The sequence below is a fragment of the Rhinoderma darwinii genome, chromosome 9, assembly GCF_050947455.1.
Source record: "Rhinoderma darwinii isolate aRhiDar2 chromosome 9, aRhiDar2.hap1, whole genome shotgun sequence".
NCBI classification, from domain to species: domain Eukaryota; kingdom Metazoa; phylum Chordata; class Amphibia; order Anura; family Rhinodermatidae; genus Rhinoderma; species Rhinoderma darwinii.
Window position 1 is genome coordinate 11,090,695 of NC_134695.1, and position 144,179 is coordinate 11,234,873.

The window sequence follows — 144,179 nt, forward strand, 5'->3', positions numbered from 1 at the left end:
ATAAACATGTATGAGATAAGTTGGACCAGAGAGTCAAAGGTACACTTAGGGCCTGTTCACATCAGCGTTGCCCTTCTGTTGAGGGGTTCCGTCTGAGGTTTCCATCGGGTTAACCCCTCAACGGAAAGGCAAACTAAAACCTTATCTTCCGTTTCCCTCACCATTGATCTCAATGGTGATGGAAACGTTGCTAATGGTTTCCGTTTGTCACCACAGGGTTCTGTTGTTCTTGATGGAACAATAGCGCTGTCGACTAGAGTTAGTCAGCGAAGGCTCCTTTTCCAGTTCCCTGAAACCCGTATCTGTGACTATCTAGTATCTTGCATGTCCGTGTCAAGTCCTGTATCTGTATCCAGTGTCTGTGAAGAGTCCAGTGTCCATGACCAGTTCAACTTCCGAGAATCCAGCACAAGCCAGCTTCCGATAATCCTGCACAAACCAGCTTCCGATAATCCAGCACAAGCCAGCTTCCGATAATCCTGCACAAACCAGCTTCCGATAATCCAGCACAAACCAGCTTTAAATAATCCAGCACAAACCAGTTTCCAGTAATCCGGCACCAGCCTGACATCAAGGTACCATTGACCAGTGACTATTATATACTTGTCTGGCCAGCAACTGCTTCGTTACGCCGAGTAGCGTAGTGGGTCCACATTCCCTGTGGATGTTAGTTGTCTCAGGCCATGAACCCCACTGCCAAACCCAAAACGGTGGTGCAAGATGATATGCGAGATCCCGATTACACCAGGATCAGCTGCTACAGGCGGTTAATACCATCGCAGTCGCCTGGACTTGGCTCCTGTTCCTACTCCGGCAGCTCCACAAGCTGTACTTCGAACTACACCTCAGCCAGCCATAGTTCCAGCCACCCGGAATTCAGTTTCCACTTCCACCTCGATATGATGGGGACTCCAAAACCTGTCAAGGCTTCCTCAATCAATGTAAAATCCACTTTAAATTGCAATCCCATCTGTTTCTGTCAGACCAGCATAAAACAGCCTCCATCGTCTCCCTGTTTTCTGGCAAGGCCTTGGCATGGGCCTCTGTGAACGTGAAGGACCGGAGTCCATTAGTCTGCAGCTCTTCCTGGACACATTCTGTACCATCTTTGAGGAACCAGTCCGTACGTCTTCAGCCACTGCTTCGCTTCTGACACTCCGCCAAGGGGAATCGACGGTAGGAGAGTATGCAATACTGTTCTGTAGTCTGGCAGCCGAGCTCGCTTGGAACAACGAGGCCTTGGTGGCAACCTTCTGGTAGGGATTAGCCAGTAAAGTCAAGGATGAACTGGCGGGTCGTGATCTCCCTTCTACCCTGTCTGCCCTTATTCTTCTGGCGACACGCATTGACATAAGGTTCCGAGAGGGCTCCCAGGAGGTTCTCCGAGTGAGAAGGTCCTACAGACTGGCACCTAATTTTCAGAGACCCCTGCTACCTTCTTGTTCTGTCGTCCTTGAAGAACCCATGCAGGTGGATAGCATCAGACTGTCTGACAAAGAGCGGCAGCACAGACGTTCTGCTAACTTATGTATATACTGTGGCTGAAAGCAGTGGCGGATTAAGTAGACCATAGGCCCTGGGTTGTTACCCACACTTGGGCCCCCCTTCCGCACCGCCGCCCTGCTGCACCGTAACTATTGTTAACACTACCTTTTTGCGCAAGCATTAACAAACAAATAGGTGTTAAGATTCCCCTTGTCACAGGGCTGTGTCCCTACATCAGAGTTTCCCAACCTTTTCAGGCTCGAGGCACCCCAGGAAAAAAAAAAAATTCTCAGGGCACCCCTACCAAAAATTGTTTACAAAACGACAAACAATGGCTAAAAACAAGCACTACACTCTTAGGGTATGTTCACACAACGTTTTTTTTTGTAAGGCAGAAACTAAAAATCTGCCTCCAAATTAATTTAGGAATTTTGAGGCAGATTTTGAACTGACAGCGTTGTTTGACTTTTATTTTTTTGCTGTGTTTTTTGCCCACATTTTTTTTAAGCCGTTGAAGCGAATGCAAAAACTGCAGACAAAAAAGCACCAAACGAGCTCCGCAGGTTTTTTCTGCCTCCTATTAATTTCAATGGGAGGTCAGAGGCGGAAACCACTCGAAGACCATCAGCCCCCCACTCACAGTAATGTCCATCAGCCCCCCACTCACAGTAAAATGACCATCAGCCCCAAATCACAGTAAAATATCCATCAGCCCCCCACTCACAGTAAAATGACCATCAGCCGCCCACTCACAGTAATGACCATCAGCCCCCACTCACAGTAATGACCATCAGCCCCCCACTAACAGTAATGACCGACCATCAGCCCCCCACTCACATTATAATGACCCCTCAGTAGAAACCATCAGCCCCCTCCAGTAAAGCCACCATCAGCCTCAGCCCACCCCCCCTCCCCCGGTAAAATGACCATCTGCCCCCCTAGTACCTCTAGTAAAGTGACCATCACAGAGAGAAAGTGTGCTTACTCCTGGGGAAGGAATAAATAAGGAGGTATAAGAACAACAACTCCAAGCATGTCCAGGCTATTATGTGAGATCAATGGACATTACAGGGAGGAGATATAAGAGGAGAGAACAACAACTCCAAGCATGTCCAGGATGTTATGTGATAGAGAAAGTTTACAGGAGGGGGGAGGTAGAAGAGGAGCGAACTATAACTTCCAGCATGTCCAGGCTGTTAGGAGATATCAGAGGACATTACAGGGAGGAGGTATAAGAGGAGAGAACTACAACTTCCAGCATGCCCAGACTGTTATGTGATATCAGAGGACATTACAGGAGGAGGTATAAGAGGAGAGAACTACAACTCCCAGCATGTCCAGACTGTTATTATGGGATATCAGAGGACATTACAGGGAGGAGGTATAAGAGGAGAGAACTACAACTACCTGCATGTCCAGACTGTTATTATGGGATATCAGAGGACATTACAGAGAGGAGGTATAAGAGAGAACTACAACTACCAGCATGTCCAGACTTATTATGTGATATCAGAGGACATTACAGGGAGGAGGTATAAGAGGAGAGGACTACAACTCCCAGCATGACCAGTCTGTTATTATGGGATATCAGAGGACATTACAGGAGGAGCTATAAGAGGAGAGGACTAAAACTCCCAGCATATCCAGGATGTTATTATGGGGTATCAGAGGACATTACAGAGAGGAGGTATAAGAGGAGAGGACTACAACTTCCGGCATTCTGGCTCCATTTCTCACATAACTGCTAACAAAGTAAAGAAAAAAAATACTTACCCTGCCCAGTGTTAACGGTTCCTCTCCCTCCGTCAGGCTTCTAGTGGGAAACGGTGGGCGGTACTCGTAACAGACATCCGCGCGTCACATCTGCTACAAGGGCGGAGCTTGTAGTAAAAAAAATATATATATTTTTTTTTATTTAAATTTTTTTTTTGCAGTGGATGAGCAGAGTGCTGTGGCACCCCTGGACAGCTCTCGCGGCACCCCAGTTGTGAACCACTGCCCTACATACTGAGAGTATCACACTGTGCAGGGACACATCCTCCTGAAAAGGGGAATTGTCTATCAGTCCTGGACTGCAGAAAAACTTTTTGTGAAATACAAGGATTTCCAATAATAAACGTCAGGAGAGGTGACAGATTCTCTATAAATCTAGTGACTCACAGGTGATGACGTCTCAGATTCTAGTAGTTTTTTCCTCTTTTCTTCTCCATCCGGTCCAGAGTTCATGACGACTTCTCCCGGCCATAACCCATTTCTGCAGAATTTGCCACTCAGATATCTTCGGCTCCTCACTTTTCCAACATTTCCACACCTATAAACGAAAATAAAATTATCATGGTGCCACATACTGTGCCCCTAAATATAATAGAACCAAACACTGCGCGCCTGAATATAATAATACCATACACTGTAAAACACCACATACACACAGCCCCTCTACATAGTGCCACACACAACCCCCTGTATATAGATCACACATCCCCCCCATAGAGAGCGTTACACACAGCCCCCTATAGATAGCACCATACAGCCCCCTGTAGGGAGCACCACTCCGCCCTCCCCTCTTGTAAATAGCACCACTGAGCCCCCCCTGTAAAGAGCGCCACACACATACCGCTGTGGATAGCGCCACACAGCCCCCCCTTGTATATAGTGCTACACAGCCCTCCCCATTTGTACAGTGCAATACAGTGCTCCCCCCTTTGTATATAGGGCCACACAGCGCTCCCCCTTGCATATAGGGCACTTAGCGCTCCCCCTTGTATATAGTGCACACAGCTCTCCCCCCTTTGTATATAGGGTCACACAGAACTTCCCCCCTTGTATATAGGGCTACACAGCGCTTCCCTCTTGTATATAGGGCCACATAGCGCTCCCCCTTGTATATAGTGCAAACAGCGCTCCCCCTTTGTATATAGTGCACACAGCGCTCCCCCTTTGTATATAGAGCACACAGCGCTCGCCCTTTGTATATAGAGCACACAGTGCTCGCCCTTTGTATATAGGGCCACACAGCACTCCCCCCTTGCATATAGTGTCACAGAGCACTCCCACACTTTGCATATAGTGTGTCACAGCGCTCCCCTCCCTCTTGTATATAGGCCCACACAGCGCTACCCTCCCCCTTGTATATAGGGCTACCCAGCACTCCCACCCTCCTTGAATATATACACAGCACTACCCCACCTAAAAAAAAAATATATATTTTACTTACCTTGCCCCGTGGCGGCCGTTCAAGCTGGACGCATGTGAATCCTTCGGACTAGATGCATGCGCAGACCGGCGTGATGCAGTACCTCATCACATCGGGCTGCGCAGGGAGTCTTCCCAGCGCCTTATAGGCTGCAGGCCTAACGTGGCCTGCAGCCTATAATATTCATTTGTATCGGAGTCCTGAGAACTCAGTTACTTATGAATGTGGCTGCCGATAGCACCGGGGCCCCCTCCGGTGCTAGCGACGCCACCGGGCATGAGGGGGTCGTGCGGTCATGTGGGGTTCGCCCGAACCGCCCTAATGATGATCCACCACTGGCTGCAAGGGTCATTTTGTGCACCAATGTCCCCAGAAGCTGGGAAACTCCAGCACCTAGGGTTGATAGGAGATACTACCCTTGGTGGACCGATGACTTCTGAAAAAATTCTCTCCTCAACTCTCAATTCCTGTGAAGAATCACAGGTGAAGAATCACATTCTGTTTCTGCTTATCTGGACCCTGGAGCGGCTGCAAACTTCATTCACCAGGCCTTAGTAGACCATTTCCACTTACCCACGACTCAGCTGAGAAATCTCTAGCGGTGGCTTCCGTGAATGGTCAAACATTGCCAGATCCAATTCTCTCCATCACAGTACCATTGAGGTGTTCTACACTCGGAACAAATAGCCTTCTATATTCTGCCTAAGGATATTAATCCAATCCTTCTGGGACTACCACGGCTTCCCAAACACACTCCTGTCCTCGACTAGAATTCCGAGGAGATTCAGAGGTCTACACAGGTTCGTCCTGTCCAATCTCCGATGCCTCAGTCACTCATTGGTCACTCATTGGTCTGCCTCCAAAGTATGCCTGTTATGCGTATGTCTTCAGCAAGGAGGCGGAGATCCTGCCTCCTCCATCATCCTTACAACTGTCTGATTCAGTTGCTTCCTGAGACTTCACCACAGTTCTCATTGGAGGTTGATGTGTCGTTCATTGGTGCTGCAGCACTTCTTTTCCAAAGGACCTCTAAGGGGAAAGCTGTCTCCTGTGGTTTCTTCTCCAAACTCTTCTCGGCTGCAGAAAGAAACTATTCCATTTGAGATCGGGAGCTCTTGGCTATTAAATTGGCCATAGAAGAGTGGAGACATCTGTTGGACGGCGCTGCACACCCTGTTTCCATCTATACTGACCATAAAAACCTCACCTACCTACAGTCGGCACATGTCTAAATCCACGTCAAACCAGATGGGCTCTGTTCTTCTCCAGATTTAATTTTCTACTCCATTTCCGCCCAGCCAACAAAAAAGTCAAAGCAGATGCTCTATCCGGTACATTTGAGACTACTGACCTGGAAGAGGATCCTCAGCACATCATCGACTCCTCATGCATAATATCTGTTGCTCCTCTACAAATCAGAGACATTCCTCCATGGAAAACCTATGTTCCTCCGGCAGACCGGAGAAATATTCTCTCCTGGGGTCACAACTCCAAGTTGGCAGGTCATTCCGGCACTCGGAAGAACCAGGACTTTATCTCTCATCACTACTGGTGGCCCACATTGCCTAAATATGTTGTGGACTATGTCTCCCCATGTACCAACTGTGCCCAAAATAAATGTTCTCACTCCAGGCCTGCGGGTCTGCTTCAAACTTTTCCTGTCCCAAACAGCCCATGGCAACACATTGCCATGGATATCATTACAGATCTCCCTTCCTCTGATGGATGCCTCAAAGAATACCTGCTTGAAAATCCCCTCCTTCAAATTTGCTCCCAGGTTCTTTGGTCTCTTTGAGGTCTTGCAACAGATCAACCCTGTGTCATATAGACTACGTTTGTCTCCTACGCTCAAAATTCCCAATTAATTCCAGGTCTCACTCCTGATGCCTGTAGTCCTCAACCGTTACAGCAAGTCTTCTGATTCGTCTACATCTCCTAGGAGCGCAGCTGATGTGTTTGAGGTCAAGAAAATTCTGGATCTCAAGAAGGTGGGAAGGAGGACCTTTTATCTTGTGGACTGGAAAGGGTTTGGTCCTGAAGAGAGATCTTAAGAACCCGAAGAGAACATTGATACCTCTGCTCAGGGACGCCGGCACGCTCTGCTCTCTCCCCCTTCCCCGGCCTATGCACGTAGTGTGCGCGCACTCGTCCCCGTTCTTAAAGGGCCATCGCGAGCAACAGGAGTATTGCTCCCAACCTCTCCCAGCACAACCTGGATTTTTTTGAAAACTCTGCCCACTTCCTCAGTGCCTGAGCAATGTTAATGCTAACCGAGTTAGTCTGCAAAGGCTCCGTTTCCAGTTCCCTGAAACCTGTGTCTGTGACTATCCAATATCTGTGTCCGGTCCTGTATCTTCTGTTCTGTGTCAAGTCCTGTATCCGTGTCCAGTGTCGAGTCCAGTTTACGTGACAATTTCAGCTTCCAAGAATCCAAAACAAGCCAGCTTCTGCTAATCCAGCACAAACTGGCTTCTGATAATCCCGCACAAACCATCTTCCGATAATCCAGCAGCAGTCAGCTTCCAGTAATCCGGCACAAGCCTTCCATCAAGGTAACATTGACCAGTGACTGTTCTATACTCGCTTGGCCTGCAGCTACGTCGTTATACGGAGTAGCGCAGTGGGTCCACATTCCCCGGGGACGTTACAGTTGATCATTGTCACCTGTTTGGTATAAATGACTAATCATACGCCTGAATATAATCCTACAATATCTGACTTTGTGAAAGTGTACCTAGAAGAATCTATGCGGTTTTGAAGGCTTTGGTTTTGGTTGAAGGTTTTGGTTGGTCACCAAATATTGATTTGATTTAGATTTCTCTTCCGTTCATTCACTCTGTATTTTGTTAATTGCAAAAAAATAAAATAAAATTTGTAACACTTCTATATTTAAATGCATTCTTACTTTGCAGAATTTTTCTGCCTAAAACTTTTGCACAGTACTGTATTTTATATATATATATATATATATATATATATATATATATATATATACACATACATACACACACACACACACACACACACACACATTATAAATACATTAGCTGCCAAATCTGTAACTAAAAAAAAATAATTGATTTCCACATGAAGACGTCATTTCTTTTTGTCTTTAGATCTTGAGGTAAGAGTCCAGTTTCCTTAGTATTGTTTGTGGCACACAGCTGTGCACAAGTGCATGTTGGTCGTCCTGTGACATTACCACTCAGAGGATATGGAGGAAGCTGATGCATAATTTGACAATGCAATAGGGGGAGGAAAATGGCAAATTATTGTGTTTTCTCATTCATTTGTTTATGTCAAATCCAAGTTTACATACATTGCACAATGCAGCTGCTCCATTACAACATACAGGGGGAGGAAGCCTTCTACAGCTATTCAAACATCCTGAGAACAACAAGGTAGTGAAACATTAATACCACTCAACAATAAAGTGACGCCTCAAACTGCGCCAAGTCTTTCTTATAGCTGATCCTGGTCATGTCTTCCCATGTTTTCGTCAGGACGTGTTCTTTCACACCTGAAATTCTGCTATATGTACTCAGTTCTTTTTATGATTCAAGTTACTGTGTCACCTCATTAGAATACAGATATTGGCGATCATATTCCTCTGCAAGTATTGGCAAATTACCTCTGTTGGCATACAAATACTGGCATGCTATTATAAGCACCTGCATATAAAAGGAGTTAGGAATTAATTATGTATTTGATGAATTATCATTGTTATTTAGTATTTACATCCCAGCCTTCTGTCCTTACTAGGAGTGCCGTTTACTGTGTACAGTATTTATATAAAGCTGTCTGTGCGGATTATGCCAAGTCAGAGAGATTTCTTTAATCTCCCTGAGAGATACGGATTGGTAGCAGTTGCCCTCAGAACCCATATTAATGTAGCCCATACAAGTTTTTTTTATGCAAACGAGGGTCTCAGCACCTGGCTACATGTACACGACCATTTGTATTTTGCAGGCCCATAAACAGATTCAATGTCCGTTTTTTGCTGTCCGTGTGTCATCAGTGTGTCCTCTGCAACCGTTCTGTATGTTCTATAGGTTTGACTTGGAGGGGCAAGACCAAGCCACAAACACGGACAGGAATAGGACACACTCTGAGTTTTGCAACCTGGTCCCACTGCCCCCACACAGATCCGTAAAAAAAAAGTAGTGTGCATGGGGCCATAGAAATGAATATGTCAGTTTGCTATCCGTTAGAAAACCATGGATAGCACACTGACGAAAACAAAGTCGTGTGCATGTATCCCAAGAGAGAGGGGAAACTTTCTGTAAGGAAATGTTAGGGAATGATCCCCCCTCTTCCTTGTGCCAAGATCTGATCCTCCCTTTTGATCATAAAAGATGGATGGAAGAGCAGACGTGATGAGAAGTGGGCCTTATTGTAATGTGTAAGTATGATTATTCGGAGTGTTAGACTAAGAAATAATAGTTGAGAATATCAATTAACCAAAGTAATAAAAGAGACGTACTAATATTCCTTTAAAAAGTTATTTGCTGGATTTGACTGACATTGCCTCTCCAGTGCAGTTGTGAATTTGCAATTCTGCAGAAGAGATGAAATGTGCCTCGGTATACTTAGTGCTGCCTTCTTTGCCTTACTCTAGTTCATTTCTGCCTAAATCATGTTTTGTAGCAATTTCTTTGCAATGAGGACTGCTGGTCTACAGCCTATACCGACACGTGTTTCCTCCTACACCTGTAATGCTAAAAACCTACACTACCGTTCAAAAGTTTAGGGTCACTTAGAAATTTCCTTATTTTTGAAAGAAAAGCACAGTTTTTTTCAATGAAGATAACATTAAATTAATCAGAAATACACTCTATACATTGTTAATGTGCTAAATGACTATTCTAGCTGCAAACGTCTGGTTTTTAATGCAACATCTACATAGGTGTATAGAGGCCCATTTCCAGCAACCATCACTCAAGTGTTCTAATGGTACATTGTGTTTGCTAACTGTGTTAGAAGGCTAATGGATGATTAGAAAACACTTGAAAACCCTTGTGCAATTATGTTAGCACCACTGTAAACAGCTTTGCTGTTTAGAGGAGCTATAAAACTGACCTTCCTTTGAGCTAGTTGAGAATCTGGAGCATTACATTTGTGGGTTCGATTAAACTCTCAAAATGGCTAGAAAAAGAGAGCTTTCATGTGAAACTCGACAGTCTATTCTTGTTCTTAGAAATGAAGGCTATTCCATGCGAGAAATTGCCAAGAAACTGAAGATTTCCTACAACGGTGTGTACTACTCCCTTCAGAGGACAGCACAAACAGGCTCTAACCAGAGTAGAAAGAGAAGTGGGAGGCCCCGCTGCCCAACAAGACAAGTACATTAGAGTCTCTAGTTTGAGAAATAGACGCCTCACAGGTCCTCAACTGGCAGCTTCATTAAATAGTACCCGCAAAACGCCAGTGTCAACGTCTACAGTGAAGAGGCGACTCCGGGATGCTGGCCTTCAGGGCAGAGTGGCAAAGAAAAAGCCATATCTGAGACTGGCTAATAAAAGGAAAAGATTAATATGGGTAAAAGCACACAGACATTGGACAGAGGACGATTGGAAAAAAGTGTTATGGACAGACGAATCGAAGTTTGAGGTGTTTGGATCACACAGAAGAACTTTTGTGAGACGCAGAACAACTGAAAAGATGCTGGAAGAGTGCCTGACGCCATCGGTAATGTGATGGTCTAGGGTTGCTTTGGTGCTGGTAAAGTGGGAGATTTGTACAAGGTAAAAGGGATTTTGAATAAGGAAGGCTATCACTCCATTTTGCAACGCCATGCCATACCCTGTGGACAGCGCTTGATTGGAGGCAATTTCATCCTACAACAGGACAATGACCCAAAGCACACCTCCAAATTATGCAAGAACTATTTAGGGAAGAAGCAGGCAGCTGGTATTCTATCTGTAATGGAGTGGCCAGCGCAGTCACCAGATCTCAACCCCATAGAGCTGTTGTGGGAGCAGCTTGACCGTATGGTACGCACAAAGTGCCCATCAGGCCAATCCAACTTGTGGAAGGGTCTTCTGGAAGCATGGGGTGAAATTTCTCCCGATTACCTCAGCAAATTAACAGCTAGAATGCCAAAGGTCTGCAATGCTGTAATTGCTGCAAATGGAGCATTCTTTGACGAAAGCAAAGTTTGAAGGAGAAAATTATTATTTTAAATAAAAATAATTATTTCTAACCTTGTCAATGTCTTGACTATATTTTCTAGTCATTTTGCAACTCATTTGATAAATATAAGTGTGAGTTTTCATCGAAAACACAAAATTGTCTGGGTGACCCCAAACTTTTGAACGGTAGTGTATAAAACACAGCAATGGCCATATACATACACGACCAGATGGAATGCTGGGTGGGTTTATAAATGCCAGACAAAACGCCAAGCTACTTTTTTGATCAGCTCAGTAACTAAACTAAGTATTTAGCAGACATGAAGGGGGCCAAACATCAGAGGTTACTATTGACTATGAGTTTATATCACCTAAAACAATTCTGAACTTGACTTTTGCTCACCTTATTTTGAGATAGGCTTACCTCGTGTTGCCAGAAGAGTGACTATACCTAAAAAATAATCCTGGAACAGACAGTTTATTTTATGTAGACTCTTATCAATTATGTCATGACATAGGTCTTATCACTTGTCATGTCAAATTGGAACAAACCTCGCAAATTGCGGTTTAAAAACAAATAAAAAAATGGTTAAAACATTTTATATAATAAAAACACCCTGTAAAGACTCTTGGCAAAACTGCTCCAAGGGCAAAGGAGGTTCAGTTTATATTGTAATGTCTAATTTCATCAAATTCATATTGCACTGAACTACAATATATGAATAACACCAACATTACCATAAACCAGGACGACTAAAAAAAATTATAAAAAAGTGATAACCATGGATCTGAGCATGCAATGTGGTCAGAATGGTGGTCACTTCCTTCCTTCCTCAGACAGGAAAACTGTTGAATAGATCATCTTTTGCAAAGCGTTTGGCCATTTTCAGACATGGCAGAATTTTATATTGCCTCAGAAATTCACAAAAATACAATACATATCGATGAGAGTTTGCTAAACCCAATGTTAATGTAGCGGAAAAAAATCTGCGCAGAAATTATAGGATGCTGCAGATCCGCAGCATGCTGTTCTCGTGGGGAAATGCTGTGCATTTCCACTGCGGATCTTACCCCTTGCAATGCATTGGGTGAAATCCGCAGCACAATCTTTAGCAAAATCTGCATGTAACACATGTAGATTTTGCTGCAGAAATACACGGCAGAAAAGGTCTGCTAGGTGTAGACCTAAATTCTGAAACCATAAAAATGATAATTAGAAGCCATAAAACTTTATTCGTAGACAATGACTAAATCCAATTATATGAAAAGCACAAAACTGTAAATACCGAAAGACGAAAACTTGGAGCAGCCAATTTACTACTACTGTTTTGATGAAGGTTTTCAAAATAATTAATCTTTATTTATAACAGTAGCCATATAAAAGCCAGTTAAATCGAGTATTTCTTTAAACAAAGTGCCTATTTACTATACAATTTCCTGATTAGTTCTCCCTGATAAAAATTGAGATGGGATCCCAAGAGAACCCTATCTGCCAATGTAATGCAGGCAAATGCAAGTCATGTGTAATAATTATGTTCAGCGCGATGACTGAGGACACAGGTTCAGTGAAGCAAACCTAAAGCCTCATTATGATTAAATTGGGTAGCCAGTCCAGAAACTGTGATGACTCAACAATGAGCGTGACAACACTGCAGTTTGGATCTTATAACTATGTGTTTAGAAATGAGCCCAAAGGTCATCATCTAAATATAAGGTTCACGCCAGGTTTTTGCCATACATTTTTTACTGCTTATTGCAAAAAAAAAACAAAAAACCTTAAAACTACTGCAACACAATGCAACTACAGTAGCTCTGTCTCCAAGGCTCCTGTATTCAGTACAATGATGTTACCATATTACGCCCATCACAGGAGCAGCATTGTCAAAACTAGTGCAAGGCTCAATGCAAACAGTCTTGTTGGTGCTTTCATTTCCTAAAGTACTTCTGAAATATAAAAGCTGGAATATGATTGGTTGCTAAGATCAAATGCTCCGCTTTTCCCTTGTACTAATTTGGATCAATCTCCCCCATTATGTGGACTCAAATAACCAAATACAACAATATCTACATACTACCTGGCTTAAATGCAAACACAATATATATGGTGACATTTAGGTATTTAATAATCTGAGTCCACACAAGATCTTAAATGGGTTTTAAAATATTGATAGACCTATCCTTAGGATAGACCATTAATTTCAGATTGGTGGAGGTCCGACTCCCTCCACCCCCGCCGATCAACTGTTTAAAGTGGCAACAGCACTGTGACACTTGTGGGTCAAAACTACAATAACTTGAACAGCCCCAACTAAATCTACGGCCTGCAGGTGTGAAAAGCAATGTAAACAATAAAGAGGCCACTGCGTTCGCTCGAGCGTTGTAGCCAACTTAAAGAGGCTCTGTCACCAGATTTTGCAACCCCTATCTGCTATTGCAGCAGATAGGCGCTGCAATGTAGATTACAGTAACGTTTTTATTTTAAAAAAACGAGCATTTTTGGCCAAGTTATGACCATTTTTGTAATTATGCAAATGAGGCTTGCAAAAGTCCAAGTGGGTGTGTTTAAAAGTAAAAGTCCAAGTGGGCGTGTATTATGTGCGTACATCGGGGCGTTTTTAATACTTTCACTAGCTGGGCGCTCTGATGAGAAGTAACATCCTCTTCTCTTCAGAACGCCCAGCTTGTGACAGTGCAGATCTGTGACGTCACTCACAGGTCCTGCATCGTGACGGCCACATCGGCACCAGAGGCTACAGTTGATTCTGCAGCAGCATCAGCGTTTGCAGGTAAGTCGATCTTACCTGCAAACGCTGATGCTGCTGCAGAATCAACTGTAGCCTCTGCTGCCGATGTGGCCGTCACGATGCAGGACCTGTGAGTGACGTCACAGATCTGCACTGTCAGAAGCTGGGCGTTCTGAAGAGAAGAGGATGTTACTTCTCATCAGAGCGCCCAGCTAGTAAAAGTATTAAAAACGCCCCGATGTACGCACCTAATACACGCCCACTTGGACTTTTACTTTTAAACACACCCACTTGGACTTTTGCAAGCCTCATTTGCATAATTACAAAAATGGTCATAACTTGGCCAAAAATGCTCGTTTTTTAAAAATAAAAACGTTACTGTAATCTACATTGCAGCGCCTATCTGCTGCAATAGCAGATAGGGGTTGCAAAATCTGGTGACAGAGCCTCTTTAAACAGCTGATAGGCGGGAGCAGAGAGTTGAACCCACACAGATCTGAAATGGATAGCCTATTGTATAAATACACCATCAATATTGTAATCTTGGAAAACCCTTTTAATGACAACACGGAGCAGGACAGAAATCAGAATTGGATTTTTTTTTTTATCAGGTCTCAGTAGTGCAGCCTCATGCTATGGACATGTATGTAGCAAGCAATATCTCAGCATAGAATAAAGATATGTCAAAAACTGTTTGACGTGTTTAATGTGCACTAAATGGTGGATATTTACCAATATTGCTGTAAACGACATAATTTTATGAGACAGCAAAAATACTGCATTTTGCACAAAATTTATCAAATTGGCTCACATGGAATACATTTGGTGCAACCCACTAGATAGGTAAGGCAGTTTCCGCTTTCTTACCCCACCTCATTGCTGACAAACTTTACGGCAAAAAATGGTGCACACCATTAATAAATGTGGCACATTTTACATCTCTTTCTTCCCTTTTTACTAGAAACTTATTAAAATGGTCTAGGAAGGTGCAAAATGCATCTAAAACACGTAATTAATTTTGCACACGCCATGCACATACTTAGTAAATCTCCAACAATGGCCTTTAGTATATTTCTTCAGGTAGGTTGCCTTCAACTATATAAAAAAATGAAAACATTTGTGTTCAATATATATATATTTATTTATTTTAAAAGGGAGATAAATTTAATGTATGCCAATTGAAAACTGGCATAAGGAAGAGAAGTTTCTAACATGCCTAGTTGTGGCAAATTTATCATTTATTTAAAGTAGATTTTTAGTCTCCTAAACATTTTTTTCATTTGTCTCTTTATGTGACAAAAGTAGAGCACATGTACAAGACCTGCGGAAGAGCTCGTGTCTCTTATTTAACGGTCTGGAACATTTTATTTATTTATCATGAGTTTATCAACAGTCCATAATGATTATAGTAGACCAATAGATAAACCTTCCTCAAAGTACTATTAAAAAAACCGTATCCTACGTATCCCAATCATTGTGATATAGGTCATCATACTGCAAGGACAAACGAAAGCTATTGTTATGTATGTTTATAGTGTTTTATTCACAGCATGTACTATATCACACAAATGATCAGATACAGTATCAGAAAAATATTACATTTTGTTCATTAACCCTGAACACCATTTTTCCCTCATTTTCTAGTTTCCTCTTCAAGGTTCTGTCCATATAATTTCCTGAGCCGTTCTTCATGTCTTTGCACTAGAATCTCCTGCTGCGTGCTTAATCCATTTTCCCTGCATACAAAAAAAACATGTCCGATTATTACAAGAAGACTGTCGTGAAGATAAGGTTTACAGTATAAATAACCTAAATAGAGATGGGGCCAAGACAAGCAGGTAAATGCATGGAGTTACATTACCAAAGACTATTAGGGCTCATGCCGTATTACAGCTTCGTTTTTATGATAATTGTCACTAAATACTGGCTTAGAAATGTCCTTAAAACACATAGAAATACTGTAAAGGGTACCTCATTTGTGGAAATAGGAAAAGTGACTGCATTAGGAATAGGTCGAAAGCGAAGAGCAGATGGATTTTTTATTTAGATACCTTGATGGGTCCGAATTGTGGCATTGAATGGTTTGCCTTTTAGGTTACATTTGTTTATTTATGCATGTAGAGATGTCCCTATGGACATGCAGGATTGGTTTTCTTTTTAGAATATTCATCTATTGATCCACTGATATGTTGTTATCACTTAAAATGTGGTACTAATTTTAGTAGCGGATACTTTTATCTGTTTGTACGTGCTTTTATATTAGGCCGATACATAGATAAAGCCATTTTAACAAATACACATCTATACGTCTTTTTAATATGATTAAATTGGTTTCCCAAGCTCATCAAAAATCTGGGTCAAGGGGGGAATGCAAAAAAAAAAAAGGAATTACTCACATAACAGATCCCCCGGCGTTCCAGCACAGCAGCGCTGGCGCGGTTTGTTGAATATATATATATATATAATCGATCTATCTCAAACAATCTGAGCATTTCCGAAAAATAACCTCAGATAAAAAGTTATCTGAGCGAAACAATTACAGCAAAATGTAAAACATGGACATGGACTTTTCAACATGTGCATACACAAAATTGCCCCTCCGTGGCATATAAAAAGAGATGAGATGCGGCGCATATCATTTCCCTGAGGAAGGAAACTGTGTTTCCGAAAATGTGGCGGAGTTCTTTCGACCCAAGACCGCTTCTCAGGTCGAAAGACCCATGGAGTACTGCCGAAAGTGGAGTATGCCACCGGCCAGGTCGTCTCTACGTTTCAACTTTCGGATTGCCGGATATCAAAACCTTGCTATATAAAGTAGAAACTAGGATCCAATAATTTGATGGAGTAAAACTGTGTGAACACAGATATTGGATCATTTTTGTGGATCGGCTAAACTTCATTTGCTGCGGTTTTGGTCAGCCCAATCTGTTTTTGGGAATCTCCCATCTAGCCACTGTTTGTTCTTAACTTATACTGTTTGAGCAAGCATCTCCTCGTTGCTGGATAGATTTCTAAAAAAAAGTCCCAATTCCCCCTACCCCTCCCAAGTCCCCCACAAACAGAGGCATAGAATTCCTGTCCTTACATTTTTCTTTATTAAACCCTATGAACTGTTACCACTGAAGGAGCGCACTAAACTGGCATTGTATACATTCTGTGTGTCATGCTGGGAAATTCTTTGCCAATTAAAATGACCATTATGTTGTGTTACTTAAGTAGCGCCAATATATTCTGCAACGCTGTACAGATATCATCAACACTTATATCAGTAACTGTCCCCAGGGGGACAATTACATTTCCCTGTCTCAAACACATCACACTAGGGCCAGTTTTATAGCATGCCAATTAACCGGATTATGTTTCTGGAGAACTTGGAGGAAAACCTCGCAAACATGGGAAGAACGTACAAACTTCATGCCGATGTTGCCTTTGTTAAACCAAAAAAGAATACTTATTTATTTAAAGGTCATATAGTCAATGTATATAAATTCGCATATGGGAACCCATACATAGCATAAACACCAAAAAACTTCCCCTAAATGCTACAATAAGACCGAATCAATCGTATTATAGAAAAATAAAAAAATCTTTATTGAAGACAAACAACACAGTTATATACCCATAAAAACAATGTACAATCAGTACAAGAGATAGACAGTGTTGAACATAAGGCAGGGCAAACAATGGGGTTGCTAAACATACAATAACAATATATATAAACCATATTCCATATTCCGTCTTACTATATGTATGCCAGCATTACACAACCTCTAACTATGGTAAACCCACAATATCATAAACGGCAACAGTTATGGATAAACCATGAAAACCTCATGACATACACTACTTAACCCACCATGAGCCATTCCACTGCCACAACACTGTCAGAACACCCCAGGGGTGTTCGGACAGTGTTGTGGCAGTGGAATGGCTCATGGTGTGTTAAGTAGTGTATGTCATGAGGTTTTCATGGTTTATCCAGAACTGTTGCCATTTACGATGTTGCCTTTGGTTGGATTTAAAACCCGTAACCCCAATTCTGCAAGGCAACAGTGCTAACCACAGAGAAACCATGCTGACCAATATTTAAACACTCGGCGCACGAGGACGCAACTGTACGTCCATGTGGCCAGTGTCTTAAGGCACAGGGACGTACAGTCACTGCGAAGTTCCCGGTGCACACTGTCGGCGACTGTGTGCACCGGGAACCGGGAGGCCAGCTGTCCCTGACAGCTGACACTCCACTATATGCCGATCAGCGGCTTATTTCCGCGGATATCGGCAATTAACCCCTTGATTGCGGTAATTGATTGCAATCACCGCATTCAGGGGTTTCTAGCTCATCGGCAGACCTCACGATGAAATCGTGAGGTTTGCAGATGGCTAGCATGGCGATCAGAGGCCAAGTAATGGCCTCCGTGTCTGCGATGTACGGAAGCCTATCAGGATCAGCCTCCTGATAGACTTCCTGTCAGAGTGACAGGATGTCACTGCCGTTCGCGATGCACACTGTCGATGACAGTGTCTGTGACACTGTCGGCGATAGTGTGCATCGGGAACTGGGAGGTCAGCTGTCCCTGACAGCTGACACTCCACTAGTTGCCGATCAGCGGCTCGTTGCCGCTGATTTAGGCAATTAACCCGTTACATGCGGGGCTCGATTGCGATCTCCGCATGTAGGGGGTTTGTAGCACATCAGCAGCCCCCATGCAATTGTGGGGGCTGCTGAAGCTTGTGATGGCACCCGGGGGCGAGACAACGGCCCCCGGGTCTGCCATGTATGTCAGCCTATGAGGATCAGCCTCTGCTGGTCCTCGTAGACTAACTGTCAGAGTGACTGTGACGTCACACTGACAGTTGGAATACGTTACACTACCTAGGTAGTGTAATGTATTCTAGCAGCGATCAGAGCTGCAGGTAAAAAAAGAAAGTGTAAAAAGTAAAGAAAAAAAAAAAAGTTAATAAAAATGTTTTACAAAAGATTTTTTTTTCCTATAATAAGTCTCTTATTATAGGAAAAAAATGAAACCGTTAAAAAACAGTACACATATTTGGTATCACCGCATTCGTAACGACCCAATCTAGAACACTATAATGTTATTTTTACCGCATGTGAACGCCACAAAAAAAACAAACTAAAAACAATGCCAGAATAACTATTTTTTGGTCACCATCCCTCCCAAAATATAGAATAAAAAGTGATCAAAAAGTCGCAAGTACCCTAAAATAGTACCAATAAAAACTACAACCCGTCCCACAAAAAAAAAGAACTTACACCGCTTTTTTGACTGAAAAATAAAAGTTACAGCTCAGAATATGATGACACAAAAAATAAATTATTTTATAAAGAAGTGATTTTATTGTGCAAACGCTGCAAAACATAAATAAAACTATATACATATGGTATCGCCGTAATCGTACCGACCCGCAGAATAAAGTACAATTGTCATTTATAGCGCATTATGAACGCCGTAAGAAATAAAGAATTTAAAACACCAAAATCACTGTTTTTGGCCACCAAAGCTCTAAATAAAAGTAATAAAAAGTGATAAAAAATTTGCATCTACCAAAAAATGGTACCAATAAAAACTACAGCTCGTCCTGCCAAAAATAAGCCCTCACAGCGCTCAATTCATGGAAAAATAAAAAAGTTATGGCGTTTGGAAGGCGGGGAGTGAAAAACTAAAATGGAAAAGCAAAAAAGGATCAGTCCTGCAAATTTAGGGGGACTTTTTCTCCTTTATCCCTTGTGAAAATGAAAAAATTCAACATTTTAGTGGACAAAAATGTTTATATTCATTTTCACGGCCTAACTCTACTAAATTCTGCAAAAGACCTGTGTGGTATAAATGCTCACTAAACCCCTAGAAAAATTCCTTGAGGGGGTCTAGTTTCCAAAATGGGGTCACTTTTGGGGGGTTTCCACTATTTTGTTCCCTCCAGGGGGTTGCAATCGCGACATGGCACTGAAAATCAATCCAGCAAAATCTGTGCTCCAAAATCCAAATGGCGCTCCGTGGGTCCAAACAGCAGTTTATTACCACATATGGGGTATTTCCGTAATCGGGAGAAGATGCTTTACAAATGTTGGGGTGAATTTTCTTCTTTATTCCTTGTAAATATTAAAAATGTCTATGTTATTTGAGAAAAAAAGTAGATTTTCATTTTCACAGACTAACTCCAATAAATATAGCAAAATACCTGTGGGGTCAAAGTGCTAACTATAACCCTAGATAAATTCCTTGAGGGGTCTAGTTTCCAAAATGGGGTCACTTTTGGGGAGTTTCCACTGTTTTGGCCCCACAAGACCTCTTCAAACTCGACATGGTGCCTAAAATATAATCTAAAAATAAGCAGGCCCCAAAATCCACTAGATGCTCCTTTGCTTCTGAGGCCGGTGTTTCAGTCCATTAGCACACTAGGGCCACATGTGGGATATTCCTAAAAACTGCAGGACCTGGGCAATAAATATTAAGTTGTATTTTTCTGGTAAAACCTTCTGTGTTACACAATTTTTTTTATTACATACGAATTTCGGCAAAAAAAAAGGAGAAATTTGTACATTTCCCCTCTACTTTGCTTTATTTCCTGTGAAACGCCTAAAGGGTTAAAATACTTTCTGAATGCTGTTTTGAATAATTTGAGGGGTGCAGTTTTTAAAATGGGGTCTTCTAATATATAAGGCCCTCAAAACCACTTCAGAACTGAACTGGTCCCTGTAAAAATAGCCTTTTGAAATTTTCTTGAAAATGTGAGAAATTGCTGCTAAAGTTCTAAGCCTTGTAACGTCCTAGAAAAATAAAAGGATGTTCAAAAAACGATGCAAATATAAAGTACACATATGGGAAATGGTAACTAGTGACTATTTTGTGTGGTATTACTATTGGTTTTACAAGCAGATACAATTAAATTTAGAAAAATGCAAATTTTTGCACATTTTCTCGAAAATTTTGGTGTTTTTCACGAATAAATATTGAATTTATCGACCAAATTTTTCCACTATCATAAAGTACAATATGTCACGAGAAAACAATCTCAGAATCGCTTGGATAGGTAAAAGCATTCCGGAGTTATTACCACATAAAGTGACACGTCAGATTTTTTAAAATTGGCTGTGCCACAAGGCCAAAACCGGCTGCGTCCTAAAGGGGTTAAATAAAATGTAAAAACATATGTCTAAAGCTAGTATTACACTAGTAATTTGGAACAGTGCATCGTTGAAAAACTTGTTCATAGACAGCCTGCTTAGATTGTTATTTTGGAGGACAATGTCAGCAGCAGCAGCAGCAGCAAAACACCGACTAAATGGAGATAGGCCTATGCTATGGTCTGTGACTAGGTGGCAGATGTGACTATTGGGGTGACAACAATAGTGTTGTACACTAGAGAAATATAAAAAAAGAAGGCAGTGCTCCAATAAAGCTAGAAGGTACAGCTGGTGAAATTTAGAAAAGAATGCATACAATAGAAGACCTTAATAGCTGTTCTGTTAATAGGCACAGCCATATTAAAGGCTTTGGCATGTATATTTTCCCCTGAACTGGGCCACCTCAAAAGTATTATGGGTCCAATCAAGCAGTCGAATGGATAGGAGAAGCAAAAGTTGTGGATTCCAATGGAGCATCGGCAGAGTATGATGTAGTATGGTGAAAGAAGATATGACAGTGGAGAATCCTTAGAGCTTCTTTCAGCAGTAAGAAGGGTAATGGACTACATACCTCATCATACTCCGTCGGTGCCCGATTGGAAACTTTGGTTTCTTCTATCCATTCTACAATGGTGGCGAAGACCCATTGGTCGTTTGTTATAGCAGATGACATGATAGCATGATAACTACACCAGATTGATTTTTTGATCGACCTCTTTTATGTCTTGAAACGGTGATGTTTGGCAAAAATCACTAGTGTCTGACCTGTTTAGGAATTGTTCAATATCCTTAATGCATTTATTAAAGTGGTTTCAAGATGCAGCTTCCCTCTAGAGTACAATTTCACCCAGAAGTGCCCTTTAACGCACCAGACCACTTTCTTGGCTGCAGCAGGGCTATACCCTGGTGCCGGATCTGTCAGACATTGTGGTGGTCACTCTGCTTCCCTAATTCTGTATTTATCAAAACATTTTTGAAGACAGAACATTCATTTTTAATCTTTTATCAAATAATATCTATAGCAGGATTGTCAGTGCCCATCAAATATATAATAGTTGCAATATACTGCAGAAGCCATACTTACCCTGCTCAGCTTTTTCTCTAGTACTCTTCCAAACAGTGCAGACATGAAATAACCACAATAACGTAAACCAAAATCATATTTTAATTATTTGACAACTAATAATATTTGCTAGGAAGATTTAGTCACATCTTTATGTTACAGAACATACAGAAAAATAAACTAATAGTAAATCCTTGAGCTTTTCCATGAAATAAGTTATTATATGAAATATAAAATATTTTCAACTTGTGTACTCACATGGCAGTCTCTTTTCTCTGATTGTAAAATTTCATAATCTTCATCTGTTGTTCAACCAATTCCTTGCGACGAATGTCTCTAACTGTGCTATAGCAAGACATACAGAACAAATAACCCCATTAGAATTTTGTCACTGATTGCACATATCTCACAAAATAAGCTTAGATTGGGCTATGAAGCCTGAGCTAATAGCAATTTTTTAGTCAAGATGACATGCTGCTAAAATCTCACGTGATCACTTGAACAGAGCCAAACACGCACCTTTGGCTAAGCGGATTTTAAGGAGCATGGGGTCCAGACACTTCTAGCTCTACTTATAATACAATTGGACAGTTAAAATCCAACTTAAGGTCACAGGCCAAAGATCGGGCAAGCGAGCGTTCATATGAACGATCATTCCTGATCATTGCCCTGTGTAAACAAGGCAACAATCACTCAATGAACGAGCAAACACTTGTTCAGTGGCTAATCTACTTGCTTTTGCGGCCAATGAAATTTTCGTTGGTCGGCAAAACATCTCCCTGTGTAAACAGGGAAATGTGCTGCTGACATGATGGAAATGTATAGGGAGGAACGATAGTAGCAACAATCGCACGTCCCCACACATAACTGATCGTTGAACCTTGTGAAAGGAGCAAACGTTCGCCGATCTGTGCTAGTTTTCACGACCCAAATTAGGCCGTGTAAAAGGACCTTTAATTAATCTAGCTTTCACCAACATAATCAAGTATAGGGTCAATTATGAGACTTTGTTGTAACGTTAGTTCTTTTAAAGTACGCCATTAAACGGAACCTGTCACATTGAAAATGCTGTCCATGTTATAGAGAAGGAGCGGAGTGGACTGATATATAGTTTTGTGGGAAAAGACTTAAAAGGGGTTTTCCCACGAGGGACATTTCAGAACATGTCAGATAGATGCGAGTCCCACCTCTGGGACCTGCATCTATCTCTAGAACGGGGCCCCTGAACCCTGATCTACCTCTTTGTGTTCCGGCTGATTTCCGACCATAAAAGAGAAAGCAGCTTAGCTCGCTGAGCTACGCTGTTTTCGTAAGCCACTTAGAACTGAGCGGTAGTTACAGCAACAGCGTAGCTCGCATGCTACACTGCTTCCGTAACTGCCATTCACTACTATGGGAGTTACAGAAACAGCGTAGCTCAGCGAGTTACGCGGGTTTTTGTAACTCCCGTCCACTTCCTGATTACGTGGTCGGAAGTTACAGAAACAGTGTGAGCACAAAAAGCTGGAACGAGGTTTAGGGGGGCACCGTTCTAGCGATAGGTGCGGGTCCCAGAGGTGGGACCCGCATCTATCTTACATTTATGACCTATCCTGCGGATAGGTCATAAATGTCCCCAGTGGGAAAACTCTTTTAATATAACTTGTAATTTATAAATCTAAATTCCTGCTCTCTCTGTGCTTAAAAGTCTATTGGGCGGTTCTATTCAGTGATTGACAGCCATCTCTGTATGCATTCTAATACTGGAAAGGCCATGGTACAGTTGTTCATAGAAACCAACCAGATCAGTGCTTTTGTTTTCCAAAGTGCATCTGAAAAATGAGAGCTAAAATCTAATTTGTGGTCATGGGCAATAGCCATTGATAAATCTCTCCCAAAATTATAAATCTGCAGAGTCTTCAGATTGTGGATTTTTCAGGATAGATAAACAAATATGGTTTCCTTGCGTCCACGGGAGATATCCATGCCGGTCCATGGACGGGAAGGGGATGGCTTCATCTTATTGGTCTGCAAATCCCCTGCTGCTTTGTGTATGAAAACTCTGTTTTGGGGCTTCCAAAAAGGGGAAAGACTTGACCATCCAAATATTGTAATTCCATTAACTTGTCAATTAGATTAAAAAAAAAAAAAAAAAAAAAGTACATGAAAAATCCTAAATGAAACGATCAAGGGTAATTACCTAAAAAGTTCATAGTGTACAAAGATACTAAGGCTCCCTATGAAGATGCAATATAAAACCATCATATAATTTCTCTGTCCCCGCTCTTCTGTAGACTCTTCGCACTCTTTTTTTGGAGGAAATTCTGACCAGTACCGTCCATAATCTTCTGATGTAGACCTTATCGGAATAGAAGAACAGTCATAAGTACCAAGGAGTTAATAATTTAAAGGGAAGGTGTCATGAATTTTTTTTCTTTTTTTTTTATCATATTGCTATTAATATATTAACATAAATTTTATTTGTGTTCTCATGTTCTACTTTTTACTTTGTTCTTACTTTAAGTTCTCTATGGGGGCTGCCATTTTTTTTTCATCTCTGTATGTGTCGATTAACGACACATACAGAGATGGAATACGGCACATACAACCCCATAGAGAATGCGAACGGGAGCCATTCCATTCTCTGAAGCGTACGCCGTCTGTGTGAGAACGGCGAATGCGCTGCTCCCACACAGACCAAAAGGAAGCACGTTTGCAGAGCGAAATCCGGCGCCATTTTCATGTGGACCGGAAGCCGCTGCTGGACAGTAAGATGACGACTTCCGGCCGCGGCTTCCGGCCATATGTTCAAGGAAGCGAAGGCGCATGGAATAGAGCGGAGCTGGCGGCGGCAGGAGAAGGCAATTTATGTTCGTGTATGTGATGTGTGTATTATGTTCGTGTTAAACTATCTGCTTAGCACTGTATCTAATCCTCCTACACTGTGCAGTTGCTCAGAAAATGGCAGCACACAGTGTAGGAGGTTTGAAGATTCAAACCCCTCCTTCTCCTGGCACTAGCTAGAAGAAGGGAGGGGGGATTGTGTGAGGACACTAGAGAGAGAGTGTCTACCCCAAATTTGCAGCATAAAGCAATGAGGTTGCTTTACCACATTGACCATGCTGCAATTTTGGGAACTGCTCCCTCTAGTGGCTAGCACATGGAAATGTTATAAATTAGAATCTAATTAATAATATTTCCTGACTTGTGAAAAAAAAATTAAAAAATAAAACAATGTGTAATAACTTAAATAATAATTGTTTAACTAAAAAAAAAAATCTGCCTCTATGCATCTATATCCACGAAGGGAGGAATTTCCTGATATATCAAGGCATTTGGAAGATAAGTGGTAGCATGGGAAGTGGAGCATTGAGTGCAATGTAAGATAACGAAAGGGAAAGCTAGTAAAGAAAGGGGGTCAACGGGTATAGAGAAGCATTTTGCACTTTTGCAAGGTAAAACACCACAAAGTAGAAATCAGAAGACATCAGAAAGTGTCCCACAAAAAATGAAGTTCACAGTTTGGGTTATTACCTGGTAAATGGTCCCTGCTCTGTCTGGTAAGATTGTTTCCAGTTGTATGTTGTGCTATAAGATTTATTTGGACTGCGACCTGTTGATCCCCAATTTTCTCTCTGTATTGCTTCCAAAATCTGGTCATACTCCAAGCGGGAAGAGAACTTGCTTAACACTCTGTAAGCCTCATTAAGGCGCACAAACTGGGAGTGCAGAAGAGGGTTTGTGGGGTCACTGTCAGGATGGCACTGGGATGAGAAAGGAGGAAGCATTAGAAGACAGATGCGCTTATGAAATGTGGTCATAAAAAGTAAGAACCGGGAACACGGTTGGTCGGGATATAACCAGTTCCATCAACGTACCCTTCTAATGGATGAAGAGCTGTCTTTTGTTGATGACTGAAAAATCTGTTCTCTTAACTTAATAAGACTTTTATCCATGCAGTTAAGTTAGTTTTCTGACAAAATTGCATTGAAAAGAATGGTGCTCAGACTGAGCACCATATTTATCAAGATCCCGACAATTTTAGAAAAAGTGAGACCTGCAAGTCCCACACCATGTAACCTATTTACAAAAGATTTCCACTACTTTTTGATACAACTTGGCTTAGTTTAGTAGCTGTGCTGTATTCCACAATTGGCAATGTACGAGCACTGCTCCAGTATAGGAATTACAATGATAGGAATTACCTTATTACCTTATAGATATATCTGTCAAACTTAAAAGTAGATAATCTCTCACATGGCATTCGATGATAGGAATTACCTTATTATGATAGGAATTGTCTTCCAATGATAGGAATTACCTTATTACCTTATAGATATATCTGTCAAACTTAAAAGTAGATAATCTCTCACATGGCATTCGATCCTACGTGCAGAAGTTCAAAAAATACCCTTGTTGATATGGATCAGTATGCTGGCACAGTTTCTAGGACCACTTTCCTGCAAAGTTAGTGTATAAATCTACCAACCACAAGAGAGTCTTTAAAAGTAATGTATCACCTATATTTTCTTTTTACTAATTAAAACCAGATAGTGAAATATATTCTTTTTTTCTAATCTATTTTCAGATTTTTTTTTAAATTAGATCTTCTGTTTATGATTATGAAGAACGTCATCTTGCCTGAGCTTCTGTTAACAGCATTCAGAGATATTCTTTACAGCTATCACATGGACCATAGGTAACACTAGTCTGGAGAAGATCCATTGACTTCTACAGGAGTGTCGTGCAGAGGTCATTGTGCAGGAAGGGAGAGGAGATGTGTTCATCATATAATGTCAATGGTGGATCTTGTGTTATCTATATAAAAGTGTTCCCTTAGGGCCCATTCACACGAAGGGGAATAATGTCCGTGTGCTGCGCGTGGAAATCACACGCAGCACCCGGACCCATTGATTGCAATGGGGCCCTTCACACATGCGTGAGTATTCACGCAGCGAGGGTTCGCTGCATGAAACTCACTACATGTCCTATATTGGTGCGTTTTCATGCACCTACGCGCCCATTGAAGTCAATGGGTGCGTGAAAACCACGCACCGCACACATATGCATATCCGTGTGCGGTGCGTGATTTGCGGATCAATTCAATTGAAAAAAAAAAAGATGCGCTTTGCGAGTGCGTGAATGCCACTCGCAAAGCACACTGATGCATAACGCAGCACACATGGACCAGATTCACATGCGTTTTTCACACGCGTGAATCTGATACGCTCGTGTGAATGTAGTCTAAATTGTAATCCTGCTTGTGATAATGAGATGACTGCTGGGAAGTGATCTCTACAGAACAGGAAGTGTCAGTCTATTGTGAGGCTCAGTGGCCAGAGTGAAAACTGAAAATTATTATGATTTTATTTAATATAGATAACGACTTGAATTTTTTTTTTCTTGAAAAAAAACAAAACATCACCACAAATTCTTATAAAATAGGTTTAACATAAAAACTTGATTCAAACAATAGATCATTTTCTGTTGACACATTCTCTTTGAGAGCCATAAAGCAATACACAACATAAACACATCCAAACAGGTTATTTTAAGTAGCAGTCTGCTTTAGATTGTCCTTTAAATGACCTATTAATGTAGTGGGTCTCACAATCTTACTTGAATTGTAAAATGATTCTGTTCAATACACTGGGGAACAAAAACGTATGCAACCACACCAAGTTGAGTTGAACAAATATGACAAATCTTTAAATTTTGGGAGCATTTAAAAAAACAAACAAACCCAGAATCTTTGCTTTTATCACATTTATGTGAAGTTAGAGAGACATAATAAGAGTGGATCAGACACACCTCTAGATGTTCTTGGAGGGGGAAACCGATCAAAATTTATGACAACAGTTGCTTATAGAAAAACTGAATTCTTTCCGAAGGAATGATGGGGGATGTATATAAACTAATGTTATCCTAATTTACTTATCACTGGAGATCACAGTCATGATAAGGAGTACTAGCCTTTGCTATTTTATTAACACTTCCACTGCCATGTTCATTGTCCCTCGACTAAAACCCCAATTCTCCAACAAGTGCAGTGCAGGTTTATACTACAGCTAGAAGCTGAAGTAGAAATCTCACAGTGAAATATCGTCTGCATTATTAACCACATTATGCAGACTTTAGTTAAAGCGAACCTGTCACCTCTCCTGACATGTTTATTTTAGTAAATACTTGTATTTCCCCTGAAATTACAATTCTGGAAAATATTTCTTAGAACTCTGCATTGAGCCATTTTTCTTTTATTCCCCCTCGAAATGTTGAATAAATTGACAACTGGGTGTTTCTATTCCTCTTGTCAAAAGGGGTGTATCCCTACACAGTCTCACTGTCAGCACTGATTGGACATTGCCAGTTTGACGTTTCTAGGAGGAATAACAGAGGATTGGAGAGTTCTAAGAAAAGATGCTCTAGAACTATTTCATGCAAATAGAACTAAATTCAGTCTCATTGACAGGAATGGCAGGGCCCTAACAAACAGACAACCACCAATTAATGTTTTATGACCTATCCTATTGATAATCAAAAAGTTCTGACCCCAGATTTTAATAATGCTTAAAGTCTTTGTTTAATGAATATCAAGATATTGTAATCCACATAATCAGTGTGAACCTTGCTCAGATCAAATTGCCCATAGAAATAGAATATATACTTAAAGGAAACGTTATACCTACGTTTTTTCTTATTAACTAAACCAGATACTGCTAAAAAAAAAATGTCACCGTCATTATTTTCTGATTGTACATTTTTTGTATTTTATTTTCTGGACATGCAACCATCTTGCCTGAGCTGCTCCTCTGCTCTGTGAGCAGCAGTGCATTGATTTGCTTTACAGCAGTCACACGGACAAATCAAAACAGATAAGTTGACTAATTGACTTCTATGGGAGAGTTGTGTGTGCACGCTCTGTGACCGGTCCAGTCACAGTGCAGGGAGGAGGAGAGCTGTCCCCATCACCTATTGTCAGAGGTGTGATCAGGGGCGCAGCTAGGGGGTGGGGGGTAGGCGGGGCATGTGCCCCGGGCGCAACTTAGAGGGGGGCGCCAGCGCCACCTCCTCCTGCACTATAATTGTACCTGTGTCTATACGACACAGGTACAATTAGAAGCAATGAATGGCCGGGTACGTTCCGTGCCCAGCTATTCAGCGCTTTTGTACCAGTGAAGCGACTGGTACCTTTTGTACCAGTGAAGCTTCCGTCGATGAAAGGCGCTGAATGACAGGCAAAGTCATCCTGCCCAGACAATCAGCGCCTTTCATAGACGCTTCGTTCAACCCCCAGGGGACCTGCGCAGAAGAGAGCAGGTCTCCATTGCTGCCGGCCAGCGTGGGAACGGGATTAAGGTGAGTTTGAATAGCTTTTCTTTTTTTATTGTAATAAAAAAGTGTGTGGCTGTATCTACAGGGGGGGGCTTTATCTATGGGGGGGGGGGACTTTATCTACATGAGGGGGGGGGGCTTTATCTATGAGGGGGCTTTATCTACACGCGGGGGGAGGGGGCTTTATCTACGGGGGGTGTCTATCTACAGGGGGGGCTATATGCTAGGATGGGCTATCTATGGAGCACCATATACAGGGGTGGGTGATCTATGGAGCACTATATACAGGGGTGGGTCATCTATGGAGCACTATATACAGGGGTGGGCTATATCTACAGGGGGGCTATATAGCCCCCCTGTAGATATAGCCCACCCCTGTATATAGCCCCCTGTAGATATAGCCCACCCCTGTATATAGTCCCCCTGTAGATATAGCCCACCCCTGTATATAGTATCCCACAAATCGCTCCCCCTATAGTGCTCCACAGAAAGCCCACCCCTGTATATAGTGCTCCACAGATAGCCCACCCCTGTATATACTATATACAGGGGTGGGCTATCTGTGGAGCACTATATACAGGGGTGGACTATATGTGGAGCGCTATATACAGGGGTGGGCTACATCTACAGGGGGGCTATATACAGGGGTGGGCTTTCTGTGGAGCACTATAGGGGGAGCTATTTGTCGGATACTATATACAGGGGTGGGCTATATCTACAGGGGGACTATATACAGGGGTGGGCTATATCTACAGGGGGGCTATATACAGGGGTGGGTGATCTATGGAGCACTATATACAAGGGTGGGCTATATCTACAGGGGGACTATATACAGGGAGTGGTCATGGACACTGAAGGACTCCCCTACGGGGAAGGCCCCGGGACCGGATGGCCTGTCCCTGCCGTACTATAAAACCTATTCAGAAGTGCTCGCACCCCACTTCATCCGGGCCTTTAATTCACTCACCGAAGGGGGTTCCATTCCCAGGGACATGCTGAGGGCTCACATTACGGTCATACCCAAGGAAGGGAAGGACCCATCCCTATGCCAGAGTTACCGTCTTATCATTGGTCTTCCGGACTTTGTCTCCTATCATCACGCCTCCCACTTGACACGAATCTTAGACTGGTTCCGGCACGGCGGGACGAAGGAATGGGTGTCTATGGAACAGGTGTTTATGTCTATCCCATTGCAGGCTCTGCCGTGGTTGGGCAGACATGTTCCCAGGGTCGCGCGGTTACACCCGACAATCGGCCCCACTCTGGCAGCCGCAGCGCGGGTGTTTACTCGGGCAGAGATCTCGCCGTCCCCCACCCCGCTATTCCTGATCTTGGGCAACCCTGCCTTTCCACCGGGACTGGATAGCGGTCCATTCCAAGTATGGTTGCGGGCGGGTAAGGGGCAGGCCCGACAATTTCAGCAGGAGGGGAGGTGGATGAAGAGTGATCAAATTCAAGCCCTGTCAGACCCCGTCCCTTTCTCGGCATGGCAGGTTACCCAGTTGCGACATTTCCTAGCGTCCCTAGAACATCCTAGAGAGCAATTGCGAGACTGCTCCGCGTTTGAACTCCTGTGCACCGGCACAGGCACGATCCGACATGCTTTATCCAGAATCTATGTGTTCTTGATCTCGCCCACCAACCTGCCGCCACCCCCGTACTTGCTCTCCTGGGAGAGGGATCTGGGCGAAACATTTACACCTGAACAACAAGACCGCATGTTCACCATGACACATAAGTCCTCCATGGCCAGCAGATTCCAAGAGGCAGGGTTTAAGATATTGTCCCGTTGGTACAGGGTGCCTTCCAGATTGCATGCTATGATGCCGGCGGCCTCGCCATTATGCTGGAGATGTGGGGACCAGGTGGGTACAATCCTGCATATTTTCTGGGACTGCCCACTCCTGACTGGGTTCTGGTCCGAGGTGTGGCGCATTTCCTCAAAGTTTACGGATTACCTTCTGCCGAGATCCCCGGGCCTCTTCCTGCTTCATCTGTGTGGGGTCCCACTACCAGTGTATAGACGTTCAGTAGTTAGCCACCTGGTAAACGCGGCTAGGGCATGTGTTCCTGCACTGTGGAGACAGTCTGTCCTCCGACGGTGGGCATGTGGTTCGGCAAGATCCAGGAAATCATGAGAATGGAGGACCTCACGGCATCAATGAAGGGGACTCATGCCTCCTTCCTAAAAACATGGCGTGAATGGATTAGTTTCCAAACGACCGAGGAATATAAAATCATCATGGCCTCGTGAATTCCTGTCTAGATCCGGAATGTCAGGTCAGCTCCCCCCCTCCCCTTCTTGTTTTCTCACTCCCTATTTTCTATTCTTTCTTTCTTTACTAACTGGCCTCTCCTCCTTTCTGTCTCTGTTGCTCTCTTTAATGCTCTTATGCACATTTAGGACATATCATGCACGGCTGCGGGTACAGGGTGCATACCGGAGTTTTCTTACATAAGTGTTTTCAGCGTCATGGTATTCTCAGGTGAACTCATGTGTTGATGTGAGGCTGATAACTGACCAGTGATTTGTATGATTTTCAATGCCATTTTTGCACTATGTTGTGTATATTATTTGTACAAATTGTGATATAAAATAACAAAATGATAAATAAAAGAATTTTAAAAAAAACAAAAAAAAAAAAAACTATATTGCTTGTAAAATGTACAAATGTTTTTATGCTCGAGTTACATAAAAAGAAATGTAGCAGACTTAAAAGAAAAAAATTGCTCCTCTATACGGGCATGACGATGCCTGACGAAGACCACAGTGCGTGCTCGAAATGCGTTGCAGCACAGTCCTTTTATTGTTTTAAAAGCATATAGAATAAAATCGTTTGTTAAACTATGACGATTTTTGTGGAAATATCATCCCATTCACACCTGAGCGCCCGTATAGAGGAGCAATTTTTTTATTTTAAGTCTGCTTTATTTCAAAACCACAAGGAAAGGAATTCCTGAGATGAATTCACTCGATGCGGTTATGGCTCCAGAGGCAAGCACAGTGTGATCAAGCATCTACAAGCTACAAAGTTAAGTTGTGCTAGCGACATTGCACAACCTACTAAGGTGAGCTCTATTCTTATCAGCACAAATTGTTTTTTAGATCTGAAGTTATCACCTTAGAGGAGCTAAGAATAAAAAGAAATGTGGAAAATAAATGACACGTCATTGATTGGTAGAGAAAACAAACACGGCGAGGGGGAAGGAGATGTCGGGAAAGAGGTTGGGGTGGGGGGGGCGCCAAACTGAATCTTTGCTCCGGGTGCTGGAGAATCTAGCTACGCCTCTGGGTGTGATTATATGTTTTTTTTTTTATATAAACAATGCCATGGAAAATTATTAAAACATCACAAAAATTATTTTAAAAATATGTTTAACATGACTTAAACAATAGGTCATTTTCTGATGATGAATTTCCTTTTTGCGGTTAATGTGACTACACTTGCAGTAGGAGAAGGCCCGTCTCCTTAGACAGAAAATGTTCAAGCTTATTATCTGGATTGCTATACCTTGAACATCACAAAAACAGGATTTTTGTACTTACCAGTAAAATCCCTTTCTCATTGAATTCACTGGGGGACACAGTACCATGGGTATACGCCGCTGTCACTAGGAGGCTCACACTAGGTAAATATAAACAAAATGTGTGGCTCTGCCCAGTGGGCTAAACCCTCTGCTGAGCAATCAGCTCCTAAGTTTGTACCAAGAGCAGTAGGAGAGCAAAAAAGTTTTAACACAATATGTTTCCAATGAGAAAAGCAACCTTAAGAAGCCCAAAAAACATAATCATTAAAGAAATAGGACGGGACCTCGGTCCCTCAGTGAATTCAACGAGAAGAGGATTTTACTGGTAACTACAAAAATCCTGTTGTTTTCTCGTTAAAGACGAGACACAGTACCATGGGACGTCCTAAAGCAGTCTTTTATGAAGGGAAACAAGAATCACAGCCATGCGAGCAACCTAAACCACGGATGCTTGCAACACCATCTTACCCAAAATGGCATCGGGAGAAGCCAAAGAATCAATCCGGTAAAACGGATGTAATGAAGACCAGGTGGCGACTTAACAGACCTGAAGGGCAGAAGTCTTATGCCGCACCGCCCAGGAGGCCCCAACTGGCCTAGTAGAATGAGCAGTGATCCGGAAGGGAGGTTCCATACCCTTAGCAGAATAGGCCTTTTTAACCCCTTCCCGACATTTGCCGTACATGTACGTCATGGAAAGCATTGACTTCCCGCATCTTGCCGTACATGTACGCCAAATGCAGAAGGGGTTACCGTATCAAAAATAAAAGTTTTAAAGTAAAGATGGCTGCTGTTCATAACAGCAGGACATCTGTACACGATGCCCAGGGGGGTGTCGCCTCCCCCCCGCATCGGCGATCGCCGCCATTGGCCGTTCAATTCAGACCGGCCAATTGCGGCTGTTTGCGGCTTTTGCAAATCACTGTGCCACAGGGCACAGTGATATGGTGGTGATTGGTGCTGTCTAGGAAAGCACCAATGACTACCATGTTCCATATAAAAAATGGCGGTGATGCCAGCCCCCAGATCGCTATGGTTGGTCGGTCAGCACCGACCGACCAATCGCAGCCATGGCGGGTGTTTGAAACACCTTACACCAGCCCTGCCCACCTCATTCCGGTTAGGAACGGTGAGCAGAGCTGGTGTGACCGTCTGTGAAGCCAACTTACCGAATCTGAGGCCTTCTGTGCTGCGATCCTGCTGTGACGTCTTCATCCGACTGCTTCCTGCAGAAGAGTGAACCGTCATCATCATCAACTGTGCTGCTGCTGATTTTTTTTTTTTTTTAGCAGCAGCACTTGTTTTTTTTCCTAAACTTCTTATCCCTGTACCCTCCCCCCCCATCCCACCCTCCCCCTCTTTCCCTTTTTACGTCCTGCGTCCGCCGAGTGTGGATCAGTGACCGCCATCACTGACCGCCAATTTTTGGCACAGGACTTCCTTTTTTTTTGTATTTTTGCACCTCCCTGTGTGCGCCCTGCGGCCACTGAGTGCTGATCAGTGACCGCCATCACTGATCAGCATCCGTGGCAATTTTTTTTATTTTTTGGCCTTTTTTATTACTGCACCTTTTTTTTGCGTGCGCCCTGCGGCTACTGAGTGCTGAGTCTAATAATCAGCCTCAGTGGTAATTTGTTTACGCAGGTTTTTTTTTGGCCTTTTTTTCTTCATTTTATAAAACTGTAAAAAAAAAAAAGAGTAGCATTAGAGTAGCGGACGTTTACTGACGTCCGTTTTGTAAAAAAAGATATATAGCAGAAGTTCTAGCTATATATTTTTTTATACAGTTTGAATAAATTGACTTCTTATAGTTAGCGTCCATTTAGTGACGGACATTTAGTTCGTTCACTAAATTTTTGATAGTGTAGCGACAGTTAGTATAAATTTATAGCGTTATAGTCAGCGTCCGTTTAGTGACGGACATTCAGTTTTTTTTAACTGAAGTTCGTTCACTAAATTTTTGATAGCGTAGCGACAGTTTTAGTATAAATTTACATCTTATAGTCAGCGTCCGTTTAGTGACGGACATTCAGTTTTTTTTTAACTGAAGTTCGTTCACTAAATTTTTGATAGCGTAGCGACAGTTAGTATAAATTTATAGCGTTATAGTCAGCGTCCGTTTAGTGACGGACATTCAGTTTTTTTTAACTGAAGTTCGTTCACTAAATTTTTGATAGCGTAGCGACAGTTTTAGTATAAATTTACATCTTATAGTCAGCATCCGTTTAGTGACGGACATTCAGTTTTTTTTTAACTGAAGTTCGTTCACTAAATTTTTGATAGCGTAGCGACAGTTAGTATAAATTTATAGCGTTATAGTCAGCGTCCGTTTAGTGACGGACATTCAGTTTTTTTTAACTGAAGTTCGTTCACTAAATTTTTGATAGCGTAGCGACAGTTTTAGTATAAATTTACATCTTATAGTCAGCGTCCGTTTAGTGACGGACATTCAGTTTTTTTTTAACTGAAGTTCGTTCACTAAATTTTTGATAGCGTAGCGACAGTTTTAGTATAAATTTATAGCGTTATAGTCAGCGTCCGTTTAGTGACATACATTCAGTTTTTTTTAACTGAAATTTGTTCACTAAATTTTTGATAGCGCAGCGACACAGTTGTAGCTCAGTTTTTTTTACAGTTCTATATTGAACGTTCAATAAATTTCTTTCTCCTAAATTTTTCTTATTCTTCTCTTCTTTTTCTTTTTTTTTTCCTATAAATTTCATATTACATGTGTAAAAGCACAACATACAAAACCACCTCTATAAAGAGTATTACACGTGTTGAAGCACTACATACCCCCCTAATAAAAATGGCCCAATCATCTCAAAGGCTCTACTCCGCTGAGGAGGCATACGCCATCCTGGCCTCTGACACTGAATCGGCCAGCGAGGGAGAAGAGGAAATTGCCCCATTCATCTTGACCTCATCATCCTCATCCAGTGATGAGGAACCCCCGCAAAGACGCCCCAGGACATCAGCTGAGGCAACCCCCCAAATGAGCGATACCCTGTGGAACCCACCCCCTGATAATTATGAGCCTCACATTCCAGATTTCACAGGGAGCTCAGGAATTCTATTTGAGACTGTAGGCCTCGCAGAAATTCACTATTTCAAGCTGTTTTTCACTGAGGATTTTGTTAATGTAATGGCGGCCCAAACAAATTTATATGCCCAACAATTTTTAGCCCAAAATCCCACGTCATCATTTGCTAGGTGGACCCCCATAGAGGCAGCGGAGATGATGAAATTTTGGGGCCTTGTCCTACATATGGGCCTAGTAAAAAAAACAGAGATTAGGCAATACTGGAGTGCGGACATTTTATACAGCACCCCATTATACCGCATGGCAATGACCCGGGCACGATTTGAAATTATTCTGAAATTTTTGCATTATAATGATAATGCACAGTGCCCGCCCCGTGATGACCCCACATACGACCGCCTATTCAAAATCAGGCCAATGATTGATTATTTCTGCACCAAATTTCAGGAAGTGTACACCCCCGAAAAGAACATAGCAATAGACGAGTCCCTTGTACATTTTAAGGGGAGACTAAAATTCCGCCAATACCTGCCAAGCAAGAGGGCGAGGTATGGAATTAAAATGTACAAGCTGTGCGAGAGCAGCTCAGGGTACACCTACAGGTTTCGGGTTTATGAAGGGAAGGACACCAGGATAGAACCTCCAGAATGCCCCCCTGTCCTGGGAGTTAGTGGAAAAATAGTGTGGGACTTGATGCACCCACTGCTGGACCAGGGTTATCACCTTTACGTGGATAACTTCTATACCAGCATCCCACTATTTAAATGCCTCTCCACCAGAAGTACTGTAGCATGCGGCACCGTGCGCAAAAATCAGAGAGGCCTCTCTAAAACTCTGATTGGGCAACCCCTAAGAAAAGGAGAAAGCAGGGCACTACACAGCGATAACTTGTTGCTGGTCAAGTATAAGGACAAGAGGGACGTCCTTATGTTGACCACAATACACGGTAGTGGCATCACCCCTGTCCCTGTCCGAGGTAGCACCACAATGACCCCCAAGCCAGACTGCATCCTCAGCTACAATAAGTACATGGGAGGTGTTGATCTCTCTGATCAAGTACTGAAGCCGTACAGTGCCATGCGTAAAACAAAGGCGTGGTACAAAAAGCTGGCCGTGCACGTGGTACAGATGGCATTGTATAACGCTTACGTGCTATACCGATGTGCAGGCCGGACAGGGACATTCCTTCAGTTTCAAGAAGCGGTTATCAAGGCCCTTGTATTTGGGGACCAGGAAGGGGAGAGCCCCAGTACTTCTAGAAACGATGGTCCACGTATTGTACCAGGGCAACACTTTCCTGGCGAAATCCCCCCCACTGGTAAAAAGGGAAGGAGCCAAAAAAGGTGTAAAGTGTGTTACAACAGAGGGAGAAGACGAGACACAACTTATCATTGTGAAACCTGTCCCGACAAACCTGGCCTGTGCATAAAAGAGTGCTTCAAAGTTTATCACACATCCATGGATTTTAATTGAAACATTTTTTTAAATGCTCACTATACCCCTAGATAATTTACTCAAGGGGTGTAGTTTCCAAAATGGGGTCACTTGTGGGGGGTTTCCACTGTTTTGACCCCTCAGGGGCTTTGCAAATGCGACATGGCCACCGCAAACCATTCCAGTTACATTTGAACTCCAAATGGTGTTCTTTCCCTTCTGAGCCCTGCCGTGTGTCCAAACAGCCGTTTATGACCACATGTGGGGTACTGTTTTACTCGGGATAAACTGCTCTACAAATGTTGTGGTGCTTTTTCTCCTTTAGTCCTTGTGGGAATGAAAAAAAAATTTGCTAAACCTACGTTTTATTGGTTAAAATTTACATTTTCATGTTCTCGGCCTACTTCCAATAAATTCAGCAAAAAGCCTGTGGGGTCAAAATGCTCACTATACCCCTAGATAATTTACTCAAGGGGTGTAGTTTCCAAAATGGGGTCACTTGTGGGGGGGTTCCACTGTTTTGACCCCTCAGGGGCTTTGCAAATGCGACATGGCCACCGCAAACCATTCCAGTTACATTTGAACTCCAAATGGTGTTCTTTCCCTTCTGAGCCCTGCCGTGTGTCCAAACAGCCGTTTATGACCACATGTGGGGTACTGTTTTACTCGGGATAAACTGCTCTACAAATGTTGTGGTGCTTTTTCTCCTTTAGTCCTTGTGGGAATGAAAAAAAAATTTGCTAAACCTACGTTTTATTGGTTAAAATTTACATTTTCATTTTCACTGCCTACTTCCAATAAATTCTGCAAAAAGCCTGTGGGGTCAAAATGCTCACTATACCCCTAGATAATTTACTCAAGGGGTGTAGTTTCCAAAATGGGGTCACTTGTGGGGGGGTTCCACTGTTTTGACCCCTCAGGGGCTTTGCAAATGCGACATGGCCACCGCAAACCATTCCAGTTACATTTGAACTCCAAATGGTGTTCTTTCCCTTCTGAGCCCTGCCGTGTGTCCAAACAGCCGTTTATGACCACATGTGGGGTACTGTTTTACTCGGGATAAACTGCTCTACAAATGTTGTGGTGCTTTTTCTCCTTTAGTCCTTGTGAAAATGAAAAAGAATTAGCTAAACCTACGTTTTATTGGGAAAAATGTAGATTTTCATTTTCACATCCTACTTCCAATAATTTCTGCAAAAAATCTGTGGGGTCAAAATGCTCACTATACCCCTAGATAATTTCCTCAAGGGGTGTAGTTTCCAAAATGGGGTCACTTGTGGGGGGTTTCCACTGTTTTGTGCCCTCAGGGGCTTTGCAAATGCGACATGGCCTCCGCAAACCATTCCTGCTAAATTTGAGCTCCAAAAGCCAAATGGGGTTCCTTCCCTTCTAAGCCCTGCCGTGTGTCCAAACAGCAGTCTATGATCAAATGTGGGGTACTGTTTTACTCGGGACAAACTGCTCTACAAATGTTGTGGTGCTTTTTCTCTTTTAGTCCTTGTGAAAATGAAAAAAAATTAGCTAAACCTACGTTTTATTGGGAAAAATGTAGATTTTCATTTTCACATCCTACTTCCAATAATTTCTGCAAAAAATCTGTGGGGTCAAAATGCTCACTATACCCCTAGATAATTTCCTCAAGGGGTGTAGTTTCCAAAATGGGGTCACTTGTGGGGGGTTTCCACTGTTTTGTGCCCTCAGGGGCTTTGCAAATGCGACATGGCCTCCGCAAACCATTCCTGCTAAATTTGAGCTCCAAAAGCCAAATGGGGTTCCTTCCCTTCTAAGCCCTGCCGTGTGTCCAAACAGCAGTCTATGATCAAATGTGGGGTACTGTTTTACTCGGGACAAACTGCTCTACAAATGTTGTGGTGCTTTTTCTTTTTTAGTCCTTGTGAAAATGAAAAAAAATTAGCTAAACCTACGTTTTATTGGGAAAAATGTAGATTTTCATTTTCACATCCTACTTCCAATAATTTCTGCAAAAAACCTGTGGGGTCAAAATGCTCACTATACCCCTAGATAATTTCCTCAAGGGGTGTAGTTTCCAAAATGGGGTCACTTGTGGGCGGTTTCCACTGTTTTGGCACCGCAAGAGTCCTTCAAACCGGATATGGTGCCTAAAATATATTGTAATAAAAACAAGGCCCCAAAATCCTCTAGGTGCTCCTTTGCTTCGGAGGCCTGTGTTTCAGTCCATAAGCACGCTAGGGCGACATGTGGGATATTTCTAAAAACTGCAGAATCTGGCCAATAAATATTGAGTTGCATTTTTCTGGTGAAACTTTCTGTGTTACACAAAAAATGGATTCAAAATGAATTTCTGCAAAAAAAACCGAAATTTGTAAATTTCCCCTCTATATTGCTTTCATTCCTGTGAAACGTCTAAAGGGTTAAAACACTTTCTGAATGCTGTTTTGAATACTTTGAGGGGTGCAGTTTTTAAAATGGGGTGACTTTTTGGGGGTTTCTAATATATAAGGCCCTCAAAGCCACTTCAGAACTGAACTGGCCCCTGTAAAAATAGCCTTTTGAAATTTTCTTGAAAATGTGAGAAATTGCTGCTAAAGTTCTAAGCCTTGTAACGTCCTAGAAAAATAAAAGGATGTTCAAAAAATGATGCCAAACTAAAGTAGACACATGGGGGATGTTAATTAGCAACAATTTTGTGTGTTATAACTGCCTGTCTTACAAGCAGATAGCATTTTTATCAATTTAAATGTATTTTTTGCAATTTTTCACTATATTTTGGTGTTTTTCACAATTAAATACTGAATGTATCGGGCAAATTTTGCCAGTAACATAAAGTCCAATGTGTCACGAGAAAACAATCTCAGAATCGCTTGGATAGGTACAAGCATTCCGACGTTATTACCACATAAAGTGAAACATGTCAGATTTGAAAAATGAGGCTTGGTCAGGAAGGTCAAAAGTGGCTAAAGAGGGAAGGGGTTAACGGCGACACAAATCTAGCTAGCAAAGGTGGCCTTTGGTGCCAGGCCACCATTACGAGGGCCCTCAGTAACAACAAATAGGGAGTCCGTCTTCCGGAAGGACTTTGTAGCTGCAATATAGACCCGAAGAGCTCTAACGACATTCAAGCAAAGTAAGGCACGTTCTAGTGGATGACAAGGTTTAGGACAAAGCGAAGAAAGGACATTGTCTTCATTAAGATGGAAGGAGGAAACTACCTTAGGAAGGAAGGATGGCACTGGACGTAGCCCCACCTTGTACCTATGAAAAACCGTAAATGAAGGTTTGCAGGATAAAGCTGCCAGCTCAGAAACTCTACGGATAGAAGTGTTCGCCACAAGGAAGAATACCTTCCAGGATAAGATCCTGAGAGAAACTTCCTGCAAAGGTTTGAAGGGTGAAGCCTGGAGAGCGCCAAGGACCACTTTGAGGTCCCAAGGTTCCAGATAAGACCGATAAGGAGGAGCACAATATGCTACTCCCTGCAAAAAAGTCTTAATTGGGGCGTGTAAAGCCAAAATGCATTGGAAAAGAATAGATAGAGCTGGAACCTGCCCCTTTAGCCAATCTAAATCTCTGATCCAAACCGACCTGGAGAAAGGCCAGAACACGCGGGATGAAAAACGGAGGGGTATTCCAGGCCTTAATCATGGTCTGAATGACCAGAACAGAGAAACCTTTGAACTTTAAAACCGCGGTTTCAACAGCCAAGCCGTCAAACGCAGCCGAGGTAAGCAGAGTGGAACATTGGACCTTGGGAAAGGAGGTTGAGCTGCAGAGGAAGCTTCTTATAAGAGGAGCACAAGATTTGCGTACCAAGCTGTGCAAGGCCAGTCTGAGGCGACCAGAATGTCTGGGATTCCTGCATCCTTGACCCTTTTCAACACTCGAGGCAGGAGTGGAAGGAGAGAAAAAAGATAAAGGAGGTTAAAAAGGCTCGGTCACTAGTTTAATAATGCCCCATCTCCTAGCTATTCTAATAAGCGCTGTCACACTAAAAATGCTAGTGAAAATTCTGTCCCAAAAAGTTATTTTAAAAATTATGTTTTTTCTAAATATGAAAATAAGCCTTTATTAGACAACTGGGAGGTAAGAGCAGCGATTCTCCTGAGTTGCAGCTACCTCACAGCTTCTGACGCTGTCCTATAAGCATGAAGCAGCTTCTCACACAGTACGAGAGACAGTCTAGAGCAGGGGTCTCAAACTCAGCCGGGTAAATGGGCCACACATAGAATAAATGAGAAGTTGATACTTTCAAATTTGATAGAATACAAAAGTATTGTTAATCAATTATTATAATACTACATTACTATCTCAATACTACATTGTTATAATACTACATTACTATAATAGCTCTAGGTTTAAACTTAATGGCAATTTGCGAGTTTACTCCACGTGCTCATTTTAACAATCCAGTTTAAGGCCCTGTTCGTACTGAGTTTTTTTTGCAGGCATAAAAATCAGATTTTGACCTGCCTGCACGTTTGCTGCGTTTTTCGGCCGCGGCAAAAAACGCAGCGAAAAACGCTTTCTCTGCCTCCCATTGATGTCAATGGGAGGTCAGAGACGGAAACGCCCGAAGAAAGGGAATGCCGCTTCTTTTTCCTGCCTGTGTTTTTTTCCGCTCGCGGGAAAAAACCGCCTCCGCCTCTGCCTCTCATTGAAATCAATGGGAGGTGATTTTGGCAGTTTTTTGCAGTGGTCTCCAACGCGGTTTCTGCTGCAAAAACCTGTGTGAACAGAGCCATAGTGTCGCTAAATGCAGCCTGGCTAATTAGTTCACAGCATTTCGCAGACACAGGAATATCAAGATTGGGCCTCCCCTTTTTAGATAGTGCCACAGTGCCCTCTGTAGATAATGCCACAGTGCCTTCTGTAGATGCCGCAGTGCCCTCTGTAGATAATGCCACACCCTCCTAATGCCACAGTGCCCTTTGTAAATACTGCCCCCACCTTCCTAGATAATGCCAGTGTGCCCTTTGTATATAATGCCACAGTGCCCTCTGTATATAATGCCCTCCCTAGAAAATGCCACCGTGCCCTCTGTAGATAATGCCACAGTGCCCTCTGTAGATAATGCCACACACACACACCTACCTGTAGATAGCTCCATTGGGGCTCCCTCTAGGAGTGGAATCCCCAGACAGAGCGTTTCCGACACTTAGGCCGGGCATTCCTCTGTCAGAGGAGTCCCTGGCATCACTGCCCATAGACAGTGATGTCAGGGGATCCTCTAGGACCGGAATGCGATGTATGGGGCAGTCCCAGAGCAGAGCACTAGTATAGGCTCTGCTCCGGAATTCTGGGGAAGCCCCTGACACAATTGTCCATATATGGACAGTGATGTCAGGGACAAGTCCAAAGCCGGAGTCCCGGGCAGAGCGCTACTAGCGATCTGCCTGGGACTTCAGCTGAGCTCCTGACTTTACTGTCTATATATAGACAGAGATGTCAGAGGCTTCCCCAGCCGGACTCCCAGAGCAGAGCCACTTCTAGCACTCTGACTGGCACTCCAGCTCTTCTCCTGACATCACTGCTCATATATGGACAGTGATGTCAGGGGCTTCCTCAGAGCAGGAGTCCCGGAGCAGAGCGCTAGTATAAGCTCTGCTCTGGAACGTCATGAAGGAGCGCCGGCGCCCTGGTCTAGGGGGAAGGGGGATCACTTCAAACAGCCATATCTCGGGCTATGGACAACCTAGAACATTGGTTCCGGTGGCATATGAAAAAGTAGATTCTAATCTTGACACCAGGATTGCAGTTCTAGCTGTGACACAACCGGAGATATCGCCAGGGAAGGGGGAGAAGCTGTATGCTGAAAAGATCCACGTCCGGGAAACCCCACCGGATGCAAATGCGGAGAAAATCTCTGGATGAAGGGACCATTCTCTGGGATCCAGGCTTTCCTCGGCTCAGGTAATCCGCCTCCCAATTGTCTATTCCTGGGATGTGCACTACTGAGATTGCTGGGACATTTTATTCCACCCAACGAAGAATCTTAACGGTTTGCTTCTATACAATCCTGCTTCTTGTACCTCCCTGATGATTGATGTACGCCACTTCTGTAGAGTTGTCTGTCTGTATCCACACTGGAGGACCCTGGAGACAAGACATTCAGTGAGACAGGGCCTGGAAGATGGCCCTCAGCTCCAAGATGTTGATCTGGAGCTGAGGTTCTGGGTTGGACCAGGTGCCCTGGATATGCCCCCAGCCGGACAAACTTGCGTCCATTGTGGTGAGTTGCCAGTGGAGAGTTATGAAGGGTTATCCCTGAGAGATGTTGGGGAAAGACATCCACCACAGCAGCTCCTTCTTGACTAAAAGGGGCAGACGGATCATCAGATCTTGCAGACTTCTCACAATGAGATGGAGTCGCAAGTTGTAGGGATTGGGAATGAAATTGAGCAAATGGGACTGCCTCGAAGATTAAGACTATCGTCCCCAGGATTTTCATGCAAAAGCAGATGTAGCAAGGAGCATTCCTGCAGAGTACTGTCACTCTGTCTGAGAGGGGTGATCTTGTCCTTTGGTAAGAATACTCTGGCCACCTGCGTATCCAGGACCATCCCTATAAACTCCATTCTCCAAGAAGGATTGAGAGATAACTTGGTGCTGTTGATTAGCAATTAGCCATCCGAACTTGTGAAGACAATCCAGTGTAATGTTGAGACTGTCCAAGTTGTCCTGTTTTGAAGATGCCTTCATCAGAAGATCGCCCAAGTATGGGATAACCGCTATACCCCTGGATCTGAGTAGAGCCATGGGCGCCACCATGATCTTGGTGAAGACCCTTGGAGATATGGCCAGCCCGAAGTGAAATGCTCGGAACCTAATGCAAAGCAAGGTAAACATGAAGATAAGCATCCTTGATGTCTATTGAAGACAGGTACTGGTCAACCCCCAAGGAAACATCCACCGATTGCAAATTCCATGTGAAACCTTTGAATCTTCACCTGTCGATTGAGATGTTTTAGATCCATAATGGGACCTTTTGTAATGTGAAAATGTTTGAATAAAACATTTTGGACCCTGGAGTTGGTACTGGGAAAATTACTCCTTGATGGAGGAGGCTGTGAATGGCTTGGGAAAAAGCATGGGCCCTGGACGGGCACCGAGGAGTCGTTGACAGGAAAAAGCTGTGTGGAAGCCCGCTGTGCAAGCAGGTCTTTTGTGGGCCGCCAGGAGTTTCTGGACTGAAAGGAAGGTCTCTGTATTCGGAAGGGACGGGAGTCGTGTGAGTTCCGCCTCTGATGTGGAGCAGGGTACCGAAATTAATAAAACCACCTGAAAGTGGCTTTTGCCATAGACTCCACTTTGGCATCAACTGGATTCTTTAAGGCGGAAGCATCTGCAACCGGTAAGGTAGTATCTTTATAAAGCCGGGCCATGGGAGCATCTACGTTTGGGCGAGGTGACTATTTTATAACACACTCATCAGAGAAAGGAAACATATAGTCCGCACTCTTGGACACATGCATTTGCCAGTCAGGGTGTTTCCATGCATCAGAAAACAATTTGTCAAAAAGACCAGACCAGAGGAGGTGACCAGTGGCAATAATAACTCATTCCGAGGGGATTCAGCATGATCATCCGCAATCTTAAGTTTATCTTTCACTACCTGAATGAGATCCTTCACAGCAGGAGTGGAATCCCTTCTATTGCACTCAAACACCTAGTCGGAGAAAGATGTCTCCTGAAGAAGCTGGTTCAAATATATCTCTTGAATGAAGGACTCCTGCAGCATTTCTGTCCAAAGAGGAATCAGAGGAAGAATGATATCTTCCCTGATTTCCTGGCCCGCTTGCTGGATGCACTAGGTGAACTAGAATGGGTGCAATCCAGGGAAGAATGTCTGGGGGCCTGAACGGACTGTGGTGCCTAAGAGGGGTCAGACAATTGAGATGCTAATTGCTGAGGAAGGCGTTGTAAGGCATCCGCCGTGGCCTGAGAGAGGCGGGCAAAATTATCAACCGCCTGGGTGAGGAAAGCCGCCTATTGGGGGGCAATATGCTCACTAACCATGGGAGCTGGGGAATCCTGTGGTGGTTTTGACAGAGGAAAAAGAACACAGACTGAGTCAATCTGCTTGCATGGAAACTTTGTACTGCACCGCGTACACGCAAAATGTGTTACACTGGTGGGGGGGGGGGGGGGTGGGTCTTAGGAGCTTTGCCCTTTGAAGACATATTATGAGCCTTTTACAAAAAAAACACTATAGCAAATGGCTATCCTACCAAACCCCCGAGGTGCCGTGTCCCCCGTGAAGGAAGAAAAAGCTCAGTGTACTATGGCGTTCAATACCAGGAGATAGAGTGAAGAGTGTCCGAGTGGAACAGAAAACCGCTCCCCTCCAGCAAAACCCACGCTGCGCTGGTTGGACAGGGCGGTATGTGACTCATGGTCCCACCCTACGACCAATCAGAGCACAAAAAAAACAGTGCGGGAAAACGGCGGGGTGGCGTGGCCAGCTTGCGGCCTAGCAGAGAACGGAAGCAGGGGCCTAAATTAATGGCGCCGCCAGTGGAAAGGAACGGCTTGTAGTAAAAAACGGAAGATAATGTCTGCCAGCACATAAGTGTTAGAAACCCATTAGAAACGACACAAGACCCATTAGAAACGACAAAACCCGCTATTTATATAATGCTGTAAAGTCCGCTGGCATAGTCTGAATTGCTCCTTCCCCATCCACAGCAGCTCCCAATGGCGGGGGGGGGGGGGGAGCGACACTACTTACCTGTCAGCCTGTCACGCCTTCGGAAAACACACATGCGTAGTGTAGCTGTCCGGGATCCTCAACTGTCGGTGCAGTAATAATAGGAAACCGAATGACCAACATGGGGAACATCCACCAGAGAGGTAGGCACCCATGGAGGTGGGAAGAGCATCCGCCAAAATGGCAATCCACAGAAACAGTGGGAATTCCTTCCGCCCAGCGCCTGCAGGGGAGTCACCAAGTGGAACACACGAGGGACTCTCACCCTGCACCTGAAAAGGAAATAAAAATAAATAAAACTAAAATAAAAAAATCTAGCAGAATTGCCTGCCTCCTACGGACATAGCCCACTGGGTATAGCCATACATTTTTCTTATATTTACCTAGTGCCAGCCTCCTAGTGACCGTGGCCTGTACCCATAGTACTGTGTCCCCCTGTGAATACTTTAACGAGAAACAAAAACGTAACCATTATTGACATTTTTGCTCAGTACTTTTTGAATATTGATATTGGCCTGGGAACCTAAAGCTGACCATACGCTAGATATTTTAGATGGCTGAGAAGGCAGATTTAGACCATTTCCTGTTGAGTGTCGGGGGCCTTTACGTGACATGATCGAGTATGACAGATTCCAACCAAAGGCAGATATCTGATTTGCCATGTAGGATTTTTTAGATGTCAGGTTCATTCCTTGGAAAGTCATTCCTGCCAAATGACAGACCTCCATCCTATCAATAGAAGCCAAGGCCACAATCACCAGGCAGAGATTGTGATTTTACCTTATGGCTTTGTCGTCCAAACTACCAACCTTCATAGACCAATCAACAATTCGTTAAGAAAACGCAGGTTTCGTATATAGCAGCGTCAACAACTCTCTGTACCCGGGATGTTGTGATAGTTCAAGGGCCTAGATGCCTTTCTTGAAAAATATAAATTCTAGATTCTGGAGATGGGACTTTGATCCAGGGATTTATTCTGATTGCCATTTTTGGAGTAGGGGAGGAATTTTTCCCCCAATGAGGAAATTGGCATCAACCTCATGTTTTTTTTGCCTACATCTGGATCAACACGGAAGGATTACAGGTTGGACTTGATAGATCGGTGTCTTTTTTCAACCTTATCAACGATGTAACATGATAGTGATTAAAACTCAAATAGGTCAGGAAATGGGAAAAGGGGAAAGAATGTGGTCTATAGGTAAATTAATATTTAACTTTTATTGATTTGCATTAAAATTAGTTAAAAGTCACCTAGAAAAAGCCAGAATGCTGGCGAAACGCGCGTCGGGTGTTTAGCACAATTCAATACTCCTCTGGTGCAATACTTGGCCCTAGCTGTCCAAGCTCAATTGAACTCACTTTACATTCAATACGATCCTTCAAAGTGCGGCTGACAGCTGTCAGCGGCCTGCTTGTTGCTGCACGATCGTGGCTGCAGCGCGCCCCGCTGTGTCCCACAGAACAGCTGGGTGCACTTTCCCCATCCTGTCACCGCGTCCTACCTTGACTGTTGGTGATTCCCTGTGCGGTCTTCCCGGGGCTATTCTCACATTCACCTACGGGAATAGACCGCAGTTCCGCAGTACAGGACTGCTTGTCCTGCGGGGTGGCTTTGAAGTCTCAGTGTTTGAGTCCTTGCCGCTCCGCTCAGAAACCCAGTGCACACACTGGATCAGATCTGCAGGCCGACCCCGTGATACCGCTTCTCGGCTGATAGCTGAGCGCGGTTACTATATTTATTCACGACCGCTCTGACAGTGGAGTCAATCTGGAGGACGGCTCCTTTACACCGCCTCTTGGCTGACAGCTGAGTGCGGCTGCAGCACATACTACGGCCGCTCCCCACGCTGCTGCTCTGATTTCCAGGGACACCGGCATGAGGGTGCGGTTGGTTAACTAATTGTTCACACTGTACCGCAGCAACAACGCATGGCAGTGCGTTTGGCAAAGCTTGCCTCTACTCACCGCACTGTCATAACTTGACATCAATACCAATTGCAAGGCAAACTTGAATTGTTCCAGCTGTGCTGCCTGTCGATATTAACAGCGCAGTAAAGATAATCTGAGCCTGCTATATAGCAGAATCTAGCTGTCCTGAGACTGACAGATTGCCATAAATTGCAGCCTATTGGCTCTATTTAATCCGACCTGCAACGTAATTTGGCATCTAGACAGCTCAGTAATCTACGTTTTTTCACTTGAGCAATAGTGACAGCACAATCATTCATAACAATACTTCACTACACAATTCATGGCCAAAGGTATGTGAGCTTGGGGGTCACTCACACATACCAGTTTGCACCATTGGACTTTTAACTAATTTTAATGCAAATCAATAAAAGTTAAATATTAATTTACCTATAGACCACATTCTTTCCCCTTTTCCCATTTCCTGACCTATTTCAGCTTAGCTTGGTGGTGTACACCAATGTGGTCTCCTTGACACAATACATCCTTGTGAGATAGGCGATCTTCACCAATCATAGTGATTAAAACTCACCTTCTTTGACAAAGTGAAAAAGGCGTTCTTGATTTCCTCGCCTGTGGCCTTTCTTTCAACACCCAGGACTTGGTAATGGTCCTTTAAATGTGACCTAAAACAGTATTTAAAAACAAAATTAAAAAAAAGAATTAACCATTAGATATAAATATATATCTGTTGCAAAACTGTCACGTCGACTTCAATTTTTTTTAGTCACAATCACATGTATGCAGGATTATTACAGAATATTAAAGGGAATGTATTATAAGAAAATTACATTTAAATCAGGAGATTATTCTAAACATATTTTTTTAAACGTACATCTTCAGTTCGTAGAATACTTAAATCTGTGCTTGCACACCAGTAATCTAGCACAGGCGCAGTGCATTACAATGGGAGAAGCTTATAAGCATGGTCACATCACGTTCCCCTCCATCAGCGGCCATTTTCAGGGTGAAAGTGGAGGGGCTGCCTGGGGAAGACCAGGATAACCAGGGGGTGGCACTTTAAGATTAAATAAAATGGTGCTGAACTTCTGACCAAAGTGTATTAGTAAGTGGCATATATCACCCTTACTCACGGTTTAGAAAAAATGATATGTAAAAGCGGCCAACCCTTTTAAACACACAATACGCTGGCATTTCCTTCTATCCTGCCACTCCATGATATCTGAGGGGAGGGGCTATATTCAATCTCTTACTGTATTAGTCAATGTCACTCTTATGATCATTAAAAGGCGTTGTCTCATCAGAGACAACCCCTTTCAGTTTGGAGCCACGGGTCGGGTTCCTGGCGCGGCCAGCCGACATTTCCCTTGTAGCGGCTGCTGCAGAAGAAATGTAGTAGATGAATATCCATCCATGTACTATGCAGACGGCTCAAGTCCACCAGAACAGGAGCCACTCCTGCAGAGCATCTCTCCATTCTGGTTCACAGGGAGGGGTCCCAAGCAACGTAACCATCCACCTCTATGACGTCCACATGCATTTATAGGGTATATGGACAGGGGGTGTCTTTATGAGACAACCCTTTTAACACCTATTTCTTGTAGCGATCATAAAGCACATACAACCTGATGCACTGTCAATACAGGAAGGAGGTGTGTGCCTCCAATATGGCTGCCCCCACAGAAGGTTTTAACAATAAAAAATAAATAGCGACAGCATAAAAAATAAACACGCTTTTTTAGGGCCTGTTCACACTGAGTTTTTTGACACGTTTTTTGACGCGGAAAACGCGTCGGAAAACGCGCCAAAAACGACCCAAAATAACTCCCATTGATTTCAATGGGAGACGGAGGCGTTTTTTTACCGCGAGTAAAAAAAACGCCTCGCGGCAAAAAGAAGGGACATGACCCTTCTTGATGCGGTTTCCGCGTCCAAAACCGCATTGAAAGCAATGGGGACACGTCAAAAAACACCTCGAACTAGTGAGGTGTTTTCTGACGAGTATATTGCCGAGAGTTTTGGAGGAGTTTCTTGCAGTCTCCTGCTGCTAGTCCAGCCCAGAAAGGGGCTGTCATTTCCTGTCTGCTCGTGGAGGCTGAAAAACATCGTGGACAGAACTCAGGGATACAGAAAACCGAAGTCCTGCATCCAAATACAAGTAAGTGCACTTGCTCCTATGTTCCATACATGCTATACATGTATGGAGCTGTGCATTTTTTTTTTAGAATTTTTTTTTTAATTTTTTTTTCTGATTTTTTTTTTAGATTTTTTTTTTAGATTTTTTTTTTAGATTTTTTTATTTTTAATTTTTTAATTTTGTTATGCAGTTGTTCATGTATGTCATCTCTTTTTTATTTTTTTTTAACATTTCAGGAACAGAAATGACGACAGCAGAGGTGTACCACCGAATGGACATTGATGTTGGGAAATTGATTCAAGAAGTAAGTATACTTTTTTTTTTTTAATGTGGGCCTGTTCACATCAGCGTGGTTTCCGCTGAGGGGTTCCGTCGGTGCTTTCAGTCAGGGGAACCCCTCTACGGAAAGGCAAGTGTGAAGTGGTGACAGATCCGTTGCTAATTGTTTCTGTTTGTCCCCGTTGTGCAAAGGGTTCTGTCGTTTCGACTGAACCAATACCGCAGTGTAGGGAATCCCATTAGCAACGGATCCATCAGCATTGAAGTCAATGATGATGCAAACAGAAAACAATGTTTTTTTTAATGTGGGCCTGTTCACATCAGCGTGGTTTCTGCTCAGGGGTTCCGTCGGTGCTTTCAGTCAGGGGAACCCCTCAACGGAAAGGCAAGTGTGAAGTAAGTTCCGTTTGCATCACCATTCATTTCAATGGTGACAGATCCGTTGACAGAAGGCTGTCAGGCTGGGTTCACACGACCATGTTACGTCTGTAATGTACGGAACGTATTTCAGCCGGAAGACCCGGACCGAAGACAGTGCAGGGAGCCGGGCTCCTAGCATCATAGTGATGTACGACGCTAGGAGTCCCTGCCTCGCTGCAGGACAACTGTCCCGTACTGTAATCATGATTACAGTACGGGACAGTAGTTCCACGCAGAGGCAGGGACTCCTAGTGTCGTACATCACTATGATGCTAGGAGCCCGGCTCCCTGCACTGTCTTCGGTCCGGGTCTTCCGGCCGAAATACGTTCCGTACATTATGGACGTAACATGGTTGTGTGAACCCAGCCTCATGCGTGTGAAAACCTCGGCAAAAACAGCCTGAAAAACCGCCTGGAAAACCGCCTCAAAAACCACGTCAAAAACCACGTCAAAAACCACATCAAACATGAAAACCTCCAGGGTCAGTTTTTACAGGAGGAATTTTCCTCCTGCAAAAAACTCCGTGTGAACAGGGCCTTACTTCATCATACTTTTATTTATGAAACTAAAATTTAATAGACTAGACTTTAAATAGCATTACATGCAAAAGATTCACATAAGTTGCATTACAGTCTTTAAAATTCAGCACTTAACCTCCAAATAACTACTGCACAGACTAATAGCTGCATGGGAGAGTTTAGTCACTCCCTTGAGTGCACAGTAACAGGTTGGCCAGTGCCGACTTGGTTCAAAATGCCCAAAAGTAACAGCTGGAAAGAAACATTTGCAACAAGCCTACTCTATATTATGCAGAGTAAACATGGAGCATCTTCTTAGCGGCAATGTGAAATATCACTCAGGAAACCTGGGGGAGACCTTAGAAGGAATTCCCAGAATTTATTAAGTGCGGATTCTCCCACACATCATTACAAAAAGCCGCTTTCTTCAGTACTTTATTGTTGACACTACTCATGTAGAAAATGGCCTGGCCAAAACATCTATGATTGTAATGTCTAGTTTATCCTATGTATGATTGTAGGGTGGTAGTTCTACTTCCCATAGATTACTGGATACTCATTTTAAAATCCATGAGGCGTTTTGGGCATTGCAAAGCCCTTACTCATATTTACCAGGCCAACATGCCACAAGAATGAGAGACATCTGTGGGACGCCCATCTGGCTGAGGAAGTTAGAAGGTCGCAGGGTTGTACTCTGTAGAGAAAGGTTGGCTTGGACATCGACTGGCAATCTGATGAGGAAGCAGGGTCTAGATAGGATCTGAACAATTGTTTTAAAAGCAGCACAATGTTTAGCAATAATATCATGTAATGTTGGGATCATGGGCTCAATTCAAAAAGGACCAACATCTGCAAGACTTTACATTCTCATTGCTCATTGCCTATGGCACTTCAGTTTCCTCCTAGAGGTCAACAATATGGCAACAGGTTAATTAGTCCGCCAAGAAACAGCCCTAAGTGTCTCTTTCAATGTGTGTGGTAAGGAAATTCAATTGTAAGCTTCAGTATGCAGGGAGTAAAGTGAATGAACATTTTTCTATATTGGTAGCAAATAAATAAATGGACAGGTAGTTTTGTTTCACATTCACTTATACAGTGGATATAAAAAGTCTACAAACCCCTGTTAAAACGCCAGGTCAAAAAATCAGTACAAGATGAGTCAATTCAGAACTTTTTCCACCTTTAATGTAACCCATAATCTGTAAAACTCCATTGGAAAACAAACTGAAATAATTTAGGGGGGTAAAATAAAATAACAAAACTATAATAATGTGTGTCACGGTACGGGGTGTGAACCCACTGGGCCGTACCGCGTAGCGGGATGGCAGCTGGCCAAACCGGTAAGTAACCAGTTCGATAGTTCAGCGAGAGTACCTGAGGCAATCGTAGGCAGTGGCGAGACGGGCACTTCCAGGACCAGGCGGTGGGAAGTCGTCCGGTGAGGCGTAGCAGGGCAGCGTAGGCTGTAGCACAGCACGGCAATAGCACTAGGTAGCACGGAAACAGGATACGGGATACAGGAGCAAGGTACACTGGGAGGCTGCAAGACACTGGGAGACCATAAGCAAGACGAACAACGGGAAAACTAACAACGCTCTGGCAAAGGGCAAGCAGGCAGAGCCCTTTTTATAGCCCAGGGCATCCTGGGCCAGATTGCAGGTTACTGCAAAAACGCGCGCACTGGCCCTTTAAGGCCGTGCACGCGTGAGCACGCGCCCCCGTCGGAGACACACAGAATCCGGAAGCAAGTGCCGGCGCCTGCCTGGGGGACGACGCAGCAGGGAGGTAAGCTGGCCATAGACGTTACAGTATCCACCCTCTTACGCCCCCTCTTCTTGAGACCAGAGCGAGAGAGAAATTTCCTCACGAGGACAGGAGCATCGATGTTCTCCTCTGGCTCCCAAGACCTCTCTTCTGGACCAAACCCCCTCCAGTTCACCAAATAAAATGTCCTTCTTCCCACCTTCTTGGTAGCCGGAATCTCCTTTACCTCGAAAGTCCCTGATGAGCCGCCAGGGACCACTGTGGAACTAGGAGTCCTGGAGTAGCGGTTCAGGACCACAGGTTTTAGCAGGGAACCGTGTAAGGAGTTAGGAATCCTGAGGGTAGGGAGGAGCCGCAGCTTGTAGGATACCGGGTTGATCTGTAGCAGGATTTCGAAGGGACCAAGGAACATCGGAGCAAATTTGCACGACGGCACCTTCAGCCGGATATTCCTAGAAGACAGCCAGACTTTAGTCCCTGGAAGGAACTGCGGGGGCACCCGTCTTCTTGTATCTGCCTTTCTCTTCATGCGGTCCACCGCCAAAAGGATAGAAGATCGGGTCTGTTGCCATATCTGTAGAAAGTCCCTGAAGGTGGAATCGGCTGCAGGCACCTGGGACATTGTAGAAACAGGAAGAGGTATACGAGGATGTTGGCAGTAGACGATGAAGAATGGGCTGGAGGTGGTCGACTCACTGGTGTGGTTGTTATAGGAGAACTCTGCCCACGGGAGCAACTGCACCCAATCATCATGGCGCCTGGAAACAAAGTGGCGTAGATAGTTCTCCATAATCTGGTTAACGCTCTCGACTTGCCCATTTGACTGGGGATGATAGTCCGAAGAGAAGTCCAATTTCACACCAAGGAGCCCGCAGAGTGCTCTCCAAAACTTCGAGGTGAACTGTACACCTCTGTCCGAGACAATATGCAGGGGCAAGCCGTGCAGACGGAAGATGTGCTGTATGAAGAGGTCAGCCAATCGCGTAACAGACGGCAGAGCGGTCAACGGAATGAAGTGAGCCATCTTGGAAAATCGATCCACCACCACCCAGATCACACTGCAACTCGCAGAAGAAGGAAGATCCGTGACAAAGTCGGTTACATAGCGACATGTTGCCACGGGGCAACGGGCACAGGCAGTGGTTGGAGCAGACCAGCAGGTCTGGAGTGAGCAACTTTATTTGCTGCACAGACTGTGCAAGAGGAGACAAAGTCCATGACATCTTTGGGGAGTGTGGGCCACCAGAACTGACGGGTGATTAGATCTTGGGTCTTACGAACCCCCGTGCGACCTGCCAGCTTAGAACTATGACCCCAGCGAAGAATTCATCCTCGGTCAACCAGACGCACAAAAGTCCTACCCGGAGGAATATCTCTAACTTGCAGGGGATTCACAGAGAAGATGCAGGATGGGTCAATGATATTCTGTAGAGATTCCATGGCGTCTTCAGTCTCAAAAGATCTAGACAAGGCATCGGCCCACACATTCTTGTCGGCGGGACGGTAGTTGAGTTCGAACCGGAACCGAGCAAAGAACAATGACCACCTGGCTTGACGAGAATTCAACCGCTGGGCCGTCTGTAGGTAGGTCAAATTTTTGTGATCCGTGAAGATCACGATAGGATGAACCGCGCCTTCCAGTAGGTGTTTCCACTCCTGCAGAGCCAGTTTGATGGCCAATAACTCCCGGTCCCCAATCTAGTAGTTACGCTCTGCGGAAGAAAACAGCTTGGAATAGTAGCCACATACCCAAGCCTTGCCTTTTGATCCTCTCTGGAACAACAGTGCACCAGCACCCACCGAGGAAGCGTCCACCTCTAACGAAAACTGTAAGGATACATCCGGATGGTGCAGAATGGAGGCAGATGTGAAGGCTTTCTTTAAGGATTCAAATGCGGCTTCAGCCTCCGGAGTCCACATCTTGGCATTCATACCTTTCTTAGTGAGGGTGGAGATAGGGGCTGTCAGAGAAGAGAAGTTGGGGATGAAGAGTCGGTAGAAGTTGGCAAATCCTAAGAAGCGTTGTATGGCCCTTAAGCCTTGGGGGCGTGGCCACTCCAGGACGGCCTTTACCTTCTGGGGGTCCATCTTGAGGCCCTGATCTGAGATAATATAGCCCAAGAAGGATAGAGACCTCTTCTCAAACACACACTTCTTCAACTTGGTGTAAAGGCGATTCTCTCTTAGACGGAGCAACACCTGGCGGACATGACCTTGATGAGTTACTGGATCTGGGGAAAAAAATCAGAATGGCATCGAGATACACCACAACACAAACATAAAGGAGATCACGAAAAATGTCATTGACAAATTCTTGAAATACTGCGGGAGCGTTACACAGGCCAAAGGGCATAACTAAGTATTCGTAATGCCCATCTCGAGTATTAAAGGCAGTCTTCCATTCATCACCTCAACGAATCCGAATCAGATTATAGGCCCCCCGCAGGTCAAGTTTAGAACGACGGGCCGTGGCCATAGACGTTACAATGTGGTTGCATAAGTGTGAACACCCTCTTATAATTGGCTAATTCTAAACACAACCACATCCCCAATCACATTTAAACTCATGTGAAATAGTAGTCAGTACACAGCTGCCATTATTTAAAGTGATTCTGAGTAACCCCATATAAAGTTCAGCTGTTCTATTAGGATTTTCCTGACATTTTGTTTATTACATGTAACAGCAAAAACCATGGTCCATAAAGGGCTTACAACACATCAAAGGGATCTGATTGTTGAAAGGCATCAGTCAGAAGATGGGTACCAAAGAATTTCCAAGTCATTAGATATACCATGGAACACAGTGAAGATGTTCATCAAAAGGTGGATTACATTTGGCACAACAGTGACATTACCAAGAACTGGACATCCCTCAAAACTTGATGAAAAGACAAGACGAAAATTGGTCAGGGAGGCTACCAAGGGGCCTGCGGCAACATTAAAGGAGCGGCAGGACTTTCTGGCAGGTTCTGGTTGTGTAGTGCATGTGACAACAATCTCTTGTATTTTTCATATGCAGGGACTGTGGGGTAGGGTGGCGGACAGGAGCCTCTTCTAACACAGAAAAACATCCAAGCCCGGCTATGTTTTGCAAAGACCTACATCAAGTCTGACAAAAGCATGTGGGAAAACGTGTTATGGTCTGATGAGACCAAGGTTGAACTTTTTGGCCATGATTCCAAAAGATATGTTTAGCGCAAAGCCAAGACTGCACATAACCAAAGGAACACCATACCCACAGTGAAGCACGGTGGAGGCAGCATTATGCTTTGGAGCTGTTTTTCTGCAGCTGGAACTGGGGCTTTAGTCAAGGTGGAGGGAATCATGAACAGTTTTAAATATCAGGCAATATTGGCACAAAACCTCTGCTAAAAAGCTGAAGATTAAGAGGAATTTCACCATTCAGTACGACAACGACCCAAAGCATACCTCCAAATCAAGAAAAGAATGGCTTCACCAGAATAAGATTAACGTTTTTGAATGGCCCAGCCACAGCCCAGAACGGAATCCCATTGAAAAACTGTGGGGTGACTTGAAGAGGGCTGTACATGTCAGGGATCATTACCATGTATATTGTTTGCAAAAATATTATCCTAACTCGAATGTAACAAAATGGAGTCTGTATCAGGAACACGCCTATGGAGACACCGCCCCTGGAATGCAAGAGGAGTGTACAGAAGAACTCACAGCTGAGGAGTCAATGGGGCTTAAGCACGTCCCATATCTCTAGGGAGGAGTTTTGTGTTTGTTTGTTTCTTTCTTTGTTCAATAAATAAGTTCAGTTCACTTCCTACCTCACTGAGGGAGGATCTATACCAACGAAAAACGGTAACAACTCAACTAGGAAGAAACAGGCAGCGACTAGGGGCAGAGTGGCATCCTCTTATTCGGGCAGGTGACTGCTAGGTTTGGGACTGACAGCACGGAGTTGGGCTCTGACAAGTTTAGATAGCGGCCAGTGGGCTGGAGATTGCGAGCAAACAGCTGACAACAGCAGTGGATGAGCAGATCTCGCTAAACACATGTGCACACATTAGAGACAGTGTGTAGAAGCGTAGTTCTGTCATAGTGCTGCAAATCTCTACATCTCCCATATTCTTCAAATTCTTCTCTGATTGTTTGGGAACGACACATCACTTGAGGGAGGGAGACAATAGTACAAAGCTTCAGCTTCTAGGGGGCAGGGTTAGACGTGCAGGACTGCTTCCCGCTCATGTTGTACGGCGCTGCTGCCCGCTCATGTGGTATGGCGCTGCTGCCCGCCCACAAGCCAGCTACCAGCAGAGAAAGCAGTGGGGTGAGAAATAAAAAAATAGGAGAAATAGCAATTTGAATGTTTATTTATTGATTATTATTATTATGACATTGAGTTAGATAATGAGTGCATGGTTTTGTTTTTGTAAGAGGGTTCTTGGGATAACCCTTTTATAGCGTACCTCCACTTTCAATAAAAAAAACAATTATAGTGCAGGAGTGTGCACTATAATAGTTTTCTAAATACTTTTATTTAGTGATTTGGCTTCTAACAGCAGCACGGACTGTGTAAAGTTCGTCCTGCCAGCAGTTAATAACTCAGCAGTTAAAGACATAGATTCCCATATGCAGAACTGCCGCCAGCGCTATAGAATCCTATAGCACTAACAGCCCTTCTGCACATGGAATCCATGGAGATGAGCAGGACGCTCAGTCTCTAACTGCTGAGTTATTAACTGCTGGCAGCACAGACTTTACACAGTCCGTGCTGCTGCTAGAAGCCAAATCATTAATACAAGTGATTTAGAAAAACTATTATAGAGCACACTCCTGTACTATAATCATGTTTTCATTGAAAGTGGAGCGATGCTTTAAGTAGAATAAGCCATGTTACATAACCACCTCACCGTGAATATGTTCCAGCACAACGGTGAGCCTGGACAATACATAGTTGGATTCCATCTTTACACAAGCCACGCCATAACATCATGGGTCATGTTAATCCCTGTGAGTTGAGAGACAATATGGTCAGTGTTAAATCACTTCAGGTTCTAATATTAAATATTTCTCTAACAATGTAATAAATGACACCAAATTGGGGATTGAAATCTGACAGTAGCTCTTGTCTGTCACACCATTTATTGTCACAGCTGAGACTGGTGCCTAGTGGCAGATAAGTCACTGGAGAACGAGGCACTCAACCATTGGGTCCCTCTGGCTTAGACACAGTGGGGCACATTTACTAAGAATTGTTTAATACGCCATTCTTAGCTATCTGCTCTGCTTGAGTAAGATGCGACAGATTTATTATGAGGCGCACGCTTCTTAATAAATGTGTTGCATCTTCCCGCTGGCTGTGGCTGCAGCCATGTGACATAATTGTGGCACAACTAACGTGGTCGTGTGCCATCCATTTCCCCCCAATCAACAAAGTAAAAGAAATTATACTCACCTCACCGCTCCTCCCCTCCAGATCCCCTCTCCATGCTGCAGTTCATACCAGGTCTTGACACCAAGCATCCACTTAACTGAACGCAGCACTCAATGTCATCAGTACTGCATCACATACAATGTCCTGGTGCTGCCCGGCGTCATTACAATGTATGAGCCACGCCATTCCGAGGAAACCCGGAGGGCTTGGAAAGGTAGTCAGATAGGAGCGGGCAAGGTACCTGGCCCAGCACGGGCAAGGAGCTTGGATAGATTTCCACTATAATTTATGATAATTTTCTGGTGTAAATTATAATAAAACATTTTGGGCCGCTGTAGTCCACTCCCTTTTGTAAAGCCCACAAAAGTTCCTTGGGCGGCACAAAAAGGCCAAAACACTTTTGGGTTCTTTTGCAACTTTTCTATGCCAAAAAACTAGCGTAGAAAGGTTGATAGATTGCCCATGTTTTTGGGACATTAGGGGCATAGTGCTCACCACGTGTAAACAACAGATTTGGTCTATCGAAGGTATGCCCCAAATGTATTCCTATTAGGTTTGCACGATGCATCGAAATATCGATACTATTTCGATGCCGTGCACCCTCAAAACGGTTCAATACCGTTAATTCGTGTATTTTGATACTAAGCTGTGCAGTCGCACAGCTTAGTATTGTAACACATGAATTTTTTCAGAGCAGGGCTGCAGGTGTGTAATACAGCCATTGCCCCGCTCCTGCCAAGTATGCGCGTGCGGTCAACATGAGGTGATGCGGCCGGCACTGCATTAACGAGTGCTGCCACTGAAGACAGTGAACATGGCGGGTGCACTGCAAAACACCACCATGTCCTGTCTTTAGTGCCTGGAGCCGCCGCTCATTATTGCAGTGCCGGCCGCATCACCTCATGCTAACCGTGCGCACACTTGTTGTCAGGAGTGGGGCAATGACTGTATAGGTATATGCCAGTACACTAAAGTTAAAAAAAAAAAAATAATAAAGTAATGTTAAATAGAAAACATACGCACACACATTTTTACAATAAACATTAAAATAAAAGTCTCAATACATAGAATTCACATTTGGTATCGTCGGAACCGTAATAACCTGCACAACAAATTTATAGCATCATTTAAGCTGTGTACGCTCTAAAAAAAAACTAAGAAAACAACACTGCTTTCTTTCCCTTATTAATGTGAGGCACATGCGGTTATGAATGTGCCTCACATTAATAGTAAATTAACCCCATCATGTACCTCAGACATTAACCCAATCTTGTCCAGAAGAAGGTTGCCCCTTGATCGAAATTCGCTTTAAATCTCATGATGAAGTTGTATCCATAAGATATCAGAATAATTGCACTAAAAAATGTAAATGTTATGCAAGACTAAATTGATACAGTGCAGACCATAACATATGTAGCAATGTACTAATTGTCTGTAGAAATGGGACGGAGTCAATGTCAGGTTGCTGTTTGGCTTCTGAATTGGGATGCAGGATGTAATTATCACTCAATACCCGTCATCACTATAGTTCTAATGCAAAGAACCGTGTAATCATCTACAAATACCAGGGAATTTTTTGGCCTTCACTTCAATGTATGGTAAAATGTCTAGGCAGCAATTAAATATGCAGCTACTGTGAGGAATCGGGCTTGTGCCATTTTCCTGTTCTTTGCTTAAAAATACAACATAAATGATCAAACAAGTAAAGTGGAATGTATGCTGGCTGCAATGTCTTGTAAACCACATGAAAACTGCAAGGACTCAGCTACAACTAAAAAATACTGACAGCACAAACAGATATTTATACTTTATGTAACACAAGAGAACATACAGCCAGGATTTCATCATGAGACTAGCAGTATTAGGCCTCATGCACACGACCGTAGCCATGTGCACGGCCGTGATTTTCGGGTCGGCCGGCAGCGGACTGTCAGCCGCGAGCCGCCCGCAAATCGCGGGCCATGAACATGGCCACGGCCATTATTTTTAATGAGCCCAGACCGCAGAACTCAGCCGTAATAAGACATGTCCGTTCTTTCTGCGGTGCGGGCTCCTGGGCCATGCACGGACCGTAAAAACTACGGTCGTGTGCATGGCCCCATAGAAAGGGGTCCTGAACTCACTGCCCCTGCATTGAGGAGCTTCAATGGAGTGGCGGTCACACATGCGTACTGCCGCTCCATTCAAGTCTATGAGGCCGACAGAAATGCCAAGAGCGGTACTCTGCTGTTTGTCACTCCCATAGTCTTTTAATGAATCGTCAATGCACACGGGTGACCGCCGATCCATTTAAGCGCTTCTTCACTGCAGTCGAGCAGTGAGAAGGAACAGGTGCTTTGGGACCCATTCTCAAGATCGGTTGAGGTACCAACGATCAGACCATTATCACCTATCCTGTGGATAGACGATAATTGTCGATACTGTAACAACCCCTTTAATGTGTATAGTGGCCTCATGACAGAAGATATCAAGGGTAAGATAATTCAGCCATTTTGAATTTCAGAAGTGTCTAAGGCCTCATTCACACGGCAGGGTTTCCCGGCCGGGTGCTGGCCGTTCATAAATCGGCCGGCACCCGGCTGCATTAGGAATAATAGACCCCTAATGGGGCTATTCACACGACCGATTTTTTGACGGCCGGAAAAACCGGCCGTCAAAAAATAGGACATGCTCTATCTTCGCCCGTGTACCCGGCCGCCCGGCTCCCATAGAAGTCTATGGGGCCGGGTAATACACGGCCATCACCGGGATGTGTTTCCCGAGTGATGGCCGGGTTTTCCGGAGCCTGCACTCTATCTCCTCCTCCTCACAGCGCAGAGTGCATGTGAGGAGGAGGAGTTGCTGCCATTCTGACGAATGGCATCGCTGTACACGGTGTGTGTGGCAGGGCCGGGGTGTACAGCAGGTGGAAGGGAGCGCTGCGCTGGCTCCCTTCCCCTGCTTGAAAAGCACCCTGGCCCGGCGACACCTTCGATGGCGCCGCTAGCAGCTGCAGCTGCAGCTGCTGCTGCTGCGGCTGCTACTACTGTAGAGACGCCACTATAGCAGAGCGGGGAGGTATCTCCCCGCTCTGCTATGTGCTAGCCGCACTTTAGCTCCTTGAAGGAGCGGAATCCCCGTGTTTTCGGGGATTCCGCTCCAGGACAGAGCGCTTGATGTCTCTGTCCATATCTGGGCAGTGACATCAGGGGAAACTCCTGAAGCGGAATCCCCGAACACATGGGGATTCCCCTTCAGGAGTTGCCGCTGATGTCACCGTCCGGATCTGCCCGGCCCGGCACGGATGCAAAACTTTATGCAAACCGGCCGGGCAAAATGGCCGATTTTACCGGCCGACACTCGGGCTCGGGAACGACCCGGTCGTGTGAATCCCACCTGACAGTTGTTAACCCCTCTCCCCACTGAAATAAACATGCATGATCGACCAAGTCGGTCAGCCAACAGATATAGAACGCGTGTGGCAGGAGCCAAATCAAGCCAGGTAACAAGATACTGTGCAAACTGATGCCATCTGGAACTGCATTTTTTGTATTCAATATCCATACAGTCACTGGACTACACCACGGATCACAGTAAAACGGACATTGTTGCCTATAGCTACTAATCAGCGTCACTTTTATTTTTGATAAACGAGTGCTTATCGTAGAAGAAAATAACTTTTTGTTGTGATAAACATAGGAAAATTTCGTCAAAAGGATGTATGTAGAGGTAATGGGCCTCATGTATGAACACTAGCACAGACAAGAACTGGTGGTGTTGACCTTAGCAACCAATCTGATCACTTTCATTTTAAGAGAATGACAGTGGATTTCGGATTGGTTGCTATAGGCAACATTTCTAGATCTCGACAGTACTAGTTTTTATAAATGAGGCCTATAGCAACTGAGATACACTGTTAGAAGGTGTGATGGTGCATTATGTGTGGCTTATTGTGAGTCCTCAGCAGAGAGGGATGACTCTCTAATCAAGTACCGCAGGTCGCGTCTCCAGCCTATGGACAATCAGACAAGTCAGAGGTGAAGTCCACAAGACATAAAGTGTTGTCATTGTCCATTCCCCACAGGGGGTCATCAGGAGGCACCACAGTTATATTCAGCTCAGGTGCAGCCCAGCAAACAAGGGTGATCCAATTATCTCTCCCATTGTGTTCTCATCCCGGCTGTGGCAATACACATGATACCGTGTTTCCCCGAAAGTAAGACAGTGTCTTACTTTCATTTTATCCCCAAAAGCCCCACTATGTCTTACTTTCGGGGTATGTCTTACATTGGCAAAAAAATATTATTTTTTTTTTTTTTTTTTTTTTTTCACAAACTTTATTTAACTGTTTTACATTTTTTTTTTTTAGTCCCACCAGGGGACTTCACTATGCGATGTGCCGATCGCATATATAATGCTTTGGTATACTTAGTATACCGAAGCATTATTGCCTGTCAGTGTAAAACTGACAGGCAACCTATTAGGTCATGCCTCCGGCATCGCCTAACAGGCAGATGCTGAAGGCAGACCTGGGGGTCTTTGTTAGACCCCCGGCTGTCATGGAAACCCGACGGCGACCCGCGATTTGTTTGCGGGGGCGCCGATCGGGTGACAGAGGGAGCTCCCCCCTCTGTCAAACACATTAAATGCCGCTGTCACTATTGACAGCGGCATTTAATGGGTTAAACTGCCGGAATCGGCGTGCGCTTCGATTCCGGCAGTTGCAGCAGGAGCCAGGCTGTGTATAACAGCCGTGCTCCTGCCGCTGATCGCGTGGGTACAGTCTCAGTACCCGCGCTATCACAGGACGGATATATCCGTCCTCCGGCGCGAACTAGCAGCTGCTGAGGACGGATATATCCGTCCTTCGGCGTTAAGTGGGAGTGGGCAGGAGGCGGCAATACCCCCGTGTTTCCCCGAAAGTAAGACATATGTCTTACTTTCGGGGTACGGCTTATATTAGCCGACCCCCCTGAAACCCCCGATACGTCTTACAATCGGGGGTGTCTTACTATCGGGGAAACACGGTAGCACAAAGGACCACAACTCACATACAGACAGTGAAACTGAAAAGATGTTCCTCCCCCTGAGGGGATATAAGGGCTTGTCCTGGGGAGGATGGAGATCTTCTGGATTTAGACCTTCAGGAGAGCTGAAGCAGAGGCCAGCACTCTGAAGATGTTCCTGTGATCACCTAATTTTGTGGACTGTGTGTTGTTCCTGCATTGAACGCGACTTGATCTGTCAACTTTGGATACAATAAACCCTGTTGAAGTTACCCTGTCGTCACTGGCTCTGTTGATCGTGCATTAACCTAACGAACCCCATGACAGAAGGGTTGTCTCGTCACAAACAACCTCTTTCAGAATGGAGCCACTGATTTTGCAGGGGGAAGCTGCAGCCAGCCAAACATTTCCCCTGCAGCAGGAGCCATCTGTTTGCTGGGGGGGGGGGGTCTCAAGAGCTAAACATGGTGGTTACCATATTAAATGGGCAGTCTGTGAAGAATCAACCCCTTTAGTGCATTTCAATGGGGCCAGGTATAATGCAGATCCCGAATCTACAGCGACTTCTTTTGGCATCGCTGTAGAAAAGGCTTGTGAGCGCTGCAGTGAGTGCTCATTCTCTAAGCAGGAACTGTTACTAACGGCTCCTGTACTTAGAACAGCCCTCTGAATACAACCAGGATCAGCCAAACCTCCGATCCCGGCCATTTCACCCATTGATAGACACAATCCGTGACTGCGGCATTATATATGGGGACTCCCCCTTTCGATCACGTTACCTTAATTACATAGTAATTTATTTGTACCCTAAAACCGCGCAGGACAAAAATACAATTTCTCACACATATAAAAAGGGCTTATATACGATAATATTTAGCTGGTTCTTAAGTGTTAATATACTGTATGAAATTAAAAGAAAATGGGGGAGGGGTGACAACTTCATACAGTGAATCGATCATTATTAGTAACATGTTCAGAACGATTACTACAATAATATGGAATTATAAAAAGCTGTATACGCGAAACGTGCATCGGGCCCTTCCGTTCCTTTGGGCCACTTGAACACTTCTGACACTCATAGGTAAGGCATGCCAGGTCATATACTGTTGTTTGGGACTCCATCCAGATTTAGGTGTGCATTCACTCGGACATCTGCATAGATTTGTTCATTAGTACAGACGTTCATGACTATCTTTTAGGTGGTACCATCCGCTTATCCGTACTTACTACTTACCTCTTCTGCTTCTACATGGCTTGCTAAAACTATATGTAACAGCATTGCTCCCCCCTTTTTTTATTTTTAGACGTGGCACTGTCCTTTATCATTAGTACCATGCACTTCTAACTCTGCTTGTATGCATTAATTAGTGTGCTATTGCTGTGGTATTAATTTGTATATTTATATGGCCCTTATACAGTCCAATCGAGTTTTTGGATCCTCTGTATATTGTATATTTCCTCATCGTTTGGACACAGACTATTTTTTCATATCTGACGTGTCACTTTATGTGGTCATAACTTGGGAATGCTTTTACCTATCCAAGCAAATTATTAGATGGTTTTCTTTTGTTTTATATTGTACTTTAAGTCAGTGAAAAAAATTTGGTTGATAAATTCAATATTTACTTGTGAAAAACGTAAAATTTTAGCGAAAATTTGTAAAAATTTGCATTTCTATCTACTTGTAAAACAGACAGTAATACCACACAAAGTAGTTACTAGTTAACATTTCCCATATGTGTATTTTATGTTTGCATCGGTTTTCGAACCAACTTTTATTTTTCTAGGACGTTACAAGGCTTAGAACTTTAGCAGCAATTTCTCACGTTTTCAAGAAAATTTCAAAAGGCTATTTTTTCAGTGACCAGTTTAGAGCTGATGTGGCTTTGAGGCCTTATATATTAGAAAGTGCCCATTAATCACACCATTTTGAAAACTGCACCCCTCAAAGTATTCAAAACAGCATTCAGAAAGTATCTTAACCCTTTAAGCGTTTCACAGGAATTAAAGCAAAGTAGAGGTGAAATTTGCAAATATTATTTTTTTTGCCGAAATTAATTTGTAATACATTTTTCTTTCTGTAACACAGAAAGTTTTACCAAAGAAACGCAACTGAATATTTATTGTCCAGATTCTGCAGTTTTTAGAAATATCTCACATGTGGCCCTAGTGTGCTACTGGACTGAAACACAGGCCTCAGAAGCCAAAGGAGCACCTCGTGGATTTCAGAGCCCACTTTTTTTTAGAATATATTTTAGGCACCATGTCAGGTTTGAAGAGGTCTTGTGGAGCCTAAACAGGGGAAACCCCCCAAAATTGACCCCATTTTGTAAACTACACCCCTCAAGGAATTTTTCTAGGGGTATAGTTAGCATTTTGTCCCCACAGTTTTGGGGGGGGAACAGGGGAAGTGAAGATTAGGGTTTAATCTCTATGACTAGGCCGACAACACGATACAGGCTCTGAGTTCTCCAACTACTAAACACCAACTAAGAGATCAGAGCCTGTATCCTGTATTTATCACCCGCCCTGCAAGAATACGCACTGTGATTGGTAGGCCTGAATAGATCCACCAATCACATCGATCGCTGGCATTGGACCGCTTTCACGGGTCCGATTCCGGTGACTGAGATGTGTAAGCTGTCAGGGGGGGGGGGGGGATTTTTTACCCACCCCCAGCCAAAAATGCACTGTGATTGGTGGGTCTGAACAGACCCACCATTCACAGCAATTGCCGGCAATGGATCAGCCGCTATTGGTCCATTGCCGGTCACATGGGGCATTTTTCCCCAAAATGTTGTTTTATTAATAACTAAGTGTGTAAAAAAAAAAAGGTAACACATACATATATATGGTATCACTGCGATCGTAACGACTCGAACAATAAAGTTAACCCATTAACTTATACCGCCGTGTGAACGGCGTCCAAAAAAACCATGGCAAAAATCCTTTTTTTCTTCCATTCTCACCCCAAAAAATAAAATGAAAATCAATAAGTCCCATGTACCCCAAAATACTACCAATAAAAATGATACCTTTTCCCGCTAAAAACAAGCCCACATATGGCTACAGCGACGGAAAAAAAATTATAGTAATTTTTTTTTTTTAAAGGTTTTTTTTTCTGCAAACGTAGGAAAACATAAAACCTCTACATATTTGGTATCCCCGTAATCGTGCCGACCCATCGAATAAAGGTAACATGTTATTTCTGCCGAATAGTGAACGGTGTAAATTTGTAACGTGAAAAACAATGCTGGAATTGACGTTTATTTTCAATTCTTTCCTAAAATAAAGTTAATAAAAGTTAATCAATATATTATATGCACCCAAAAATGATGCAATTGAGAAATACAACTCGTCCCGCAAAAAACAAGCCCTTATATGGCTATGTCGACGGAATAAAAAACAAGTTACGACTGCAACAGTGAAAAAAACAAAAAATAATCCTTGGTTATTAACGCACAAAATGGCCTGGTCATTAAGGGGTTAAAGAGGATTTGTATCCAAAATTAAAAAATGGCCATATACTAGTAAATCGTAATTTAGAGCAGTGGCCAAAAATTTGTCATTGTGCTTTTTTTACTTGCAGAGATATTAGCATTTTGCTGTTTGCAAAAAGTGGTAACAGGAAGTGCAGCCACATTAGTTTTCATCTTTGAATCAGCTTTTCAGAAACTAACAATCTACTGTTATTTTATCAGCCTGTTCATAACAAAATGACAATTTATTGAGCTGCCAATTCAAAGATAACAAATAAGGCTGTACTTTCTGTTGTCACTTTTTCAAGTTTTATATTTTAGTTTGAAATCCCCTTTAAATTTGGTTAACAATGACTGTTTTGCCCCCTGACTGCCCGCTTCTGTGGTACACACTGGCAACAATATCCAAACTTCTTTACAGGCCTTATGCAAATACATACAGTTAGGTCCAGAATTATTTGGACAGTGACACAAGTTTTGGCATTTTAGCTGTTATATAACAATATGGGCTTAAAGGAACAGTGTCACCAAAATATTTTTTTTCATGTCAGTTTTATGTTAGTGTTTTATTAAAAACGTTTTTATTTATTTGTGTGTTGGTGTGTTACTTTTTTCTATTTTTACACTTTTTCTTCCCTATGGGGGCTGCCATTTTTTTTTCCATTTCTGTATGTCGATTAACGACACATACAGACATGGAATACGGCAGCTCCAGTCCCATAGGGACTGCGAACGGGGCCCGTTCCATCCACTATGGTGTACGCCGTCTGTGTGAACGGCGCATGCGCCGCTCCCACACAGTCCAAGTTGAAATGCGTGCCGTCCGGCGCCATTTTCCTGTGGACCGGAAGTCGCGGCCGGACAGTAAGATTACTACTTCCGGTCACGGCTCCCGGACTTGTGCACATGGAGCAGCGGCAGCAGACGGAGCGGACGGACCGGAGGGAGCGGCGGCGACTGGAGCAGGTAAGTGATTTCTATGTATGTACGTGTTTTAGTGTGTGTTTACTAGTGTATGTAAACCTACTACACTGTGTGTTAGCGAAAAAAATTGCGACACACAGTGTAGGAGGTTAGACCGTTCAAACCCCTCGTTTATCCCGGCACTAGTCAGGATAAAGGAGGGGGGGATTCTCAGAGCTCACTAGAGCGAATTAGTTTTTCCCAATTTTGAAGCAAAAAGCAATGTGGTTGCTTTACCACATGCAATGCTGCAATTTTGGGAATAGCTCTATCTAGTGACCAGCAATGGGAAATATTATAAATTAGAATCTAATTTATAATATTTCCTGACTCGTGAAAAAAATAAAAAAAATTAGAACAATGTTTAATCACCTATACACTAATTGTTTATCTAAAAAAAAAAATACATGTTTTGCTGGCAACACATTCCCTTTAACTGGTTGCCGACACAGGACGAGTATGCTCGTCCTGAGCGGCGAGCACTTCGCGCATTAGGACGAGCATACTCGTCCTGTGTGACAGCCGTCCCTGCGCGCGTCTGTGCGCGCGATCGAGAGCGGGGCAACGGCTGTAATACACAGCCACGGCCCCACTCTGACAGCGGAGAGGAGAGAAACATCTTCTCTCCGCTGTTAACCCTTTGAACGCCGCGATGACAGCTGATCGCGGCGTTCAAAGAGAGGGGACTGCACATTGATCGCGTCACAGAATATAACTGTGACGCGATCAAAGCCCACAACTCGTATGGCCAGACAGCCCAGGGTCCAGTGAAGGACCCCAGGGCTGTCTGAACATATTTCCTGTTGTTAGGGCATACTGAGGTATGCCCTAACAACTGCCTGTGTACAATCAGTAACAGGCTAATGTACTGGCATATAGATCTATGCCAGTACATTACAGTTACAAAATCAAAATGATAAATCCCATAAAGGGATTTACAAAAAAAGTTAAATGAATGTAAAAAAAAAATAATGGTAAATAAATAAATAAATAAAAAGTAAATAAAATACACAGAAATACACATTTTTTATAATAAATAAACTTTTTAAAATATAAGTCCCAAAACATGAAATAATATAGACATATTTGGTATCGCCACGACCGTAACAAAGTGTACAACAAATGTATACCATTATTTATGATGATCGGTGTATGGTGTAAAAAAAATAATATTAAAACTGCTGCGCAACTGCTTTTTTTCTGCATTTTAATCTAATTAAAAATTTATAGAAATTAAACGATAATGTATTTGTACCAAAAAATGGTACGTACATAAAGTACAACTCGTCCCGCAAAAAACAAAGTCTCATACAACTACGTCGTACAAAAAATAAAAGCGTTATGAGCGTCGGGATGCAAAGAGGGAAATGTAAAAAAAATTGCTCTGTCCTCAAGGCTAAAATTGGCCGTGTCCTTAAGGGGTTAAAGTGCAGACTCAGCTTTAATTTGAGGGTATTCACCTAATTTGAGAAGGATTTAGGAATTCCAGCTCTTTAAAGGACAGGTGTCGCAAAAAATTTTTTTTTATATAAATTAGCTTTTAGTGTGTTATTAAAATACATTTTATTTATTTGTGTTTTACTTTTTTCTTTTTTCTAACTTTTACCTCACTATGGGGGCTGCCATTTTTTTTTTTCATTTCTGTATGTGTCGATTAACGACACATACAGAGATGGAATACGGCACATACATCCCCATAGAGAATGCGAACGGGAGCCGTTCCATTCACTATGGTGTACGCCGTCTGTGTGGGAACGGCGCATGCGCCGCTCCCACACAATCCAAAAGGAAGGTCTTCGGCCAAGCGACATCCGGCACCATTTTCATGTGGACCGGAAGCCGCGGCCGGACAGTAAGATGACTACTTCCGGTCGCGGCTTCCGGACATGTGTTCAGAAGGACTAGGAGCGGAGGCGGCAGGAGCAGGTAAGTTATGTTTGTGTTTGTTCATGTTTTACTGTGTGATTACCACTGTATGCAAGCCTATTACACTGTGCATTCGCTCAAAAAAATGGCGGCACACAGTGTAGGAGGTTTGAACATTCAACCCCCTCCTTTCTCCTGGCACTAGCCAGGATAAAGGAGGGGGATTAATTGAGCACACTAGAGCGAGTGTGTCTTCTCCAATTTTGCAGCATAAAGCAATGTGGTTGCTTTACTATGTTGCAATGCTGCAATTTTGGGAATTGCTCCCTCTAGTGGCCAGCACATGGAAATGTTATAAATTAGAATCTAATTGATAATATTTCCTGACTTATGAAAAAAATTAGAACAATATCGAATCATTTATATACTAAATGTTTAACTAATAAAAAAAATTTTTTCAAGGGACCATAGGTAACTGGACAATTATCTCAAAGGCTATTTAATGGGCTGCATGGACTATTCCCTCGTTAATCCATCATCAATTAAGCAGGTAAAAGGTCTGGAGTTGATTGCAGGTGTGGCATTTGCATTTGGAAGCTGTTGCTGTGAACTCACAACATGAGGTGAAATCCATCAGAGAGATGGCACAAATGTTAGGAGTCGCCAAAGCAACAGTTTGGTACATTCTTGAAAAAAAAAAAGAGCCCACTGGTGATCACGTGATCTCAAAAAGGCCTGGACGTCCACGGAAGACAACAGTGGTGGATGATCGCAGAATCCTTTCCATGGTGAAGAAAAACCCCTTCACAACATCTGCGCAAGTGAAGAACACTGTCCTGGAAGTAGGTGAATCAGTATCTACGTCTACCATAAAGAGAAGACTTCATGAGAGCAAATACAGAGGGTTCACCACAAGGTGCAAACCATAAATCAGCCTAAAGATCAACCTGTACGAGAATCATGGGATGAAGAAGGCTTGGAACGGCTCATGATCCAAAGCACACCACATCCTCTGTAAAACATGGTGGAGGGAGTGTGATGGCATGGGCATCCATGGCTGCCAAATGCACAGGGTCACTAGTGTTTATTGATGATGTGACTGAAGACAGAAGCAGCCGGATGAATTCTGAAGTGTTCAGGGATAAACTTTCTGCTCAGATTCAACCAAATGCAGCAAGGTTGATTGCACGTCGCTCCGCAGTACAGATGGACAATGACCCAAAACTTAGGGTCTGTTCACACGTAGTCAACAAAAACGTCTGAAAATCCAGAGCTGTTTTCAAGGAAAAACAGACCCTGCTTTTCAGACGTTTTTTTACCAACTCGCATTTTTCGTGGCGTTTTCGCGGCGTTTTTTACGTCCGTTTTTGGAGCTGTTTTCATTGGAGTCTATGAGAAAACAGCTCCAAAAACGTCCAAAGAAGTGTCCTGCACTTCTTTTGATGAGGCTGTATTTTTACGCGTCGTCGTTTGACAGCTGTCAAACGACGACGCGTAAATAACAGGTCGTCTGCACAGTACGTCGGCAAACCCATTCAAATGAATGGGCAGATGTTTGCCGACGTATTGTAGCCCTATTTTCAGACGTAAAACGAGGCATAATACGCCTCGTTTACGTCTGAAAATAGGTCGTGTGAACATACCCTTACTGTGAAAGCAACCCAGGCTTTTTTTTTAAGGCAAAGAAGTGGAATATTCTGCAATGGCCAAGTCAATCACCAGATCTTAACCCGATCGAGCTGCATTTCACTTGCTTAAGACAAAACTTAAAGAGACTCTGTCACCAGATTTTGCAACCCCTATCTGCTATTGCGATAGGCGCTGCAATGTAGATTACAGTAACGTTTTTATTTTTAAAAAACGAGCATTTTTGGCCAAGTTATGACCATTTTCGTATTTATGCAAATGAGGCTTGCAAAAGTACAACTGGGCGTGTTGAAAAGTAAAAGTACAACTGGGCGTGTATTATGTGCGTACATCGGGGCGTGTTTACTACTTTTACTAGCTGGGCGTTGTGTATAGAAGTATCATCCACTTCTCTTCACAACGCCCAGCTTCTGGCAGTGCAGATCTGTGACGTCACTCACAGGTCCTGCATCGTGTCGGCACCAGAGGCTACAGTTGATTCTGCAGCAGCATCAGCATTTGCAGGTAAGTAGCTACATCGACTTACCTGCAAACGCCGATGCTGCTGCAGAATCATCTGTAGCCTCTGGTGCCGATGTGTCCTCGCTCGTCTGACACGATGCAGGACCTGTGAGTGACGTCACAGATCTGCACTGCCAGAAGCTGGGCGTTCTGAAGAGAAGTGGATGATACTTCTATACACAACGCCCAGCTAGTAAATGTAGTAAACACGCCCCGATGTACGCACATAATACACGCCCAGTTGTACTTTTACTTTTCAACACGCCCAGTTGTACTTTTGCAAGCCTCATTTGCATAAATACGAAAATGGTCATAACTTGGCCAAAAATGCTCGTTTTTTAAAAATAAAAACGTTACTGTAATCTATATTGCAGCACCTATCTGCTGCAATAGCAGATAGGGGTTGCAAAATCTGGTGACAGAGCCTCTTTAAAGAGGCTCTGTCACCACATTATAAGTGCCCTGTCTCCTACATAAGGAGATCGGCGCTGTAATGTAGGTGACAGTAATGCTTTTTATTTAAAAAAACGATCTTTTTTCACAACGTTAGGAGCGATTTTGGTTTATGCTAATGAGCTTTCTTAATGCCCAAGTGGGCGTACTTTTACTTTTGACCAAGTGGGCGTTGTACAGAGGAGTGCATGACGCTGACCAATCGGCATCATGCACTCCTCTCCATTCATTTACACTGCACTAGCTATATAGTTATATCACTATGTGCAGCCACATACACACACACTAACATTACTACAGTGTCCTGATAATGAATACACATGACCATCCAGCCTGGACGTCATGTGTACTCAGAATCCTGACACTTCTGAATCTTTTTTGTGAGATTCCGGCAAGTGAAACCAAATCTCGCGAGATCACGGAGCTAAATGAGATTTGGTTTCACTTGCCGGAATCTCACAAAAAAGAGTCAGAAGTGTCAGGATTCTGAGTACACATGACGTCCAGGCTGGATGGTCATGTGTATTCATTATCAGGACACTGTAGTAATGTTAGTGTGTGTGTATGTGGCTGCACATAGTGATATAACTATATAGCTAGTGCAGTGTAAATGAATGGAGAGGAGTGCATGATGCCGATTGGTCAGCGTCATGCACTCCTCTGTACAACGCCCACTTGGTCAAAAGTAAAAGTACGCCCACTTGGGCATTAAGAAAGCTCATTAGCATAAACCAAAATCGCTCCTAACGTTGTGAAAAAAGATCGTTTTTTTAAATAAAAAGCATTACTGTCACCTACATTATAGCGCCGATCTCCTTATGTAGGAGACAGGGCACTTATAATGTGGTGACAGAGTCTCTTTAAGGCAGAAAGACCCACAAACAATCAACAACTAAAGACAGCTGCACTAAAGGCCGGGCAAAGCATGACAAAGGAGGAAACCCAGCGTTCAGTGATGTAAATGGGTTCCAGACTCCAGGCAGCTATTTCCTGCATAGGATTCTCTACAAAGTACTAAAAAAAACACCATTTTATTTATGGTAATGTTAATTTGTCCAATTACTTTTGAGCCCCTGAAATGAGGAGGCTGTGTAGAAATATGGTTGAATGTTTCACAGGATATTTTTGTTCAACCCCTTAAATTAAACCTGAAAGTCTACACTTCAATTGCATCTCAGTTGTCTCATTTCAAATCCAATGTGGTGGCATGCAGATCCCAAATCATGAGGATTGTGTCACTGTCCAAATAATTCTGGACCTAACTGTATTACCCAAGACCCATCAGGTTGTATATGAATCCTTATCTGGAGGCAGTCTGAAATAGGGAAAACAACGCGTACAGTTTGTCTATTATAAGATAGAGATCAATCACTGACTAGTGGACGGAGGATTGCCTCAAGGCTCATAAGTCGCAGAACTTGCTGTAGCTGATTTCCAAAGTGCGCTGTGTGCAGCTGTGAAGAGAGCGAACAACAAGCAGTCATGTGGTTTTACTGCAAAATTTTTCAAATGATTAAGGCTTCGTTCACATCTGCGTTGGGGTCCCATTCTGAAGTTCCTTCGGAACAGAACACTGTTTTTCCCATTGAAATCAATGGGCAGATGTTTGGAGGCGTTCTGCTTCCGATTTTTGGCTGTTTTTCAGCCGTTTAAGGCCCGAAAAACGTCCGAAAATAAGCCGTGTGAACATACCCTAACACTGAAGGTTTTACCAGAGAAACGCAACTCAATATTTATTGCCCAGATTCTGCCGTTTTTACAAATATCTCACATGTGGCCCTAGTGTGCTACTGGACTGAAACACCGGCCTTAGAAGCTAAGGAGCACCTCGTGGATTTCAGAGCCAGAAGCAAAAAAGCACCTAGAGGATTTTGGGGCCTTCTTTTCATTAGAATATATTTTAGGCACCATATCAGGTTTGAAGAGGTCTTGTAGGACCAAAACAGTGGAAACACCCCCAAAAAGTCACTATTTGAAAAACTACACCCCTCAAGGAATTTATAGAGTGGTATAGTGAGCATTTTTACCCCACAGATTTTTTTCTGAACTTAGTGGATTTAGACCGTGAAAATGAAAATTTTTCTTCCACTTACGGCAATACCCCGTATGTGGTAATAAACTGCTGTTTGGACATACGGCAGAGCTCAGAAAGGAAGGAGCGTCTTTGGGATTTTGGAGCTCAAGTTTGCAGGAATGATTTTCGGATGCCATGTCGCATTTGCAAAGCCCCTGAGATACTAAAACAGTGAAAACTCCCCCAAAAAAAGTGACCGTATTTGGGAAACTACAGACCTAAAAGAGTTTATCCAGGGGTATAGTGAGCATTTTGATCCCCCAGTTTTTTTGCTGAATTTAGTGGAATTAGGCCGTGAAAACTTCCATAGTTTGTTTTTTTTAGTTTGTTTTTTTTTACGGCGTTCATCGTGCACTATAGATGACATATTTACATTTAGTCTGCGGGTCGATGCGATTACGACGATACCATATGTATATAGGTTTTTCATGTTTTACAGTGTTTGCACGATAAAATCACGGTTTTAAAAAAAATATTTTGTTTTTGTGTCACCATATTCTAAGAGCCATAACTTTTTTTATTTTTCCATCAATAAATCTGTGTGAGGGCTTGTTTTTGCAGAACAAACTTTAGTTTTTATTGGTACCATTTTTATGTACATGCGACTCTTTGATCCTTATTTATCACATTTTTGGGGGGCTGAGGTGACTAAATATAGCGATTCTGGTCACCGTGCAGGATAAAAAACATAATATTTTTATAGTTCAGGCCGTTACGGACGCGGCGATATCAATTATGCATAGTTTATTTTTTCTAATAATAAAAGTAATTTATAGGGGGAAAAAGGTCGATTTTTAATTTTATTACTTGGAACTTTTACTTTTTTTATTTTATAATTTATTTTTTACTCGGGATTTGGAGATCCAACTGTTGGATCGCTGTTATATTACCATGCAATACTTGTGTACTGCAGGGTATCACACCTGTCAATTTCACACTGACTGGCAGGACCTAATCGCCTCCCGTAGATTGCAGACCCGGAGGCCTTTGTTAGGCCTCTGGTTGCCATAGCAACAATCAGCACCCAGCAATCGCGTAGATGCCGATGTTCTAACTCCTTAAACGCGGCGGTCGCTATTGACCGCCGCATTTTAGTGGTTAATCGCCGTGATCGCGGCTGTGATCCCACCCGATGTCTTCTGTCAGTACAAAGGCTGCTAGTAGCAGCCAGTACTGTCAGATGCCGGGCTACAAGAAATGCCGATGCGCTCCGTTAGGAGCACACGTAGATTAACGGGCTGCAGGCACAAGGACCGGCGCTGACTTGGACCCCCACCAATACAAACTTCTGACATGTCAGAAGTTTGTCGAACGTTTAGCTACACTTTAAGAATATTATCTCGAGCTTCACGCTTTGGTACAAAACCCACTTGAACCCGGATGGACCAGCGAGCCCAAGAACCCACCTAGTCTATGTGCTATAAGCTTTGCATACATCTTAGCATCAGTATTTATGAGAGAGATCGGTCGATAATTAGCACAATGTTGCGGATCCCTACCCTCCTTCGGAATGCCCGCGATATGAGCCTGTAAAAATGAAGCCGGAAATTAAGGATGTTCAGATATTGAGTTAAACGACTCCAGCAACGGTGGCACCATCTCCTCCACTAATGTGTGGTAAAAACTCGCCGTATACACATCAGGCCCCGGGCTCTTTGCTGCTGGCAGGGCTTTAATAACCGGAGATAACTCCTCCCCAGTAAAAGGCGAATCCAACGCCATAGCGTCTTCTCGGGTAGGCAATGCAGTATCCTGTATATATTCGGACAAAGATATCAACGGCTCTGGTGGGACATTGCCGGTACATGGCGGGGATAAATTGTATAACAAGGAGTAATAGGCACAAAAGGATGATGATATATTTTCGTCTTATACGCCAATTCCCCTGACCCCTGTCTAATGGAAGGTATAAAAGAAATAGCAGCCCTATCCCTCTTCACTCTTGATAACACCTTACCCGCCTTATTACCCCATTCATAATAAAAGCGCGAACAAACCTGACGAAGCCTAGAACCTTTCTTATCTAAGAGAAGCTGAATGTCATGGCGCGTTCTTGTCAGCTCCCTAAGCGTAAGTTCCTGTAACGTCTGCTTGTGCTGAGATTCCAAAGCCTGTAACTGTGTTAGAAGAGTATTAAGCTGTACACCCTGCTCCCTCTTAATACGAGAACCATGCTTAATCAGAACTCCTCTAAGAACACATTTAAGAGCCTCCCATTTAACTGCTGGATCAGTAGTGTCACGGACATGCTCCGCCTGAAAATTCTCAACCATCTTCCTCATTTCCAACATACACAAGGAATCCTTTAATAAAGATTTGTTGAGACGCCAGGTGAATTCCCTACGCCGTTGTGTGGAAAAGCGTAGAGCGCAATACACCGGAGCATGATCCGATAAAAACACATTACCTATAGAGGAATCAACCACAACAGAAAGTAAACTATGATGAACCACAATCAAGTCTACTGTAGGAGTTATGTGCAAACGAAAAAAAAGACTAGTCCCTATCCTCTGGATGAGATAAGCGCCACGCATCACATAATTTCATATCCCTGAGCATCTTCCTCAATTTATTCAACTTATTATAAGCCGAGGATGTCCGACCTGAAGAAGTATCAATTAAAGGGTTAATGGCCAAATTAAAATCTCCACACAAAATCGGAGTACCTGAAGAAAAAGGCACTCAATTAGTCTAACATTTTAAGGAAAAAAGCGACTTGATTAGTATTGGCAGCATATACATTGGCAACCGTAACCATACGATCACCATATTCACATTTAAATAAAAATATATCTTGCTGCCGCATCCATGAGGGAATCTACCACCTTACCCTGGAAGGATTTGTGCAAAAATAGAGACCCCTCTAGTCTTACCAATCGTATTACTACAATGATAACCTGTCGGGTAATATTTGTTTTTAATTATCGGCATGTGGTCAGTGTGGACAGGGGCGGACATACCGCATGTGCAGCCGGTGCAGCTGCACAAGGGCCCCGCGTGGGAAGGGGGCCCGTTCCTCTGCTGGCCGACTCAGTTCTCAGCTGCGCGATGCTGAGGACTGAGACAGAGGCCCGTGGACCACTGGCGTAGCTATAGGGGTCGCAGCGGTCGCAATTGCGACCGGGCCCCGAAGCCAGGGGGGCCCACGGCCCCCCGCACCACATCAATAAAAAGTTACTATAGTAACTCGGGCCGCGGGCCCCTGTTACTATAGTAACATACTTTACTTACCTTCCTGGTTCCGGATCGCAGCGGAGGTCCTGACGTCAGGCGCTGTGCGCAGCGCATGACGTCACAGCGCTATGCCGCCGCGCACAGCATCGAGACTACAGAACTCCCGCCGCGGCCGAAGAGGAAGGTAAGATAGCCCTGACTGGCGGGGTCCGACTCCTGGGACCCGCCAATCAGCTGTTTTGAAGGGGCCGCAGCACTCGTACGAGAGCTGCTCCCCTTCATTCCTGTCACTTCATTCCGGTCACACTGTGAATCGGTTTCGGCGATTCACAGTGTGGGCGAGTAGTGAAATGAAGGGGAAGCAGCTCTCGTACGAGTGCTGCGGCCCCTTCAAAACAGCTGATTTGCGGGTCCCGGGCGACACATCAGCTATTGATGGCCTATCCTGAGGATAGGCCATCAATGTTTAGGGACTGCACAACCCCTAAGCCTACGATGTAGCAGGCTTAGGGGGCCCATGAGACAGGATCACAGATTGTGTGATGCTGTCTGCTGGGCCCTGTATCTAAGCCAATCACATGGTAGGCTTAGATACATGGCCCATGCGTGATCCTGTCTGCTGGGCCCTGTATCTAAGCCTACCACACTGTAGGTTTAGATACAGGGCCCCAGCACACAGTAATCTTATACTGTATAAGATTACTGTCTGCTGGACCCTGTATCTAAGCCTACCTTGTGGTAGGCTTAGATACAGGGTCCCACAGACAGTATCACACATGGGCCCTGTATCTAAGCCTTAGGGTATGTGCACAGACACTAATTACGTCCGTAAGTGACGGATGTATTTCGGCCGCAAGTACCGGACCGAACACACTGCAGGGAGCCGGGCTCCTAGCGTCGTACTTATGTACGACGCTAGGAGTCCCTGCCTCGCTGTGGGACAACTGTCCTGTACTGTAATCATGTTTTCAGTACCGGACAGTTGTCCGGCAGCGAGGCAGGGACTCCTAGCGTCGTACATAACTATGATGCTAGGAGCCCGGCTCCCTGCAGTGTGTTCGGTCCGGTACTTGCGGCCGAAATACGTCCGTCAATTCCGGACGTAATTAGTGTGTGTGCACATACCCTAACACACGTGTTACTAATCATTTTTTGTGTGTTTTCTTACAGGTTCGGTCGTTGGACTACGGCGGATTCCAGGACTACTTCGATGACAGCTTTTTTTTTTATTAATAAAATGGTTAATGAGGGTTGTGTTTTTTTTTTTTATTTCAATAAAATATTTTTTCTATGTCTTTGTGGTTTTTTTTAAACTATATTACTACCGCCTTAGTAATGGCCGCCGGCTGATTGACAGCATCCATTGCTAAGGCAGGGCTTAGTGTTAGCCGGTGCAGAGGCTAACACTAACCCCCTTTATTACCCCGGTACCCACCGCCACCAGGGGTGCTGGGAAGAGCCGGGTACGATCCAGTACCTGACCATCTGTAGTGATGGTCGGCCACTGGGGTGGCCGCAGGCTGGTATTATCAGGAGGGGAAAGGCCAGATACAGTGGCCCTTCCTACCCTGGTGATGCTAGGCTGCTGCTGCTTTATTGTATCTGGCTGGTTATGAAAATGGGGGGGACGCCACGTCATTTAAAAAATAATTGGAAAGAACGATGTCGGGTCCCCCCCAATTTTCATAACCAGCCAGATACAACACAGCAGCAGCAGGCAGCATTACAAGGGTGGGAAGGGCCACTGTTTTTGGCCTTCCCCAGCCTAATACTACCAGCCTGCGGCCACCCCGGTGCCTGCCCGTCACTACAGCTGGTCGGGTACTGGTTTGTACCCGGCTCTTCCCAGTACCCCTGGTGGCGGTGGGTACCGGGGTAATAATGGGGGTTAGTGTAGACTCTGCACCGGCTAACATTAAGCCTCGCCTTAGTAATGGAGGTTGTCAATCAGCCAGCGGCCATTACTAAGGCGGTGATAATAAAGTTTAAAAAGATACAAGCACATAGAAATTTTTTTTATTGAAATAAAAACACAACCCTCATTAACCATTTTATTGAGAATAAAAAAAACGCCGTCATTGAAGTCCTCGTATCCGAAGTCCAACAACCGAACCTGTAAAAAAAACACAAACACACAAAAATAATCAGTAACACATAAAGAAGCAAAATTATTATTCTTACCTTTCCTGGGTCCAGCGCTGGAGCCGCAATGTCAGCGAGCTGGGCCCTGTATCTAATCCTATCATGTGTGATACAGTCTGCTGAGCTGTGTATCTAATCCAATCATGTATGATACTGTGCTGGGCCCTATATCTAATCCGATCATGTGTGATACTGTCTGCTGAGCCACTGTATCTAATCCTATCATGTGTGATACTGTCTGCTGAGCCACTGTATCTAATCCTATAATGTGTGGTACTGTCTGCTGAGCCACTGTATCTAATCCTATCATGTGTGATACTGTCTGCTGAGCCACTGTATCTAATCCTATCATGTGTGGTACTGTCTGCTGAGCCACTGTATCTAATCCTATCATGTGTGGTACTGTCTGCTGAGCCACTGTATCTAATCCTATCATGTGTGATACTGTCTGCTGGGCCACTGTATCTAATCCTATCATGTGTGATACTGTCTGCTGAGCTGTGTATCTAATCCTATCATGTGTGATACTGCCTTCTGAGCCACTGTATCTAATCCTATCATGTGTGATACTGTCTGCTCAGCCACTGTATCTAATCCTATCCATAGTTTATAGGGTCGTAGTGCTATAGATATGCTATGCTGTCTCCTATACACACACTTTTTTTTGGGGCGGACACATATGTATTGGGGCTATTTCCCGGACATTTTAAGCCCTGAGGGTATGTTCACACGGCAGCGTCTGTTACGGCTGAAATTACTGTGCTGTTTTCAGGAGAAAACAGCACCGTAATTTCAGCCGTAATGGCATGTGCAGGCGTCTTTTGCTGCGTCCACTACGGAAGTAATTGAAGCTGGTTTTCCATGGAGTCCATGGAAAACGGCTCCATTTACATCTGAAGAAGTGACAGGCAGTTTTTTACGCGCCGCCTTTCGACAGCGGCGCGTAAAAAAAAATGACCATCGGCACAGAACATCGTAAGACCCATTCAAATGAATGGGCAGATGTTTTCCGACGCTTTTGAGCCGCATTTTCGGATGTAATTCAATGCTAAAACGCCCAAATTACGTCCGTAAATAGTGTGTGTGTGAACCCAGCCTTAGTGACGCCCCGGCTGCTAGTGCTGCATTGTTGGGTCACTTAGGAGACCCAGCGATGCAGCTGAAAGCGGACCGTCGGCCATGAGAAGTTTGCGGGGTGGGGGGGGGGGGGGCCCTGGCACATTATCTGCACAGGGGCCTTTTGCAGTCTGTGTCCGCCACTGAGTGTGGAAGTGGGTTTCCTACAAACAGAGAACCTGGGTTTTACGTTTATGAAACGCATACAAGATCTGCTACCTCTTCTCTGGAACATTAAATCCCTTTACGTTCAGGGAAGTAATAGTAAAATCAGCCATTATCCAAGAACGCAAAGGAATCCAAGATTTGACCAGCTAATAAACTTGAACCGGTCGGACCAGTCGCCGCGATGCCCAGCCGAACACAAATTACATAAATTCTCCACTTCAAATGCCCCTTATACTTTGCTAGAAAATAAATCAGCATAACATAAATGAAAAAAAAAACAACATAAAGACAAGCAAAACATCCTGTCCAGAAAAACTATTATTACGTCCCTCCAAGCACTCGTATCACTCGTGAGAACCCGAGGAGTCTCAGTGAAAATCCTATGTGGGCAACACAGAAGACTACTGTCAAACAGAAAAAATCCACTCAGAACAGTAAGATTCAAGTATGGGCCTACACTCCTCAGCCTACCATACCACTGCAACCTGAAAAAAGTGCAATAAAAATACATTTAAAGAAACAAACCTTCATAACAATGAAAATATCAAGATAGGGGATGCAAACGAGCCGCATAGGGGTCCTCAGAAACGCCTTCACACCTTAAAAACGAAGAGTCCAGCACTAAACCCGAGCAGAATCGTTAATTCGATATACAGTGAAGGAAATAAGTATTTGATCCCTTGCTGATTTTGCAAGTTTGCCCACTGTCAAAGACATGAACAGTCTAGAATTTTTAGGCTAGGTTAATTTTACCAGTGAGAGATAGATTATATATATAAAAAAAAAAAAAATCACATTGTCAAAATTATATATATTTATTTGCATTGTGCACAGAGAAATAAGTATTTGATCCCTTTGGCAAACAAGACTTAATACTTGGTGGCAAAACCCTTGTTGGCAAGCACAGCAGTCAGACTTTTTTTGTAGTTGATGATGAGGTTTGCACACGTTAGGGTATGTTCACACGGCCTATTTACGGACGTAATTCGGGTGTTTTTGCCCCGAATTACGTCCGAAAATAGCGCCTCAATAGCGCTGACAAACATCTGCCCATTGAAAGCAATGGGCAGACGTTGTCTGTTCACACGAGGCGTAATTTACGCGCCGCTGTCAAATGACGGCGCGTAAATAGTCGCCCGCGTCAAAGAAGTGACCTGTCAAGGACTCCCAATTCGGCAACGTTATATTGGGCAAGCCTAAGGCCCGTAAAATACCTGGAAGATCTGCATAAGCGGACAACGTAACAGCTTTGTCCTCAAGCCGCACATGGAGAGCAAAGGGAAATCCCCAACGATAGGGAATACCACGTTGCTGCAAAATAGATAAGAGGGGTCTCATCAAACCTCTCTGCCGAAGCGTTCTCCTCGCCGAATCCGGGAACAGAAGTAGCTTTGCTCCACCAAAATCTAACTCATTCTGCAATCTCGCTTTCTGCATAATACTCTCCTTCAAGCCGTAATAGTGAATATGACGTCACACGGTCTCGAAGAATCAGCGCTCTTTGGTCTCAGAGCTCTGTCTGCTCTATCAATTTCAATATGGGTATCCTCAGGGCGGTTGAGTAAGGAGTTAAAGATACCCGCCAGTGTAGGAATCAGATATGGAGTACACGTTGCTTCCGGCAAGCCCCTAATCCGTATATTATTTAGACGATTTCTAATCTCTAAATCATCCAATTGCGACTGAAGTTGGAGATGCTGTGAAGTGGACACATTCTGAGCCTCCTTTAGTAATTGAATGGAAGCAGACAGACTCTTGCAGTGACTCCAGTTTCACAACTTTAGATTGCAGAGTAGAAATCTCCACTTTTACCACATGTAAGTCAACGTCTCCACGCCATTTTAAGTGACGTGCCGAAACGTCCATATCTTGCTTTGAGGGAAGAAGCGCCAATAGTGCCTGCAACTCCGGGTGATCCCTCAGAGTCTGTGCAGCAATGTCTGGCGTTGGCAAGTCCACCAGCGGGTCCCCCTGGAAAGAAGGCAATGGAGAAGACACCTCAATCGCAACCCCCCGAGTTCTCAGAGGTTAGCATGTAACTGGGAGTACACCCCCATCATCCGAGGATGAGGCTTCAGTATCAGTCCTAGCAGTAACCGATGCATTAAGGATCTGAGATGGTGTCTGCAGGAATAATCTCCCAGGCAAAGCAGCATAGTCCAAATGAGCCTCCTCTCCTATATCCCGCAGAAACAGATGGTCCGCCTCCGCACCATCCCCCTCCATGTCCTCCTCTCTCACCTCATCGTCTCTCAGCACATGGCGTCCGCCATCTTGACTCTGCCTCGTGCCACCCTGAGGTAAGTGTCACCTGCCATGATGGTCGGGCTAGTTTCCAGCACTGCTCCGGTTCCAGTGGATCCAGTCTTCCCCTCCAGCCGAGCGATCCGTGCAGGGATCAGCTCAGCACACACTGCCGGAGCATCCAGTAATGGCGGTGTCGCAGGTCTGTCCGACCCGGAGTCACTCTCTCCCTGGTCACAGAGCGGCTGAAAAAAATTCAAAATCGGGGTATCCGATCCCCCTGTCTGGGACCCTCTAGGGATCTTTTAAGTGCGGGTTTTCCCCATTATGCTGCAGGTTTGTCCCTTGAAAGCAGAGGCCTAAGCAGAGCACACCTCACACACGTCTGCTCTCCAGCGCGCCTTACCACGCCCCCCTCAATACCGTTATTTCATGTATTTCGGTACTAAGCTGTGCGGCCGCACAGCTAAGTATAGTAACACATGAATGTATGAGAGCGGGGCTGCGGCTGTGTAATACAGCCATTGCCACACTCCGGAGTCCTGACATGTGCGCGCGGTCAGGATAATGCAATGCGGCCGGCGCTGCACTAATGAGCGGCGGCACTGATGACAGAGAACATGGCAGGCGCACTGCAAAACACCCCCATGTTCTGTCTTCAGTGCCGGCGCCGCCGCTTATTAGTGCAGCACCGGCCGCATCACCTCATGCTGACCGCGAACGCACTTATTGTCAGGGGCGGGGAAATGTCTGTATTACACAGCCGCAGCCCCGCTCTATAACGACGGAGATCAGAGAAACCTCTCATCTCCGCCGTTATTCCCCTGAATGCTGCGATCAAAGCTGAACGCAGCATTCAAGAGGAAGTGAGAAGGGGGATGCCCCTTGGATCGCATCACAGAAATCCCTGTGACGCGATTGAGGGACATGCCATATATGGGAAGACAGCCCAGGGTCCATTGAAGGACCCCAGGGCTGTCTGAACATATTTCCTGTTGTTAGGGCATACTGAGGTATGTCCTAACAACTGCCTGTGTACTATCTGTGTATAGATCTATGCCAGTACATTAAAGTTTAAAAATAAAGTAAAATCATAAAGTAATATTAAATAAAAAAAATACACACACCTTTTTTTTTACAATAAACATTCATATAAGTCCCAATACATATTCGGTATTGGCACGGCCGTAATAACCTGCGCAACTATTTTTTTGCATCACTTATGATGTGTACGCTGGAAAAAAATAAAATAAAAACTGCTTTCTATCACTTATTGTGAGGCACGACGTGCGATGAATTTAACCTCCATGTGCCTCACATTAATAGTAATTTACCCCATCATGCACCTTACACATTAACCCATTATGACTGAGAAACATTATGGGGTTAATTACTATTATTGTGAGGCACGTGGAGGTTAAATTCATCATCACACCTCGCGCCTCACATCAGAAAATGGAAGAACTTATTTTTTTTATTACTATTGGCAAAGTATCATTTTGGTATCGAAATCTCAATACTAAACGAAGTATCGGTATCGAAGTCCAAATTCTGGTATCGTCACATCCCTACCTGGAATGCAACATTGGAAAACGAAAATTACAATGAATTAAAATGGCTGTGTCTCCAAGGGGTTAATACCTTCACACCAGCACTAGTTGTAGACATTTTAGGTGCAGGTTCGACCAATCTTGAGAACAGATATAGAAAGTCCCTCGGCTGTGCAATCACTACAATGGAAGCTGGGAGGTCGCAATACATGTTTCTCCAGTGTTCTGGATCCAGCAAAACATTCCCAAAGTGCTGACAGGGTCCACGCTTCTATGTATCTCTATGTAACCAGCTACTGATAGGAAGGAACTTCCTGCATGTGAAGAATCTGGTGTATAAGCACTGGTTCTGGCAACACTGTGACTGGCACGGCTGACAGTGGGAAGAGGGCACTTGTTGGCATCTGAAACATTTGCTATAGCGTGCCATATTAGTCTCTTGTCCATCTCTAAATTATGTTGAAATGGGCTGCTGTTTTACCTAGTACCCTGTGTATTCACGGACGGTAAACAAGCTAGGACATGATTGGCTGCCCGCGTCTCCCATCATTTGACTGGCTGAGGTGGAGGCCGTCTATGTTTACACCGAAGTTGTGTACAAAATATTACAGATACGGTCCGTCCGTGCTCCCTATAAAGACGCAGTACACCATTATCCCCCCCCCCCCACACAGACATGGACTGAACCATTTGCATGTTGGGGGGTTAACAAGCCATCCCACTTACCGTCTCTACAGATGTCACCTTCGACGGGACGCACATGCGCACACCAGAGATGAGTTCTGATTGGCTGTGATGTTACTTAGTGGCCGGTAACGCTATCAAATGACTGCTGAGGAGGCGGGACCAGCGGTGAAGCAGGTAATGGGTGTTTCTGTGTGCGATATATTGCACTATAAGTATATGAAGAGTAATAATATTATATGCGGCCGAATGTATATCCGTGGAGAATGGAGCTCGTATGGTGTCGAGTAGTCCGTGAGTGACGTACACGGGAAGTTTAGCAGATAGAAGGCCATGACTACCTCCTTCCTTCACCGCATAGTCAGTGGAAATGTAGCGATTTCTATCGCATGACATTAACTACGTATTTCTTCCGTGGCTCCTCCTGAGAGCTGCACGGACGTGGCAATAAACGGAGGTGCAGTCAGGACATCTGGCTGTTAGAAGTGAACTTCTGTGTAGTGTAGTTCTGCACTGCTGTCATCCTGCCTGGGACTAGAAGCAGGGGCGTTGCTAGGGGGCACAAGCCCCAAGACATAGGTTTACCCGCCAAAAAAAGATTTATATCTCGGAGATAGCATAGCTTCATGATTATGGCCCCTGTAGCTACTCCCTGTAGAGTGGCACACACTACCCAGGGCCGTCCTTAGGTTGGATGGCATCCTGTATAGGATTCTATTGCTGCCCTTCTCAAACCAAAAAAACATATATAGACATGCACATACTGGAACATATATACTGTATATACATAAAGGCAGATACTTAGACAAACAGGCAAATATATATAGATATCTATATATATATATACACACACACGCATTCTGGAATATATACATACATAAAGGTAAATATAGAGACATACAGACATATACACAAACACCAGCATATAGGTACACAGACAGGAACATATACAAATACATAAAAGGCACATATATACAAGCACAAAGACACATTCACATACAGACGCACATATATACACAGTGCAGATAATGTAGTAGATTTCAGATTTAGTCCTACGTAGCCCCACAGATAACACATAGTAATAACTCTGAGTACTGATAATATAGTAGATGTTACCTGCAGTCCTATGTAACACCACAGATAACACACAGTGATAACTCTCTGGGTACAGATAATGTAGTAGATGTTACCTGCAGTCCTATGTAACACCACAGATAACACACAGTGATAACTCTCTGGGTTCAGATAATGTAGTAGATGTTACCTGCAGTCCTATGTAACACCACAGATAACACACAGTGATAACTCTCTGGGTACAGATAATGTAGTAGATGTTACCTGCAGTCCTATGTAACACCACAGATAACACACAGTGATAACTCTCTGGGTACAGATAATGTAGTAGATGTTACCTGCAGTCCTATGTAACACCACAGATAACACACAGTGATAACTCTCTGAGTACAGATAATGTGGTAGATGTTACCTGAAGTCCTATGTAACATCACAGATAACACACAGTGATAACTCTCTGAGTACAGATAATGTGGTAGATGTTACCTGAAGTCCTATGTAACATCACAGATAACACAGTGGTATTTACTACATTATCTGTACTCCGAGACTTATCACTGTGTTATCTGTGATGTTACATAGGACTGCAGGTAACATCTTCTACATCACCTGTACTCAGAGAGTTGTTACCTGCAGTCCTATGTAACACCACAGATAACAGACTGATAAGAGTATGTGCACACGATAACTGCATTTACGTCTGAAATTACGGAGCTGTTTTCAGGAAAAAACAGCTCCTGAATTTCAGACGTAATTGCATGTACTGGCGTTTTTCGCCGCGTCTTTTACGGACGTAATTTGGAGCTGTTCTTCATTGAAGTCAATGAAAAACGGCTCCAATTACGTCCCAAGAAGTGTCCTGCACTTCTTTGACGAGGCTGTTATTTTACATGTCGTCTTTTGACAGCGACGCGTAAAATGACAGGTCGTCGGCACAGAACATCGTAAGACCCATTGAAAGTAATGGGCAGATTATTGGAGCCGTTTTTTCAGACGTAATTCAGGCGTAAAACGCCTCCATTAAGGCCCCATGCACACGACCGTGCCCGCAATCACGGCCCGCGATTGCGGGCACGGCCGGCCGCTGACTGACAGCCGCATTTTCGGGCCGTGCTCCTATACAAAGTATGGGAGCACGGCCCGCAAAATGCGAAAGAACGGACATGTTCCATAATTCCCGGAACATTTCCACGGCACTGACACCCTTCCGTAGTGCTACGGAAAGGTGTCAGTGTTCAATGAAAGTGAATGGCTGCTCCAATGACTGAGGTTTTTTGCTGTCGTGTGCATGGGGCCTCAGTCTGAAAATAAGTCGTGTGAACCCAGCCTTACTATACCTACGCAGGCACATATAAACACACAGAGACATACATACATATATATATATATATATATATATATTCATTCAGTGCGCCTCCAAACTGGAGATACCCTTAAAGTGTATGTTCACACGCTTAGCAAAAAACTTCTTAAAATACAGAGGTGTTTTCAAGGGAAAACAGCTCCTTATTTTCAGAAGTTTTTTAAGCCACTCGCGTTTTTCGTGGTGTTTTTTACGGCCATTTTTGGAGCTGTTTTTCTATAGAGTCAATTAAAAATGGCTCCGAAAACATGCACTTCTTTTTCGCGGGCGTCTTTTTACGTGCCGTTTTTGGAAAACAAGGCGTAAAAAAATGCCCCGTCGGAACAGAACACCGTATTTCCCATTCAAATCAATAGGCAGATGTTTGTAGGTGGTCTGCTTACGATTTTCAGCCGTTTTTCTGGACTTTTACGGCCCGAAAAACGCCTGAAAACACTACGTGTGCACATACCCTCAAGGGTAACTAGACGTTCGACAAACTTCTGACATGTCATAGTGACACGTCCGAAGTTTTGATTGGTGGGGGTCCGAGCACTGAGACCTCCACCAATTACTAAAACGAAGCGGCAGAAGCACTCGTGTGACCGCTCAGCAGCTTTGTTTCTGTTCGGCTTTTTCCGGAAAGCCCATATATCGGAATACGGACTCATAGACTTTCTATTGGGCCAGTACTCCGACACATTGATTTCCGGAAAAAGCCGAAAAGAAACTAAGCGGCTAAGTGCTCACACGAGCACTTCTGCCACTTCGTTTTAGCGATTGGTGGGGATCTCAGTGCTCAGACCCCCACCGATCAAAACTTCTGACGTGTCACTATGATATTTGTCGAACGTGTAGTTACCCTTTAAAAGATTATTTCCATGAATTGGTTTAAAGTTTTATAGATTACCATATATGAAAATGTGGTGTTTCCCTTATGGGGCAGCATAGTATATAGGGGGCAGCACAGATATCTTCATTTTATCTGTTCTACTTTAATATTGAACAAACACACTTACAAAGAGACATACATGCATACGTACTGGAACATATACACATACAAACATATATATACACATAGGCACTTACCATCTCTCCTTGCTGTACAGGATCACAGGTTTCTTGCAGGACAGGCTGTGGGCGGAGCTTCCTCTGTTCTTTTCTCGGCTCCTGTTTACTCCTTGCGTGTAACTAAGAGCAGAGGACAGAGCAGATGCAGAGCACAGTGGCGCCCCCTATATGTTGGGAGGGTGCAGCGCCCTGTGCCCTCGCACAGGACGCACATCCCTAAGGCAGGCCTTGATACTGATCCCCCTTTGTATTTAGTGCCATACTACCCCCCCCCCTTTGTAGATATTTCCACACAGCCCCCCCTTGAAGATGATGCCGCACACACACCTTGTAAATGATGCCACACACCCCTTGTAAATGATGCCACACACCACACAGCACCTGTTGTAGATAGGGCCACACAGCCCCTCTTGTAGGTAGGGCCGCACAGCCCCTCTTGTAGGTAGGGCCGCACAGCCCCTCTTGTAGGTAGCGCCTCTTGTCAGTAGCACACATTAGACTGTTCACACGTTTTGGGTTTTGCCAAGAATTTAACAAAATCAATGGTTTAGTGAAACTGATGCGTTTTCGCCGCACAAGAGGCTGTACAACCGCAACCTGTGAACAAACTTCAACTGACTCCCTACAAGGGCTAAATATCACCCCGATTGGCTCATTATGTTTATATTGGGCCTTGGCTAGCTAGATTAAGATCTGCCTGCTTGCAAAACAGGAGGTGCTTTTTAAGCATTTTTAGGGGCATAAGAACACTGTTTAAAGCGTAGCTAACCTGTCATGTGACTTTCCAGAATCAGCTGTCATATGTGTGTACATGGGGAATATCACTATTTCTAGCCACTATATGATTTGTATTCTGAATTTTTTTTTATCACTTTTTCTCTAATTCTTAGTTTTCTCTAAACTACTGGACAGAGTTTAAGGGTATGTTCACACGACAGCGTCCGTAACGGCTGAAATTACGGGGATGGTTCCGCCTGAAAACATCCCCGTAATTTCAGCCGTAACGGCATATGCAGGCGCTTGAACGCCGCATCCATTACGGACGTAATTGGCGCTGCTATTCATTGGAGTCAATGAATAACGGCTCCAATTACGCCCAAAGAAGTGACAGGTCACTTCTTTGACGCGGGCGTCTATTTACGCGCCGTCATTTGACAGCGGCGCGTAAATATACGCCTCGTGTGAACAGACAAACGTCAGCCCATTGCTTTCAATGGGCAGATGTTTGTCAACGCTATTGAGGCGCCTTTTTTTCGGACGTAATTCGGGGCAAAAACGCCCGAATTACGTCCGTAATTAGTGCGTGTGAACATACCCTAACTGCTAGCATGTCTTCTATACACAGCACACATAGCTATTTCTTTGTAGCAGCAGCAGCCGCCTAGAGGGTGAAATATAACCAATTCTCTAAGGGTATGTTCACACGCAGTGACCAAAAACGTCTGAAAATACAGGTGAAAACAGCTCCTGATTTTCAGACGTTTTTTTTTAACAACTCACGTTTTTCGCGGAGTAATTTACAGCCGTTATTGGAGCTATTTTTCAATGGAGTCAATGAAAAAGGCTCCTAAAACATCCCAAGAAGTGACATGCACTTCTTTTTCGAGGGCGTCTTTTTACGCGCCGTATTTTGACAGCGACGCGTAAAATTACACCTCGTGGGAACAGAACATCGTAAAACAGAATTGAAAGCAATGGGCAGATGTTTGTAGGCGTATTTGAGCCGTTTTTTCGGACAAATTTAGCAGTAAATTCAGGGCGAGTGAACAGTTAGGGTATGTTCATACAGGGCGGATATGCTTTGAAAATCCACACAGTGTATCCGACCTGGGCGCCGCAGGGAATTCCAGACGAAAAACTGCACCAAATTGGGGTGTAGTTTCTCAGCAGTGGTGCGACGCGTCCCTCCGACATCCTGATGTTATGACGCTCTGCAACCCTGGGATGACGTTTCATCCTATGTGAACGCTACAGCCTGTGATTGGCTTCAATGGTCACATGGGATGATACGTCATCCCAGGAGGTCAGCCTGAACGAAGACTTCTGTGTAAGGGCTTATTCAGACGAACGGGATATACGTCCATGCAACGCGCGTGATTTTCATGCGCGTCGCACGGACCTATATTAGTCTATGGGGCCGTGCAGACATGTGCGTGATTTTTATGCAGCGTTTTTCGCGCATCATGCACCCATTGAAGTCAATGGGTGCGTGAAAACCACGCATGCCACACGGAAGCACTTCCGTGCGACCAGCGTGATTCACGCAACAGCTGTGAAAAGGATGAATGAAAACAGAAAAGCACCGCATGCTTTTCTGTTTACAAACATCTAAACGGAGTGTCATAATGATGGCGGCTGCGCGAAAATCACGCAGCCGCGCATCATACGGGGATGACACACGGAGCTGTTAAGTGCCTTTTGCGCAGGCAAAACGCAGCGTTTTTTGCATGCGCTATAAGCACATGCTCGTGTGAATCCAGCCTAAGTATAAGATTTTATTTTTCTCTGAGATGCGTCCGCTGCAAAAAACGCAACATCTGCTATTTGTTGCGGGTTTTACCTCCCATTGAATGCAATGGGGAAATCCCGCAACAAATAAGCAGCGTTTACGCAAATACAATTGACATACTGCGGATAAAAAAACCGTACCACATGTCAATTTCTGAGCGTTTTTTCCGCTCAGCATTTACGCAGCGTGTGGATGAGATTTGTTCAAATGTCCAAATTATTAAAATTACCCGTTATTTGGCTTGGCCAAAAAAATGGATTAAAAGGTTCTCAAAAATGGTACCAATAAAAACTACAGCTGGCCCCACATAAGACAAGCCCTCACACATCTCCATCAACTGAATATTGTGACGCAAAACAACAATCGCAAAGATTAAAAAAGACTTTATGAATTTGCCATAATCGTAATGACCAACAGAATAAAATTAACATGTCGTTTTCACTGCAGGGTAACTAAACATTCAACAATCTTCTGACATGTCATAGTGACATGTCAGAAGTTTTGATCGGTGGGGGTCCGAGCACTGAGAGCCCCACTAATCACTAAAATGAAGCGGCAGAATTGCTCGTGTGAGCGCTCAGCTGCTTAGTTTCTGTTTGGCTTTTGTCGGAAAGCCGATGTATCGGGGTACGGGCTCATAGACTTTCTATTGAGCCCGTACTCCGGTACATTGATTTCCAGAAATAGTCGAACAGAAACTAAGTGGCTGAGCGCTCACACGAGCAATTCCGCCGCTTTGTTTTAGCGATTAGTGGGGGGTCTCAGTGCTCGGACCCCCACCGATCAAAACTTCTGACATATGACTATGACATGTCAGAAGATTGTTGAACGTTTAGTTACCCTTTAACACCATAAAAACAAAAGTCAAAAACAATGGAGGAATCGCTGTTTTTCCCCATTTCACCTTGCAAAGAATTTATTTTCAGTTTCCCAGTACAGTAAATGGTGCCATTAAAAACTACAACTTGTCCTGCAAAAAACAAGCCCTCATGTGGTTTTTTTTTTACGGAGAAATAAAAAAAGTTATGGCTCTTGGAATTTGACTATGAAAACATGAAAGTGAACAAATTAAAATTGTCTGTCCCCATGGGGTTAAGGGCTCATGCACACCGCAGAGCCCAGGGCTTGGAGCCTGGTATGGCTCCTTACTACAGAGCCATGCAAAAAAAAAACTCTGTATGCCTCCCTACGAAGTCGGATGCATACGGAGTTACAGTATAGGCCCCATGTTCTTTTATAGAATCCTTAGGGCTCATTCAGACTAGCGTATAAGTCATCCGTGGGATGGCTGTTAAAACAACGGCTGCCACACGGACATGTATTTCAATGGGGCCGTTCACACGAGCGTTGTTTCAACTAGGCATCTGAAGGGTCTGTGAAAAAATAGAACATGTCCTATTTTCTCACGTTTCACACATCCCTCCATAGTCTATGTGGGAGCCGTGATAATGCGTCCTGCCCAGGTGCACCTAGGACGTGAAAAACTGCAGTTTTTCACGTCCGAGGTTGCCCATGCTCGTCTGAATATAGCCTTAGGCTGGGTTCAAACGAGCATGTTACGTCCGTAATGGACGGAACGTATTTTGGCTGCAAGTCCCAGACCGAACACACTGCAGGGAGCCGGGCTCCTAGCATCATAGTTACGTACGACGCTAGGAGTCTCTGCCTCGCTGCGGGACAACTGTCCCGTACTGTAATCATGTTTTCAGTACGGGACAGTAGTTCCACGGAGAGGCAGGGACTCCTAGCGTCGTACATAACTATGATGCTAGGAGCCCGGCTCCCTGCACTGTGTTCGGTCCGGGACTTGCGGCCGAAATACGTTCCGTCCATTACGGACGTTAATGTGCTCGTGTGAACCCAGCCTTATTAGGGCCATAATACAGCCACATGAATGAGCCCTAAGGCTGGATTCACACGACCATGTTATGTCCGTAAAGTACGGAACGTATTTCGGCCGGAAGACACGGACCGAACACACTGCAGGGAGCCGGGCTCCTAGCATCATAGTGATGTACGACGCTAGGAGTCCCTGCCTCTGCGTGGAACTACTGTCCCGTACTGTAATCATGATTACAGTACGGGACAGTTGTCCTGCAGCGAGGCAGGGACTCCTAGCATCGTACATCACTATGATGCTAGGAGCCCGGCTCCCTGCAGTGTGTTCGGTCCGGGTCTTCCGGCCGAAATACGTTCCGTACTTTACGGACGTAACATGGTCGTGTGAACCCAGCCTTAATGTTGTTCCCTTCAGCTACTGCACATGGATCAGTCATTACAAGACACCCAGACATTTCCACTATACATATGATATAGTTATCTCGGTGGAGGTAGATTACACACAAAGGTATAAGCTGATTAATCGAGTAAACATGTTACAACAAGACTGTGGGTTTCCTGAGAACTCTCAATCTCCTAATAAGTCCTCATTTATTTGCGCTAATTGGCATGAACTCTGGCTCTCCAGGAACTGAGGACTGGATCACTACTGCAGCATTTGTTCAGTTGCTGACCTGGTATTAGGTGTCTTATGTAACGCAATGTACATAATGTGGGAACTTGACACAAACAGGTCTGTGCTCTGCTAGGTTACTATATGTGGAATGTAAAGTTCCGGGTCCAGCTGCTTCCATCATAGCTGCGCCCTTTTGACGTATGCACAGTCTCGTGACATAAGAAACCATTCCTGCTATATATATATATATATATATATATATATATATATATATATATATATATATATATATATACTACCGTTCAAAAGTTTAGGGTCACCTAGAAATTTCCTTATTTTTGCAAGAAAAGCAGTTTTTTTCAATGAAGATAACATTAAATTAATCAGAAATACACTCTATACATTGTTAATGTGCTAAATGACTATTCTAGCTGCAAACGTCTGGTTATTAATGCAATATCTACATAGGTGTATAGAGGCCAATTTCCAGCAACCATCACTCCAGTGTTCTAATGGTACATTGTGTTTGCTAACTGTTAGAAGGCTAATGGATGATTAGAAAACACTTGAAAACCCTTGTGCAATTATGTTAGCACCGCTGTAAACAGTTTTGCTGTTTAGAGGAGCTATAAAACTGACCTTCCTTTGAGCTAGTTGAGAATCCGGAGCATTACATTTGTGGGTTCGATTAAACTTTCAAAATGGCTAGAAAAAGAGAGCTTTCATGTGAAACTCGACAGTCTATTCTTGTTCTTAGAAATTAAGGCTATTCCATGCGAGAAATTGCCAAGAAACTGAAGATTTCCTCCAACGGTGTGTACTACTCCCTTCAGAGGACAGCACACACAGGCTCTAAACAGAGTAGAAAGAGAAGTGGGAGGCCCCGCTGCACAACTCAGCAACAAGACAAGTACATTAGAGTCTCTAGTTTGAGAAATAGACGCCTCACAGGTCCTCAACTGGCAGCTTCATTAAATAGTACCCGCAAAACGCCAGTGTCAACGTCTACAGTGAAGACGCGACTCCGGGATGCTGGCCTTCAGGGCAGAGTGGCAAAGAAAAAGCCATATCGGAGTCTGGCTAATAAAAGGAAAAGATTAATATGGGCAAAAGCACACAGACATTGGACAGACGAAGATTGGAAAAAAGTGTTATGGACAGACGAATCGAAGTTTGAGGTGTTTGGATCACACAGAAGAACATTTGTGAGACGCAGAACAACGGAAAAGATGCTGGAAGAGTGCCTGACGCCATCTGTCAAGCATGGTGGAGGTAATGTGATGGTCTGGGGTTGCTTTGGTGCTGGTAAAGTGGGTGATTTGCACAAGGTAAAAGGGATTTTGAATAAGGAAGGCTATCACTCCATTTTGCAACGCCATGCCATACCCTGTGGACAGCGCTTGATTGGAGCCAATTTCATCCTACAACAGGACAATGACCCAAAGCACACCTCCAAATGATGCAAGAACTATTTAGGGAAGAAGCAGGCAGCTGGTATTCTATCTGTAATGGAGTGGCCAGCGCAGTCACCAGATCTCAACCCCATAGAGCTGTTGCGGGAGCAGCTTGACCGTATGGTACGCAACAAGTGCCCATCAAGCCAATCCAACTTGTGGGAGGGGCTTCTGGAAGCATGGGGTGAAATTTCTCCCGATTACCTCAGCAAATTAACAGCTAGAATGCCAAAGGTCTGAAATGCTGTAATTGCTGCAAATGGAGCATTCTTTGACGAAAGCAAAGTTTGAAGGAGAAAATTATTATTTCAAATAAAAATGATTATTTCTAACCTTGTCAATGTCTTGACTATATTTTCTAGTCATTTTGCAACTCATTTGATAAATATAAGTGTGAGTTTTCATGGAAAACTTTTGAACGGTAGTGTGTATATATATATATATATATATATATATATATAGAATGCTAATTCAGAAGTAATTATTTTAAAATGCCTCTTAAGAAGTACAGAAAAATGTCTCTGTCTGTTACAATTTTGTGCCTGAACACCATCACCGTATGTGGGATACTGTACCCCCCTACTGCAAATTACAAGAACATTTGACGTCACCTAAAAGTTTTGTGGCCTTGTACTTTCATAAAGATCATAAAGCTCTGAATTGGCTTCTAATTTTCTTAATGATTTATAGGAATGGGAGTATATTATTCCATATAATACACACATCAGCTGCTGCAGAACCTGTTTTTGAAGAGGAAACAATAGCTAAATCTCAATTATTAAAGGGGTTGTCCACTGACCAACAACTGATGACCTATCTGTAGGATAAGTCATCAGTATATGATCGGTGGGGGTCTGACATCCGGACCCCTCACCGATCAGCTGCCTTCGGGTGCCAGATGTTATGAAGGGTAGCAGATGGTTGAGGGCTCTGACTACTGCATAGTGGTCGTGCTGTGAAACTGCAGCTCTGCTTCTTTTCACAGTACTGCAGCTCGGCCACTATTCCGTGACCTGAGCCACCTGCTTCAGCCATGGACATCCGATGTCCGGAGGCTGCCGGAGCAGCTGATTGCTGCGGGGTCCGGGTGTCGGACCACCACCAGTCATATAATGATGACCTATCCTATGGATAGGCCATCAGTCGTCTGTGAGTGGACAACCCCTTTAAATATCATAAATCACGTTCTTCCTCAACTATACTCTATAGCCGCTGAGTGTATTTATTATAGCACCGACCATAGTTCTTCCCATAGAATACCAGCGAAAAGCCAGCCACAATGTCCCCACAACACTGACCCAGAAATGCTCCCATACATTCCCATCCAAATCCCCCCCCCCCCCCCAAACATTGTCAGTCAATACACGCAAATATCAATCCACAAATCCTCCCTGGCACAGTGTTAGCAAGTGTCCACAGAAATTGGTAGTCACATGGCCCTATATGTAGTGCCATCCACAAATGGCCACAAACAATGCCAAAGCTAGTAATGGTCCTCTCTTATTAGCGCTACACAGTGAACACAGCCTAGTCAGGTTATCCATAATGTGCCCACACTCCAGCGGCCTGTGTATACTTACCCCCTCCCTTGCTGCTGTCCTCTCATAGTTACACATGAGCAAACAGTCAGGGGCCACTTACGTGTAATTTCCTGTTCCAGAAGTTGACACGAGAAGGAACCCCGACCCACCACCATGATAGAGAAGTCATCCAGTGACAGATCACTTCTCCCAGGAGACATGCACAGAGCATATGTAGTGCCGCTTATCTCTATATCGTTGGCATGGGCTACAGTAGAATTCTATTTAGTCATTTTCATATTCAATGTAGTTCAGTAAATAGATTCAGATTTAGTGATGACCACCACTCATCATGAAATACATATACTGAAGTCTATGCAAATTATTCACGCAGCTTCTTCTGAGATGATCTGTGAGGTGTCACTAGGTGGAGCAGAAACAACTACACTTGACTGGCCACATTCCTGGGGTGTTGATGACGGGTGAGAAAGGGGAGTGCTAAAGCCCTTATAACCCCTGTCGTTCCTACTCGAAAGAGTATGAATTAGATGCGAACGGCATGACTAGGGAAGGGGAAGGTAAGAGATCTCCATACTATATTGTAACTGTTAATCTGTAGTATCCTGCAATCTTCCTGCTGTTATTGATACATTATTGGAGTGTTTTTGGGTTTACGGTAGCCACCATGGCCAGTAATGAGCTTCTTGCAACCTCAGGACTTCATAGATAATGGGGGGATATACTACAGCTGCTTGCTTCGAATGACTTGAAAAACCTTATTTTGTAAAGTGGCATAGGACCTATACAGTGTTTGTGCGCATTGATACTGGAGATTGTTGTATTTTATGTGTTGTTAATATTCACGTAGGTTGGCATTGCACATTGTATTGTGTTGGATATATTATCTGCAGTCATTGGCCATTGTGTAGTACAGTATATGTATAATGTTCATGTAGGTTTCATCTTCGTACTGATTCTTCAATCTGGCACTATGGTGTTTATGCAACACCATTCCGAACTCTAGGAAAGCTGGATGACAATACCTTTATTGGTTGCCAAATTGGTTGTCACACAGATTCTCCAGAAATAGATAGAACAACAAAAATGGCTGATATTATTATATCATAATATTATAATAATATTATAATATTATAATAATATTAACAGATGTTACTCAAGAGGGAAAGTTACTAGCAAATTATTTTTTTTAGGGGAGGGGATTGACAAATAAGGGAATATGAATTGGATTACTATGCTTTTGTAAAATGGAGTAATATATTTCTCACTGCTTGTGGGGGACTTTGTAAGAAATACAGAACTTAGAATAATGCCTTCTAGTGTGTTATATTTGATAGAATATACACTATTTCATTTAGGTGAATTAAAGATGGAGAGTCATGGTTTTTGTTGCATGTCTCAAGGAAATATACCCCTTCATTATGCAAAGTACTCATTATTTACCCTGATTCTCACATCAAAAAGGTCTTGGAGTATCTCCGGTATTTTACAGATGCTAAATAGGAGTGTGAACAATGTCTCAACCTTGCAGTACAATGTGGGAATGAAGGACGATCTCCGAATCCCATAATATGCTGAGACTGGCTGATAAAGAATTGGCAACATCGTTCTGTCTTTGCACATTGTAAATGGGGGAAGCCCAATCTAATCATCAAAAGTTTCTTTAAAAGGGGTTTTCCACTTTCTGAAAACTGATGACTTAATCACCGGATAGGTCATCAGTATATGATCGGTGCGTGTCCGACCCTGCACCGATCCGCATTTACGGTATGCAATAGTTTGAGCCGAAAGCAGATGGCTCCGTACACTGCATAGCGGCCGTTCGGCAGAACTGCAGCTCAACTCCTATTCACTTGAATAGGAGCAGAGGTGCAGTATTGCAGCTCGGCCGCTATTCTTTGACTGGAGCCATCTGCTTCCAGCCATATTGTCTGGTGCCCGGAGGCAGCCGGAGTGGTGGATCGGTGCGGGGTCTGGGTGTCGGACACACGCCCGTCATATACTGATGACATATCCGGTGGATAGGACATCAGTTGTCAGAACATGGAGAACTCCTTTAAGCCCCCTTTACAGGGTGTTTTACATTGGGCGATTATTGGGCAGACGGGTGTTCACAGAACGCTTGTTGCTGATAATTGCCCTGTGTAAACAGGGCAGCGATCAGCAGATGAATGAGCAAACGCTCATTGATCTGCTGATCATATAGTTTTAAAAACTGAAATCTTATCGTTGTTGGAAGCACATCTCCCTGTGTAAACAGGGAAACTTGCACCTGACATGAGGATAATGTATGGGGACGAGCGATCGAAGTAACGACCACTCGTCCCCTTACATAGCTCCGTGTGACAGGAGCAAACGAGCGCCGATCAACGAGCTGTCTCGTAGATCGGCGCTCGTTACATCCGACAAAATTGGCCGCTGTAATAGGGCCTTAAGAGCCACGCAGGGCTCAGATAGAGGATGCTTGGAGATACATACTGGAGAGGAGACTAAAGGCACTTTTATACTGGCCAATTATTGGGCAAATGAGCGTTCAAATGAACGCTCGTTTCTGATCGTTGCAACAATCGGCCTATGAACAAGCAAACGCTCATTCCTCGGCTGATTATATCATTTACGCTGCAAGAAATATTATCGTTGCCGGCAGGGAGATGTGCTGCCGACATGTTAGAAATGTAAGGGGACAAACGATCGTAGTAATGATCGCTCTTCCCCAAACATAGCCCCTTGTGAAAGGCGAAAACAGGCACTGATAAACAAGCTGTCTCATTGATCGGCGCTCATTTACACAGCCCATGTCGGGCCGTGTAAGAGGACCCTTAGGGTCCAATATGTACCTTGAAAACAAGCAACGATCAACGAGACAGCTCGTTGGTCGGCGCTCGTTTGCTCCTTTAACAAGGAGCAATGATCGGTTTTGTATGAGGACGAGCTATTATTACTACGATTGCTCGTCCCCATGCTATTCCATCATGTCGGCAGCACATCTCTCTGTTTACACATGCAGAAGTGCTGCTGACTACGCCGCATTCCAAATTATTATGCAAATGTTATTTTTCACTGATTTTCCTAAATAGTCGATGCAAATGACAGTCAGTATAATCTTCAAGCCATCAACCGTTGGAGTATAATGCAAATTTTATTGAACAAATCTCCTAATGATAACAGATTTTTTTTTTAGAAGTAAAAAACTCAAAATGCACTGTTTTAAATTATTATGCACAACAGAGATCAAAACATTTTAAAGGTTGTAAAGAGAACTAAAATGGTAATTTGTCTAATTTGCAGCATCAGGAGGTCATATTTACAGAAATTAAAAGCTCTTTCAATCAAAAAAAACTTAGCAGGCCAAGTTACATGTTAACATAGGACCCCTTCTTTGATATCACCTTCACAATTCTTGCATCCATTGAATTTGTGAGTATTTGGACAGTTTCTGCTTGAATATCTTTGCAGGATGTCAGAATAGCCTCCCAGAGCTTCTGTTTTGATGTGAACTGCCTCCCACCCTCATAGATATTTTGCTTGAGGATGCTCCAAAGGTCCTCAATAGGGTTGAGGTCAGGGGAACATTGGGGCCACACCATGAGTTTCTCTACTTTTATGCCCATAGCAGCCAATGACACAGAGGTATTATTTGCAGCATGAGATGGTGCATTGTCATGCATGAAGATAATTTTTCTACGGAAGGCACGGTTCTTCTTTTTGTACCACAGAAGAAAGTGGTCAGTCATAAACTCTACGTACTTTGCAGAGGTCATTTTCACACCGTCGGGGACCCTAAAGGGTCCTACCAGCTCTCTCCCCATGATTCAAGCCCAAAACATGACTCCGCCACCTCCTTGCTGACGTCGCAGCCTTGTTGGGACATGGTGGCCATTCACCAACCATCCACTACTCCATCCATCTGGACCATCCAGGGTTGCACGGCACTCATCAGTAAACAACACGGTTTGAAAATTAGTCTTCATGTATTTCTGAGCCCACTGCAACCGTTTCTGCTTGTGAGCATTGTTTAGGGGTGGCTGAATAATAGCTTTATGCACACTTGCAAACCTCTGGAGGATCCTACACCTTGAGGTTCGCGGGACTCCAGAGGCACCAGCGGCTTCAAATACCTGTTTGCTGCTTTGCAATGGCATTTTAGCAGCTGCTCTCCTAATCCTATTAATTTGTCTGGCAGAAACCTTCCTCATTATGCCTTTATCTGAACGAACCCGTCTGTGCTCTGAATCAGCCACAAATCTTTTCACAGTACGATGATCACACCTAAGTTTTCTTGAAATATCCAATGTTTTCATACCTTGTTCAAGGTATTGCACTATTTCACACTTTTCGGCAGCAGAGAGATCCTTTTTCTTTCCCATATTGCTTGAAACCTGTGGCCTGCTTAATAATGTGGAACGTCCTTCTTAAGTAGTCTTCCTTTGATTGGGCACACCTGGCAAACTAATTATCACAGGTGTCTGAGATTGATTACAATGATCCAAAGAGCCCTAAGACACAATACCATCCATGAGTTTAATTGAAAAACTAATAATTAAATGTTTGACACTTAAATCCAATGTGCATAATAATTTGGAACACGGTGTAGTGACCATTTTATATATACATTATTATTACATTAACGACCATTATATATATATATATATATATATATATATATATATATAGGCAGCACACCGCAGTAAATGTGAAAATAGGGTACTTTTACAAGTTTGGAGCGTGGTCTGTTCCTGAGGATTTGCACCCACGATACACCGGTGCTGCTAGATATATTTGTTTGTCTATATATATATATATATATATATATACTTCAAGGAGCAGATCAGCCGATGATTGGGAAGGAGCGTTCGTATGAAAGCTTGTTCCCGATGATTGGCCCATGTAAAAGGGCCTTTACTTGGGGAAACTCCCTTGAGGAGAGAACAGATAGGAGACCTGAGTGTGTGGAGGGTCTATACATGGCAACTAGACCGTATAATGTAATTACTGTCTCTGTGTACGTATCACCATAAAAATCCAATAATAACTTTAACAGTCATTTTACTCTTTATACAATATACATTTTTATACACTAACTCTTGTATCTCATTTATTGCGCCTAATCTTAGAATGTAACGCAGTAAGAGGGTGGAAAATTCTTACAATTTCAGTTTCATGTTCACTCTGTAGGCCACATGGATCCTGAGATCTCCATCTTGTACTGCAGTCCCAGTCCCCATGGGATTCCTCAACGTAAAGTTCATGTTCAGCTCTCCCCACTATATCAGCGACGCCGTCTTCCTCCCCCATTAGAAGAACGGATTCTCGTGGACTGGGAAGAACGTCAGCGAAAGCAACCATGGGTATTTAATGGAGCAAAATTCAGGCTTCATTCTGTCTTGTCTGAAGGAGATGCTGGAGCAAAGGATGAAGATGCAGCCAAGCAGAATAAGGGGAAAGTAAATCAAGAAAGCACTGAGAGTGCTGGTAGAAAGAAAGGAGGAGAAAGTAAAGCTACCCTAGATGAAGGGGGAGGACTTACTCTACACCTGGCGCTCACGTGTTACAGAGACTTCTTGGGAACCAACTGGTCAGGAGAGGCAAGTGCCTTACAGGAAAGAGGAGGACAAGAGTTTGGGGACACTCAAGCTTACCTGGCACAGCCACTTGGTGTCGGAGCTGCTCTGCAGTGTAAAGACGGGCGCTTTGTCATGCTGAGAAGAAGCCATCGAGTGGGAGAGGCACCAGGTCTGCTCGATGTGCCAGGAGGACATCCCGAACCGAAGGTAGAGTAAATGTGGAATTGAATGGTGAAGTTGTGACAGATTAACCCCCATAAGCGAAGAGCTTGACCGTTTTCATCACATTACTTTAGTTTCTTAGGTACAGTGTATATTTTCTTTTGGTCCTGTACCTGGGGGCTAAAAATAGATGATTCTATAGGTGGCTATTTTGGGCACCTATATGGTTTATTACTCTGCTTCCCTATGTAGGACGGAATCAGAAGCTGAGCTCCTAGTTGGCTGTAAGTGTTGTCCATACTAGGAGCTCTTTACATTTTAAAGCTTTGTTGAATTTCATTCCAGACCATGAAAATAAAACAAAGAAATTTGGATTTTTGGTGGTAGTCCTGGCATTCATTTAAAAGTTGCAAACCCCTTTAAAAACTCTGTGTATAAGGATATGAGGAGTGATGTAACATGTGATGTAAGACAATTGTGTATGAGACACAGTTCTAACTTCCAACTTTTGTCACACATTTTAGGCTGTTGCTCCCAATATTCCAGAGGAAGATTTAAGTCTCGAGGTTTTAAAACCAGAATTGGTCATTAGAGAGCTGTTCTCATCTATTCTGGCCGAGATACGTGATGAGGTGAGGGTCTTACCAACTGTACAAGCCTGAATTTGTGACCTTCCTTATGACATTGGATACTTAAAGGGGTTGTCCAAGATTACAAAACAAGACCAGCGATTTTTGTTGAAACAGCACCACTAATCTCCACGGACTGTGTCTGGTATTGCATCACATACTTATTCAAGTGGATGGTACTAAGCTGCAATGCCAGACACATCCCACAGACAAAAGTGGTGCTTCTACTGCGATAAAAAAAGGCCCCTTTTTCTAATCTCAGACAACTTTTTTTAAAGATGACTTGTCACCTTTCCTGACATGTCTGTTTTAGTAAATAATTGTATTCCCCATAAAAGAGCAATTGTGGAGCAATCATCCTAGAACTCTATGTTGTGTTGTTCCTCAGTTATTCCTCCTAGAAATATATGAATAAATTACTAAATGGGTTTTACCAGTGTGGGTGTGCTTCTACACAGACTGACACTGTCCAATCGGAACTCAGAGTGAGACTGTGTAGGGACACACTGCTTTGACAAGGGGAATGGTAACACCCAGTTGTCATTTTTTTAAATAAATTTCTAGGAGGAATAACTGAAGAACGGCACAATGCAGACTCTAAGAAAAAGGTTCCCCAGCATTGTTATTTCATGGGGATCACAAGTATGTACTAAAATAGACATGTCAGGAGAGGTGACCGGTCCTCTTTAAGGCCTCGTCTCTACCACTACTTACAATGTATAATATTCTGATGTCGCACTGAGCACAATACGCAAATACTGTAAATTCCAATGATTATTGTACACTTCTCAATTCTGTTATTCTCTTACCTTTGACATTACCTAATGCAATGTCATACAATGTATGTCATTGATATATGCAGTCCATAATCACACAACTAAGTTTGTTTCAGTTCAATTACTTATGCTTTTATCACTTCACTTTGATCTGAGAGAATTTATGGAAGTGCTAGATGTAGGAAATAAAAACATATAGAATCTTGTGACTTTCATGTTCAAAATCCAGGGTGCCTTTCCTCTCCACATCTCTATAGATCTTTAGTATATGCAATGACCATAAGGTGTCAGTAAGGCCTTATTCACACGAACGTGTTTAACGTCCATGTGACGGCCGTTGAAACAACTGCCGTTACACAGACCTATATAATTAAATGTGGCCATTCACACGGCCGTTGTTTCAACGGACCGTGTGAAGGGTCTGTGAGAAAATAGGACATGTCCTATTTTTTTACGCTTCAGGCATCCCTCCATAGACTCTAGTTTATGGGAGATGCGTGATATCGCATCCCACAGAGCATGGATGCACCTCGGACGTGGAAAAAGGCCGTTCTTCACGTCAGAGTTGCGCAACGCCCGTGTGAATCTAGCCTAAGTAGCAGCTAGATCAGGGGTCTCAAGCATGTGGCCCGCGGGGCTGTCATCTGCGGCCCGCGGGAAACAGAGCCGCTAGTGCAGGCTCTGCTCTTGGACTCTGTGGACACGTATGGACAGCGATGTCTGGGGCTTCGCCAGAGTCGCGTGCAGAGCCCTAGTATAGGCTCTGCTCCGGGACTCTGTGGAATTCCCTGACATTGCTGTCCATATATGGACAGTGTTGTCAGGGTCTTCCCCAGGGCGGAGTTCCGGGCAGAGCGCTAGTATAGGCCCTGCTTCGGGACTCTGGGGAAGCCTCTGACATCGCTATCCATACATCGACAGTGATGTCAGGGGCTTCCCCAGAGCAGGAGTCCCAGTGATGTCAGGAGCACAGCTGGAGTCCCAGGAAGAGCCTACTAGCGCTCTGCCCGGGACTCCAACTATGGGGTTGCCCCTGACAGCCATGTCCATATATGGACAGTGATGTTAGGAGCAGAGTTGGAATCCCAGGTAGAGTGCTAGAAGCGGCTCTGCTCTGGGACTCCAGCTCTGGGCAAGCCCCTGACATCACTATCCATATATGGACACTGATGTCAGTGGCTTCCCCAGAGTTCCGGCACAGAGCCTATACTAGTGCTCTGCTCTGGGACACCGGCTCTGGGGTTGCCCCTGATATCACATTCTGGTCCAGGAGGATCCCCTGACGTCACTGTGTATGGACAGTGACGTCAGGGTCTCCAACAGCAGAGGAATCCCCAGCCAAAGTGTCGGTAACACTCTGGCTGGGGATTCCACTCCTAGAGGGAGCCCCAATGGAGCTATCTACTTGGGGTGTGTGTGGCAGCGTCTGCGGAGTGCACTGTGGCAGCGTCTGCGGAGTGCACTGTGGCAGCGTCTACAAGTGGGTGTGTGCCAGTATCTACAGAGGACACTGGCATTATCTAGGGGTGTGTTGCATTATGTACAGAGGACACTGGCATTATCTAGGGGTGTGTTGCATTATGTACAGAGGATACTGTGGCATTATGTACAGAGGACACTGTGGCATTATGTACAGAGGGCACTGTGGCATTATGTACAGAGGGCACTGTGGCATTATGTACAGAGGGCACTGTGGCATTATGTACAGAGGGCACTGTGGCATTCTGTACCGAGGGCACTGTAGCAGTATCTATAGAGGGGATTGTGGCATCATCTACGGAGGGCACTGTGGTATTCTCTACAGAGGGCACTGGCATTCTCTACAGAGGGCACTGTGGCATTCTCTACAGAGGACTCTGGCACTATCTAAAAAGGGGCTGCCCAATCTTGACATGTGTGTCTGCCAAACACTGCCAACTGAGCCGCCGGACTGCATTTAGCGACACTTAAACTGGAAAACTGGATTGTTGAAATAAGCACGTGGAGAATTCTCTCAAATTTTAAATCTAGCAGTATTATTATAGTAATGTAGTGTTATAGTAATATAGTGTTATAGTAATGTAGTGTTATAGTAATGTAGTATTATAGTAATGTAGTAGTGTCATTATAGTAATGTAGTATTATAGTAATGTAGTAGTGTTATAGTAATGTAGTATTATAGTAATGTAGTATTGTTATAGTAATGTAGTATTATAGTAATGTAGTATTGTTATAGTAATGTAGTATTATAGTAATGTAGTAGTGTCATTATAGTAATGTAGTATTATAGTAATGTAGTAGTGTCATTATAGTAATGTAGTATTATAGTAATGTAGTAGTGTCATTATAGTAATGTAGTATTATAGTAATGTAGTAGTGTTATAGTAATGTAGTATTATAGTAATGTAGTATTATAGTAATGTAGTATTGTTATAGTAATGTAGTATTATAGTAATGTAGTAGTGTCATTATAGTAATGTAGTATTATAGTAATGTAGTAGTGTCATTATAGTAATGTAGTATTATAGTAATGTAGTATTATAGTAATGTAGTATTATAGTAATGTAGTATTGTTATAGTAATGTAGTATTCTAGTAATGTAGTAGTGTTATTATAGTAATGTAATGTAGTATTATAGTATTGTTATGGTAATGTAGCATTATGATAGTAGTTCAAATAACTAATTGATTAACAATAATTTTTTATTGTATCAAATTTGAAAGTAATGCGGCCCGTCAACTTCCCATTTTTTCTATATGTGGCCCAATTACCCGGCCGAGTTTGAGACCCCTGAGCTAGATGATAAAAAAAAAAAACCTGTCCTAGTCTGCAGCTTTCTCTGCACTACTAGTATATTCATGCTGTATATGCTTTTCTTTTAGGTGAATTTACCCCTATCTACCCTTAGTGAACCTCTTCTTCTGGGCATTGCTCGAAATCACACCAGTGCAGGACGACCTAGTGCTGAATTCTATGTCAAGTGAGTACAGTCTGTATGCAGCTAATATTGTTCCTGCTACATTTATATATGTCTAATGAATGAATTTTCCATTGCTTGTTCTCAGGTGCAGTCTGACTTCAGAAGAGGTGAAAGACAGGTACTTGCAGGGAGGCCCAGAGGCACACGAATCAACAGAAGTTATTTTTCTTGAAAAAGAGGTAAGATTTGGAGTGCATATATGGTAAATATATTTCATATATCCATGGCATTATACTATATTATGTGCATTAACCAAAAAAAGTGTCATTAAAGTTAACTTTTTTGAATAAAACTGGAAAATATGCATAATAAAAAGTAATGCAACTTTCTATTATACTTTTGTATTTATTCCTCACCATTTTCAAGATCTCTGCTTGTTGACAGAGAATGTAAACATTCCAGAGGATGGACAATACATCTCTCAGCTGATAGTTTGCTACACCAGTATCCAGTTGAGAGTGTATTCACACGGTGCGGTTTTTCCACGTTTTCTTGCCGCATGGCCGAAAACCGCACCGAAAAATGCATGCGTTTACTCAGCAATTTGTGAAATCGCAGCGAATCGCGTTAAAAATGCGTGCATTTTTCAGGTGCAGTTTTCGGCCACGCAGCAAAAACCCAGCAAAACTGCACAGTGTAAATACACTCTTAGGATTTCCTATGACTACATATCACCAGCAGCACGCATTTTTCTCCTGTCCTGATTTGCTAGTTTGCTACAATGCATCAGTGTATATTAGAGCAATCACTCTAATAAGGGCTCATTCAGACGAACGTGAATAACGTCTGTGTGCTGCGCAGGGAAATCACGCACAGCACACAGACCCATTGATTTTAATGGGGCCGTTCACACATGCAGGAGTTTTCACACAGCGTGTCCGTTGTGTAAAACTCACTGCATGTCCATATTGGTGCATTTTTCACGTACCTATCGCTCATTGAAGTCAATGGGTACTAGCGGGTACTGTTGTCTGAAGAGTGTGTATAAAAGAGCTGCAGGCAAACAATGACTACGTTACTATGTATGTATGTATGTATGTATGTATGTATGTCTGACGTAGGTCAAAAACAAACGTGAACCTAGTATTTCTTCAATAACCTTTCCCTTTAGTAATAGTGTGAGAAAAGGCAGCATCAGTCCTAAATTGCAGCGGGCATATATCTCAACATCTGTATTTCTCTGTGGGACATCTGCAGTCTATAGCGCCCCTTAACAGACATTTTTAATGTTAGAACAACACTTGTCGGAGTTCATCTTATTAAAGGAGTTTTCTAGGATTAAAAAATAATTCTGTCTTCTGATTATAGTGTAAGATAAGAATTTTTAATCCCTCCCGCCGCTGAAGCAATATAGTGCCAGACTAATGTGTGACTGCTGCAGCCAATCACTGGCCACAACAGTGATGTCCGTATGTACGGCACATGACTAGGGATTTAAGAGATGAGTATCCATTGAAGTATATAGTAGTTTTGCAAAGAGGCCAGCGCTGTTTTTTTAGCTGTTTAGTACCTCTATTGATTTCTATGAGGACTATGGCCACTGTGAATTGGACCTGTCAGGCAATTGTGGCAAATTCTATACTATATAAGGGCATGGTCACATGACTCATTTTCCAGCGTATTTCATAGGGTAAATTTCACTTTGAAAACACCTGCAAAGAGTTTTCCTTTGTTTTTAATGGTAAAAAGCGGTGGAGTTTGTACGAGACTTTATACGCCTCTGTTTGAAAAAACGCTGCGTAACTAAAGAAGAAAAAAAGAAGTGCATGTCACTTCTTTAGTTGTTTTTGAAGCAGATTTTTAACCTTTCCCATTCAGGCTATGTTCACACGCTTAACCTAAAACGGCTAAAAATACAGAGCTGTTTTCAATGGAAAAAAGCCTCTGATTTTCAGCCATTTTTTAAGCAACTTTCGTTTTTTGCAGCGTTTTTTACGGCCAAAAATGGCTCAAGAAGTGACATGCACTTCTTTTTACGGGGCGTTTATTTACGTTGCCGTTTTTAAAAACGGCCGCGTAAAAAAAACGACCCGTGGGAACGGAACGCGTTTTTTCCCATAGAAATCCATGGGCAGATGTTTAGAGGCGTTTACCCCCTGAATTTTTAGCCGTTTTTCAGTGCGGGAACATACCCCTCATAATGCAAAAAGTGATTCGAAAATACACTTCAAAAACACTTTGAACTTGTGCTCCAAACACGTATTTGAGGCTGATTTTTTTCTTTAAATTAAAGGCTATGTAAACCTTTGAAAGGCAAATTATGATTTATTTATTTTTTAAGAAAAAGGTGTATCAGTGGGTTTTGTGTAACTTTTGTAAATTACTTTTTATTAAAAATAGTTTTGACTTTTTTAGAGATAGCTGCTCTGAATTTTCTATACAGAGCAGTTGTATCGAGCGCTATGCACTTAATCCGTCAGTCCAGCGGATATGACGGGTTCAGTGTCGGCGGGTCCTGCGTGTCTCTGACATGCAAGATCCACATGTAATCCATCACATCTAAGTTAAGAAAGCGGGACTGACGGATTCCGTTAAAAGCGCTAGATACAACTGCTCTGAATACAGAGCAGCTAAATCTAAAAAAGTAAAAATTATTTTTAATAAAAAGTTACACAAAACACACTGATCTTTTTATTAAAAAAAATAGTTTTTTGCCTTTCAAATGTTTACATTGACTTTAAGCCTCGTATTTCTGCCAGAAAATAAGCCATGTGAACATCCCATTAATGTTTAAGATGAGAATACTCCTTTAACCCCTTGGCAAAATGTCACGTAACTGTAGGTGACAGTGGCCAAGGTGAAATGCTCTATACTGAGCGGGTGTCTATATGTTACAGCTGTCACTCCACTGCAATGGGCGGAATCAAAGATCTTAGATGTCGCGGTCAATAGCCGTGAAAATAAGGGGGCGGTCCCCTCCGACATGCTATTGCCCCCCTCCCGTAATGCAATCACAGTGTGCCGATGGTTGTTATGGCAGCCTGGGGGTCTTTGTACTCCTATGAAGCCCGGCCTCTGGCATGGCTTTATAGGAGACTTTTAGTATAGCGATGAACTGCAATATATTAGTATTGCAATATATCATGCAATACTGCAATATATCATGCAAGTGATCCAACGACCGCTAGTTCAAATACAGTTAAATAAAGTTGTTGTTTTTTTTAATAAAAAAAAATTAAAAGTTCAAATAAAAACCCTTTTCTCATTTATTTCCCTGAAGTAATGTTTAAAAAAAATAAAAGTTAACATAACTAGTATCGCTGCTTCCATAAAAGTCTGAACTATTACCAATGGTACCAATAAAAACGACGGCTTTCCCCGCAAAAAAATAATCTCTCATACCATTCGACAGAAAAATAAAAAGTTATGGCTCTCGGAATGTGGTGACAAAAAACCTGTTAAAAAAAAAAGTTAGTCACTGATTGGTCACTGAAAATAATAGTTTCCTTTATAAAAGTGGTAAAACATGAAAAAAAAACAACTATATAAGTTTGGTATCTCCATAATCGTATCAACCCGTAGAATAAAGTTAACCTGTCATTTTTACCGCATGATGTACGTCGTAAATGCGAAACCCAAAAACCAAAGGTGGAATGGCTGTTTTTTTCCCATTCCATACTACCAGGAATTTTTTTCAGTTTGTCAGTGCATTATATGGCACATTGAATGGTGCCATGAAAAACTACAGCTTGTCCCACAAAAATCAAGCCCTCATAGGGCTAAGTCAATGGAAAAATAAAAAAGTTATGGCTTTTGGAAGGTGGGGAGGAAAAAACTAAAATGAAAATCCGAAATATGGCTGCGTCTCCAAGGGGTTAAAACTCAGGAGGCAACTTTTACTGCTTGTAGATCAATCCAAGATATTGGTGTATTCGCTTTCTTTATACTAGCTAATTCTCCTTTGGTACATTTGTTGATCCTTTCCCAATTCTTATTAATAGGACACGGGCACGATATTCTCCGCTGTATCGCCGAGCGTGCAGGAGAGTCTTCCCACGCCCGATTTCCATTCAGGCTTGAGAGTACAACTGGACTGACACTTTAAGGCTATGTTCACACAGGGCGGATACGCTGCGTAAAATTACACAGCTTATCCGCCCTGGTAGCCGCAAAAAAAACGCACCAAATTGTGGTGCAGCTTTTCGGGCAGAATGTCAGCGGCGGAAAACTGCACGTTAAAAAACAAAGTTTCATACTTACCCGTAGCCATGGCAACACGTACGTCTGCAGGGATGACGTTTCAATCCCATGTGACTGCTGCAGACTGTGATTAGCTGCTGCAGTCACATGGGATGAAACGTCATCCCTGGAGGCCGGGCTGGACGCAGAAGCAGAGAATTCTGGGTAAGTATAATCTTTTTTTTTTTTTCAGCGGAATTGCAGCTTTTTCACCAGAAAATCTCACCATCTGCTATTTGTTGCGGGTTTTACCTCCCATTGAATTTAATGGGGAACACCTGCAACAAAAAAGCAGTGATTACGTAAATACAATTGACATGCTGCGAATTAAAAAAAACTCACCGCAAGTCAATTTCTGAGTAATTTTTCCCGATCATCATTTACGCGGCGTGTGGATGAGATTTGTTCAAATCTCATCCACTTGGGGCTTCTGTATTATGCTGTGGATTTCCCGCAACTATATCTGTTGCGGAAAATCTGCAGTTTTTACACTTTGTGTGAACCTGGCCTAATTGTATGTTACTTTTTTTTTTTCTGCAGGATTTACTGACCATTGAAAGCTCAGAAATGTGGAAAGAGTTATGTCCTTCAGCAAAAGGTTGTGTAAAACTCTACCTCATGGTGCGAGAGCAAAAGTCCTAAGGCACCTCTACATTTATTGTATTGTTTATTTTTGGCATGAGCAACGGCGGACCTTCCTTTAAAGAGGCTGACAGAGATCGGCGCTATAATGTAGGGGACAGCAGTGCTTTTTATTTAAAAAAAACTATCTGTTTTCACCATTTTATTAGCAATTTTAGATTTATGCTAATGAGTTGCTTAATGCCCAAGTGGGCGTGTTTTTACTTTAGACCAAGTGGGCGTTGTACAGAGGAGTGTATGGTGCTGATCAATCAGTGACCAATCAGCGTCATACACTCCTCTCCATTCATTTAGTCAGCGCATAGGGATCCTTTTAGATCGCTATGTGCTGTCTTATACTAACACATTAACAATACTGAAGTGTTTAGACAGTGAATAGACATTCCACGTGATGTCTATTCACAATCTCTGCACTTCATTACTGTTTCTATGGTAGTTACAGCAGAGGAAGCGTAATCTCGTGGTAACCTGTCATCTACAGCGTAATCTCGCGAGATCACGCTTCCTCTGCTGTAACTACCACAGAATCAGTAACGAAGTGCAGGGATTGTGAATAGACATCCCGTGGAATGTCTATTCACTGTCTAAACACTTCAGTATTGTTAATGTGTTAGTATAAGACAGCACATAAGGATCTAGCAGGATCCCTATGCACTGAGTAAATGAGTGGAGAGGAGTGCATGACGCTGATTGGTCAGGGTCATACACTCCCCTGTACAACGCCCACTTGGTCGAAAGTAAAAAAAAGAAGTTAAGCAACTCATTAGCATAAATCTAAAATCGCTAATAAAGTAGTGAAAACGGATAGTTTTTTTAAAATAAAAAGCATTACTGTCACCTACATTATAGCGCCCATCTCCTTATGTAGGAGACAGGGCACTTATAATGTGGTGACAGAGCCTCTTTAATGTCAGACATATTTTTACGCCTAGGTACATCGTTTTCATGTGTTACACTGTGAAGATGCCTTGTAAATAAAGAAGCACACATACACTTTTATGAAGCTCGTAGCATATTTACTGTTTTGTAATAAAGCGTTTTTTTCAGTATAATTTGATGTATATCTGTTGGCTGATTAAGAATGTTTTATGTAGATGCTGTATGTATCTGTGTTTTTTCTGGCTGTAAACACATATACACATACATATCGGTCCTGTGTCCGCTACAGTCAGAAGGACCAGGCCCATTATTGGTTTTCCTTTTTGTATCACTACATACATAATTCAGGGTGCACTGATATGTTGCAGAAGCTACCTGGCATTGAGATGTATTATTAACTATTTAATAACTGTGAAAGTGAAACATTGGAGTGTTCTAAAAACATATATACATTACAGATCAGAACATTTCTTTTAAAACCATGGAAACCCGACAGAACCAATTAAAGTCAATGGGTTTCGTTGAGGCGCCATTGGTGTACGCCATTCAACGGATCTGTCCCTGTTGTTGTTTTCGTTGTTCTGCATCTATGACAGAGCAGCACAACTGAAATAGCAGCACAGATGTGAACAGAGCCTTACGTGCTGTTCAGGGAAGAAAACCAACATGCCCAGAAAACTATTATATGCCTTTGGTCAGCTGTTTACAATACAATGCAGTGATGCACAGAGATCATGATAGTTTTGAGAAATTACCGTATTGTCTCCGGGATCATGACCCCTTCATGTTTCTCCTTAGGGTCCATTCAGACATGGACAGTGGAGGTGCAACAGCATTCGTTTTTACCACAATATGGTGCGTTTTTCGATGCTGTTGCATCACAACATCTGAATGGACCCTTACTGTAAAGAATTGTAGTAAGACCAAATAAATAGCAATGCGGCTGGTTTCCAGCAATAATGGTCAGTGGGATAGCTGTTAGATGAACAGCTTGTTTGAGAGAAAAGCAATTCACCTTAAAAAGGTGCATTTAGTTTTGATCGAATGATGAGTGGCCGCAGGACAGTCCGTGCCACTTGTCCCTAGTGGAAAACAGATGAGAATCAACTGAAAATATCCTGCATCTCTCATAGTAGCAGGGTCTTCTAGCACCCACACATCAGATTGTCATAATCTGCCTAAGGACCCATGCACACGACCGTAGATTTCATCTGTAATTACGTACTCATTCATTTCTATGGCCGACTGACACTTTCCCATATATTTACGTGGAAAGGCTCCGCAAAGAATAGGACATGTCCCATTTTTTTATTTTACAAACCGTGCTCCAATACTCTGAGGGGAGCACGGCCCGCAAATGCGGGTGACTGTCTGCGGCTGGCCGTGCCCGTAATCATGGACCGTGATTACGGCCACGGTCGTGTTCATGGGGGTCTAAATCATTTAAATCTGCAGACAAAACTCTGTGTGTGGACTTAAAGAGGCTCTGTCACCAGATTCTCAAATCCCTATCTCCTATTGCATGTGATCGGCGCTGCAATGTAGAGAACAGTAACGTTTTTTTTTTTTTTTAAAAACGTTAATTTTTGGCCAAGTTATGAGCTATTTTATATATATATGCAAATGAGGTTTGAAATGGACAACTGGGTGTTTTTTTTTTTCGTTATGTCCAACTGGGCGTGTATTGTGTTTTTAACTGGGCGTGTTTACGTGTATGGCGCTGACCAATCAGTGACCAGTCAGCATCATTCAAACCTCATTTGCATATATATAAAATCGCTCATAACTTGGCCAAAAATGAACGTTTTTAAAAAAAACAAAACGTTACTGTTATCTACATTGTAGCGCCGATCACATGCAATAGGAGATAGGGATTTGAGAATCTGGTGACAGAGCCTCTTTAAAGGAACAGTGTCCCGAAAATTTTTTTTTTTACATCAGTTTGATTTTAGTGCTTTATTAAAAACTTTTATATTTATTTGTGTGTTTGTGTTTTACTTTTTTTTATTTTTTAACTTTTTCTTCCCTATGTGGGCTGCCATTTTTTTTCCATTTCTGTATGTGTCGATTAACGACACATACAGACATGGAATACGGCAGCTACAGTCCCATAGTGAATGCGAACGGGGCCCGTTCCATCCACTATGGTGTATGCCGTCTGTGTGGGAACGGCGCATGCGCCGCTCCCACACAGTCCAAGTTGAACTGTGCGCCGTCCGGCGCCATTTTCCTGTAGACCGGAAGTCGCGGCCGGACAGTAAGATTACTACTTCTGGTCGCGGCTTCCGGACTTGTGCACTTGGAGCGGCGGTAGCAGACGGAGCGGACGGACCAGAGGGAGCGGCGGCGACTGGAGCAGGTAAGTGATTTCTGTGTATGTAAGTGTTTTACTGTGTGTTTCCTAGTGTATGTAAACCTACTACACTGTGTGTTAGCTCAAAAAATGGTGACACACAGGAGGTTTGACCGTTCAATCCCCTCGTTTCTCCCGGCACTAGCCAGGATAAAGGAGGGGGGGATTCTGAGAGCTCACTAGAGCGAGTGAATTTTCCCAAATTTTGCAGCATAAAGCAATGTGGTTGCTTTACCACATGCAATGCTGCAATTTTGGGAATTGCTCCATCTAGTGACCAGCACTGGGAAATATCATAAATTAGAATCTAATTTATAATATTTCCTGACTCGTGAAAAAAATAAAATAAATTAGAACAATGTTTAATCACCTATACACTAATTGTTTAACTAAAAAAAAAAAGGTAAGGTGTCATCAATATTTTTTTTTATAAATTTGTGTTTTTATTTAATAAAATATTATATTGACTTTATTTATTTTTTCACGCTATGTTTTTATTTATTAACACTTTCTTACTTTACTGGGGGCTGCCATGTTTTATTTCATTTGTGTATGTGTCTCTGAACGACACATACACCGATGGAATACGGCAGCTACAGGGCATAGGACATGATGAACGACTCCCGTTCATTGCATCCTCCGCTTCTGCTATAATAATAATAATAATCTTTATTTATATAGCGCCAACATATTATGCAGCACTTTACAATTTAGAGGGAACATGAAACAGACAATTTCAGACATTACACAGTGACAAAGTTAATATACAATTCAAACCAGAGGAGTGAGGACCCTGCTCGCAAGAGCTTACAATCTATGAGGAAATAAGGGAGACACAAAGTGTAACAGTGTTTGTTCAGTACAATGGTCCGGCCATCTTTTATAGACATGTGTGGTACACGTAAAGCTGCATGAGCCTGTCACCAGCCAGTATCCGTGTATGACGGACGTGAAGAGAAGCAGTGTGAGGGAATCTTATTCTGATGACTAATCTAAAAGGAGGGCCATGGAAAGAAGTCAGATTAGGGAATGTTATAGGCCTGTCTAAATAGATGTGTTTTCCGAGCACATTTAACCCCTTCAGGACGCATCCTGTTTTGGCCTTGTGGCACAGCCGATTTTTTTCAAATCTGACGTGTTACTTTATGTGGTAATACCTCCGGAATGCTTTTACCTATCCAAGCGATTTTGAGATTGTTTTCTCGTGACATATTGTACTTTGTGATAGTGGAAAAATTTGGTCGATAAATTCAATATTTATTCGTGAAAAACACAAAAATTTTGAGAAAATTTTCAAAAATTAGCATTTTTCTAAATTTAAATGTATCTGCTTGTAAAACAGATAGTAATACCACACAAAATAGTCACTAGTTACCATTTCCCATATGTGTACTTTATATTTGCATCGTTTTTTGAACATCCTTTTATTTTTCTATGACGTTACAAGGCTTAGAACTTTAGCAGCAATTTCTCACATTTTCAAGAAAAATTCAAAAGGCTATTTTTACAGAGACCAGTTCAGTTCTGAAGGGGTTTTGAGGGCCTTATATATTAGAATCCCCAAATAAATCACCCCATTTTAAAAACTGCACCCCTCAAAGTATTCAAAACAGCATTCAGAAAGTTTCTTAACCCTTTAGGCGTTTCACAGGAAATAAAGCAACGTAGAGGGTAAATTTACAAATTTCTCTTTTTTTTTTTGGCCAAAATTCATTCGTAATAAAAAAAATTGTGTAACACAGAAGGTTTTACCAGAGAAATACAACTCAATATTTATTGCCCAGGTCCTGCAGTTATTAGGAATATCCCACATGTGGCCCTAGTGCCCTAATGGACAGAAACACCGGCCTCAGAAGCAAAGGAGCACCTAGAGGATTTTGGGGCCTGCTTATTTTTAGATTATATTTTAGGCACCATGTCGAGTTTAAAGAGGTCTTGTGGTGCCAAAACAATGGAAACTCCCCAAAAGTGACCCCATTTTGGAAACTAGATCCCTCAAGGAATTTATCTAGGGGTATAGTTAGCACTTTGACCCCACAGGTATTTTGCTATATTTATTGGAGTTAGTCTGTGAAAATGAAAATCTACTTTTTTTCTGAAATAACATAGACATTTTTTATATTTGCAAGGAATAAAGAAGAAAATGCACCCCCAACATTTGTAAAGCATCTTCTCCCGATTACGGAAATATCCCATATGGTAATAAACTGCTGTTTGGACCCACGGCAGCGCTCAGAAGGGAGGAAGCGCCATTTGGATTTTGGAGTGCAGATTTTGCTGGATTGGTTTTCGGTGCCATGTCGCGATTGCAACCCCCTGGAGGGAACAAAATAGTGGAAACACCCCAAAAGTGACCCCATTTGGGAAACTATACCCCTCAAGGAGTTTTTCTAGGGGTATAGTGAGCATTTATACCACACAGGTCTTTTGCAGAATTTAGTAGAATTAGGCCGTGAAAATGAATATAAACATTTTTGTCCACTAAAATGTTGCATTTTTTCATTTTCACAAGGGATAAAGGAGAAAAAGGTCGCCCTATCTCCCGAGTACGACAATACCCCACATGTGGTAATAATTTATTTTTTTAATAGAAATTAATTAACCTTTGCAGGACTGATCCTTTTTTGCTTTTCCATTTTAGTTTTTCACTCCCCGCCTTCCAAACGCCATAACTTTTTTATTTTTCCATGAATTGAGCGATGTGAGGGCTTATTTTTGGCAGGACGAGCTGTAGTTTTTAATGGTACCATTTTTTGGTGCATGCAAATTTTTGATCACTTTTTATTTCATTTTATTTAGCGCTTTGGTGGCCAAAAACAGTGATTTTGGCGTTTTAAATTCTTTATTTCTTACGGCGTTCATAATGCGCTGTAAAGGACAATTTTACTTTATTCTGCGGGTCGGTACGATTACGGCGATACCATATGTGTATAGTTTTTTTTATGTTTTGCAGCGTTTGCACAATAAAATCACTTCTTTATATAATAATTTATTTTCTGTCACCATATTCTGAGCCGTAACTTTTATTTTTCAGTCAAAAAACGGTGTAAGGGGTTGTAGTTTTTATTAGTACTATTTTAGGGTACATGCGACTTTTTGATCACTTTTATTCTATATTTTAGGAGGGGTGGTGACCAAAAAATAGTGATTCTGGCATTGTTTTTAGTTTGTTGTTTTTTTGCGGTGTTCACTGTGCGGTAAAAATAACATTATAGTTTTATAGATTGGGTCGTTACGAACGCGGTGATACAAAATATGTGTACTGTTTTTTTAACGGTTTCATTTTTTCCCTATAATAAGAGACTTCTTATAGGAGAAAAAAATCTTTTATTTTTACACTTTTGTAAAACATTTTTATTAACTTTTTTTTTTCTTTACTTTTTACACTTTTTTTTTAACCTGCAGCTCTGATCGCTGCTAGAATACATTACACTACCTAGGTAGTGTAACGTATTCCAACTGTCAGTGTGACGTCACAGTCACTCTGACAGTTAGTCTACGAGGACCAGCAGAGGCTGATCCTCATAGGCTGACATACATGGCAGACCCGGGGGCCGTTGTCTGGCCCCTGGGTGCCATCACAAGCATCAGCAGCCCCCACAATTGCATGGGGGCTGCTGATGTGCTACAAACCCTGTACATGCGGAGATCGCAATTGAGCCCCGCATGTAACGGGTTAATTGCCGAAATCAGCGGCAATGAGCCGCTGATCAGCAACAGTGGAGTGTCAGCTGTCAGGGACAGCTGACCTCCCGGTTCCCGATGCACACTGTCACCGACACTGTCACAGACACGGTCATCGACAGTGTGCATCGCGAACGGCTATGCATCGCGAACGGCAGTGACGTCCTGTCACTCTGACAGGAAGTCTATCAGGAGGCTGATACTGATAGGCTTCTGTACATGGCAGACACGGAGGCCATTACTTAGCCTCCGATCGCCATGCTAGCCATCTGCAAATCTCACGATTTCATCGTGAGGTCTGCTGATGAACTAGAAACCCCTGAATGCGGTGATTGCAATCGATCACCGCAATCAAGGGGTTAAGTGCCGAAATCAGCGGAAATAAGCCGCTGATCGGCATACAGTGGAGTGTCAGCTGTCAGGGACAGCTGGCCTCCCGGTTCCCACTGTCGCCGACAGTGTGCATCGGGAACCACGCAGTAACTGTACGTCCCTGTGCGCTAAGACACTGGCCACATGGACATACAGTTGCGTCCTGGTGCGCCTAGGTGTTAAAGGGAAGGTGTCGTGAAATTTTTTTTTTTTTTATCATATTGCTTTTAGTATGATGATAAAATAAAATTTATTTGTGTTCTTGTGTTCTACTTTTAACTTTTTTCGTACTTTTAACTTCTCTATGGGGGCTGCCATTTTTTTCTCATCTCTGTATGTGTCGATTAACGACACATACAGAGAAGGAATACGGCACATACATCCCCATAGAGAAGTTTTCTCTGCAGCGTACGTCATCTCTGTGGGACTGGCGCATGCGCCGCTCCCACACAGACCAAAACAAAGCTCGTTAGCAGAGCGAAATCAGACGCCATTTTCATGTGGACCGGAAGCCGCTGCCGGACAGTAAGATGACGACTTCCGGCCATATGTTCAAGGAAGCGAAGGCGCAAGGAATAGGAGCGGAGGAGGCAGGAGCAGGTAATTTATGTTTGTGTATGTGCTGTGTGTATTATGTTCGTGTGTGTTCGTCTTATACTGTCTGGTTAGCACTGTATCTAATCCTCCTACACTGTGAGGGCGCTCGGAAAATGGCGGCACACAGTGTAGGAGGTTTGAAGATTCAACCCCCTCCTTCTCCTGGCACTAGCCAGAATAAGGGACCCCCTTCCCTTGTGTGAAGACACTAGAGAGTGTGTGTCTACCCCAAATTTGCAGTATAAAGCAATGAGGTTGCTTTATCACATTGACCATGCTGCAATTTTGGGAACTGCTCCCACTAGTGCTCAGCACATGGAAATGTTATAAATTAGAATCTAATTTATAATATTTCCTGACTTTTAAAAAAATTCAAACAATGTGTAATCACTCAAATAATAATAGTTTAACTAAAAAAAAAAAAATTCTAGCGACACATTCCCTTTAAAACTGTGGATATTGGGAAGTAATCTGATTGTCTGGGGTAGCACATTCCAGAGGACTGGTGCAGCACGAGAAAAATCCTGGAGACGGGAGTGGGAGGTTCGGATTATGGAGGATTTTAATCTAAGGTCGTTAGCAGAACGTAGAGCCCGAGTAGGGTGGTAGACAGAGATGAGGGAGGAGATGTAAGGAGGTGCAGCACTGTGGAGAGCTTTGTGGGTAAGCGTAATAAGTTTGAATTTTATTCGGAAGGTGATGGGCAACCAGTGCAGTGACTGGCAAATATTAGAGGCGTTGGTGTAGCGGTTGGTCATAAATATGAGCCTGGCTGCTGCATTAACCGCTTCCCGACCGCCCACTGTATATTCACGTCGGCACTTGCTGGGCTCTGTGCAGTGCCGACGTGAATTCACGGTGGGTGCTAAAAGCACGATCCGGGTGTCTCAGAGTAGCGCTGACACCCGGATCGCGCTGTTATCACCTGCCTCTGGTCCCGGAGATATGATCGGGACCTGATTAGTTCAGGTCCCGGTCATGTGATCGCAGGGAAAGTGTGTTGTAGCAACGAACTGGAAAGTTTGTTGCTATAACAAACTGGAAAGTTTGTTGCTACAACAAACTTTCCCGGGGACCGATTTCGGGTGCTGCAGTCGGTTATAAGGCAGAACCGGGGGCCATATAACAGCCCCCGGGTCTGCCATGCACAGCAGCCTACGAGAACCAGCCGGAGGCAGGTCCTCATAAGCTTCCTGTCAGTGTGACTCTCAGCGTCACACTGACAGTTTATAATACGTTACACTACCTAGGTAGTGTAATGTATTATAGCAGCGATCAGTGCTGCAGGTCTTCAAGTAAAAAATAAAGTAATAAAAATGTTTTATAAAAGTGTAAAAACAAGTTATAAAAGTTACAAAAACAAAAAATGCTTTTTTTCCTATAATAAGTCTTATTATAGGAAAAAAATGAAAATGTTAAAAAAAGTACACATATTTGGTATCACCGCGTTCATAACGACCCAAACTATAAAACTATAATATTATTTTTCCCGCACGGTGAACACCGCAAAAAAAATTATTAAAAAACAATGTCAGAATCACTATTTTTTGGTCATCAACACTCCCAAAATATAGAATAAAAAGTGATCAAAATGTCGCATGTACCCCAAAATAATACCAATAAAAACTACAACCCGTCCCGCAAAAAAGAAGCCCTTACACCGCTTTTTTGCCGGAAAAATAAAAAATTATGGCTCTCAGAATATAGTGACACAAAAAATAAATAATTTTATAGAAAAGTGATTTTATTGCGCAATCGCCACAAAACATAAAAAACCTATATACATATGGTATCGCCGTAATCGTACCGACCCGCAGAATAAAGTAAAATGTAATTTATACCGCACGGTGAACACTGTAAAAAAAAAATTACAAATGACTTTGTCAGAATTTATGTTTCTTTTTCACTTTGCTTGCCAAAAAAATCTAATAAAAAGTGATTTAAAAAAATCACATGTACCCTAAAATGGTACCAATGAAAAGTACAGATTGTCCCGCAACAAATAAGCCCTCACACAGCTCCGTTGGAGAAAAAAATAAAACCGTTCTGGCTCTCAGAATATGGCGATGCAAAATGTGCAGAGCGTTCCAAAAGCAGATGAGATCGGGAGACCATTTATCAGTGCGACACCGGCCACATATCTGCGGATTATTTATGTACCCCATTATTATACCCTCTTATTATGTCCTGATGTTTTCCGCACAGGTTACATATGCCCCCACATTATAAATTGAAATACCAGCAAAACCCCAAACAGAACAGTTACCAAGCAAAATCTGCGCTCCAAAAGCCAAATGGCGTTCCCTCCCTTCTGAGCCCCACAGCGTGCCCAAACACCAGCTTACGTCCACATATATGATATTTTATATCCGGGAGAACCCGCTCAACATTGTATGAGGTATTTGTCTTCAGTGGCACAAACTGGACACAACGTATTGTGCATTAAAATGGCATATCAGTGGAAAATTGTAATTTTCAATTTGCACCATCCGCTGCGCATTAACGCCTTCGCGCACCACGACTTAATAGCATGTCGTGGTGCGAGGGGTTATATATTGAGCGGGCTCACGCGCTGCGCCAGCTCTATATTCTGCAGGTGTCAGCTGTGTATTACAGCTGACACCCGGGACTAACGGACAGGAACAGCGATCGCGCTGTTACAGGAGCCTGTAAAATGACATTATACTGCAATACATTAGTATTGCAGTGTATTGTACCAGCGACCTAATGATCGCTCGTTCCAGTCCCCTAAAGGGACTTTTGGGAGGTTTCCACTGTTTTGGTACCTCAGGGGCTTTGCATATGCGACATGACACCCGAAAACCATTCCAGCTAAATTTGAGCTCCAAAAGCCAAATATTGTTCCTTCCCTTCTGAGTCCTGCCGTGGGTCCAAACAGCCGTTTATTACCACATATGGTGTATTGCTGAAATCGGGACAAATTGCTTTACAAATTTTGGGGTGATTTTTCTACTTTATTCATTGTAAAAATTAAACATTTCTATGTTCTTTCAGAAAAAAGTAGATTTTCATTTTCACGCCCTAATTCCACTAAATTCAGCAAAAAAACTGTGGGGTCAAAATGCTAACTATACCCCTAGAAAAATTCCTTGAGGGGTGTAGTCTTCAAAATGGGGTCAGTTTTGGGGGGATTCCACTGTTCTGCTCCCTCCAGGGCTTTGCAAACGCGACATGGCACTGAAAAACAATCCAGCAAAATCTGCGCTTCAAAATACAAATGGCGCTCCTTCCCTTCTGAGCTCTGCCGTGGCTCCAAACAGCAGTTTAGTACCACATATGGGGTATTGGCGTAATCGGGAGAAGTAGCTTTACAAGTTTTGGGGTGTTTTTTAATCTTTATTCCTTGCAAATATTATTTTTTTAAATATTTTTTCAGAAAAAAAGTAGATTTTCACTTTCACAGACATACTCCAATAAATATAGCAAAAGACCTGTGGGGTCAAGATCCTAACTATACCCCTAGATAAATTCCTTTAGGTGTGTAGTTTCCAAAACCGTCTCACTTTTGTGGGATTTCCACTGTTTTTGCACCACAAGACCTCTTCAAACCTGACATGGTGCCTAAAATATATTCTAAAAAAAGGAGGCCCCAAAATCCACTAGGTGCTCCTTTGCTTCTGAGGCCAGTGTTTCAGTAAATTAGCGCACTAGGACCACATGTGGGATATTTCTAAAAACTGCAGAATCTGGGCAATAAATATTGAGTTGCATTTCTCGGGTAAAACCTTCTGTGTTACAGAAAAAAAATTATTACAAATGAATTTCAGCAAAAAAAATAAAATTTGTAAATTTCACCTGTACTTTGCTTTAATTCCTGTGAAGCGCCTAAAGGGTTAAGAAACTTTCTGAATGCGGTTTTGAATACTTTGAGGGGTGCAGTTTTTAATATGGGGTGATTTATGGGGTGTATCTAGTACATAAGGCCCTCAAAGCCACTTCAGAACAGAACTGGCCCCTGTAAAAATAGCCTTTTGAAATTTTCTTGAAAATGTGAGAAATTGCTGCTAAAGTTCTAAGCCTTGTAACGTCCTAGAAAAATAAAATAATGTTCAAAAAACAATGCAAATATAAAGTAGACATATGGAATATGTAAAATAGTAACTATTTTGTGTGGTATTACTATCTGTTTTACAAGCAGATACATTTAAAATGAGAAAAATCATAATTTTTGCAAATTTTCTCTAAATTTTGGTGTTTTTCACAAATAAGCCATGAATTTATTGATCAAATTTTTCCACTAACATAAAGTAAAATATGTCACGAGAAAACAATCTCAGAATCGCTTGGATAGGCAAAAGCATTCCAGAGTTATTAACACATAAATTGACACATGTAAGATTTGAGAAAATGGGGCTGGTCATGAAGGTCAAAATGAGCTCGGTCTTGAAAGGGTTAAGGATAGATTGGAGAGGGGAGACTTTAGTGAGGGGAAGACCGACTAGTAAGGAGTTACAGTAATCAAGACGAGAGTGAATCAGAGCAACAATGAGAGTTTTGGCTGTTTCCTCCATGAGAAAAGGGCGGATTCTGAAGATGTTTTTGAGGTGAAAATGACAGAAGCGTGAAACTGATTGAATGTGAGGAGTAAAGGAAAGATCTGAGTCAAAAATAACCCCGAAACAGCGGGCGTGCTGCTTAGGAGTTATGATAGTGCCACACACAGAGATGGAGACATCATGTTTAGGGAGGTTAGTAGATGGTGGGAACACAAGGAGCTTAGTTTTAGAAAGATTCAGTTTCAGATAGAGAGAGGACATGATGTTAGAGACAGCGGACAGACAATCACTGGTGTTTTGTATTAGAGCGGGTTGTCAATTTTAACTTTAAAATAAGTGGCCAGGTCTTCAGCACTGAGATCTATGATTGGCGTCTGCACTTTAGGACTAAGGAGGGAGTGAAAAGTATCAGAGTAGTTTTGGATTCTTAGATAGTGTGGCGAAGAGAGAGGTGAAATAGACTTGTTTGGCGTGGTGAAGGGCAGAGTTGTAAGTTTTGAGCATAAATTTGTAATGGAGGAAGTCTGCAGCCAAATGCGATTTTCTCCACAGCCGTTCGGCACATCTCAAGCACCGCTGAAGAGAGCGGGATTGAGGCGTGTGCCAGGGTTGTCGTCGTCTTTGTCGGGTGGTTCGGAGTGTAGGGGGGGGCTGCTTCATCCAATGCATTTTTGAGGGTGTTATTGTAAAGTTTGTCAGCCAGATTAGGACAGGAGAAGGAAGAGTTAGGGGACAATGAGGACTGTAGACTGAGTTTCTGAGTGTTAATGGCATGTAATTTTCTGTATGTCTGATACGTAGGCATGACCTGAGGAGGCAGAGAATATTTGATAGTAAAGGAGAGAAGATTGTGATCAGAGAATGGGAGAGGAGAGTTAATAAAGTCAGAAACTGAGCAGAGACGGAAGAAGACCAGGTCAAGTGAATGCCCGTCTTCATGTGTAGGAGAGTTAGTAAGTTGTGACAGACCTAGGGACGAGGTTAAAGATAGAAAATGGGAAGCAGATGGGGAGATTGGGTTATCAATGGGGATGTTGAAGTCGCCCATGATGAGTGGGTGTTTCAGAGGATAGAAATTGTGGAAGCCAGGCAGCAAAATGATCCAGGAATTGGCGGGGTGAGCCCGTGGGGCGGTAGACAACTGCCACTCTGAGGGAAAAAGGGTGAAAGAGTCTGAGGGTGTGGACTTCAAAAGAGGGAAATGTGAGTGAGGGGACCGGGGAATGACCTGAAAAGTGCAGTGTGGGGAAAGAAGTATACCTACTCCTCCACCCTGCCTGTTCTCAGGGAGAGATCTGGAGACCACCATAAGATTGAGCAGCAGGGGAAGCAGTGTCAGACAGGAGTAGCCATGTTTCTGTAAGAGCCAGGAGGTTGAGAGAGTTAGAAAAGACTAAGCCATGAATAAAGGTGAGTTTGTTGCACACGGACCGAGAATTCCAGAGAGCACAGTTAAAAGAGACAGGAGAAGACGTACAAGGACTGGTAAGAAGATTTGCAGGGTTTCTATGTGTGGCAGGTAAGTGGTTGAGCTTGGCAGAAGAGAAGGGAGGACCAGCTTTGGGAGAGATGTCCCCTGCAGCTAATAGCAGGAGAATAGAGAGAGACAGCAGATGGTTCTGTGATTTATGAGAGTGATTTTTATGTTGGGCAGTGGGATGAGATGGGTTAAGGTGACTGAGGAAAGTGAATAGTGCAAGAGAGCTGTACATGGGCAAGGCAAGGAGAGAAGGATTGATGTGGACTGTTTTTTGCCAAGGCCTAAATGGGCGGTAGAATTGTAAACCAATAGCAGCTATAATGATGAGTGCGGTAGTGAACATGTTTGTTTGTATTTTGTTTGTAAACAGATAGAATATTGAATCTAATAATTAGAGTGTGTGCTAGTTTGTTTGATTTTGCAGCTTACCTGTCCAACTGCCATCTATAACTGCCAGGACACTTTGACAATATGACACTTTGCCAAAGATAACTTCTGCATGAGTTCCACCCCTGCACGAGTTCCTTCCCCTTATGCTACATCTAAATTTATAGGGGAGTAGATGCTCAGATCTAGGCCCAATTAAGCTCGTTCAGCTATTAATCAAATCAACTAGACACATGAAAAGCTATGCAGAGATAAACAAACAAACTAGCCGATCTGGATGATCATAAAACTTAACGACGATCAAACACTTTGACAAAAGTTAGAGATAACATTAGACTATATAGGAAGACAGGAAAACAGAGTACCATAAAATAATAGTTTCTGCGTTTTGAAATGCAGGTACAGCAGAGATGTAGTTTAATGCAGGATTGGAATGGATTATATACCTGTATGAAGAGAAGAGAGATGGATGTTAGATCTGTGCCATGTTTAACTGCCAGGACACTTTGAGAATATGACACTTGGACAGAGATGACTTCTGCACAAGTGCCCCACTGCACGAGCAGGGGTGTGTGTGTGTGTGTGTGTGTGTGTCTGTCTCTCTCGCGGCCTCTCACAACCCCCCCACACCTGCTGTACGTGTGTGTGTGTGTGTGTGTGTGTGTGTGTGTGTGTGTATAGCAGAGCTGTGTGTATGTGTGAGGCAGAGCTGTGTGTAAGGCTTTATTCAGACGAACGTAAAATACGCGCGTGCAACGCGCGTGGTGCTTTTCTGTTTCCGAACATCCAAACGGAGTGTCTTTGCGATTAGCGAACCCCGACAACCGAAGCTAACTTCACCGGGTTCGGCCAAACTCGTTTTGGCCGAACCCGGCAAAAAAATTCCGGTCCGCGACGTCGGGAGACATTCACTGTGCATGGTGCTGAAAGAGTTAAACTGTTTCAGCACCATGGACAGTGACTTGCGATCCCAAAATACATGAACCTGTAAAAAAAAACGAAGTTCTAACTTACCGATTACTCCTGTCTCCTTCCTGCAGTCCGACCTCCCGGGATGACACTTCAGTTCAAGTGACAGCTCCAGCCAATCACAGGCCAAGCACAGGCTGCAGCCAATCACAGGCTGCAGCGGTCACTTGGACTGCCGCGTCATCCAGGGAGGTGGGGCCCGATGTCAAGAGAGGCGCGTCACCAAGGACGCGTCACCAAGGCAACGGCCGGGAAGTTCTCGGTAAGTAGGAACTTTATCTTTTTTTTTTACAGGTTTTTCGCTGTTGTGTTCGGCATTCACTGTCGAGGGTGCTGAAAGATTTAGCTTTTTCAGCACCTTGGACAGTGACGGGCGTCGACAAGCCTCATCTCTATGAAGCCGGCTGCGCGAAAATCACGCAGCCGCGCATCAGACACGGATGACACACGCAGCTGTCAAATGGTTTTTGCGCGCGCAAAACGCTGCGTTGTTTGCGCGCGCAAAAACGCAACGCTCGTGTGAATCCAGCCTATGTGTGAGGCAGAGCTGTGTGTGTGCTTGCGTGCGTAGCAGAGCTGTGGGGGGGGGGGGTTGTGTGATGGGCGTATGTGTGGCAGGGTGCTGTGGGGAGGGTTGTGTGCATGGTGCTTGTGGGGGTGTTGTGTGATGGTGTGGGGGGGTTGTGTGATGGTGTGGGGGGTGCGTGCAGGATCCTCTAGTATTTATTGTGGGGACAAGATAGAAGTCGTTGTAGGTGAGTATAAGTATTTATATTTTTCATATTACTAACTTTGTTTTTTTTTTGTTTTGCAGGTTCCGCTGGACATATTGGACTACATCTTAGATTCGTTGGACTACTGCGATGATCTATGTTTTTGTTTTTTTAATAAAATGGTGAGTGAGGATTGTGTGGGGGAGTTCTTATTTCAATAAAAATATTTTCTTTTGTCTCTGTTTTTTTAATACTTTATTACCACCTTAGTAATGGCAGCTGTCTGTTTGACTACGTCCATTACTAAAGTGGGGCTTTTTACTGGCATTTACTAGTCCAATAGGTTCAGCGGAGCCTACAAAAAAAATAAAGTTAGGCCTCAAGCACACTTTAGTGAAATGCTTCAATGCGCTATCCGTTTTTTTAACGGATAGCACCCTGACCCATTTATTTCTATGAGGTTATGCACACTTCCTTTTTATTTGCGTTTTTTTCTTGCCGTTTTTGTGTGCGCTTTTTGCAAGTTTTTGGGCGCGTAGTTAGGACTCCCACTGACTCTGGGAATATTTGGCGCATTTTGTGCACCAAAGAATTGATCCAACGCTTCTTTTTTACGCAACACGTTTTTTTAAAAACGCTTGCTTTCACATAGATGTAAATGGGAAGCTTAACGCTTTTTCCACGTGTTTTTTTATGCATTTTGTCTGCGCGCTTTTTGGCGCATAATTAGGACTGCCATTGACTATGGGAATATTTGGCACTATTTACGTGCAAAGGAATTGACTCGACACTTCTTTACTTACACAACGCGTTTTTTTAAAAACGCGTGTATAGAAAAGCGCGTTGTATGTACTAACAGTGCGCTTTACCAATTATGTAAATGAAAAGCGTAATCAATAGTTTTTTATGCGGTTTTTGGCACGTAAAATGCGCAACAAAACCACATCAAATACACGCTGTGTGAACCTGTCAACTGAAAAGTCATTCACCACAGGGGCTTCCCTCTTGAATTTAATCATTCTTAGCCATTTGGTGTGTCCTATAGCTTCTACCAGCTGCGTTGTGAAAGCTCTCCCAAAATGGGAGCAGGACACGGCTTAGCAATTTGAAGACACCTTTTCCTGGCTTGTAGCCAAAAATAGGGAGGGGGGTGAGATTCCCTCCCACATTTACAGCAGCTGTGAGTCAGCTTGCTTTCCCTTATTCACCTTGCTGTAATTCTGGGAAGTACTCCCTCTAGTGGCCAACATAGGAAAACATGTCAAATTATAATTCAATTTTGAATACTTCCCACCACGTGGAAGAAAAAAAAAATGCAGGAAAAAAAAAATGCAGGAAAAAAAAGTGAAAAATAAAATAAAAGGGGGGCGCGGCTAGCGGAGCAACAGAGCGGACTCTTCTGGAGAGAGCTCCGTATACAATATACATCTACCCCAATGCAACGGGGAAGAGGGGTTTTTCTGTCCAAATAAGCAGACCTGGGAAGGACAACAAGTACATCCTTGCTGTGCAGAGCTTTTTGGAGCGGCCGAAAAAGATTTTATTGCCGCGGCCTAGCAGCAACCTGGGACCGGGGAGTAAATTTAGGACCGCGGCCGGCCGGAAGTGCTGAAAAGCGGAGACGCAGCTGGCGGCTGAAATATCAACAGGATCACCCTGTCATCACCTGTCTTACCTCAGCTCAGAAGAGCTGTCAGGTACTAGTTAAGACATTAGGCCTACGGCGGCCTAGCTCCAATTGGAAGCCGGGCACTAGATTTATAAAAACCCTCAGGCCGTTTGACCGGAAGTCAGGGGCGTAACTAGGAAAGACTGGGCCCCATAGCAAACTTTTGACTGGGGCCCCCCTCCCCTGGGTATCACACATTGCCCCCTTGTAAATAGTGCCTCCCTATAGATTCTGCCACACAGCGCCCCCCTATAGATAGCACCATACAGCCCCCCTGTAGATAGCGCCATACACAGCCCCCTGTAGATAAGGCCTTACAGCCCCCCCTGTAGATAAGGCCTTACAGCCCCCCCTGTAGATAAGGCCTTACAGCCCCCCTTGTAGATAATGCCATACAGCCCACCCCTGTAGATAACGCCATACAGCCCCCCTGTAGATAACGCCATACAGCCCCCCCTGTAGATAACGCCATACAGCCCTCCGCTTGTAGATAATGCCATACAGCCCTCTGTACCCTGTAGATAACGCCATACAGCCCCCCTGTAGATAACGCCATACAGCCCTCTGCCTGTAGATAATGCCATACAGCGCTCTGTACCCTGTAGATAACGCCATACAGCCCCCCCCCTGTAGATAACGCCATACAGCCCCCCCTGTAGATAGCGCCATACAGCCCCCTCCCTGTAGATAACGCCATACAGCCCCAAACCCCCCCTGTAGATAATGCCATACAGCACAGCCTGTAGATAACGCCATACATCCCACCTTTAGATAACGCCATTCAGCCCCCAACCACCACTCCCCAAAAAAAGGCCTATAGTTTGTCCTACAAAAGAGATGTATCTCCTATCCACAGGATAGGGGATGAATGTGTAATTGCTGGCAGCGATAAGGAGAACGGAGACCGAAAGTCCCCCGAAGTTCTCCATGACAAACCTCGGACTTCCGGGGTCTGCGCAGTTCAATAAAAATTAAAGGAGCACTGGTCACGCATGCGCACAAGCGCGACCGGTGCACAATTAATTTCTATGGAGCTGCCGACAGACCCCGGAAGTCCGAGGTTTTGTCACGGAGAACTTCGGGGGACTTTCGGTCCCTCGTTCTCCTTATCGCTGGGCGTCCCAGCGATCACACATGTATCCCCTATCCTGTGGATAGGGGATGCATGTGTTTTGTAGGAACAACCCCTTCAGTATTGTCGCGCTGTAGCAGCCATAGTGGCTGCTAGCGGAGCCTCCGGCTATGGGGGGAGGGCCCGTAGCAGCCGCTCCGGCTGCTACTGCGGTAGTTACGCAACGGCCGGAAGTGTTTACTTTCCAGAGATATAGGAAACAGCTCAATATAAGAGCAAGGTGAACGAACTCCCCTAGGAATAAAAGATTTCTAGCCAAAACAGAGTTTTTCACTCTGGAACAAATCACCTACGCATCTATACTTAACTTACTGAAACTAATCACCAGCTGCCATTTTAAAGTGATTTATTTAACATACACTCACGTGGTAAGCTGAGGCCTAAAACTGTCAGGCATTTGCATAACCGCTGATTACCGCTTGCGCTTGCAGACTGAACATAATAAATATTTTGGTGATGACCACTGACAATACCTCAGATATATATTGGATTTTAAAAAGGTGATCTTAAAGCAACACTCTCTATTTAAAAAAATAAAATAAATTATATACTGTTTCAGAATACCTGAATATCCATACATAGGTTTGTAAATTTAAACAACAAGAAAGAACAAGGTTCTTAACCTTCTAGACCTTATAACCTACTAACTAACTACATAATCCAAATATCTGGACGCTTTAGAAATACCGCACCCAGATCTTGAACTAAAAACAAACTCGCTACACAAACCACTTAACGATTAGACCTTAATACAACCGGTCTACAGCTCTAAAAGACATCATCTAGATCAGGGGTCTCAAGCACGCGGCCCCTGAGACTGTCATCTGCGACCCGCGGGGAGAGGAGAGAGCGTTTGGAAGGAGGAGCGCTCCTTCATGACGTGAGTCCTCCTGCACTGCGAACACATTGGTGAGCAGTGGCCCGACAGTCCCATGTAGTGGAAACCCCCTGTAGTAGCGCCCCACACACCCCACTTTTGACAGTGCTACACATCCCGGTCGAGGAGGGAGGCGCTTTCAGCAGGGTGGGGTGTGTTGGGCCCATTCTACAGCAAAAGAATCCCAGGCCAGTGCATCGGCATGCTTTGGCTTGGGATTCTACTCCTATAGGGGGGATGTGGTACTATCTATAGGGGGTTGATGATCTACAGTGGTTTGTGGCACTATCTACAGAGGGCAGTGTGACACTACAGAGGGCACTGTGACACTATCTACAGAGGGCAGTGCGTGGAATTATCTACAGAGGGCAGTGTGGCATTATCTACAGAGGACAGAGTGGCATTATCTACAGAGGGCACTGTGGCAGCATCTACAGAGGGCACTGTGGCAGCATCTACAGAGGGCATTGTGGCAGCAGCTACAAGAGGGTGTGTGGCAGTATCTACAGAGAGCACTGTGGCATTATGTACAGAGGACTCTGTGGTACTATCTACAGAGGACTCTGTGGCACTATCTTAAAAGGGGCTGCCCAATCTTGACATGTGTGTCTGCTAAACACTGCCAACTGAGCCGCCGGACTGCATTTAGCGATACTTAAATTGGAAAACTGGATTGTTGAAATAAGCACGTGGAGAATTCTCTCAAATTTTAAACCTAGCGGTATTATTATAGTAATGCAGTATTATTATAGTAATGTAATATTGTTATAGTAGTTCAAATAACTAATTGATTAACAATAATTTTGTATTATATCAAATTTGAAAGTAATGCGGCCCGTCAACTTCCCATTTTTTCTATATGTGGCCCACTTACCTGGCCGAGTTTGAGACCCCTGATCTAGATGTAACCCAGAACATGTGTTAACACAGGATTTCTGAAATGCCTTAATCACATAATACTTTCTTCCAGCAAGTCAAAAAAGGGGAATACAGATCGCAATGGGGAAACCCATAAAAGGTTAAAATGAAGAACAAGCCAAGAATGGCAAAACCCCCCAAAAAGGCCAAGATGTTGAAACCACCAGTATAAAACTGACATTTGAAGAGAATCCAAGCTCAAGATCTGAAAAGAAGGATAAAACTAGAGATAATTTCGCTACTTCAAGCTGGTCAGACAGTGAAGAAGAAGAACAACTGACGACTCAAGATGCTTCTGACCTCAAGGAATATATAAAAATACTACCTACAACAGACTGTATAAGGAGCCTATTTAAAGAATTCACCCAGACGGTAAAAGAGGAAATATCAGAAATGAGGAATGATGTCAAGCAAGCCTTTACTAGAATAGAATCACTGGAGGACACCTGTACTCAAGTCATCAAAAGATGAGAAAAACATTTAGAAGACCACGTCTAAAATATAAAATGACCTCTCTTGCTATAAAAGTTTTTCAGGTTTAGATCCCACCCCCCAGGAAATTTGATCTATGCTATAAACCCCGGTCGAGATTGGAATGATTTCCTATAGATCTCTACCGGCAACATGTTTTTGTTGGATATTTACAAATATGCCAACTATCCTACGTTCACTCTTTCTAAAACACACCCAATTATTTAAGATGTGTTTAACTTTTGTTATTACTCTTTTGGCTCTGCTGAATTTAAATAATAGAAAAAATTGTATGTACTACTTAAATAATGGCTGAACGCAAAATAGCTACGTGCAATGTTAAAGCCATCAATGTCCCCAATAAGAGACTCCACATACTTCAATTTTTAGAAAAGGAAAGAATAGACATCGCTATCCTACAAGAAACCCACTTAAAAAAAATCTATACCCCATTAACAAAAAATAAAATTTACACTAAATGGTACAATTCTTCAACACCCCTTAAAAGATCTAAGGGTGTTGCTATCATCATTAACAAAAAGGTTCCTTTCACCTGTAAAGATGTGTTATTAGATACTGAAGGTAGATATGTTCTTTTGAAGGGAAATACAGTATATTTGGTAAAAGATTCACGTTTGCAAATTTATACGTGCCTAATAATAACCAAGAGAAGTTCATCAAACAATTGATGCAAAAATTGGAGCAATTCAAGGAAGGTGAATTGATTCTAGGCGGCGACTTTAATATACCACTTCAACCCTCATTAGACACTTCTAATAACAGTTCATCAGTTTCATATAAAAAACGTAAATGTATAAAAGCTAACTTGCCAACTTTTGAGAAGGGACATCAGGGAGATTCTTGAAAATGACTTACAAAGCAGCGGCTGTGCACAGGGCTGCCCTTAGGATAGATGGCGCCCCATGTGAAATGATTATTTGGCGCCCTACCCCCATTATTAATCCTTTCCCGCTTTGACCCCTTTTGACCTTCCTGACAGAGCCTCATTTTTCAAATCTGACATGTTTTACATGTTTTACTTTATGTGGTAATAACTTCAGAATGCTTTTACCTATCCAAGCGATTCTGAGATAAATTTCTCGTGACACATTGGACATTAAAGAGACTCTGTCACCACATTATAAGTGCCCTATCACCTATATAAGGAGATCGGCGCTGTAATGTAGGTGACAGTAATGCTTTTTATTTTAAAAAAACGATCTTTTTTCACAACGTTAAAAGCGATTTTGGTTTATGCTAATGAGCTTTCTTAATGCCCAAGTGGGCGTACTTTTACTTTCGACCAAGTGGGCGTTGTACAGAGGAGTGCATGACGCTGACCAATCAGCATCATGCACTCCTCTCCATTCATTTACACTGCACTAGCGATATAGTTATATCACTATGTGCAGCTACATACACAAGCCCTAACATTACTACAGTGTCCTGATAATGAATACACATGACCATCCAGCCTGGACGTCATGTGTACTCAGAATCCTGACACTTCTGACTCTTTTTTTGTGAGATTCCGGCAAGTGAAACCAAATCTCGTTTAGCTCCGTGATCTCGCGAGATTTGGTTTCACTTGCCGGAATCTCACAAAAAAGATTCAGAAGTGTCAGGATTCTGAGTACACATGACGTCCAGGCTGGATGGTCATGTGTATTCATTATCAGGACACTGTAGTAATGTTAGGGCTTGTGTATGTAGCTGCACATAGTGACATAACTATATCGCTAGTGCAGTGTAAATGAATGGAGAGGAGTGCATGATGCCGATTGGTCAGCGTCATGCACTCCTCTGTACAATGCCCACTTGGTCGAAAGTAAAAGTACGCCCACTTGGGCATTAAGAAAGCTCATTAGCATAAACCAAAATAGCTCCTAACGTTGTCAAAAAAGATCGTTTTTTTTAAAATAAAAAGCACTGCTGTCACCTACATTACAGCGCCAATCTCCTTATGTAGGAGACAGGGCACTTATAATGTGGTGACAGAGTCTCTTTAAGTAAGTGGTAAAATTTGGTCAATACATTCAGTATTTAATTGGGAAAAACACCAGAAGTTTGCGAAAAATTTCAAAAATTAGCATTTTTCTAAATTTAAATGTATCTGCTTGTAAGACAGATAGTTATACCACACAAAATAGTCACTAATTAACATCCCCCATATGTCTACTTTAGATTGGCATTATTTTTTGAACATTATTTTATTTTTCTAGGACGTTACGAGGCTTAGAACTTTAGCAGCAATTTCTCACATTTTCTAAAAAATTTCAAAAGGCTATTTTTACAGGAGCCAGTTCAGTTGTGAAGTGGCTTTTAGGGTCTTATATATTAGAAACCCCCAATAAGTCACCCCATTTTAAAAACTGCACCTCTCAAGGTATGCAAATCAGCATTTAGAAAGTTTCTTAACCCTTTAGACATTTCGCAGGAAAATGTTTTTTTTTTGCAGAAATTCATTTTGAATCAATTTTTTTTTGTAACACAGAAGGATTTACCAGAGAAACGCAACTCAATATTTATTGCCCAGGTTCTGCAGTTTTAGGAAATATCCCACATGTGGCCCTAGTGTGGTAATGGACTGAAGCACCGGCCTCAGAATCAAAGGAGTACCTAGTGGATTTTGGGGCCTCCTTTCTATTAGAATATATTTTAGGCACCATGTCAGTTTTGAAGAGGTCCTGTGGTACCAAAACAGTGGAAACCCCCCAAAAGTGACCCCATTTGGCAAACTACACCCCTCAAGGAATTTATTTAGGGTTATATAGTAAGCATTTTGACCTGACAGTTTTTTTGCAGAAATTTTTGGATGTAGGCCATGAAAACGAAAGTCTACATTTTTTCAAATAAAATGTAGGTTTAGCTAATTTTTTTTAATTTCCAAAAGGACTAAAGGAGCACAACATTTGTAGAACAATTTCTCCGGAGTAAAACAATACCCCACATGTGTTCATAAATGGCTGTTTGGACACACGGCAGAGCTCAGAAGGGAAAGAGCGCCATTTGGCTCTTGGAGCTCAAATTTAGCAGGAATGGTTTGCGGAGGCCATGTCGCATTTGCAAAGCCCCTGAGGAAACCTCCAACAAGTGACCCAATTTTGGAAACTATACCCCTTGAGGAAATTATCTAGGGGTATAGTGAGCATTTTGAGCCCACAGGTTTTTGGCAGAAATTTTTGTAAGTAGGCCGTGAAAATGAAAATCAACATTTTTTCAAAGAAAATGTAGGTTTAGCTAATTTTTTTTCATTTCCACATGGACTAAAGGAGAAAAAGCACTGCAACTTTTGTAAAGCAATTTCTCCAGAGTAAAACAATACCTGATATGTGGTCATAAACTACTGTTTGGACACATGGTAGGGAAGGAGCACCATTTGAATTTTGGAATGGTTTCTGGGCGCCATGTCACATTTGCTGAGCCCCTGTAGTACTAGTACAGTGGAAACACCCCAAAAGTGACTCCATTTGGGAAACTGCACCCCCTGAGGAATCATCTAGGGGTATAGTGAGAATTTTTATACCAAAGGTTTTTTGCTGAATTAATTAGAATTAAGCAGTGAAAATGAAAAATGTTATTTTTTTCCAATAAGATGTCGTTTTAGATCAACATTCTTCATTTTCACAAGGAATAATGAAGAAAAAGCACCCCAACATTTGTAAAGCAATTTCTCCCGAGTACAGTAACACCCCATATGTGGTTATAAACGGCTGTTTACGTATATGGGAACATTCAGAAGAAAAGGAGCGGTATTTAACTTTTGGAGCATAGATTTTGCTGGAATGGTTTGCGGACGCCATGTGCATTTGCAAAACCCCTGATGTACCAAACAAAAGTGACCCCATTTTAGAAACTACACCCCTAAAGGAATTTATCAAGGGGTGTAATGACAATTTAGACTCCACAGGTGTTTTTCAGAAATTAATACGTAGTGGAGGGTGCAAAGTGAAAATTGCAATTTTTCCACTGATATGCCTATTCACCGCACAATATGTTGTGCCCAGCTTGTGCCACTGGAGAATCTTACCCAGGGGTGAACCTAGCCCGTCTGCCGCCTGAGGCGAACTATAAAAAGGCGCCCCCCCCCAAATCTATCAGAGTTTTCTCATTCCTAGCTTTATACATCAAACACGCAATATATACATTTTTTAAATAGGAAAACATTTGATGTTTATTTGTTAGGCCCTGTTTACACGGAGTATTTTGACGAGTTTTTGGGCGCAGAAACCGGCCGAAAATGCCTCCCGAGAAAGAAGGGACATGCCCTATCTTCGCGCGTTTACGCCTCTGACCTCCCATTGACATCAATGGGAGGCAGAGAAAGGGTATTTCGCTGAGTTTTTTGCCCGTAGCACTCAATGGCCGCGAGCGGAAAACGCGGTGAAAATCGCGGCAAACGATGTGCAGGAAGGACAAAATCTGCTTCAAAATCCCAAACAGAATTTTGAGGCAGAATTTTCCTCCTGCAAAAAACTCAGTGTGAACATAGCCTTAAAGTGCTGTTTGAAGTATGGGAAATATTGAAAGAATTATTCTTACTGCCAATCAGTGCAGTGCAAATAGTACAGTCTGCACGGCCCCATATCTCTCCTCGGCAGCCAGTCTCATTTGTGGCATCACTCTCTGCAATTACATTCAGGCCAGTCCAGGACGGATCGCACTTAGCGCTGTTTTGAAGCGGCACATCCGGGGATGGTTTCTTTGCTCTACCTGCTGTATTGTAGTGGTCTGCCTGTGCTGGCTTGATGCAAGTGGTGGAATAATATGATTTTAGGCCCTGGGCTGTACACAAGTTATGGGCCCACATACCACTCGTAAGTATCACCTACATGTCAAAGTACATCACATGCCACTCTGCAGACTGTCTCTTAGCCTGATCATCTGCTGCCACACTCACACTTCCCCACAGCCCCCACCACAGTAATTTACATAGATTGTAAGGCCAAAATTACCAATAATACCCCCATATTGTTACTGAATAATAACCCCATACTCTTACTGAATAATACCCCCATACTGTTACTGAATAATACCCCAAACTGTTACTGAATAATACCCCATACTGTTACTGAATAATATCCCCATACAGTTACTGAATAATACCCCCATACTGTTACTGAATAATACCACATACTGTTACTGAATAATACCTCCATACTGCTACTGAATAATACCTCCATACTCTTACTGAATAATACCGCCATACTGATACTGAATAATACCCCATACTGTTACTGAATAATACCCCCATACTGTTACTGAATAATACCCCCATACTGTTACTGAATAATACCCCCATACTGTTACTGAATAATACCCCATACTGTTACTGAATAATCCCTCCATACTGTTACTGAATAATACCCCCATACTGTTACTGAATAATACCCCATACTGTTATTGAATAATACTCCCATACTGTTACTGAATAATACCCCCATACTGTTACTGAATAATACCCCCATACTGTTACTGAATAATACCTCCATACTGTTACTGAATAATACCCCCATACTGTTACTGAATAATACCGCCATACAGTTACTGAATAATACCCCCATACTGTTACTGAATAATACCACCATACAGTTACTGAATAATACCCCCATACTGTTACTGAATAATACCTCCATACTGTTACTGAATAATACCGCCATACTGTTACTGAATAATACCCCCATACTGTTACTGAATAATGCCTCCATACTGTTACTGAATAATACCCCCATACTGTTACTGAATAATACCCCCATACTGTTACTGAATAATACCGGCCATACAGTTACTGAATAATACCCCCATACTGTTACTGAATAATACCCCATACAGTTACTGAATAATACCCCCATACTGTTACTGAATAATACCCCATACTGTTATTGAATAATACTCCCATACTGTTACTGAATAATACCCCCATACTGTTACTGAATAATACCCCCATACTGTTACTGAATAATACCTCCATACTGTTACTGAATAATACCCCCATACTGTTACTGAATAATACTACCATACAGTTACTGAATAATACCACCATACAGTTAGTGAATAATACCGCCATACTGTTACTGAATAATACCCCCATACTGTTACTGAATAATGCCTCCATACTGTTACTGAATAATACCCCCATACTGTTACTGAATAATACCCCCATACTGTTACTGAATAATACCGGCCATACAGTTACTGAATAATACCCCCATACTGTTACTGAATAATACCCCCATACTGTTACTGAATAATACCGGCCATACAGTTACGGAATAATACCCCCATACTGTTACTGAATAATACATTTATACTGTTACTGAATAATACCTCCATACTGATACTGAATAATACCTTTATACTGTTACTGATTAATACCCCCATACTGTTACTGAATAATACCTCCATACTGTTACTGAATAATACCCCCATACTGTTACTGAATAATACCGCCATACTGTTACTGAATAATACCTTTATACTACTACTGAATAATACCCCATACTGTTACTGAATAATACCTCCATACGGTTACTGAATAAAACTACCAAACCATGATCACATATTACTACAACATAGTGTCAGAAAAAAACCCCCATACTGTTAGTGAATAAATCACACTATATATAGACCAATATTACCACCATATAGTGACCTTATAGAGGTAGATGCCACTTATACACAAGATATCTGCAGACCATATAAGTGATTACAGTATAGTTATATCGAGTGACTATTGTGGCAAATTTAAGTTTTTTAAATTTTTATACTGCTTTTTTTTTGGTAGGTTCCGCTGGAGCGTTTGGACTACGTCGTAGATTCATTGGACTACTCCGATGATCTACTTTAAAAAAAAAAAAAAAAAAATGGTGAAAGAGGGTTGCATGGGGGAGTTTAGATTTCAATAAAAGTTTTTCTTGTGTCTGTTTTTTTTAATACTTTATTATGGCCTTAGTAATGGCTGCTGTCTGATTGAGAGCGTCCATTACTAAGAAGGGGCTTAGTGTTAGCCAGTAAAAAGGCTATCACTAACCCCTATTATTACCCCGGTTCTCACTGCCGCGAGGGGAGTACGATCCAGTACCCGACCATCTGAAGCGACGGTAAGGCAGCAGGGCGGCCACAGGCTGGGAAGGGATAAAAAAACTTGGCCCTTCCCACGCTGGTGATGCTAGGCTGCAGCTGCTTTATTTTATCTGGCTGGTTGTGAAAAATAGCGGGAACCCCACGTCTTTTTAAAAATAAATAATAGAAAAAATACTACATGAGATCCCCTCCATTTTTCATAACCAGCCAGATCCAATAAAGCAGCAGCAGCCTAGCATTACCAGGGTGGGAAGGGCCATGGTTTTTCGCCATTCCCAGCCTGATATTACCAGCCTGCGGCCACCCCAGTACCCGCCCTTCTCTTCAGACGGTCGGGTGCTGGATCGTCCCCAGCTCTTCCCGGTACTCCTCGTGGCGGTGGGTACCAGGGTAATTATAGGGGTTAGTGCTAGCCTTATTACTGGCTAACACTAAGCCCTTTCTTAGTAATGGACGCTCTCAATCAGACAGCTGCCATTACTAAGGCGGTAATGTATTAAAAAACAGAGACAAAGAAATTTATTTTATTGAAATGACAACTCTTCCACAGAATCCACTTTAACCATTTTATTAAAAAAAAAGAAATAAAGCTTAAATCAGCGAAGTAGTCCAACGAATCTACGACGTAGTCCAAAGGGTCCAGCGGAACCTGCAAAACAAAAATTAACAGTATGAAAAATAAAAATAAAGTAGGCTGCCCCCACCCACAGACGTACAAACATATGAATAAATAGCTACCTTCGGAAACATATTAAAATAATTAGAAAAATTAGGCCCATAAAATAAAACATATCAAATAAAAAAATAAAAAATTATAACACCTTTCTTTTAAAGAGAACCTTTCACCTCCCCATACATCTGCAGCTGAGTTCAGCATGTAATGGGGAGAGCTGCACAAACTCTGGGGCACTTTAGATTTTTTTCCTAGCCTCCTTGGTTATTTAGATATCAGTGCTGTAATATTTGGCGCCCGATATTTAAATAACCCCATGAACTGTCAATGGGGAGGTAATTGGCAAGGGGGCGTGTAACATCGCTGTGACACTGTCCAATCAGCTACGGTCAGCGTTACAGCAAGACCTGGAGAGAGAGAGAGCGTGCGCGCAGCTCCGCCACCACTAAGGAACACAAGAGGAGAAGAAGAGTGTGAATTCTTCTTCTGTTCCATGGCATCGGAGCTGTGCGCGCACACACGCACGCTCTCACTCTTTAGCTCTCGGCAGACAAGGACGACAAGACTGATCTCTCACCTGAGATCACAGTCTTGTACTTGCCTGCCGAGAGCTGAAGAGTGAGAGCGTGCGTGCGCACATGATCTCCTCTCTCCAGCTCATGCTGTTGACATTGTCCGTAGCGGATTGGGCAGTGTCACAGCGATGTTACAGGTCCCCTTGCCAATTACCGCCCCATTGGCAGTTCATGGGGTTATTTAAATATTGGACGCCAAATATTACAGCACCGATATCTAAGTAAGGAAAGAGGGTAGGAAAAAAAATATAAAGTGCCCCAGAGTTTGTGCAGCCCTCCCCATTACATGCTGCACTCAAATGCAAATCTGTGGGCAGGTGAGAGGTTCTCTTTAAAGTGTAACAACTTTTTTAAGAACTTTTGACATGTCAGAAGTTTTGATCAGTGGGGTCCGAACACTGAGACCCCCCACTAGTCGCTAAAACGAAGCAACAGAAGTGCTTGGATGAGCAGTGTGCCGCTTCAATTCTGTTTGGCTTTCCTTGGAGCAGTGTACGGGCTCAATAGAAAGTCTAGGAGTCCGTACACCGCTCACTCGGCTGGAAGTCGATCATAAATGAAGCGGCACAGCGCTCACCCGAGCACTTCTGCTGCTTCGTTTTAGCGATCGGTGGGGGCCTCAGTGCTCAGTCCCCCACCGATGAAAACTTCAGACATGTCACTATGATATATAAAGATATCTATTAATGCGATTGGTGCAAGTTTTAATTACTTTTTATTGAAAATTATTTGCACTTTTTGAGATACAGCTGCTTTGTATCCTGTATATAGAGCAGCTGTATATAGCGCTGAAACCTGAATCCATTAGGTCGCCCATTACCGATCACATCTAAGTTATGAACTTAGATGTGATCGGTAACAGCTCGATCCTGCAGGACTCGCTGACACTGAATCAGTCAGTCCCGCTGACCTGACGGATACAGGATACAGCACTATATACATTATATAATATATTTATTTTAATTAGCGGGGGCAGGTTTATGGGGAAGGATTAGGGCCTGTTCACATCAGCGTTGGCTTTCCGTTCCGGGGTTCCGTGGGAGGTTTCCGTCGGGTGAACCCCGCAACGGAAAGTCAAACTGAAACCACAGCTTCCGTTTCAGTCACCATTGAAATCAATGGTGACGGAAACATTGCTAATGGTTTCCGTTCGTCACCATTCCGGCAAGTTTCCGTTTTTGTGACGGAATCAATAGCGCAGTCGACTGCGCTAATGGTGACGGAAACGGAAGCTGTGGTTTCAGTTTGACTTTCTATTGCGGGGTTACCTCCGACGGAACCCCAGAACGGAAAGCCAACGCTGATGTGAACAGTCACACTAGCATTAATATATGTTTACCTCTCTTCCGTAAGAGGAAGAGAGGATCGATACGTTAAACGGAAAGCAACGGTTCCATTAGAATTACCATTGCTTTCAATGGTAATTCTTTTGTATCAGTTGCTTTCCGTTTGTCTCCGTTCGCTAAGTTTCCGTTTTTTTTTTAAAGGAAACTAAAGTGCAGTTTGCAGAACTTTTATTTCCTTTTAAAAAGAACCGAAACCTAGCAAACGGAGACAAACGGAAAGCAACTGATACAAAAGAATTACCATTTTAAGCAATGGTAATTCTAATGGAGCCGTTGCTTTCCGTTTAAGGTATAGATCCTCTCTTCCTCTGATGGAAGAGAGGTAAACGTATATTAATGCTAGTGTGAACAAAGCCCAATACAAGTAAGATATTAATATAAAAAAAAACAAAAAAAAACAGCTGGGATTCAAGCCAGCAACCTTCCATATGTAAGGCAGACAAGCTGACCCCTACACTATAGAAGCTGTCATAGTCAATGCCTGTGAAACTGTAGTAGTTGAGGGTTTATCAGTCAATCCTGTCTGTCTGTCTGCTGCGTGTGGGTGGTGACTGGGCAGAGACTCACAGTCAGACTGGCTGCCGCAGCTGCCGCATGCAGTGTGCACTGGGAGTAACTGTGAGACTCACCAGTCACAGCCCCGCTTGTAGCTTTTCCACGCTAATTAAGCACAGGAAAGCTACAGAGCCCTTATACTGCGCTCAGCTTCCTGCCCCTGTCAGGAGTATACTGCAAGGGGGGGGGGGGTCTGGGTGTTTTACTGACAGCAGAGGGCTCTATAGGGGGGAATTATCCCCCCACCATAGAGCCCTGACTAGTTACTATACTGAAAGGTTAGGGGGGTCTGGAAGCATCTGACTGACTGCTCTAAAGGGGTGGGGGGGGCAGAATCCTCTGCAGTAAGTCAGACGCTCGGACCCTCCCCCACCCACACTAATCCTTCCATTATAGTGATGTGAGGCTCTATGGGGTGGATTATTCCAGCTCCATAGAGCCCTTTGCTGTCGGTAAAATGCCCAGACCCCCCCTTGCAGTATACTCACGTCACGGGTCCCGGTCCCAGCAAGGCAGGAACTTACCTTGTGCTTCTTGTCGCTCGTCCCTCTTGCAGACTTGCTCCTCTCTGGCTGCATGTGCTGTGTACAGCGTCAGAGAGGAGGAGGAGTCTTTCAGACGTTCGGCACGTCTGCTATGTGCGTCTGCATGGCCCCTCCCCCCGGTCCAGTCCGTCCCGGGCTGAAAATGCCGCCCCCCAAGTTTGGGTAGGTGGTGCCGCCTGAGGCTGTCGGCTCACCTGGCCTCATGGCAGGTGCGGCACTGATCTTACCCCATAAATTGTTAAGCGGGTTCTCCCGGGTATGGTAATGCCTTACTTGGGGACATAAATTGCTGTTTGGGCACATTGTAGGGCTAAGAAGTGAAAGACTGCCATTTTGAGCATGGATTTTGCTTGGTAGTTTTGTTTGAGTATTACTGGTATTTCAGTTTATAATGTGGGGGTATATGTAATCTGTGCGGAGTACATCAGGGCATAATAAGAGGGTATAATAATGGGGTAAATAATACAATTATCCATAGATGTGTGTTACGCTGTGAAGCAATCCGTTATGCGCAGGCCTGTGTCGCACTGATAAATGGTTTTCTTTCTTATCCCCCTTTTGTAACGCTCTGCACATTTTGGGGACATTTTCTCCTTTGTAGTTTGGGAAATTTTGCTGGAAAAGTTCGCCACTGGTATAATACGGGCACCCTCGCTTCCAGCGGATGTGCTATGTCCTTTCCCTTTCCTAGTTCCAAAATACTAGGGCCCTGAAATTAAAGGAATGTTCCCCTCCGGCCTGCACATCGGGATGTTTTTTCATCACCG

The 144,179-nt window shown here is 43.3% G+C and overlaps 2 protein-coding genes across 4 annotated transcripts; one reads left to right on the forward strand and one right to left on the reverse strand.

Moving 5' to 3' along the window:
- Nucleotides 1-14,807: 14,807 nt before the first annotated feature.
- Nucleotides 14,808-85,408, reverse strand: DNAJC4 (DnaJ heat shock protein family (Hsp40) member C4). The gene is made up of 7 exons (XM_075837261.1): nt 85,306-85,408; nt 57,694-57,791; nt 48,266-48,359; nt 25,277-25,506; nt 23,943-24,101; nt 22,022-22,108; nt 14,808-15,289 (listed from the first exon to the last, which is right to left on the reverse strand). Exons 2-7 carry the CDS (start codon nt 57,774-57,776, stop codon nt 15,187-15,189), a joined length of 756 nt encoding a protein of 251 aa, XP_075693376.1. The 5' UTR covers nt 57,777-57,791; nt 85,306-85,408; the 3' UTR covers nt 14,808-15,186.
- NUDT22 (nudix hydrolase 22) lies at nt 85,356-111,749 on the forward strand. Of its 3 annotated transcripts, XM_075837259.1 has the most exons (7): nt 85,387-85,440; nt 97,083-97,266; nt 101,882-102,477; nt 102,957-103,064; nt 106,699-106,796; nt 106,882-106,975; nt 111,516-111,749. In XM_075837259.1, the coding sequence occupies exons 2-7, from the start codon at nt 97,248-97,250 to the stop codon at nt 111,615-111,617; spliced, it is 1,017 nt and encodes a 338-aa protein (XP_075693374.1). In that variant the 5' UTR covers nt 85,387-85,440; nt 97,083-97,247; the 3' UTR covers nt 111,618-111,749. The 3 variants fall into 3 exon arrangements, with proteins under 3 accessions (XP_075693375.1, XP_075693374.1, XP_075693373.1); XM_075837260.1 differs by lacking the exon at nt 97,083-97,266 and having other exon boundaries at nt 85,356-85,440; XM_075837258.1 differs by lacking the exons at nt 85,387-85,440; nt 97,083-97,266 and adding an exon at nt 85,488-85,557.
- The last annotated feature ends 32,430 nt before the right edge of the window (nt 111,750-144,179 follow it).

What these genes read in the sequence shown, in the direction of transcription:
- NUDT22 (XM_075837258.1), top strand. Translation starts at nt 85,503, where the DNA reads ATGCGGCCGAATGTATATCCGTGGAGAATGGAGCTCGTATGGTGTCGA. An exon ending in GAGGACATCCCGAACCGAAG is followed by an intron (nt 102,478 to 102,956) that starts GTAGAGTAAATG and finishes CACACATTTTAG; the next exon opens with GCTGTTGCTCCCAATATTCC. An exon ending in AGTGCTGAATTCTATGTCAA is followed by an intron (nt 106,797 to 106,881) that starts GTGAGTACAGTC and finishes GCTTGTTCTCAG; the next exon opens with GTGCAGTCTGACTTCAGAAG.
- DNAJC4 (XM_075837261.1), bottom strand. Translation starts at nt 57,776, where the DNA reads ATGATGTTATGGCGTGGCTTGTGTAAAGATGGAATCCAACTATGTATT. An exon ending in TGTGCTGGAACATATTCACG is followed by an intron (nt 48,360 to 57,693) that starts GTGAGGTGGTTA and finishes ATACTGTTTTAG; the next exon opens with GTCACATTTAAAGGACCATT. An exon ending in CAGAGAAAAGAGACTGCCAT is followed by an intron (nt 15,290 to 22,021) that starts GTGAGTACACAA and finishes TTTTGTATGCAG; the next exon opens with GGAAAATGGATTAAGCACGC.